Source organism: Conger conger, chromosome 1 (assembly GCF_963514075.1).
Source record: "Conger conger chromosome 1, fConCon1.1, whole genome shotgun sequence".
Taxonomy (NCBI): domain Eukaryota; kingdom Metazoa; phylum Chordata; class Actinopteri; order Anguilliformes; family Congridae; genus Conger; species Conger conger.
Window position 1 is genome coordinate 73,447,163 of NC_083760.1, and position 103,173 is coordinate 73,550,335.

General features: G+C 39.8%; 6 protein-coding genes across 6 annotated transcripts; 4 read left to right on the forward strand and 2 right to left on the reverse strand.

Annotated features, from left to right (window-relative positions):
* Nucleotides 1–6,674: 6,674 nt before the first annotated feature.
* On the forward strand, nt 6,675–13,234 carry ctsk (cathepsin K). The gene is made up of 8 exons (XM_061237309.1): nt 6,675–6,804; nt 7,972–8,098; nt 9,161–9,283; nt 10,087–10,239; nt 10,727–10,945; nt 11,475–11,640; nt 12,197–12,305; nt 12,645–13,234. Exons 2-8 carry the CDS (start codon nt 7,973–7,975, stop codon nt 12,742–12,744), a joined length of 996 nt encoding a protein of 331 aa, XP_061093293.1. The 5' UTR covers nt 6,675–6,804; nt 7,972; the 3' UTR covers nt 12,745–13,234.
* Nucleotides 13,235–14,276: 1,042 nt separating this feature from the next.
* LOC133125746 (cathepsin S-like) lies at nt 14,277–16,435 on the forward strand. The gene is made up of 8 exons (XM_061237321.1): nt 14,277–14,383; nt 14,716–14,863; nt 14,968–15,090; nt 15,202–15,354; nt 15,427–15,651; nt 15,736–15,901; nt 15,975–16,077; nt 16,176–16,435. The coding sequence occupies exons 2-8, from the start codon at nt 14,744–14,746 to the stop codon at nt 16,273–16,275; spliced, it is 990 nt and encodes a 329-aa protein (XP_061093305.1). The 5' UTR covers nt 14,277–14,383; nt 14,716–14,743; the 3' UTR covers nt 16,276–16,435.
* A 4,693-nt stretch (nt 16,436–21,128) lies between these two features.
* Nucleotides 21,129–27,737, reverse strand: onecutl (one cut domain, family member, like). The gene is made up of 2 exons (XM_061219368.1): nt 26,696–27,737; nt 21,129–21,439 (listed from the first exon to the last, which is right to left on the reverse strand). The coding sequence occupies exons 1-2, from the start codon at nt 27,735–27,737 to the stop codon at nt 21,129–21,131; spliced, it is 1,353 nt and encodes a 450-aa protein (XP_061075352.1).
* A 23,648-nt stretch (nt 27,738–51,385) lies between these two features.
* Nucleotides 51,386–63,071, reverse strand: hormad1 (HORMA domain containing 1). Its single transcript, XM_061247212.1, has 16 exons — nt 62,994–63,071; nt 62,297–62,355; nt 61,860–62,004; nt 61,363–61,426; nt 60,614–60,650; nt 59,699–59,719; nt 59,586–59,612; nt 59,359–59,426; nt 58,894–59,045; nt 58,481–58,638; nt 58,138–58,236; nt 57,677–57,734; nt 57,445–57,515; nt 57,236–57,319; nt 56,483–56,548; nt 51,386–51,511 (listed from the first exon to the last, which is right to left on the reverse strand). Exons 2-16 carry the CDS (start codon nt 62,327–62,329, stop codon nt 51,386–51,388), a joined length of 1,209 nt encoding a protein of 402 aa, XP_061103196.1. The 5' UTR covers nt 62,330–62,355; nt 62,994–63,071.
* Nucleotides 63,072–63,712: 641 nt separating this feature from the next.
* ensab (endosulfine alpha b) lies at nt 63,713–71,296 on the forward strand. Its single transcript, XM_061247371.1, has 3 exons — nt 63,713–63,905; nt 65,067–65,189; nt 66,440–71,296. The coding sequence occupies exons 1-3, from the start codon at nt 63,849–63,851 to the stop codon at nt 66,608–66,610; spliced, it is 351 nt and encodes a 116-aa protein (XP_061103355.1). The 5' UTR covers nt 63,713–63,848; the 3' UTR covers nt 66,611–71,296.
* Nucleotides 71,297–72,141: 845 nt separating this feature from the next.
* LOC133105522 (induced myeloid leukemia cell differentiation protein Mcl-1-like) lies at nt 72,142–75,852 on the forward strand. Its single transcript, XM_061215678.1, has 3 exons — nt 72,142–72,808; nt 74,503–74,753; nt 75,190–75,852. The coding sequence occupies exons 1-3, from the start codon at nt 72,334–72,336 to the stop codon at nt 75,304–75,306; spliced, it is 843 nt and encodes a 280-aa protein (XP_061071662.1). The 5' UTR covers nt 72,142–72,333; the 3' UTR covers nt 75,307–75,852.
* Nucleotides 75,853–103,173: the final 27,321 nt, after the last annotated feature.

A 103,173-nucleotide genomic window follows, 5' to 3' on the forward strand; every position in this document is an offset into this window, starting at 1 on the left:
ATGATGGTGAGTGTTGCTTTCTCTGTTGCCTGTGTACTTCTTGAATTAATTCTGCGATTACAATAACAGCTGTATAAACAGGGTGATTAGCATTTCATAGTTTCTGTAACTGTTCCATAATTATATGAAATTCTATTCTAATTCAATGGTTGTGCAGTCTTCCATAGGTGATTCAGTGTGAACCATGTCATTGCCCTTTAAAGTTATTCAGTCTTAACAAACTAATTTCTGAAGTCATCATGTTTTTACATTTTTTTCTTTGTATTGTACTTCGTATAACCAGGCAAGAAAAGTGTTGCATGTGTGTGCATGGCATGTTTCCCCACAAATGTGTGGGATTTGTGTGTGTGTGTGTGTGTGTGTGTGTGAGAGAGAGAGAGAGAGAGAGAGAGAGAGAGAGAGAGAGACCATGTGCGGTGTCCATTAATGTTTTGGGAGGACAGTAGCAGTCTTGACAATTCTTGCAGGAATTTAATTAAATCTAGGCTCTGGAGGAAAGATGTCATCTAAATTGAAGAAAGGGATTCAGAGTTAAGTGTCTCTTCTCAGAAAGGTTCACCTCTGTCTCTTTTGGGAACTACATTTCTAGTTCTCTTTGGTGTCAGAACAAAAATGGTAGCCTAGTTTTTTCTCTGACACATTTACAGACTGTTTTACATTTAACAGACGGAGACATGCTATCCCAAGTCATTTAACCAAATCCAGCTCAATTCCCTGACAGTCTCTGACACACAATAAACAACTGTGGGAAGTAAGTGCCTTCCTTAGTTTAAGCTTGAAATATAATCCCTACTGGCCAAATGTCTGCCAGCAGAACCTGGCTGATCTTGGACCAGTTATTCAAACAGCTAGGACAGCCACACATCCAGTTGTCACATGGATAGTCTAGGTTCCACCTTCTTTGTCTGGGTGGCAAGTCAGAATGCCATTTGTCTGTTTTTTCAATGGATGCACCATGGTATTTAAATAAATATTACATGTGCATGTTGTCAACATGAAGTAATGATTCACCTCCCCCATCTCTTCTCTAAATCAGGGTAGTGGACAGGGTTGATGTGGTACGTGACCTCATGGTAGGGGACAGGGCTGCAGTGGTATGTGACCTCATGGTAGGGGACAGGGCTGCAGTGGTATGTGACCTCATGGTAGGGGACAGGGCTGCAGTGGTATGTGACCTCATGGTAGGGGACAGGGCTGCAGTGGTATGTGACCTCATGGTCGGGGACAGGGCTGCAGTGGTATGTGACCTCATGGTAGGGGACAGGGCTGCACTGGTGTATGATCTCATGGTAGGGGACAGGGCTGCAGTGGTATGTGACCTCATGGTAGGGGACAGGGCTGCAGTGGTATGTGACCTCATGGTAGGGGACAGGGCTGCACTGGTGTATGATCTCATGGTAGGGGACAGGGCTGCAGTGGTATGTGACCTCATGGTAATGGACAGGGCTGCAGTGGTATGTGACCTCATGGTAGGGGACAGGGCTGCAGTGGTATGTGACCTCATGGTAGGGGACAGGGCTGCAGTGGTGTATGATCTCACGGTAGGGGACAGGGCTGCAGTGGTGTATGATCTCATGGTAGGGGACAGGGCTGCAGTGGTATGTGACCTCATGGTAGGGGACAGGGGTGCAGTGGTGTATGACCTCATGGTAGGGGATAGGGCTGCAGTGGTATGTGACCTCATGGTAGGGGTGTGCACCAAATGATGCGACAATATCATGATGCTGTTACTTCAGGTGAATGAAAATGGGATTGTTGCATTCGACCAATAAAATTTGCCACAGGTGCGTATAGCCAAACCTGATAGTGAAAAACAGAAAAACTGCCAGTTGCCCTCTGCATAAAATATTATCAGACATTGTCTAGCGACAAACTGGTAATGCAAATTAAAGTGTGTTAAATGTATTAGAAACAGTAAATCCCATCCAAAATGTGCAGCTATAACCTAATATTGTTAAAATAATCAACATAATAATAATCAACATAATATCAATATTATACAACCCATGTATTTGTTAAAAGGGCATTTTACTGTACAGATAGGTGTTCTGTGATGGATATTTGTAAATCGAGTCAAAGTCAAATTTCACCAAAATTGGTTGAGAATTAAGTGCGTTAATGTAGCATACATTGTATCAAGCAAAGTCTGCATTTCTCAACATGCAGTACATCTGTTTGTTTGCACGCGGATCTTGTCTGCCGCAATATTGTGGCCATGCAGATCTACAGTATCACTGATACATACAACAGTGGCGAATGCACTCGGCATTGAAAAAAAGATGCTAATGGTGAATAGGCCATCATAGACTACGTAGGTCAATAATTTTGGTGGCTCATTGATGTTATGGGCTTACCTTGCATGTACTGGACTTTAATAAGGTCAATACAACCAGTAATTCCATGGCATTCAGCCAAAAACCTAGCTCTGCTGTCTTCTGTAAATGTCAAACATTGCTGCAAATAGTTCTTTCAGCAAGGCAATGCAAGGCAAGGTACCAAGGCCAAGTACGAACCAAAAACTACTTTTTTTCAATGGCCACCTCTGTCTATGCTCTTACACTAGATCTCATTGTGTTGGGTCATTTCTTCTTTTGACGATTAATACAATGACTTTGCTTTGTTTAGATTTTTTGTCATGTGTGTTCATTGCAACCTGTTTCTGCTTGTAAAAACATGACTGATGATAACACTGTGAGCTAAGATGCTTTAACTTCTATCAGTAAAGCACCGTCTTCAACTGCTAAGGTATACAGTACATTACAATGTTGCAACAGTAGATGTTTCATATATCAGTCAGTTGAAATATGAAAGAGTGGCTACAGTCCATTGCTAAAAATAACATTTATAACAGGTGCATTAGTATTTGAAGTTTGGTGAAATGTAGAAACACATTGAAATGCACTGTTTGAAAATACCATTCTGAGTAAGCTGTGCCACATTGACAGTGAAGCACACGCATCATAGCTGTATTTGCTAAATATAATTTTTGTGTCTTTGGGAAGTCTAATGCAGAAGCTGTGTGGTACATGCCAATTGATTAATCCTATAATTGACACTTGATAATCAAGATAAATGAATGATTAGTTTAAAGGAAAGTTTTGGGCCCCACCAATTTTAAGCTCAGGAGATGTCACTGGCCTCATTACAATTCGCAAAAGCATCTGTCCAATGACTGCTGCTGCTGCTTCACAGCCACCCAATAGTTGCCAGAACCTCTTTTTCCAACTTACAGTTCCCTCTATCCTTACTTAGCTCATTTTAAACTAATCCCCAAAGAGTAACCACAGACATAAGAGGGCACATATTGAAAAAAGCTGGTGGACAGGTCTGCCTAATAAATTGCTCACTGAGTGTATAAAGTACAGTTGGTGTTGCTATTTTTCAAGACCTGTAATCTTTTCAGCAACACCTTGTCTAGGTTTAAAGCTGAATCTACATAATTATTAATTGATGACATGTAAATAATAAATAAATGAAATGTGTTCTTTGGAGACTTAAGTGAAACAGTGGCATGATGTAATAGCTTTTGTTTTCTGTTTTATTCATGTTAGGAGTGGCCAAACCTCAGATCACATGACTTTGTCACAAGACCCATCATATGACCAGAGTAGAGAATCATGGGAAAACTGCTGCTTCCAGTCATTCTGCAGTATGTGGTATGCACAGTAACAGGAAACAGATGTAGCCGTGGCAGCTGGCTCTGAAGAGGTAGTGGAAGGGATTCAAATCTAGCTTGTACTCTACCTCAGGTTTGTGCTGAAGTTTTGTCTTCACGCAAAACTCAAACAAATCATATTCCTGTTTAGTTCTCATTAAGTTAACATCCCTGGTCCGTATATAATATTTTAAAATAACTATAGGTATCCATGATCTAAATAAATACAAGGTGAAATACCAAGACTTAAACATTAAATGTGTAATATGTCTAAATATGTCCAGTGTGCTATATTATTAGCAGTTAAGAAATATGTGTGTCATTTCATGGAGGCCTGGGAGCCCATTGCGTGTGCCAAAAAATTGTCATGTTGCCAAACGGTTCATTGTGTGCGAGCAGCAGGAATGGCACAGCACTTCTGTCGTTGTCAATGCTGTAAACCCTGTTTGCTTGTTGAGCCTGTCTTGTAACATAACTAATCTATTATATATAAATCATGCTTGAAGTACTGTGGCTATCTACTTTTAGGTGACTTGGTCTCTTCATATGTATTGCATTACTAAAATGGTCAAAACCTTAGCTCTACTGAATGGCACATGGGCATTGGCTCATCAAATATAATGACTCTTTTAAAAATTAATCTTTGAAACACACCTTAAACATTGTTCTCTCCCTCTACTCCTCAGTTAATGCGTGATGAGTGTTCTGGTGCAAAATGGCAGCCATGCATTACCCAGGTGGGTGCTACACATTGGCGGTGGTTGAGGCGAGTTTCCCCCTCATCGCTGTAAGCGCTTTGAGTATCTATAAACGTGCTATATAAATGTAATGATCTATCTATCTACCTTAAACACATAAAAAGCTCTTAAAATAAACTGCTGAATGGTGTGACATCACACTTGTTCATTTACCTGCCTTGTCTATTTTGTGTCGGAATGAGATGAATGAGATTTCTCATGAAAAGCTTCAATGTGCTATTTAAAACAACATGAGTAATCATCATGCAAGAGTGCTTGGAGGCCTCTTCTGGCTGAAAGCATGTTAGGTCATGTTTGGAGGCTATCTCTGGGCTTTTGAGAGGGGTGAGCTAATCACAGCAGCAACCATGACAGAGTAATGGCGGCCCGTATATATACACATACCACGGGACATTTGTCACATATACACTGAGACCTGACACATGGCCCTGAGACTAGGGGGCTGAGTAAGATAGGGAAGTTGACTGGAGCCAGCCCCAGACTTATGACTTATCTGCATGAAGAGCATTCCCAACTGGTCGACCTGATACCTGGGAAAATCCCGTCAAAGGGTTTACATGCTAAGTACTGCCAAATATGGACGTAATTTTACTTCAAACTGCGAAGATTTGAGAACTGTGAGCCTTCCTAAATGAGACTGTCACACAAGTATGTGGTTATGGTTAATAATGGTTAGAAAAGTCGGGAATGCAGCCAGCAGCCATACCATTTGGCCATATTACTGAAGCTAAGCAGGTGTGGGCTTGGTTAGTACTTGGATGGGAGACCTCTTTGGGAAAAAAGGTCTCCCATCTGCTGGAAGTGGTGTTGATGGGCTAGTAGGTTCAAACTTACCTCAGGTCAAATTATCCTCAATGCCCAAGTACAGTGATGGGGACACTGTGCTGTAGGAGACATCATCTTTCGGATGAGACGTTAAACCAAGGTCCTGACTCACTGGTCATTAAAGATCCCATGAGTCTTAGAGTAGGGGGTTCCCCAGTGTCCTGGCAAAATTCCCAAACTTGGCTCTTTAAACCTGCAACTAATCATCTCCTGATTCAATTGGCAAAAACATTGTTCTCTCCCTCTTCACCTCACATTGTTGGTGGTTGTATCTAGAAAAGCACTATATAAATGTAATGATCTATCCATCTAAAAACTAGACAGTTTGAGATTTGTTTTGGGTATGTGATTGCTCATTTTACAATTAATTGGCTAGTTTTAGAAGAGAAAAAAACAACTATACCGTTTACCAGCATAATGGCATATTTGTGCAGACATAGGGAGAGAGGGGTTTTCTTGCATGCAGTGAGAGGATCTAAGTGATCTATGTCTAAGTAACCCTTGTCAGTGATTTGCTTTATTAAACACCATTACATTTTGTGGTTGCATGCATTATTCAAACCTAGACTCACTAGGTAGGGTTCCTCTCTTGACAGGGATCAGCAAATTACAGTCCTTGAGGGCCAGAAACTGATGGTTTTCCACCGTCCCTTTACCTGTGAGTCAGGTGTGAGACAGTCTGTAGCACTATTTGTTCAGTTAATTACCTGGGAGAAAAGAAAACCAGGGCTGGGTTTGGATTTAAGGGCCAGATTTGATTGTCCCTGCTCTATGGAGACACAGAGGAACCTTATGGAGCACCTTCTTCTGAGAGTGAACTTGAAAAGACTCTAAACCCTCCACCTCTGTTTGTACACTAGTTAATGCATGCTAATTACATGTTGCTTCCCAATTTGCTCTAGCTCACCAGATATTACATAGGGTGGTCAAGAGATGTTCGCTATCTAAAACTGAACAGTTAAATTGCTGGTCTGCTGCGACCTGTGGCAGCCAAAATTGGACACAGTTTTCAGTCAGGACTGTGAAATGTTTATATAGCATTCATAATATAGCAGGATTGTTCCAGTTCTGAATTATCTATCTGCAGTACATATGCACGTCACTACTGCTCCTGCACAGCATACAGTCTAGTTGCGTGTCATTTATCTATATCGAAGAAAATGTTAGTCCTTAAAAAACAAATATATTGTATAAATTATAATACGTCAAGCTGAATGTAATAGTTTGTATTTTATCAGTAAAATTGAATGTATACAATATAAGCTACATAGTTGATTGAAATAGAAAGTAAGTAAGGGGTAAAATATATATTTTAAAAGATCATGAATGATGTCTTAAATATAACATTAGATACCAATGAGTTGCATGCTGTTACGTGCTAGATTCTCAGCAAATACACGTTAAACGATTCCATATGGGATTCCGCTTCCCTAAAAACATTTTCCACCCCTTTGGAGTACTTCCTCAAAGCTGCAGCGTATATAAAGTCTGACTGCGACAGACTTTTCAAGAAGGAACCACTCTCAACAAAGAGGTCTCAACTTACTTCCCACTGCAAATATCGAGGTAAACTTTTGTCACTCTTACTAAAGTTCTTGTTTTAGTGCAATTATTACAAATAATGTACAGATATACACATATAGCCTACGAAATATCACAAATGTATATTAGTCTTACGAATAGTATACGTAGAGTATTTGTTTATTTTAAGTTTTATTTTAACTGTCAGTTTCACTTGGATTATTGTTATTTTTCCAGATTTTATTATTACATTGTATGGTTGTATACAAGCTTTGTGTTGCAGTAACTTAAATGAACATTTATAACGGCAAAGCATATAGGCTACAGGATAATTTCCATTAAGTCGTTATTGTCATACTGACTAATTTTAATACTAATTCCTAATTCCATAAACGAGCTAAACCCGGCCCTCCGAAACAAAGGGATCTGAGTTTAGGATATGAGTCTGTCCCGTGTCAAATGACAAAGCGTTTGAACAATCTCGCGCCTCTATAAATCGCGAGACCGACATTCCAAACGGATCGTGAATATGTTTTCTTTCCACCACGGCGATGTCGTAGTTGGTAGGCTACTGCACATATTTTTACAGCGACAAAAAACTACCTACTATCTTCATTTTGAACAAACTTAGAAATGTTGAAACGTAATTCATAACTTACGAGGTATTAAATGTGATCTGGGAAATTCCAACTCATTTAACTGGAGGTCCACTCAAATTAGGATAAATATTGTAACCTGATACATTTAGTCACTGTAATGTTTCCAGTCAGCAAAAACACCATCAGGCAGGAACAGCTCATCAACAGGCCAAACTGGGTATCATAACAAGATTTAGCTAACATAATTTAACCCAATTGTTCTGAACATAGGATATGAATTACGCAGACAAGTGTATGGACACACATTTATGGTACTTTTTTCAAACTGATTTACAATGCATTGGCTGGTTAGACTAGTCTGCATGCTTATAGTAGCCTATTTTAAGAAGGTATGTTTCACTTTAAATTGAATGAGGAATAAGGAAATGATTTTGCAAATGCCTGATCGTAATTTACGGTTGGAGGATAGTGGACTGGATGGAATGTGGAACGGCTGGGAATATGTTGCAACACAGTAACAAGGTCAACACTCACCAGGGCCATATGTTTGTCATCTTTTGATCTGCGGAAGAGATTTGACCGAACTAAGGAATTTTTATTTTTACATTCCTAGAATGCTCCTGTGTGGAACTGTGCTGCTTCTGCTGGCTTCAGCCTTGGCATACTACCCTGAGAGTCTGTCATTGGACTCAGAGTGGGAAAACTGGAAGACTACCCACAGGAAAGAGTACAATGGTCTGGTAAGTCCATGCAGAATGTTTGCCTTCTGGCCTGACTAATTGCGTTCCATTCATGCACCTTCAGTTTGTCTCAAGGCAATCCCAAGTCTCAATGTCACCCCATGGTTCTAAAGCGGCAACACCATCTTCAAATCAGAACATTTGTAGCCATTTAAATAATAATTGAGGCTAGGTAATTAATTGACTTGGTGTAACTGATAACAGAATGTGTACCTATGGGTAGCATTTGCAGATGCATATGATGTATTTGTATATCTGTAAATGGATTGTAAAGACATGACTGCAAAAATGAATTGTACAAACAGCATTACCCTTCACTCATTACAGGAAAAAGGAAGGAAGTGTAGAGAATTTGCATGTTAGTCGTTCCAACAACGGAACTACAATATGCTATTTATTAACTTCCTCAGGACAACATGTATGAGTCACAAGTAGAGTACATGCTTTGAGGACTCATATGGAGATGGTTCCAGGGACTTTTACATTTAATGTCCATGTCCAATTGTTTGTGTACTAAAGAGAAGAGATATCTCAGACTAGTACCATAGCATAATATTATTGTGGAAGCATGGAAAATCATCTTTTCTGATAGACATTTTGCCCTTAAATCTGTTCTTACGTGTTAATATGGGCCATGATTCAGTATAATGACAAAGTGTTTTTCTTTGCTTCAATGTCATGAAATGAACCATTTACATTTTATAGTTACATTCTTCTTTCAAAGCTCGCATTATGACAGACATTGTATATGGTAAATGGTTAGCATTTATATAGCGCCTTTATCCAAAACACTGTACAATTGATTCACCCATTCATACACACACTCACACACCAACGGCGATTAGCTGTCATGCAAGGTACCGACCAGCTTGTCAGGAGCATTTGGGGGTTAGGTGTCTTGCTCAGGGACACTTCGACACAGCTCGGGCGGGGGATCAAACCGGCAACCCTCCGACTGCCAGACGACTGCTCATACTGCCTGAGCCATTGTGCCTCTTGTATATAAAAAGAGTGGGTTAGAAATAAAAAACTGAGTGAGGTGTGTGTCTCTTATCCTGGCAGGGTGAAGAGCCCATCCGTAGAGCAGTCTGGGAGAAGAACATGCTGCTGATTGATGCCCACAACCGCCAGTATGAGCTAGGCATGCACTCCTACGAGCTCGCCATGAACCACCTGGGAGACATGGTGAGTGCCCCTTTGCGATCTGACCCATAACTTACTTCATATTGTGGGTGGAACTTTGTATTATTTCAGCTGCTTATTCAGTTGAAGCTTTATGCAAAGCTATTGTGTAATTTTATGTGTTTCTGAATTGGGCAAAGTAAGAAAATCCTTCTTTCTTTTTTTTTGTCCAAGCGGTTTCCATTAAAGCATCCTATGATTTTATTGTATTGTTTTTATTGGGCAGTCTATATTAATTTATGTCTGTGAACAATGTTTGTGTTAGGGATACATTTCAAGGATGTTGCACTTGGTGAGGGTACTGCACTGAACTCTGAACGTTCCAGTGGTCCAGTTATTCCTGTCATCACGGGAATCTGCATTGCTGAGCACTAAGAAATAGAATATTCTATGACAAAAACATATCAGATATACAGGGTGTGCTTGGAAGTCAAAAGGTTTCTTTATCTAGAGATTTGTCACTGGGCAAGCTTTTTGAGTTCTGGTGAGAGCTGAGCCATTGTACAGGTCTGTATAACTGTAAGCTAGCTGAGTGGCTTCACCAGACTCTGATTTGATTGTAATTTGTCCATAACATTGACTCACTGATAGAAAATAGCCATTTCTCTTCACAAACATAGTTTAGCATGTTCCACAATCACCTAAATTAGCTGATTGACTGTAAGTGTGAAGAAAGACAATTAACATTGGCATTTATTTGACGGTCAAAATAGAGGTTTATGAATCCAGGCCTCAAATAGTTTTCTGTGGAAGATTAAAGGTATGCAGTGCTCTCTTACTGAATGCATCTGTATTTTTCTCCTCAGACAACAGAGGAAATGGTAGACAAGATGACTGGTTTGCAAGTCCCAGTTTTCCGGGATTCCAACTCCACCTTCATTCCTGACATGAACAGGAAGAGGCTGCCGAAAGCCATCGATTACCGCAAGCTGGGCTATGTTACCCCTGTCAAGAACCAGGTATGAGGGAATACTGTGGAAACCATTGTTGGAATGCTTCAGGAGCAGTAGCAATGGTTGAAATTATTAAAGGGATATTTTGTTTCAAGATTACAATACATAAAATATCTGAAAACAATAAATGTGCAACTGTATATTAGTATAGCATTAGAATCTATATATCCTTTGATATAACTAAATCATATGAATGATTCTCCATAAAAAACATTTCTGTAAGTCAGCCATTGATATACAGTAGTTTATTAAAACTGCACGTAATTAACTATGCATTTGATCTGTGCCGCACAGATAGGTTTAATCTCAAATCAGACCACTATTTGCATGAACTAATGAACATCAGATCGCCAGAAGCACAGGTCCATGTGTTATGAAAGCTTGATTTGAAAGTGAACAGAGTGCTCCCTCTAGTGGCAAGTGATATGACTACTACCGGCTGATGTGGACCTCGCGTTTCTGAAGCGAGGCTGAAATGTGTGTTGCGTTCCAGGGTTCCTGCGGGTCCTGCTGGGCCTTCAGTTCTGCAGGCGCCCTGGAGGGCCAGCTCATGAAGACCCAGCAGCAGCTGCTGTCCTTGAGCCCTCAGAATCTGGTCGATTGTGTCACCGAAAACAATGGCTGCGGAGGAGGCTACATGACCAACGCATTCAATTACGTCAAGAATAACCAAGGCATCGACTCTGAGGACAGCTATCCCTACGTCGGAGAGGTGGGGCCTCCTTTAAGAACTTTTACAAATACTCTCTTGCAAAAACCGTGTTCACAATAGGGTCAACCTCTAAGCAGGTCTTGTGGTACAAAAACAGTAATTTATTCATCATTATTATGTGAATACAGTATTTTAAAAATTATTATTGATATTGAATAACCACATAAAGCTGAATGGTGTACTTTTGTTAGTTTTGTAGTCCATATGACACTATCATGAGATTGATCCAGTTTCTATAAATGTGGCTTTTTAGCAGAACAACAGGATGGAAATATGATCTAGGAGGTTCGTCCTATCTGCTCTATTGGAGCTCCATTAGCTGGGTCCATAACTTCGACTAACAATTGAAAGCAAACTTTTTTTTTTCTTTCAAGTCATAGCTTGGCAAGTTTAGCACTAAATCTTATTTGTCAAACTGAGTTTTATTTTATTTTCTTAAAAAGGGTAATGCTTGCATTTATTTGTAAGTCAAATACCAACATTAACTGAAAACAGGCATCAGTGTGACAGTCTCTGTGTGCCTCCGTAGGACCAGCAGTGCGCCTACAACAAGTCAGGCAAGGCAGCCGAGTGCCGGGGCTTCAAGGAGATTCCAGAGGGAAACGAGCACGCCCTGCAGATAGCGGTGGCCAAGGTGGGCCCCGTATCTGTGGGAATTGATGCCAGCCTCTATTCCTTCCAGTTCTACAAGAGAGGTGAGCCACACGTGTTTCTTCTGTAGCAGAGTAGTTCATTATTACCTATATAACCAAATACTGTATATTGTCTCTTCGGCAAATGACCTCGCATACTTTTGTACTGCAAAAGCATATATGTATCAGTGGTGCCCAATCATGTGCCATGGAGGGTCGTGAGTATGCAGGCTTTCAAGTATCCATCTATCGGGGTGTCTCGGTGGCGCAGCCTGTAGAGCACTGACCGCATGCTCATTGCGAGCCGCGACGTCGGCGGTTCGAATCCGACTGTCCGACATTTGTCGCATGTCTTCCCCTCTCTCTCGCTCCCATTCTTCCTGTCTCTCTATACTATATACTGTCCAATAATGAATAATGAAAAAGGCCGAAAAAAATATATATCTTAAAAGTATCTATCTATCTATCTCTCATTCTAACCAATCACTACACCTGCTGGTCTTACTAGTAATCCTGTGTTCAAGTGAGTGGTGTCTCTGCATACAATGTAAGTGCTGCCAAAGATATCACTGAGGGTGTCATTTTCTGCAGCTCACTTTCCCTTCTGTTATTTGCCCAGGTGTGTACTATGATGATAACTGCAACAAGGATGACATCAATCATGCAGTACTGGCTGTGGGTTATGGAGTCACTGGCAAAGGAAAGAAGTATTGGATAGTCAAGAACAGGTGGGCGTATCCTCATCAATCAGCTAATATCTCACTCACTCACTCACATTTTTTGCAGAACAAATTAATTGCATGTAGCAGTAAAGTATACAAAGGTCAACAAAATGTTTTGCTTTTTTCATGTTGCACACTTAACTGACCCTGTCATTACAGATCAGATCCACATCTGCTTATCAAAATGTTTTGCTTTTTTCATGTTGCACACTTAACTGACCCTGTCATTACAGATCAGATCCACATCTGCTTATTACAATTTACTTATGCTGATGAAACATGCCAGGGAATTCATTCCTATTATAAACTGTAATTACCCCCCCCCCCCTCTCTCTCTCTCTGCAGTTGGGGTGAAGAATGGGGAAACAAAGGCTACATACAGATGGCACGTAACCGCAACAACCTCTGTGGAATTGCCAACCTTGCCAGTTATCCCATCATGTAACTGCCAGACCTCATCAGGGGAATCGAAACTACTTTGAATCTATTGCACACAACTTGAACTGAAACAAAACACATAAAGAGAAATATCACATAATAATTCACTGGAAGTTTGCAGCTTCATCCTGCAGCTTCCTCTCTGTATGCTGCCTCTTTACACAGTTGTATTATCTGAAAGTTATCTAAAAGTGTCTTTAAATTCCTTTAAATGGCATTGCAGTCTGATCAACTTTTCTTATGCACATTTAATGGTGGAACGGATTGCTGGAATGATCCACTGATCCACTCATGGCAGGCTTGCAGCAGTGGGAATGTATTTCAACAAAGGTTTCTGATTGTATGGCATGAAATAATGTAAATTGAGGCTCCTACTGGTAGGGTCCTGTTTTATGTAAACTCTGTTATTTTGTTATTGTTCAGCACTGTTCTGTTCAATCTGTGACTTTGTTCTTACGTGTTTTGTTTTATACTTAATAAAACTATGGTTGATTATCCTTCAGTTGGAATATTTGTGTGCCATAGAAAATTGATAATTAAATGGTTATTGTTACTGTACGGCCTTTAAGACTACTCAGCAAAAGGTCCAAGAAAAAAATAAAATAAAGGTGGAAGGTGGAATACCTTTGACAGTTTGCAGGCTCATGTAAAAATGTCAAATGTAGTTTGTGCCATCAACAAAATAAAATATATTTCATTGCCTCTATGAATTATACATATAATTAAATGCATAATCAAATGCGAAGATGAGTTTATAACATTATATATTAATTCCCTTAAAGATGCCATACTTAAAATCTCAGCAAATCATCACTGGAACCGAATGACAGAAATTGGGATCAAATGACGGGATTAACAAGCAACTATCAAGCACAGTGTGCAGCCACATGACCATGGCAACGCAATTTGATATAGCGCCTTTCAGAGACACGAAGACGCTTTACTATGGAAATACAAGAGAAAACCAGGCGAGAAAAGTCAGGTTAAAAAAGAACTCATTCGGAAGAAGAAGTTTTGGGAGGAACCCAGCTACAAAGGGGGAGCCCATCATCTGCTGGCTAGCCAAGAGTAATAGCTCAGAATGAATGGTAACAGCAGCGGTCTCAAACGCAGTGCCCAGTGCCACAGAGAGGCCAGAAAACCTGTATGCACACGGCCCACCGTGGCAACGATTTGGACGCCGCTGAGTAACAGAAATGTAAAGAAAAGTCTTAATATAATGAGATAATAGCAGAGCAGTTGCGTCTCTATTTTCGCAATTGTTGGACGTGAGGGTTGTGGAAATTCGAACAGTAATAAAAAACAACAGTTGTTTAAAATTTAAATGCAAAAGCCAAGCATGACAACATCCGCTAAAGAAAAATATAGATATTCTGCTTCAGCACATGCATTGCTTCAACTAATGTAATGTTCCATATTTGGTATGTAGTCTGAAAGACATGAGGAAAATTAAACGCTAACGTGTCAGCGCGGCTGGTGCAGTGTTAATTATTTAATTGGAGCAATTGCAAAAGGGAACACGAACCATCTGTTTTGCAGGCACGTGATTTCTGCAATATATTAAGCTGTTAGACGATTGTAGGATATCACCAAGTCGTTTGTCCTCTACTGGTCCGGTCGAGCCACTGTCTAGAAGCTGTAGGAAGGTAAGGATGTGCTTGCTCGTTCCGTACGCTGTGGTTTAAGTAATGTTTATACCGGTTTGGCGTTTTGTGTGTGTGTCACTGATTTGAGTTGCTTGTAATATGTATCGCCGTTAACCAGCCAGACTACCGGGTTTGTTATATGCTCGATGGGTAACAAAAGTAATCTAATTCAGCTTGCTCAATTTGGCCGCTTCCAGCATTTCTCTACAACTATCCTGACTATGAAATCTCCATGTCTGATTCCTGCTGGCTAACACTGCCTGGGGGTATAGCCCTGCAGTTTGCTGGTTTATTCTAGTTCTGTCTTGTAATGCTGCCTCCATCTCATGCAGGGCACTTAAGGTTTCAGTATTGGGAGCAATGTTTGGGAGCCTGCTATTCACTGTACTGTGTGGGGCAGCAGTGGCCCTCATTGACCCAGATCTGGACCTGCACTGGGAGATGTGGAAGGAAGGGCATAACAAAATCTATCTGTTTAAGGTAACTTGTTGAAATGCAAGCTGCTGCTGATTTTTGGTGATGCTCATTCTGGGTGTCTGCTCTTGGGGGCCAGGAGTATGAACTATGCTATGGTTTATGGGCAGGCTGAAGAACAGGCACGGCGGCAAATTTGGGAGAAGAACCTGGAGTTGATCACTCTGCATAATTTGGAGGCATCCATGGGAATGCATACTTATGATCTGGGCATGAACCACCTGGGCGACTTGGTAATTGTCCCTGGGGAGTGTCTGCCCAATTGACTGCTTACTGCACTGTAGAAATTGTAGCTGCTATTTCTCATACCTTGTTTCTCATACCTTTGGTTAACTTTTCTATAGACCTCTGAAGAGATTCTTGGTTCGTTGGCTCTGACTCGTGTGCCTCTGGACTTCAACAGGGGCCCTTCTCCCTTTGTGGGGGCCTCCAGGGCCCCTCTACCTCACACTGTTGATTGGAGAAGAAAGGGCTTGGTCACTGAAGTGAAGAATCAGGTACAGCTCATTGGTTTGTCAGCTCTACTAGAACATCTTTCCATGTTTAATGAGTGTCTTGCTTTGTTTCAGGGGCACTGTGGCTCCTGTTGGGCCTTCAGTGCTGCAGGTGCCCTGGAGGGCCAGCTGATGAAGACTTGGGGAAAGCTTGTATCCCTCAGCCCTCAAAATCTGGTTGACTGCTCCTACCATTATGGCAACAATGGCTGTCATGGGGGATTCATGACTCAAGCCTTCCAGTATGTCATTGAGAACAAGGGCATTGACTCTGACCTGTCCTACCCTTACACTGGCATGGTGGGTACTGAAGTGATTTCAGTTATCCTGCAACTGATCCTGGTCTTACTTGGGTTTTCTTTATTGCCCCCCCCCCCAATTCAGGAAGGACTATGCAGATATGATTCCCAACACCGTGCTGCCAACTGCAGCAACTACAGGTTCCTTCCACAAGGTGACGAGGTGGCACTGAAGCGGGCTCTGGCTGTTGTCGGTCCAGTCTCGGTGGCTATTGATGCTGGGCAGCCCAATTTCCACTTCTACAAGAGTGGTGAGGGTATTGTCTCAAGGTTTGCCTTTTTAGTCAACTTGTGGTTCCTGATTCGTCTACATTTTATTTGCAGGTGTATACCGTGACCTTGCCTGTACCCAAAGGGTAAACCATGGTGTTCTAGCAGTTGGCTATGGTACCCTTGATGGAGAGGACTACTGGCTTGTGAAGAACAGGTTGGTGTAGTCTACCATGTGGCTATGGTTTGCTGTCCATGTGCTGCTCTTTTTGAGCTGAGTTTAAATGTTGACTTGTGTCGTAATATTCATTTCAGCTGGGGAAAACATTTTGGGGACCAGGGCTACATCCGCATGGCACGAAACAAGAGCAACCAGTGTGGCATTGCCTTGTATGCCTGCTACCCCATGATGTGAACCTGATGCAAAGGATTATGAATGACTTGACTTGAAACCTTTTAATGGTTTTTATTTCATGGCACCTGTATTACTGACTTTAAAGAATATGGTTTGTATTAAAAAAAAAGCTTTTTAGATGTGTACATATTAAGACTAAATAAATGATTTTTTTTTTAAATGCTTGGCTTGTCTTTACTGGTGCCTGTATGTGCCCCTCCCCTTAGTAGCCTTGTCATACAGGTTAAGGGCTTAAAGGTACCATTTGCCCAATTTATATATAATTTTATTTTCTCCCTTTCCCCCCCACACTTAATCCTGTTTTCTGTAGTTACTTGAACATCAACCAAGGATTTTTTTTTTTTTTTTTTTTTTTTTTTTTTTTTTTTTTTTTTAAATTCTGCAAGAAATCTAGAGCGCACATTAGCTAGCTGACATTCCCCCTGGTGCTCTGGGCAAGTAGATGCAACATTTTTGGGTTCTCCCCCATTTAAGATGTTGGTATTAGGTCACGCCCCTTAAATGTCACGTGCACTCTACTGACTGAATTCATTGACCATGCTTGAACTGGAATTATTTTGTGCATATTTGGTTTTACTTGAGTCCTGCCTTGCACTGATACTGTTGCCTGCTGGTGTGCATGTTTCCCCAGGCTTATGTAAAGCTGATGCTTCAAGCTCTGCAGGGGCCACTGGAGGGCTCCCCAATTCATTGCTGTGCTAAGCACTGTGCCTTACCTGGGCAAAGGCTGAAGAGCCTTTCAAACCAATATATATATATTTTTTTCACTCCTTTGCATAACTATTGGAGCCTGCATGCTCCATATTAGCTCTTGGTAAAACGAAGTGCTTTTGCTGAATGCTATTTTATAGGCTTGAGGTTTGAACTCAATGTAAAGTGTATGTTGCATGGATTCAAGAAATGTGTCTCCAGCCACTTGGCCAAAGACAATGGGCCTTTCCATGAGTTTTATTTTGAAAATGGGTTTTTTGAGAATCAATAATGACACTTTAAATGTACAGGTTTTTTTTAATAGTTTAGTGCAACACAAGACAAATTCACATGAGGTATTCAAAGGAATTTCATTTTGCTGGTATAAAAATGCTCTATGATTAGTTGCTTTAAGCCTTTGGTTAGTTAGCCACATTCGTCCATGTCCAATGAAAAGGCTCAGGATTTTCAGTTTTAAAGGGAAGTAAATGCACAGGTAGTGAATTCAACAATGATCACTTGAATTCTATGAAGCTGTTCTGATCTTTTGCTCTTTACAATAAGCAACATTGTATAACAAAACTGCATGGATTGTCACTTCCATTTGGTCTTAATATTTAATACCTTGAGTTGTACATGGTGAAATGTACTTTAAATGACAAAGTACTGCCCCAACATGACTGACAGGAAGGAGATTTGGCAATATGTTGAGGGGATTGATTCCAGCATTTGAAGGGTAGGGGCCAGCCGCTCTGGCCAGGTTGAATCTTTGGTTCTGTGATGTGTGGACCACACATCTCAATTGAGGTAGACAGGAGACACAGGGACTACTCTACTCTATGAACAGTCAACACATCTGACATTTTCTCAGTTCCCACAGTTCAAACGTCCCACTAAACTCTGTAGCCAGTGAATCTGAACTTCCCCTCAAATATAGTAATATAAATTAAGTGTCCCTAAATATACCAAATTGTCAATATATGTGGAATATATACTTTGGAGATTTACTTTCTGATACCTGTCATGTGGATTAGTCGCACAGCCTTGGTTGCTGTGTCTGGCATGTCCCTGCATGATCCACAAGGGGGCAGCACTGTTTTCCACAAGCTGCTTCTCAGCCTGGAGGTACAGGCTGCACCCACTCTGCAGACTGCACACTGGAGCTGCATTCTGTTCTCATGATACATGGCAGGGAAGGATTAAATATTTCTTTATCTCCATATATGTCCAGACTCATAATTTAGTGGAAAATCTGAACAATTCGATTAATGGTTTCTCAGAGGCGAAACCTTAAAGCGCCTTGAGGGTGGAAACATTTAACAATGTTCCCTTTAGCAATATTGATTTTCCTGCTCCTAAATGCTTTGGTGACCTTGCCAGACGTGACGTATTTTTGCAGACTACTATCCCAGAATCAGCGATAGTGCTAGGTCACTGGTTTTAGATGTGATTAATTGCCTTCATTTTTATCATCAAAAAGGTGAGCAGCACAGAGTACTTGACAAACCGAAGAACACAGAGAAACTCCAGCCTCTTAAAAAATTGAATTATGTGGACACCGCAGCGTACAAGCGCGTGTGTAATATTCTCCCTGCATCGAGACGACAATGCAGAACCCTCCCTGCGCGCAGCATGCTTACAATTGTTGGCTATTAAACTTTAATTCACCCTCCCTACACAAACACCCCCCCCCCCCCCCCCATCTCTCTGAGAATTGTGCCTCTCCTCTGATCTCTGCCCCTTTGAATGCCTGAGGCCTCTGAGTCTGGACAGGAGCAGGCCTCAGACCAGACACGCACACACACAAAAAAAAATCAGTCCTCCGTGCACTTTGAAGTCTACAAAAAGTCGATGGGCCCTTTCATGGTCTGCCTTTAAAGCCCATGCTGTGAGAAGGCCTCACAACACGCCCTCTGAAGGTTAAAGACCGAGGGCCAGCTTGTCTGGACACAGTGAAAAGGGCATGGCCGCCAAACACATGACCAGGGAACTGAGAAACAGGAGAAAGGGATTGTGTTGACTGTAAGCATGATCATGAAATGACAATAGGTAGAAGGGGAGTGATAACAGCACCACAGTGCATTTCCTCAACATTTCATCCTCAGACGTGAACTGCGGCACGGTGACTTGAGTCGCATTTGTGGAAGTCAACTAAGAGCAAATTAACATTATGCAGCCACCTGCCTTCATCTCCATGTCCACAGTTACAAAAATATTCTGTAGTACAGGCAACTGCTATACAGGATTGATCCAGTTTTTCATAACGTTTGGTTTATGGTAAATTTACTGTGATATTCTATGTTTTGTCAGGGGATTTCTGCAAATTGTGAGGTTTGTCAAATTGTTTACCTGCATACTGTAGGTATATACATCTACACTTGCAGGTTGTAAACTGGGAGGACAGGAAGATGAAGTGTAGCTGTCCATGGAGCATGCTTATGCTAACTCTAGATTTCACGTCCCATCTGCACATCTTTGAAATGTTGCACATTTTTCCACAAACTCAAACAGTTCAGTAAGCGCAGTATAGTAAGTTCTCCTCTTCTGACAACTCTGGCACTTTTGCTGGCTGACATTTGGATACCATTTACAAGCAGCCTATGTGTGAAATGTCATTCCTCAAAACATTCAAACAAGACCAGCCTCTGAATAGGGCCCAACCCAAGAGACATTCACCAACAGCAAAGAAATTCCCATTACTCTACATTAAAATGGCCTGAAGGAGAAATACATATTTTTACACCACTTGTTAGGGTAAAGATGGGGCTGGGCAGGGGTCAAAGGGTACATTCAGGGGAAGTGATCTTCATCTTTGGTATATCAATGGGATTCTACAGCTAAAAGCTCCCATCAGAACATATTTCAATTCAATTTCACACAGACATACAAAGCATCAAAAGGAATAATTACATTGATTGGTAAATAAATTAATTAATAAATAGAGGAAGAGAAAATAAATAATTGTTGTAATTACATTGATTGATTGGTTTTACAATTCCACAATGCTGGGTATAGACACTAGAAATGAGGACGAATGCTTAAAATCTTCCTCTGTGGAGCAGAAATGGCTCTGGTGGAACACTATGGTCCCTAATGTCTAACATTTTCCAAGAGCCATCCTTTAATTGGTGTGCTTGAAAGTTGTACAAAAGGGTAGAAGGGACCCTTTCCCTCCATTTTCCATTTACTTCCTGTAAAAAAAATGGTACAACGAGCATTCTTTTCATCATTTTCAAACAAGAAAAAGCACCTACAACAAAACTTTAGTATTACATCGTACTATGAGTAATGTCATATGGTTCCTTCATGTTGACATTTTTCATGCAGGGCCAACATGGCTCCACATTTTTTTTCCCCCCAAGTAAAACATTGTCTAAATTCAAATTGGGAAGATTCCAACTTTGAACTCAGCAGCAAATCTAATCACCAGCACTCTGCACATGACTTATAAAGCTCCTTATCGCTTACCCCTCGCTATACTGTGAAAAGAGACTTCTTAAGTACTGTTTTGATTAATATTAGGAAGTTGCATGTCTCTTGACTAGTCTAGATCTGCTAGAGCAAACCAAGGAACTGTCCACCCACATGCTTTCAGAAGAAGCACTGGATCTGACTGCATGTCCTTTTTCCCTTTTCCACAGAGGCGAGCTATCCAGCAGTGTGACGCCTGCAGTATCCATAACCCTGATTTCTTATGCTGCAGAGCAATGTCATGAAAGAGTCACTGAACGGGCGGTGTCAGTTACTAGACAGGAGGTCTCAGTTACTACACACTGTGAAGCAATAGCACAACACCAGCCTCAGAGGCTAGTCAGCAGGGTTACTAATCCCAGTTAGTGGATGGATGGGGTAATGCTTTTTAAAGTCAATTCAGCCCCATCTTATGACTACAAACTCCAGCCACGTCTATTTAAAAACATGTATGGAGATCAACCCTCTCGTGATCCTTGGCAGCACCCTTCAAGAAAGAGTGGAAATGTGTTGAGACTATCTTAAAAAATCAAATAAAATCAAGCAAATACTGAAACACACCCCTACCCCCACCCTCACCCCTACCTTATACCCCTAAGCTTTCCTAGTCCTTGGTCAGGAGTGGGACTGTTCTATGTCCACTTGTTCTATGCACCCAGGTCCCACTCTCTGTCCACGTGAAGCCTGTCCCATCAGGCCGTGCTGCAGGACACGGCTGAGGACGACGCACTGGAGCCAGAGGATCCCGTGGAGGACGGGCGGCCCTCGTCAGCCCATCTGTTGACGTTGCGGCGGCGGGCGTTCATGAAGAAGTTGCTGACGGTGGAGAGCTCCAGGCCCAGCTGCTGGGAGATGGTCACCTGCAGGTCCTTGGCTGGCCGATGGTTCTCCCGGAAGATGGCCATGAGAGTGCGGCGCTGGAGATCCGTGAACACCAGCCGGGTCCGCTTGGGGCCCTGGTTCCGCTCCAGCTTGCCCTGCTCGAGCTCCTTCCGCTTGCAGGCTGGACCAGGGAGAGAGAGAGACTCGTCACCCGAGAGCGTAACAGCTAGCCCCACTGCACATCTGCCACTGTGATGAGCAATCCACAAAATCAATGAAGCAATAAAAAAATGCAGCTATTATTACTATATATAATTACCACGGCTGTCTCACTAATGGAGTGAAGCTTAGTTTAGCTGGAACACTAAAACACTTTAGCTGGATGATTGCATCAGCTTTTGCTATCAGTTGTTTGCCTAATCTTTCCATCACCAAAAGCCAGATATTATTTTATTCAGTAGTGTTTTCTGCATATCATTGATCTACACCATTACATTATCTATCTGTTTTATGTAGTGTAGTGTACATGTACAGTAAGTACATCATAGATTTGGCTCCCCATGCTAGATTCAATACATCCATAAACGCTTTTTTAATACTGCTTCAGCATCAATGTTTTACTGCTGTATTGCACGTGTTCTTCTGGCTGTGAGTGTTACACTAACGAGCTAGCTTTATAGCTAAATGTTTTGTATACACTCATATAAATGGTTCTGTTAATGCTTTCGGATTGTTCTCCGGATACAATGAGCTTCCTTCGACTTGCAGCGCAGCAGCAACTACTCTCCCTGAATGTAATCGCGCCAAGCCCTGTTGTTCTGTCACGGCTGTGACACTGGTGATTTTAACCTTCAGTTTAACAGCAGATCGTGGCGCAGAAGGGCAGGTAAAGCTTTGATTTAAAGAAACACAGAGACGACTGGGTGCATGAGGAGAGCAGACTGGAAATGCCCAGCTCTGTGGAATTGGAAACCTCACACCCTGCTTTAAATTAAGACTCTCTCAAGGCTCCTGAAAGAAATGCCCAGTCCACATTTTTAATCATTCATCCCTCATTATTACTCATAAAAGTCATTTGCATGGTGGGTAAGGAGTGAGTGATCATCACTTTAGCAGTACTAATTTATTTTTTATTGAGACAGAAGTTGAAAGTGAGTTAAACCCATGCCCAGAATATCTAAATGGCTAAGTGGGCTTGAATACATTTTTGGTGACTCTAGTAATTATCTAAATGCTCTCTTTAAGATGTCTTTATTAGCAGTGCTTAATGGACTACCCATTTTTGCTGACGGGAGAGACGCTGTCCTCCCAAAATGAATGCACCGTTCCATCAAATTGGTCTGGAATTTCACATTTCAGCCTAATAATTGCTGTTTCATCCAGAAATTAATGTAGGCATTTTGCATTTATGTGCATTAATATTGCAAACTATGCCAACTTAATTTTTTTTGGATTATTTACTTGTGCTGTTTTCAGGACCACTTCATGATCGTCCACATCACAGAAAAGGCACATTCAAAGATTAAGAGTGCCAAAGATCGTTCCAGAATAAATTAATATCTTAGAAATGACTGAATCAATATAATTTATACTGTACTATACATTATATAGTATACTTAGAATATGTAATATACTATAATTTAGTTACACAGTGCTGCTTCATATTAAAAAGAGTGCATTAGCATGAACTGTAGACATTCTTTTAAACTATTCATTTTCAGGCCATAGTTATTTCCTCTATCATAAAACATGGTTTATTGTCAAACTGTATAGGGACTGTTTTGATCATAATGTGCTCACAACAAAACAGCATTATTTTAGGATTATGTTGCTGCAGTTGATACGATCTTGTCGTTGCACACAGGATCTGTGTTTTGCGATTCCAAGATTTTCCAACATATCAATAGATTACACTGTAATACATCATAATGTCCTGACTGCTACATTTTTATACACTTCAAGCAAAATGAAAAAAAAAAGAACTACCCAAGGACACACTCTACAGTGCCCACAGCCACTAACACTAATGAAAGCAATGGCATGATGCGATTTTTCATGCTTCTAGCATGGATTTATGTGGTTACAATTTAAGTCTCCTCCTTCATTTCCCTTTCTTCTTCTACCCATCTCTCCCTTCCACTGTGAATCAGGATCATAACACCGACCATTAAGTAAATGCTTCCTTATGCTGTAATCATCTGTAAAAGGCCTGCAATTACCATGCTATAAATTCCCAATGTTGGGGTACATGGAGAAACATAAATATTCCCCTATAGAGTTCTTATGATCGTGGGAACAGCAGCTAATCATGATGTATGCTTCTGTCTCGTGCTGCTGAAACGTGATCGAAGGGCCTTTCCCAACCCCCCAGCCTCCGAATCCACACTCCCCCTGCCTACCCCCTTCTAGTCTCCCCATCCCAAGCCCACCCCCCACTGATGTCTTGGGCCACGGGCTGATAGAAATTATTGATTAAATCTGTGCAGCTCAGACTCCTAGACCCACCGAGGCAGGTTAACCCCTACCATGCCAGGATTTGTTCCGCTCCCCAAGAAGAAACAATATGTTTGATTGTATGTATGTTGAAACTCATCTCTTTTCACTTGCTTGAAAATACATTTGATCAGTATTAGTATTAGAAATTAATACACCTGGACACTGGTCTTAACTGACAGGCTAACAGTAGGAGTGGGTAGATATACAAGGAAGAATAGATAAGCCATAGCAGACTTGCCTCACTCATTTAAGCCTTAAGCTTTAAGCCATAAGTGCCTCATTAGGCCTCTGAATAATGATTAAAAATCATATTTATCTCCCCATATTTAGTGCATTAATAGCAGGTATTATGCCCTGTGCTGAGCATAATTCAATAAACATGTTTACTGGCTACAAGCACCACTGATATTACTACTTTCTGAATAATGTTTATTTGGCTGACATGGTCTATACGTGTAGAATAATCATACACACAAGAGAGAATAATCTCGGAATGAGAGCATGTACATCACTGATTCACATACAGCTATGATTTTCCCACTCTGCCCTTTACATCTTCTCAAATAGATTTTGAGATATGATGCTTTAATGACATGGGGCAGATTTAATTATTACTAATGTTACATAAAAAGCCAGCTAACAGACATGGTCATAACCCAAGTGTTACACTTGTCTGCTGGTGAAACATCAGCTTTTTTCAGGCAGAGAAGATGGGGTTCTGTGCATTATAATTTTCGGCTGTGATTTCCTGATGCGATTGAGACGTGTGTGGGCCTAGTGTGCTGCTCTTTCCCAAGGAAATCAATACTGGCTGGTAATTAAACAAAAGGGGTCGGCCAGAAAACCCCACCTCTCAGAAAGTGGCTTATGAAGGAAGGTGCCTAGGTGCCATTGTGCTGTTTTTGCCAAGGACTATATAGGCAAAGGTTTAGCATCAGCCTCAGATTGATATCTGTTAGCAGTAGTTGAAACACCCCTATTTGATTAGCAAATGAACATCAACCAAGCATATTATGGAATTCGGAAGGCAAAAGTTGTTAGTGGATTGTAGTTATATAAACAAATGTGGGGTTTAAGAACACAGTACCCCCCCCCCCCCCCCCCCCCAAACAATTTGTCGACTTCTACAAGGCTTCATCGCGGCTACAAGGCAGATCAACGTCAAGTCACAACGCAACCACCTTTCTACCTATAACACATCAGTGATTTGCACAATCTAAAAAAACACATTTCTGCCTCAATAATCTACATAATGACATCCATGACCAACGTTGATTAGAGCTCTAGCTGGCATCAATACGTTGGAAAAAAATCACAACATCAGAAATAAACTACACAAGTAACATAAATATAACGCGCAACAGCTAAAATAGCAAAACATTAATATGACACTTGGCACAGTGGAGAAACTACAGTGTAAACATAACAGACTCATAAGAGATGATATACAGACTGAAAGCCCCAGTCCACTGAGTCTGTGGAGCCTATGAAACAAACTAAATCAATTTAATTATCTGATTATCTGTCCATAAATGCAGGAGCAACGATATCAAGTACTGCGCTTAAACTCCCCACTATATGAGATGATATACATTGCAAGACACCGAGACTGACTGTTCACACAGACCCCTGCAGTGAACAGTTTGTTGGCTGACAGAATGCTAACCAGCCCCCTCAGCCAGTCTCAAATTACTGTAGATGGTTCCTGGGAAGGTTTCCTACAAATGCAGTGCACATCAGATATTCTTCAGTCTGCAAAATCTCCCAATGCAATGCAATGTAAGGGCAGGTGAAACAATACCGTATATTAAGCAATGGTCTAGTGTCATTTTAATTTACACTTCTGCTTATGTTTTCATTTTTATAAAAAAATGCTGTTGCTTTTGCTGTTTTTATTTATATGTTTATAAGATATTGATTGTAAGAATTTAATATAGAGAAGTCATGCCTTTAGATCTGGTCTGCTCCAATGAAAATATGTACAAAAAGATAACTATTTGGATTATTGTCGAGAAGCTTGTTTCATGTCCTACAGTACACTCCTGCACAGGAACACTGTAGGAGCTCAAAAATATTTCATAATGCGTCAGCTTATAGCGATATGGTGCGCTGTTGTTTACTGACTGCTGATGAAATATCAATGGTAGGTTTACAAAGTGTGTGGAATTTGAAACATATTTCACTGCAGTAATGACAACACATCACAATCCTGTTTCAGGGTCTTGTGGTGTGCAGTACAGCTAGGTGAAGAACATTTTCCTTTTCTACCTCAAACATGGTACAGAAAGAAAATCTGCTAGCTTTTTTCACATCACATCACATCCCATTACATACATATACACTCACCGAGCACTTTATTAGGTATTTATTAGACTTATTTTTAGACTTCCACTGTTGTAGCTTATCCACTTAGAGTTGTGATGCATTGTGTGTCCAGAGATGCTCTGCTGCATACCGCTGTTGTAATGTGTAGTTATTTGCTTACTGTCACATTCCTGTCAGCTTTGACCAGTCTGGCCATTCTCCTCTGATGTTTCTCATTCACAAGGCGTTTCTGTCTGCAGAACTGCTGCTCACTGGATTTTTTCCCAGGATTTTTTCCCAGGAGATCAGCAGCTTCTGAGATACTCAAGCCACGCTCTCTGCCACCAACAATCATTGCACAGTCAAAGTCACTTAGATCAAATGTTTTCCCCATTCTGTTGGTTGATGTGAACATTAACTGAAGCTCATGATTGTATGCATTGCACTGCCATGCATTGCCACACAATTGGCTGATTAGATAATCGCATGGATAAGTAGGTATATTAAAGTAAAAATGTTCCTAATAAAGTGGTCAGTGGGTGTATATTGCACAATTCGAGAAAGTGAACATTACTAAGTTTAATTACAAAATTATATCAGACTAAAAACCTTTAAAAGCATGCACACAGAATCTTACCTTCTAACCGCAGTGATGCCATTCTCTGGAACTCTGGCTCCTGAAGCCACCTAGACATTCTCTTGAAGGTCTCACGTCCTGACTTGAGTTTCCCCCATGGTTTTGGATTCCTCAGAAGATCAGAGAGCGTGCCCTGTGACCTGCACAGCACCCTCTCTGCAAAGATGGCCTGTGGGATGCTGTACCTCTTCAGCTCTGTGATGATCCTCTGGGCCACTTCCTTTGTGTTTATTTCCTCTCCACCTCCTCCACTGCCCGGAGAGCTGTGCAGCAGGCTATCATTGGGAGAAGAGCTGGAATGGAGGTCGCCCACTTTGGAGGACGGCTGGCATTGGTGGTGGGGTTGGTAATGATGGCTGTAACTGTGAGAGTGATGACTGTGCCCATGATGAGGCACCTCCATCTTGTTTATCTGATGCCCAATGCCTGAATCTCCAAACTCCAGAGGGGACATTTCCCGTCCAAAATCTGTTGTCCTGCAGAAGATATTGCCGCCGCCACTCCCGATGTGGACCTCATACCCACCTGGAAGCATCTGTCCCCCGGCAGCAGTAGAGCCATTTCCCAGGCTACCATACCCGTGCATGGCGGCTCCAAGCCCAGACCCTGCCGACGGTGGAGAGAGGCTCTGTGGCATTCCAAGGTCTTTGGTGTAAGGGCTATAGAAGTTACCACCTAGTCCCCTGTCCTCCCGCATGAGTGTGAAACTCCCAATAACATTGCTGACTGGCAAGCAAGGATGGTGATGGTGGTGGTGGTGGTGGTGGTGAAATTTGTCCTCCAGAGGTTGTAGGGGAGTCAGTGTGGTGTAGGTGCTACCACAGCTTGTTGGTGAATCCCCCCCATAGCCAAGTGCAGACAAGGAATGGTCCAGCCCAAGGGGTCGGTGTTCAGGGGTCTCAAGGGTCATAGTGGACCCCCCCAAAGGGGGCCGTGGAAAGGCAGCGGAGAGGTCACGCGAATGCAACATCGCTCTCCCATCCTGCGTATGTGTGAGCTCGGCATGGCTTTGGATAGACATCTCTCCAATATGTCCATCCATTTCTGATGAAAATACAAGACGTTTCTCCCCTTAACAACTTTTGGCTTGTGTACTACAAATCTGATTTTTGTTGCCACTTGCGTCCAGTAGAATGTATTATTTATTGATTATTAATGAAGTTACCTCTTGGTTTCTGGTCTGATAGTTGAATTATTTACAATAGATGTCCAATGGTCAGTCCATCACTCCGGTCTCTTGACACTTAAATAAAGAAGCAGCGATGTAAATTAACACAGCAACGTGGTATCACAATTACTATTTAATTACCATTTAATCCGGGAAAAATGTATGAAAAATATAATTCACTCATACAACTTCGTCCCGATGCACTTAACCTAACTACTTAATTCAGTTTATCAGTGCCAAAATAAAAATACATTTGAACAAAACAAGAACCCATCGACATTTCGCGTCTGGAGAAATCAATTCGTTTGGAGGACAAAAACGTTCGAGACAGCGTTTAAGAATAGACTCAAAGATGGATACTATACGTTCAGTCAAAAGTTTTCCTGCCTTGCATCGCTTTCCATGAATTCTGAATATTCAATGAGCGGGCAATTCTTGGGATATTAGCCCGCGTTATTTGGCTTGCTTACCTCACAACAGAGGCGATGCGCGACGGTCGTGTTGGACACAGCAGCCGAAGATGCACCGATTTGTTATAATGTTGTTGTTGTTTTTTTTGTTTTGTTTTTTTTGTAACACAGCTAGAGAAAACCCAACTTGGCTTATTCCAAAATGCTTGCAAATGGGTCGCTGTTCTCGATCAATTACATATTTTCAGCCCCTCGTTGTCTGGATCTGTGTCCTGTGTGTCCCTCCTCCAACCAGCTCGCTCGCGCAGCGCCACACAATTGGTCAGCCGTGGGTTTTGAAGAACAGATGTACTGGAGACGCTAAATCTATTGAAATGAGAGGCCACAATCGACTGCTGACCAGACGATGCTTTCCGACCCCGTCCCTTGCTCCTCTTCTGAAAACTGATAGCCTCGCTCCTTTTCCTCTATCTCCTTTTCTCTTTCTCTTTCATTCTCTCAAGAGATTTTCAACCTCCGTCTCTCTCATTCTGCCACTTCATCGATTTCCCCACCAACTCTTTCTCTCCTCTCCTCTCCTGCTCGCACGCTTGCTCGTTTCAGTACGTCACGAGCTTTAAAATCTGACAGATGTGCAATGAAATTCCAACTTCAATTAACCCTTTCGCTTCGGCAGACGTCGCCCAAAAAATTGAAAAAAAAGAAAGAAAAAAAAAAAGGGGGGGGGGTGGTATTCAGAAGAACGGGGTACAGAAAGCCGTGTCCTGAATCTTTTCTCCAGCCTCCAATCGAACTGCTGCCTTGCGTAATGCGTAAGAACATTGTAAACAATGACAGTGAGTAATTTAATAACTAATGGGGTGTCTACAAAAGTTCCTGGGTTGTAAGAGTCATAATTTAAACACAGCACATCAGGTTTTTAAATGGAGTCCTCATTTATATTCGCACATCATTGTTATATACTAACATACTAACAATGCGATATTATTATAATTATTATAATAATGATGATTATTATTATTATTATTATTATTATTATTATTATTATTATTATTATTATTGTTGTTGTTGTTGTTGTTGTTGTTGCTGCTGCTGCTGCTGCTGCTGATGATGATACTGCTGCAGCTGTTGTTATCGCAATGCTACTTGCATTACAAAATGTTATAAATGTTATAATTCAGTCGACTAATCAATATCTACCTACTTTAAAGGAAAAAAAGTAATTATTTATAACGACAGTGCGCAGAAGCACGAGGTGTCTTCCTATCTTTGTGCCTGGCAGCTGAGAATTAAAAAAATAGGTCTAAGTAGACCTACTTGCAAAAACTGTTGATTGGCGTCTATGATTTTGAAAATACTGGCTGCTGTATAACATTTCGGTTTTTACAAGTAATTATTCAACACCAGAAACACTTTGAGAAACCTTGCCAATAATAAAAAATGTAATGTGACGGTCCTTTTTGCAGTTTTTTGGAGATCATAGCAAAATACATATCATTATTAAACCGAAATTATTTTGCTTGCAACAATAATAATATGACATGCAAAAGTTATCATGTGGAATTATTAACAGGGAGAGATTAAGCTTATTACAAACTGTTCACTTATGGGCAACGCACACAACTGGGTGTCAGTATCCAAATTGCAAATTGCAACACTGGATCCTGGATGGATTTAATACTGGAAATGATATATGATCAAGGAAATTAACCATTCATACGAGTGTTTCTCAATGACATGGCCTACACTAAATACTCCCAGCACAAAAATGTGTAGCCTTTCTCCTTTTTTAACAGCCCATTTTGGCGGGCTGACGATGCGTGTGAATTGGGAGTTGACGGAGGGGAGGGTGGTTGGTACATGGCATACTAATCATATCTAACTGTCAGTTTAATTTTCAGAGATGAGCAATTCTGGCGTTTGAAAAATTCCAAGTCCGGTGTGGGACCGCTGTCTTCTCGCAGCAGATGCTGCCTTATCGATCCGCAGCACGAATGGGTGGACGGAGAGATGGATGTATGGATAGCGGGTAGCTCGAGGTAAAATGGTCAGTGGCTCTGGCACGAATATAAAAGGTTTTCGAGGGCGTTGGGGTGAAAGTTCACCTTCTGCTGTTGTAAAAAGCGGACAGACTGACACCCGAGCAAGAACGGACGCGGGATTAGCGTAGCTGTGATGGCCCCTTAATTTACATCCTGGTTATTTTTTAATCAACGGTCAATCTCCTCCCTAAATACAATACACAACAAACAAATGCCCATATATACAAACATTGGGAAACATGGAAAACTATTCTACCACTTTTTTATGATAGCGTTGCAATCAATGCCAACCACAGTAGCCTAAGAGATATGTACAAAATCATCGATTTGTTCTCCCAAACGTGCCTGACGTTATTCGGCACTAGGCAGTACACAAACATTACCCAAAATGACTGGATAGTGTATATATATATATATATATATATAAAATAATTGTGTACTGTGATTAAATTAACCAATTGTACTACTGTGGTGGACATCGGTGGACTTATCATGTCCTCAAGCGCACACAAGGTCCCAAGTGCAGACATCCAGTGTCCGGTAGAAATTATAATATAGCCATCACCTTTAACCTTATCTTGTAGGGATAAAAGACAGAAAACAGTTAGTAAATCTGATCGCAGACGTAGATGAAAAGGTGAATGGACAGAGCCCACAAATGCAATCAGTGTATCCGTGTATTTATATTATTATTATTATTATTATTATTATTATTATTATTATTATTATTATTAGTAGTAGTAGTAGTAGTAGTAGTAGTAGTAGCTGTTATTATTATTATTATCATTATTATTATTATTATTATTATTATTATTATTATTATTAGTAGTAGTAGTAGTAGTAGTAGTAGTAGTAGTAGCTGTTATTATTATTATTATTATTATTATTATTATTAGTAGTAGTAGTAGTAGTAGTAGTAGTAGTAGTAGTAGTAGCTAGTATATATATTATTGGTATATAATAATAATAATAATAATAATAATAATAATAATAATAATAATAAGAAGAAGAAGAAGAAGAAGAAGAAGAATGGCTATTTAACTAGTAGTAATATTTATGAAAACTTTAATTTACTCAAATGTAATATTGGTGCCCGTTGATTTATTTATTGATTGATTTAGCAATTTTTAACAATTTGTTATTATTATTAACTTTAGCTTAAGATAGCATTGCATGTTTACAATGACTTGAGGTAGTGCGCATATTGTAATTTCCTTTTTTCAGCACTACATAAAGTGAACAGTTCCTTGCCATGCTTTTAGCCGTGTAACAAAATAAAATCAGCAATACCCTCACAAGTTCCAACAAAGCACAAAGAATCACAGATCAAATTTGAATCCTCCCACGACTTGTGCATGTGTGCGTGTGTGTATGGGTCTGTGTGCGCGTGTGTGCGTCGTTCGTGTGTATGCGTGATGCAACATTTTCAGTGTTGAATCAACTCTTACAGAGTAGCCTATATATGGTCCCATTTGGGCTCAGGTTCTCTGCTAGAGTTGAAATAACTGGATATTTTCCTGTAGGCCTATACACACACCACCCACACAGACATACATACACCAATAAATAACAAAATCAGACCAGTCAAACTGTAGTGTCTGCTGTCAATCTGCACTTTTACTTTTTTCATCTTTTGAGCAAGATAAACATTATACAAAAGGTTATTGGGTTGATAGTGATCGCAAAAAATACTTAAAACAGCTCGATAGAATTGCCTTGTTTTACTCATGAAAGAACATGCATGTTTAATATACATTTCATTTTCAAAATCAAGCATCAAAGGTCAGCCTATATTAATGTTGCTATAGTAAAACTGCTCACTGAAATATATAATTTAAGCTTTTACAGATTCATCAAAGATAAAAAAAAAAATACCAGAGCGTAATAGGACCCTAAATGCTAAATAGGCAACTTCATGAACGACTGCTGCTCTTTTAAACACACAAATTTGAGTGTACAGACAGTAGCTACCATGTAAAACATGACTTTCGAAACCCACAACATGTCCAGTGCATTAATAATTTAGTCAGTGGTCCTGGCGCAATAGCACTTAAAAGACGTAGAGCCACCTCATGCGCATCCTGGATTCCTTACAGTGCTCAAGTGACTTTTCAGTTGGGATCGTCCGGGTCAAGAGTTAAGACGACAATGACAGACGAACGAAACACCGTGGAGCATCCAGTGAAATTCACAGAAATATGAAACGTAGGCTACCAGTACAATATCCTCAATATTATTTTATTTGAGTAAAGGAACGATGATGTGAGACAAAACAACGTTTTGAACGTTCTTCAAAATACTTTTCTGAGCTGCCAGTTACTCAAATTAAAACCTATAGTCCATGACTGAACGTTTTGTCATTTAGGCTATGATTGAAATCAGGATTGATTGCGATAACTATAAACGCAAAAATCAGCACTTGTTGCATGTCATTTTAATGCTGTATTTTCATGTCCAGAGGTCCTTCAGCCGGCATGCACCAACATAGACAAAGCATTGTAGCCTATATATGCCGATAGCTTTGCTTTGTTGCAGCCGAACTAGTTTCACAATCGGGACTACAAATGAGGATGCCACTTTATAAAGCAGTATTTAACACTAACACGGAAATAATGACATAATTTACAATATAATTTGTATACAAATGGATTGTGCTGGATCGCTGTCATTCAAACAATTTAGTTTTCTTAGCAGAAAAGTTAAAAAAAAAAGCAAAATTGTATTTGTTTTTATTTAAAACAAATTGGAGAATAAAGGCTATTGGCATTTTATTCTATTGCGGTAACGATAAAAATGAGATTATTTTAACTTTTATTTGCAAAAAGTCTGACCACACATTTCGGAAGGCGAACGTTTTATAACAAATCGGTAGGCCTTACGGAGAATTAATCGTGATTTCTTATACATGTACATATAAGTGATCGTGATATGAATACTGACGAGCAACAAGCAGTGACATAATAGCAATTACACGTAGGGATTATCTGGAAGACATAACTGTAACTAACGTGGCAAGTTAAATGGAAAAAAACTATTTTAAAACAGTAAAAGATAGTGATTTGGTGATCTTTTCTTTTTGGTGATATTTAGCTTTTACATCACAATTTAAGAATAGTTCCAACGATTCATCAAGCCATTAATAGATATAAACAACACATACTAAAATATAATTTTAATTGCAACAAACATCAGAACAGGTGAATGTTTACTTAATTAAATGAGTTATTACTAAACTGAAATCTTAAAAAAAAAAAAATCATAAAAAATCGTATTAACAAATTGCACGATTTAAAAAGTATATGAATAGTCTGGGTATTCATATGTATTTTAGGCTACATGTTGCCATTAATATGTTCGACTATAATTTGTCTCGTGAACTAAATAATAAAACAAAACATCGTGAGGCCCACGAACATAAAATAATCACCTTTTGTGCATGCATAATCTGACACAACAAAGGAATATTCACCCCCTTTACAAATCAATAAAATCAATTATTACTTTTGGGACCACGGATCAGGGAAAGCAAGCACCGTTCAAACGCATATTTATTAAGAGGGGTTCAGATGTAGAAAAGCAGTATATAAGCAGTATTACTAAGCTACTTGAAAATATAATAATAATAATAATAATAATAATAATAATAATAATAATAATAATGAAAAATAATTGACTTAGCAAGCAATGTAATCACTTTCACAAAACCGACTATCACATAAGAAAGTTGAAATAAGTTATTAAGGTATTATTATTGTTGTTATTATTGTTGTTGTCTCCATTAATTTCCACATAAATACAATAATTTTAATAACGGCAATAAAGCTGACGTATAAATAGTGCTGCAGACGGTTGGCGTTGCCTATCTTGTTGCTGTTGTACGCTTACTTACATAAGTAGCTACTTTTTATTCTTAGGTTACACGATAGTATGATCGAATGTGGACGAGCACAGGGGAAAATAACCAAGGTTACATCTTCTGTCGTCACTTTATCTGTTGGATTCAATTACTTGAAATTCGTTTTAATGGGATCAGCTGTCTAACCTATTTAATATAACGTGCAATTTAATGTTGTAGGCCTTGCATAGACATTTGGTTTCCAGAGGAACCCTTTTGTATAGCATATTAAACTTTGTTCACAGCTATTCACTGTCTCTTCAAGACCAGTAGGCCTAGAGCAAATCTGAAATCTGCTAGAAATAACAGAGTAGTTCCATATTTCTAACTAGAAATAGATGTGAATTACACATTAGCACCGGCCTATAGGCTATCTTGTCCCTGTTAACTGGAAATGTAGCTGTTTTGTTTTAATATATTTTAAACGCTTACTCATTACATTACATTAATGGCATTTTTCAGACGCTCTTATCCAGAGCGATGTACAGTTGATTAGACTAAGCAGGAGACAATCCTCCCCTGGAGCAATCCAGGGTTAAGGGCCTTGCTCGATATTCCTTACTTGATATTCTGAATAGTATAAATGCGTTTGGATATATGCATTTAATACAATTGTTCGATATCAGGACTACAAATACAACAGTAGGCCTACAACTTTGGTGAATTCATCACAATACATATCTACCAGTAAGATTATTATTGCAGGGGTATCTTACGGTAGAGCAGGCCTATATGCCAGCCTAAAGTAAAAAATCGAATCGTCAAGATGTCAAAAGAAGGAAATTAGCAGAACAGATTCGCCTATTAAAATCATATAACGCATATTTCTAGAAAACAAGGGGTCGTTTTCTGCTGCAAAATAGAAAAGTAGGCTATTCAAAGTGGAAAAGAAAAAGTGGAAAACAGATCTCTCTTACATATCCTGGCATAATCAGAATAAATTACTCAAACACCAAAGTATAGGCTATTTTAAAAACACCCGCATGACCGTTTCTTTCACCCGATTATCAGGTTTCTTTCACCTGATAATTAATGACTGCGCAATGTAGCCTACAGGTATTTGCATTATAATTTAGGCAGGCGCTGATATAGGACTTTCCTGTGTCAGTGCTTAAAAAGTCTTTCATGTTGTCAATCAGAACACAAAGTTACTCTCACCTTATAGCTGAAGTTATACGAAAACCCTGCCAGGGATAGCGATTTTAAATGAGCTTAGTTGCCTTTCTCTTAAAAAAATAACTTTCCAATACAAAGTAAATTTCCTTTGGTAGAAAATATTGATGACAATTCTTGGTATGAATCTTTTGAGTCACTTTTTACAGTAAATTAATGTTAAACAAAAAAAAAAAACTCATGTTTTATGCAGGTGTTTATAGTGCGGGCATAAAGCCATCCATGCGTGTAAATTCCTATATTCGCCTTGAATGCTAATTATTAGGCTAATATATCTGTCCTTCAGAACCAAATGGTGATCTGTTGGCTTTAACCATATAATATTTTATTATTTGGAGAAAACGCCTGTATTCCCCATAGAGGAAGCAAACTATGACCACTCACACAATGTTATCATTAGCTATTAAATCTGCTGCTTCTTTAACGCAGGCAGTTTCCTCACAATGGAGGGTAACCATTTAACATCAGTTTCATCCTCACGCTGATTGCGGTAACCAGGTCTTCCAGACCTAGACCAAGAAAAAGGATAACCTTGCATCATTTCGCTTATTCAACCCTTTAAGGTGTAAGATACACATATATGTTATTAAGTTCTTAGTTGATGTAGGCTAACGATCACTACACGAAAGCTAGACTGACTTAATATTTTCAGGAAACATTCCAGAAAAACCTACTCCTCAAAGCTTTAAAAAGTACTTGGAGTGAGCATACTCATCCACACTCAAAGTTATGAACATTATCGTCTGAACAGGCCACTTTCTCGCGAGAGACAGACGCGGGAAATAACGCTTGGGGACCAATGATGTGAGTCTGAATTTTGCGGCCGGGTACATTTCATGTCTTGTAATATCTGGATGCTAGAACATACAAACATTAATTTATTACTCACTTTTTTCAGATTATTTACTTAAAAAGATACAAATGACTTACAAACGACATTGAAAGGTCGGTCCTAGATCCACCGCATGTTTTTTAAAGAATTGTCGGCCTTTTGTGAGGAATATGGCTGATTGCTGTGTATCAGCCACAGGTGTGTCATTACACTACCAGGAAAGATTTCAGTAGTTTTTCGGCTCTAAGTCTGGGTTTGCAAGACTGCGCTTAATGGGTTTTTGGAATCGATTGAGTAAGACACGTTTATTCCTTTCTGTGGACAAATGGACATCAAAGTAAGGATGTATTTCCAGAAAATTAAGAAAACTAGCATGCATCCCACTTTTAATTGAGTTATTATGCCTAATGGTGCAATATGATCAAAACGAGACATGCATTGTAAATGTATAGCCTTTTTCAGTCGACAAGTTTTTTGTTAATGCTAAAAATGTTGTTTATTGTGGAAAACAGCTTTTGCCTCATTATGCAGCTTTCTGTCTTGTAACTGAAGAATTCTGATTTACCTGTCGAGACATTGTTATCATTGTCTAAAGGTACCCTGTTTAATATATAAAGGTGCTAGTGCAACATGCAGGAGTACAGTCTTTAAGGAATATTAAATACAGGTGTGGATAAATCCCTTAAATGTAAATTTTTCTTCTTGGCTGTGGACTTTAGAATTTGAGACATTCTTTAAATTCTGAAGTGTTTCCTATATACTACAATTCTCTCTGTAAGTGTATAGAGAAGGTGTAATACCTTTGGGTCTTAAAACATCTACTGGCATGTTAACAAGGAGTATATTTGAGCTTTATCAGGTTGAGGTCTATATCCTACTTTCCAAGTGCCTCCCTCTCCAAACAGAGGGAATAGTAAGTTACCTCATGTATTTATCATATAAGTTATCTAACTGAGAAATGACCATGAACAGGCAAGAATGCATTATTTATACCTTTTAAATATTTCCCTATAGTTACTTTCTACAGTACCTCTCACAACTGTATGCAGTGTAAAGACATACAATCTACTGTATTTCTTAATGTAGGAAGACACGTCTGACTTCTGCTTGCGTTTACTGCATATTTCTCACTAACCACCAGTTTATCCCTAGAGCTGGCCCATGAAGGCATTGCATGTGTGTGTGTGTGCTTGCGTTTGTGCATGTGCATGTGTGTGTGTGCATGTGCGCATGTGTAAATCACACAAATGGAAATCTGAAATAGAAGCTCTTGCCTTTAGTTGAATTTGGTACTTTCTGGATATTTATTGAGAAATGTTGTCCCACGTATTTCATGCATATTTATGAGCTAACTGGTCTAATATGCCGTATATTATTGGATTATTAGAGGGCATATAAATAAAACAGTTGGTGGCAAAAGAGATTCAAATATAATTTTATTTTGCATAAAGATGCAAAATATAACTAATTATACCTTTAAGCTAAAATATCAGTCATGTCTCGTTTTATTAATAGGGCACTGAACTAATATGAAATGAAAGTTCCTGAACCCCCCTCCTACACCCCCCACCCCCCGCCAATCCCTCTTCAAGTTCATAGCTGGTACGTCACATATGATTCATAGGACGAATGCACACAAGAGTAAGAACATTGCCAGGCATGCATGATAACAAAAAAAACCCCTACTGATTAATACATACTGTACTGTTCTCCCTCCTGCGCGACAGTGTTGCGTTCTTCCAATCATCAGCCTGCGGGTCTTGTGGCTTTGACAAACACTGCTTTCCCGGGTTGATGTTGATCAGGGTCTGTGTGGAGGATCCAGCCCAGGCCGGCAGGCTGTGGTCTCTGCCTGACCGCACAGCGCGAGCCAGCCCCAGCCGCACGAGCCAGCCCCAGCCCTTCTCCCCCTCCTCCCTGACCCGGCCATCCCGCGGCCGGAACAAAGATCCCCATGCCCCTCTCCAAATAATTCCCTCCTTGCCTTTTCTTCTCTGTTGTCATTTCTCCTCCATGCTTTCCCTGGCTTTTCCTTCACTCTGTTGGGCAGGGATCCTCTCTGCCTCTCTCCTGCTTCTCTTCACGCAGACAGACCCTGCATCTCTCTGCCCTGCCTTCTGTTTCTCTCCCTTCGCTTTTTAATCAGCATGTTAATAAGAAAGGTAACTAATCAATACGGTCAATGGCTAGGCCCCGCAATTGATACCATCTCACCCAGTCCCCTCAGCACCCCACCCCCCCATCACTAGCAAACACACACATGCACACACAGACACACATGTACACAGTGGCTCGAGCACTTTTAGCTACAGGGACCTTGAGTGCTGATTAAAATAAATGGACATGCTAATGCTAAAGTGAAGAGTACATTTGTGGCACTGGCTCAATTACCAAGCAAAGCACCACTCACTATTTTCTTTCTTGTTCTCTTGTCTGTTTTTTTATTTTTGCTCTCAACAGTTTTGTTTTAGGGCTCGTTTCTGTAAATCCCCCCCCTCCCTGAAAGGTTGTGTTGTGTTGCGTTGTGTTGTGTTTTTTTTTCTCTTCTTCTTCTTCTTTTGAATCCACAATATCCTTTAGGGCAACAAATGTTAGTCTCTGAGGGAAAACACTCTGCTGAGAGAAAAATACACAGCTGAGGGCTTCAACAGAGAGGAAAGAAAGAATACCTCCTGCAAACACACACACACACACACACACACACACACACACCTCCCAACAGCACTTCACCCCCCACCCAGCATAATAACATTCCTAGCCACCCCAGGATATGGAGTCAACAAACATATGGCTCTATATCTGCAGAGACATTGGGAGACATAAGAGATGTGGCAGAAGATGAAGGAAAAGAACACATACAGAAGCTACATACAGTAGGAAAGGTTACAGATATGAGGAGGCCTTTCAGGTTGACATGACAGTAGCATCTGTCTGATCGTGAGCCTCTGTCTTTTTGCCTCCCAGTAAATTCCTTCCTCGTGTCTCTGCTGTGGTCCTGCTGGTGTACCGAAAGTCTTTCCCTTTGATTCTATACTTGGATGCTTTTTTTTCTTCTTCAATTCTTTTGTAAATCGATATACTCTAATTTTCAGACAGAACTGGAACCGTGAATATTTGAAAAGACAGAGAGGCCAGAAGCATTTTGATGGGCAAAGGCCAAGTGAGATGGATGAAGGTTCGAAAAAAAAATCTTTCAAAACTCATCAAGCTTATTTCTCATATATCTCATGCTACTTGCGGAAAATCCGGAGAATAAGGCATCAGTCGCAGTGTATGCGTTGAGCCGGAGATACGGCAGCCGTCCACCGGCTTTTCGGCTGTACCCAAACCTAAAAAACAAATTCAGGGTTGTAAATGTGCAGATCTGAAAGTACCCCAGGGGGAGTCAGAATGACCACTGCCCTCAGTGCTTCCCTCCCCATCGCCTCCCGCCCCTCGGGCTGTCGCCCTTCATCACCCAGGCCTCCATCTTGGATGTTGCAGTCGCCTAGCAACAGTAGCCAGGGTGGCCGCTCAGAGGCCAGGGGCTATCGATCCCTGAGATAATAAATGGACCACAGCCAAACTCAGCTCATCCCCTCCCTGCACACTTACAGCTATGTCAGGGGCCTGCAGTTCTCTCTTATTTTCAGAATTCATTTTGTAAACATGCTGCCTGCTCTGGGACAGCGGGCCCGGAAAGCTGCTTGTTCAGCCCTGGACCCGAGGAGATCAATGAGTCTGAAACCAAGCCACCGTCCAGCGGCCCTTCGCTAATGGAGGGAGCTGAGAGTGAAAATGGAGGACAGAGAAATAAAAAATCGCCAATGCAGGCAAACTGACAGAGAAGGTCTTCTGAATTACCATTTAACACTAAGGCTGGTTGAAAAAAGCAAGGCATAGCACATTTGTTGTAGCTCGTATTGCTCGGTTTCATTTGAACTTGGATGTAAAATGACTTGTGTGAGCTAATTGGAAAATTTAGCCCTGTTCCCCAGCTACAATTATGTAAGATATAGATAGTATTTTGCTAATATTGGTTTGGTAAACGTAAATGAAATAAACTTAAATTGATTATTTTCATGTTCCGTTTGCAATCCCTTTGCAATTACATTATTGATTTCACACTTAAATTCTACATAACATAACAGAATTAAATTCTACATTCTACATAACACAACAGAAAAGACCTTTCTAATTTAACACCATTTCTATGACTGGACCCCTGGTTTTAGAAATTCTGCACAGCTTAGGTTAAATGATCCCCATCTCTAAAACTGCAGTCATTAGTAGGACGAGGTGGACACCAAAAAAACAAACAAGAATCCCCATACAGCTAAAAACACTTTCATCCCTATTCATTGGAGAAGGCATGGCCTTTCTCATCAGGCAGGGGTCAGTCACCTATGATCTCTTCAGCCTACGCTGGAAGGACAGCATAAACACACATCTTAAGCAAATCTATTACTTTGGTGAAGGATTATACATAAGAGAAAGTGATTTCATTCGCTGTACACTGATAGTTTTAAGTAAAACGAAAATCAGAAAAAACAATGTTTTAAGTGAAATGTTTGCATTTGCTGAAAGCCTCAAGAGACAGGAAATGAAATTGATCAGCAATAACGCTAACATCAGCCTGCCTCCACTCTTACTATAATCAAAAATAAGTAAACCAATTTCAATCATTTTTAATAACTATGCTTAAAAAATATTCAAATCAATGAACAAGCATTTTACAGGTGACACACCATAATACGCCAGCACCTTAATCTTGGAATAACTTGATTATCCAAGGTCAAAAATAAGCTCACAATCAATTGCACGCAGTGCAATAAGGCACCCTGCTTTAAAATAGAGCCCTGCAGTGCTGCTTTTGTAGGTGCCCTTGGTCGGTGGACGCAGATGGCCGTCCGGCACGTGGCTGGACGTGGGCAGCAGAATGACCCCCAGCTGGACATTGCGGACAGGTCACGCCCCGGTCCGCCCACCCCTCTGTCTTTCGGGACAGCTGTCAGCAGGCAGTGGTAATGGAGGGCCCCTCCCCCAGAGAGGCCAGGGGACAGGGCCTGTCCAGTTGCCCCCAGGCTCTTCCGCTGGACATCCTGACTGCAAACGGATAGGTCTGTCGCCGGATCTCCTGATAAGGCAGAGATGGGAGGGGGGATGGAGTGTGTGTGCGTGGATGGGGGGTTGGGGGGTAGAGGAAAGTGAAGAAGGCATGTGCATGAATGATGGGTGACATAAAGAAAACTGATAGCATTCACTAAGATTTCTGAAACTCTGTGGTGCATTGCCCTTGTTTCCAGTTCGCGGGGGCATACGGTACAGTAGATGAGGGCTCTGGGGCGGGAAAAGGACAGCCTGCTGAGCCCCGGCTCAGACGACTTCGTGTGACACGTGGGTGGAGCAGGGTAGAAGCTGAGGGAGCTGGAGAAAGAAGGCAGGGTGTAAACATTGTATCCACGCTGTTTTCTTTTTCAAAGTTGCTTCGAAATGCAACGGCGGGAAGTGGCGCGGACTCAAGGACTGATTGGAAACTCCATGATCAAAGAGGCAGCGGTGTGATCAGCCGATGCCTTCGGCGCAACACGGGGCAGAGAGCCACGGAGGGAGCGGCGCTGCCCGAGTCCAGGGGGCTGCAGTCGAGCTGCCCACTGAGCGGGGGCTTTGGGTTCAGCCGCCTAGAGTAGCATCGATAAATCAATAGGACACACGTCACTGCAGGCCTGAGAAGCCACATAAGCCTGCCATTGATTGGCAGAGGGCAGGGGTGGGAGTGAGTGAGGGAGGGAGGGAGGGAGGGAGGCGAAAGGGGTGAGCGGAGCTGAAGGATGACCCCTGCAGTGGCTGCTGGGATTAAAGGTCAGCAGGACGGCCGGCAGCCCCTATTGTCAGGCTGCAGTGAAGCAGGGACACGTGCCCATCAATATCTCTGTCACAGTTCGCTAAAGATGGAGAGCCTCTCCCAGCCACAGTGTGCTGACCCCGCCCAACATAATCCACACTGATGTGATTACTGTATTGCAAGGAATGCATGTGTGCAGTGTGATGAAGGGCGGTATTCATCATCATTACTGTCTGTAATTAGATAGAATGTATAATGTCATATGGTATATATGCACTCACCGAGCACTTTATTAGGAACATCTGTACACCTACTTATTCTGGTGAGTATCCAATCAGCCAATCATGTGGCAGCAGCACATGCATAAAATCATGCATATACGGGTCAGGAGATTCAGTGAATGTTCACATCAACCAGTAACTGCTGATCTCCTGCGATTTTCACGCAGTGACACAGTGGTATTGCAGAAGAGCATCTCTGAACACACAATGCATCAAACCTCGAAGTGGATAGGCTACAGCAGCAGAAGACTTAATAAGTGAAAAGTTTCATCCTAAATCAGTTTTACCCTTCATCTCTCCATTGGAATTACATGGTACGGCATGTGGTGAACCTTATGTAGGAATAGATCCCATGCATTTTTAAATATGGTGGGTGGTCTTTATTTTATATTTTTATATTGAAAATTCTACACGACCAGGAGCACCTGTCAAGTTTGACGTGATCATGAACACCAGTACGTATATATATGGTTTTGATATTTAAATAACAAAACCATGCACCCCCCCCCTCCCAATGAGCTTACAAAGTTTCCATTTTCATTTAAAAATGTAACTTCTGAATGCAATTCACTTATGATTATCTGCTCATATAAGTGCACATATCATATAATGAAATATTAAGTGTTTATAGTCTGTTATTGGCATTTGTCAACATGAGGACCAGAGTTGTACCAATGACAATCAAGGGTGCAAAATAATGAAGAAAAAAAAGTCATATTATGCAAGCAATAAACTGTTTGGAACATTATTTAGAAAAACCTGGTGAGCTTGTGATGGAGCTAGTAGGCTAAGACCTCTCGCCATAATTGAAAAACAAAAAACAAAAAAACAATTGATAGATCAGAAACTCTCTTCAGGAGGCAGGCATGGATGTGTCAGTTACTACCTTGTGTGGGTGACTTCACAAACAGATCTGCAGGTGTGAAATGGCAAGATGCAAACCACTAGTTGGCTGCAAAAACAGGATGGCCAAGTTACACTTTAGTACCTAAAAGAGCCTACAGGGTACTGGAAAAAGGTCTTCTTGTATCAGAGTGATAGCAAGAGCAAAGTGTGGAGACTAAAAGGAACTGCTGAAGAACCCCCTTTATCTGTGAAACATGGTCGTGGGGGTATTATAGTTTGGGCATGTATACATGCAACAGGTGCTGCCTCACTTGCTGTCATTGATAATGTAACTGCTGTTAGCAGCAGCAGAATGAATACTGAAGTGTACAGACACATCTCATCTGCTCAAGGTCAATGCATTGCCTCCAAACTCATTGGACAGTGCTGCATCCCACAGCAAGGCAATGATCCCAAACGCATTCAAGTGCTCTCGTTCTTCTTAATGATGTGCCAACCAGTTTCTTTCTGTAAGCCTATGTTTATTTTTCCTTATTTTTCAGCCTCATAATGGCTTTCTTGAGTTTTATTGGCAGAACTCTGGTCTTTGGATTGGAAATACTAATAATAGACTCCAAAGGCAATCAAAAGCCTAGAATCAAGACTAGACACAGAAAGCATTATTATACCTGCACTAAAGAAGTGATTGAATAGACCAGATTAATCAGAAAAGAAAGAGAAGCCAGGCTTCGACAATTACTTTTGGTCCCTTAAAATGGGGGAATAGGTATATCAAGGGATATAATTCCAACATGAATTACCCAATGTGGATGTAAATACCCTCACATTAAAGGTGGCAGTCATACTCATTGTTTCATTTTCAAATCCAATGTGCTGGGGTACAGAGCCAAGAGAACAGAAATTGTACCACTGTCCAAATAATTACAAACTACACTGTGTATATGGAACCATCCTATCCCCTCCCTGGTTAGCATGTAACACATCGGCATCATGAGCTGCCAGTCAAAAACAAGTCATGTGATCAATTCAGCAAGCAAAAACCCCACAGAAGCCCATATGCAGCAGCAAGTTCCCATACATGCTTCGTGAGATTGCTGTTCCCTTTTGGGCACCCAATCTGACAGAGAAAAAAAATGATCTTCAAAAGAAAGGTGGGGTCATTTCAGCTTCCCCTCCCCCCATTCCTGGCATGCGATGAGCTAATGGCTACTGCATTGATCATGTTTGCTTGACCTTCCAATTGGGGTCAACCACTAAGGCCCTCTCCCATAAATGTGAGAGCGCAACCCTGTTAATTTAAACCTTCATCCTGAAATGCATAGAAATGCTAAATCCAATACAAATAAATGCACGTAGACCACTAACTTTGCTCTCTCTCTCACACATATCTGTAAATAAAGATAGGCCACAACCCAATTACACAATGCAGCTGCACCCTTCACATCACCCCCTCAAAATAAAATCAGAATCAAGAAGAAGCTATGCTAATAGCATTGTGTTTTGAATTAATGTGTGGTCTAGAATTTAGGGTTGGCTATCAATGAAGTTATAATTATTTGTATATTCTGAACACCATAATTCTTTGTAGCCTACACTGTCAAAGCTGTGATTAGTATTTATATTACCTTTTTAAATTACTTGACTTAACCTGAATTCGTCAAGATAATTATGACCATCAAAAACGGCCGGCACGTAGAAAAACCCTAAAACCCAATTCCATCCATTTTCCTGACCCTTCGGCCACTATTATCCACATTTGGTATGGAACAGACAGGTGTAAATAATGGCAGGCTCTGTCCTCTTTCTGCGGGTTTCCATGGAAACGGCTGATGGAGTACACTATCGATCGTAGTGTCCAGTCGGAATTGTGTTGCCCCTGAACCGACATTTTTTTCCTGCTGTGATGGGCGTGGATCGATACCCCCATATTGTATGTTTTTTCGCCTTCTGTCTCTCATAACTTCGCTAGACCACTTTGAGGAAAATAACTGACTAAAAGTAAGCATGGTTTAGGAAGATAAACATGGGAAAATGTAGTTTAATAGGCATAGAGTTATACATGTATATTTATTTATTATACCTGTATTTTCTGTGAATTCATATTTTCTAGCATTTTATTTAGACCATTGTGGAATCGCTTTTTAGATTATTTTCTACTGTAGGCTGTTGCAACACGGAGAGTCACAAACAAGCAATGTTGTCATTTTAAGAAGTAGACCCAGGCTACGCAAAACATTGCTGCGCATTGATTTTATTTGGCTTAATATCCTCCTCGGCATATCCACAATCACGTGCAAACCTGAAATCCAGTCCCCATTTCTGTGTATTGTTGTGTGCTCGAGCAGTCGGCATTTATCAAGAACTATTTGTAGAGATACAATTGTGTTATTTCTGTCATTCGAATAAACAGAAGTAACATGAACTGAAAATTCAAGTAATCCTACAAAACTTTGGGGAGCGAGAAAAAAAACAAAAAAAACTCGAGTGGACCTGAGGGAGCTCGTTTAAACTTTGCCTGAAGGATCCCCCTGGCCAGGGGTCATGGTTGGAGTCATAAAACGCACGATTCAAAGGTGGCTGCCCCTTAAGGTGTTTCTATCGCCCCGAGGCAGAGTCATCACAGGTCCAAGAGAGGTGAAAATGTTGGAACGAAAGTGCACCGAGGACAAGAGGGATTGCAGATGTTGCCCCAATTGCAGAAATGTTCCCATCAATTTAGCAAAACGATAACGACAACATCGAATCGTCTTTATCAGTATCATATTATTGAACCATATTCATCATTCATTGTTATGCGAAAGTGATTGCTGGTTTGTTACAGTCTGGTTTAAATTAATTATCGATATATACATAATAATAATAATAATAATAATAATAATAATAATAATAATAATAATAATAATAAAATACCCATTGCTTCAACGGTTAAATGCAATAGCCAAGGTTAAAGTGATCCTATTGTTTTTTTATTAATAAATGTTATTCAACTAGCCATTATTATTATTATTATTATTATTATTATTATTATTATTATTATTATTATTATTATTGGAAAGTGAAAACAGCGGATTTTGAAGCGAGTCTTCTTTGACAGAAATAGGAGAGGGGGTAGCTATTATTGATTGGATCTCCAGTCAGTCACAGCAGCAGAACAAGGAAACTGCAGGCTCGTATTATTGGGTGCTCGCACTCCTGTCTGTCTATCCAGGGGTCGTAGATGTGGCACGAATTGCCGTGTCTTTTGAGACCAAACTAAACGCCAGAGCAAGCCCAACGGGGAAAAGAGTGGGATGTCGAGCCGAATTAAATATGCAAGGCCGGCCTTCATGGTGCGCATTTTGCGTGTGTGTGTGCTTGTGTGTGTTTGCGCGCGTGCGTGTGTTTCGACACCTCCATGGTTTTCTCTAGACTGATGTCAAACTGTTTGCAATTCACTGCACCTTTAGTCTCCCAAATGATATTTGAAGGGTTGGTATGTTAATTCAGGCTAATCCGTATCATGTCTGCTGTCTGCTATTATGAATGTTATTTATGAAATTTGAACAAAAAAGCAACACATTGAACATTGAACTATGCTGTGGTTGTCCAATACAGGCGTACAGTGGGTTTAAATATCTGTTACAATGATCAAAAGCAAACTTGAACTTTAAATGGTACAGAGTATGAGACCTTTTTGCAAATTTTAAAGCAAATTTTCATTTTTCACTGTTTATGAATTACAGAAAAAAAGGAAAAGGGCCCTGTGCAAGAGTTTGGAATCATTATTATTTGTTATTACTTTTTAAAAAGATGATTACTCAGGCCCAGACCCAGGTGAGTCATAATTCCAGGGCTGAACTTCTCATTCTGAAGTAATGCCTTCAAAAGTATCCAACTGCAGTGACTATTCTGTCTGGTGTCAACAAGCATAGGTTCCGCTAAACAGCTGTCCAAGGATTTCAGAATGAAGATGGTTAATTTCCTCTAAGAAGGAGGCTACAAAGAACTCTCAATGTTTCAAACTAGCTTTTTCCACTGTAAAAAACATTATTACAAAATGGAACAGTTGAAGTCAAGGCAAGGTCTGGAAGAGAAAGAAAAAGTAGCAGACACAGCCGGCTAATTTTCAAAGGTCAGTTCAGACAGTTGAAGAAAGGTTGGGTATTCCAGCAAGACAATGATCCATAGCATATCTCAAATTCAACCATTAAGTACCTCCAGGAAAGACTGATGAAGGTTTTTGGAACAGTCCCCAGACTTTAATATTATTGAACATTTGAGGGATCACAAACATGCATGCAAGGAGGCCGAAGAATATTTCTGAGCTAGAGGTGTTCTGCCAGGAAGAATGTGGAAAAATTCCAGTGACGATGGAAAAACTCTTAGCTGGCTACAGGAAGCATTACAAGCTGTTATAGTTTCCAGAGGAGGAGTTACAAAGTACTAACTGACAGGGCTCCAAATCTTTTGCACAGGGCCTTTCTCCTTTTTTAAATTATTTTGAAACTGTAAAAATGTTAAGAATGATTGTTGTACCATTTAGAGGTCAGGTTTGCTTCTGTGCACTTAGATATTTATAAGAAAAGGCTTTTTGACCAGGGCTGCCCAGATCTTTGCACACTGCTGTATACACATGAATGTTATTACTAACATTGTACCAATAACTAAAATATCTATTAAACAGCTAAAAACCAGTAAAGGACCAACTTGAGGTTTAATATGCACTACTGGCGTAGTGGTTAAGGTACATTACTGGGACCCGCAAGGTCGGTGGTTCGATCCCCAGTGTAGCCACAATAAGATCCACCCTGAATTGCTCCGGGGGAGGATTGTCTCCTGCTTAGTCTAATCAACTGTAAGTCGCTTTTGATAAAAGCGTCAACCAAATGACATGTAATAATAACTACTTGACTGAATGTCTGGCTCCAGGATTCTGGGAACCCTGGGGGTCCTTGAAGGTATTATCAGGGATCCCTGGCTAGACTTGATATGCAATGACAATATATTGATTTGGGAAAATATTTCCAAATGTGAAATGTTTTAAACATAACCTTTTTGAACTTTTGATGGGGTCTCTTGGATGTCCTTGAACCTGGGTTGGAGTCTCTGGATCAGAAAAAGGTGAAAACCACTCACAATTCTCTGTGAGTACCACAGATCTACTGCCTCGCAACAGCAGGAATGGTAAAATACTGGTGGTGTTGCTTTTACTTGCATTGCACAAGGCACACTGTGATTGCCCCAGATTTTTCATACTGGACATTTGCCAAATTAGATTAAAGTGAACATTTTAAACAAAGTGAAATGCAAGATGCCCATGCTCTACAAGGTAGCACTCTATAGTTACACAACAATCAGCTTTGATTTCTTGCATCTAGATACTCCCACTTCACTCCTTTTGATGACAACCTGTTTTTGGATAAATGGTGGCAGAATGTCTGATCATTGCGACATGGCTCAGGCAGTAAGAGCAGTCGTCTGGCAGTCGGAGGGTTGCCGGTTCGATCCCCCGCCCGGGCTGTGTCGAAGTGTCCCTGAGCAAGACACCTAACCCCCAAATGCTCCTGACGAGCTGGTCGGCGCCTTGCATGGCAGCCAATCGCCGTCGGTGTGTGAGTGTGTGTATGAATGGGTGAATGTGAAGCATCAATTGTACAGCACTTTGGATAAAGGCGCTATATAAATGCCAACCATAAATCATCTGAGTTGCCCATGAACAAATCAAATTCCGTTGAACCAGGTGACCCACATAAAATTGCATAAAGATGTGTCAACATGTCATTAAAAGCTTAACTTAACCATAATAAGCCATTAGATTCTTCATCTGACTCGCTGATTTCAGCCAATCAACTGTTTTGGAATGAAGAGCAACATGTAAAAGCTCAGTAGTCCTTGCTTATTTTTGAGGAAAGTAGCAATTAGAGAAATGGTATAAAGGCTCTATAGTATAAACGCTCAAGCCATTGGAACAGCTCTTATTCATCTTTTGGCCCTTTAGGATCAATAACTACTAAATTAATTTGAAGTTTTGTTTATAGCTCAGAGAACTTTGACTACATGACAGATAGCTTGCAGATAATATGGTTGATCATCTAAGAAATTGATGATAACTTATCTATTATAACCGTATGTGGAGCCACTGAAGCTGTTTGGCTGAATATCTGCTTCTGTGGTATCACTTGCTAGCTGGCTGCCTGTATGTTACATAACCTATGACCAGGAACAAATATTTTGACTATAACAAATTGTGTGTGCGTGCCTGTAATTACACTGGTGGCTCCTTAAGTCATATGCAGCATTTTAATATTATATATTCCGTTTTTTTTTTCAGGTAAGTTTTTCCCAGTCCGAATGCCACAATGTGATCAAGATGATGCAAAAAAAAAAAAAAAGTGATGCAAAACTTTATTAGTTCAAAGTCAGCTTTCCAACTTCCAGATTCATCTGCTTGCTTCAGGTGTCTGTCAATGTAAAGTATACACTGTATTTTTTCCTGGCCATACTTTTACACTAATCTGAATCAAACCAGCAGACCTACAAAACATATACAGTAGATCAAAATCTGAGTCAAATTTGACTTGCAAGCCCAGACATTTAAAAATGTTTAGCACATTGTTCTGTTTAATGAAAAACAAAAATCACAGGTGTCATAGGAATTCATAGGACATTTACGCAGTGGGTCCAAGGGTCTTTCAAACATGTCTCCAAGGCTCCCCCTATGCCATGTGTTCTCTATTGGATATATGCCGTTATCTTGCTGCTAGCCTGAGGTGTTGTGTTCCACGCTGCTGCGGAAATGTAAATGGTGCTGTGATTGTGTATGTTGGATAGAGTTGGAGGGAGAGAGGGAGGAAAGTGGCTGCCTTTGGATCCCACAGAGATGAAAATCCTTCAGCCTGGAGAGAAGGAGCTGCTACAGGGGTCAAAAGCCAGCCGCTCTGAGCCTCCGCATGTGGGAGAAAGGAATCAAGGAATAAAACTTTGCCCTCCCTCAAGCAGTTAGCAGCATTCTGGCATTGGGTATGCAAGAACATAGTTTGAACTTATGTGCACACTTCTTGCTATAAAAACTTTAGTAAGAAAAAAAAAATACAAAAACATCTCTGTAAATGAATTCATCCTATATTTAACTACATTGTTTGTAGGCCCAGAAGTTTAATGTTACCTTTATGAGATAAAGAAAAATAAGTTCATCATGTGCACAATAGTGTCTGGTAGAAGGAGTAGAACTTTCTCAAGATGCATTTTGTAATCTTTGATGCTCAGCTGAGTGCTCATATAAAGGCTCTGACGACTGAAAGTAGCACTTCTGTGTGGAAGACAGCTGGTCTATCTTTACTGGCTTTTAAGACCAAAGTGTACACTGTGTTCACTTGTGACGATTTATTTCAGATTCCCACAACTACCACATTCTGTTTCTATCCTCTGACCTATCATGTGATTCTGGGGCAGGCTAGTAGGTTGGTCTGCAAAACACCTGAATGGCTTCCTATGCTGGCTAGGTGATATTAGTGACATAATTAAACTCAAGACAGCACCAAGCTGGGCAGTAACACAGAAGTTAAAATATGCAATATGATGCCTGTAACATTCACTGGAAATGGCCTTTCTTCCTAAGATACTGGATTTTCTGATTTGTGGTCTTTGATCAGTTGCATTCCTTAATTCATGCTCATCTACAAAAAACACTGGTGGATATTTTCAGTGTGGCAAATACAGAACATTCAAAACATATAGCAAACTATGTTCCTGTCATAGGCGCTAAATCAGTTTAGAGGGCAGCAGCTGTCGTCATATATATATAATAAGTGCAACCCCTGCTCTTAACACTACATCAACACAACTGGATGACGCCAAAATACACCAGATATGCTTGTTTCTCAGGATGGTATTGTTCTGGTAAAATGCTGTACTTTCAATAAACCTTTGCTATTTGTTAGTTAATTATAAATATAAAGCAAAAGCAGGTCTACTAAGCATGGTTTGCATGCTTGTGGTGGACACTTTCTCCCATGGATATATAAAAATGTAAATGATAGGCAAACCCCCCCCCCCCCCGGGCCTTGCAGGAACACACCGAATAGAATAACATTAGATAGCTCTTATTGCTTCAGTGTTTTTATCACATATTGTTTATACAAAAGAAGCATACACTATTTCATACTGGACGGCATGAAGATGTTTGGCTACAGTAAGTGCATTTGCAGGAGAAAGACTGATTTTGAGCCTTTCGTCTGCATCTACACCACATAATATATTTTTCTCAAAGGTAAAGAATCAGGAAAGGAATCAATCTTGATAGCCTGTTTCTTTGGCATGCGCTTGCAATCCCTGCTCTGCTCCATTTCTGCTTCACATGGGCTTGTCTGTTGGAGTAGAAAGAAAGGGAATCTAAAATCTATCAATATATTCCCAATAACCTCTGTGTTGTCTCTCATTGAGATTTGTGCTATCCCGTAGTCTTTCCGTACATATGGACTGCCACACTTTATAAATGGACAGTGCTTTCTGCCTATAGGAACTTATATGAAAAAAGTCTGAGCTTATGATATCAGCTAAACTGAACAAGCTGTGCAGTGTGTCAAAATTAGTCTTCAATGGTTTAGTGCATAAACTGAATTGACAAATGCAGGTGGTAGATAAAGTAAGCAAAATATGTGTTAGTTTCAGCCGGCATGTTGTGCACTGCATTATGAATCCATGTAGTGCCCTCTTGTGGTCATCTATATTTCATATGCTTAGTTGAATAATAGAAGTAAAACCAGATATGTGAGATATCTATCCTTTTATTTGGTTTATTTCACATATAGTTTACAGTAATCTAATAATTTCCATTAAAAATACAGATATCTAAAATGATAGATATGTGTAAATCATGAAATTGCCTGGGATTGAATTAACCTGCATCATAAATTATAAAACACATCCCAGAAATATTTCAGTTTTCTTAACTGACCATAGCTGAACTGCAGAGCATCCCTGTTACATACAATATACTAAATATGTGAGGTTTAAGACTTAAAGGCCAAAAAAACCCTTAAATCCTTTATAATCTAAGGGCTATATTGCACACACATTGTAAAATTGGCAAATGTTTGGAAATGTAAGTGTCTTCATGCCCTAAAGCCTGTCTTCGTCACCCACTGCAGTCATGGGTTTGCATCACTAAGCACATGGACATTTCTGGAATCAATAGCGAGTGACGATTTGGTATTCCAGCAGTAAAGGGTTAACGGAGGCCTGGAAGATGTGCAGAAAGAGCTCTAATCAGATCCTAAACATTCACTGCCCTTCTGGCAAGGTCGCGGAGGTCACGGTCCCTTGCTAACTGTCCCATCCCTTGTCCTTCCCTGGGGACACAGCCCTTGAGGCATAATGGTGATATCCAGCGTGAGGAGCCTCAGAGGCAGTAATCTATGCCCAGGGGAAGAGCAAGGCCTCTTTCAGGCTCACCTCCACTGATTCCACTGAGAGCTCTACTCCTATTGACTCAGGCTGCTGACCCACCAACAGATAAGAGGCCACCCCCGGTACTTGATGTTTGATTAGCTGATTGCAGTTTTGTTAAGCTGAAACATGGTATTCCATTACTGTGTGCTTGTGAGTAACATTTACATGTAGGTTCATTCACAGATGCAGAACAGAGGGAAAGTGCGTGCTTAAGTTCAGTTGAACACGACTTACATTGTATGGTTTTGATTCTGGTTGTGGTTAAAATAGCAGCCTTATTAACATATTAAAAGGATTATTAAATTAACTTTCGGATATACATTATGGTAGAACAAAATTATATTTGAATTTAAAAACAAGAACTACCATTTAAATGCACTTGCCTGTCATTCATTTATCATTTGCTTCATACCTTCAAATGGACAAGCGGCCATTACTCATTGCTAAACCCCAGTCCATCTGTCAACACGCACACAGCCATAGGAGGCCAAATAAAAAGAACTGCAGAGAACTGTGGCCATAAGGTTAGCGAATGAGGTCAAGCCAATTCATTTCACAGATCATAAAGGTTATGAACTCACAGGGGATGGAAGCGTGTGAGGCAGGCAAGGTAAAGGTTCTTCATTATTTTACACCTGAATTTCAGAAGGACACTTCGGATTGATCTTAGGTGGAAAAGCAAAGAGAAAATAAAGAGATCTACCTTAGTGTTATCATTTAGCATGTGTATAAACATTTAACTTTCAATTAATTTTAAGCTTTAAGGGAAGTCAGTGTTTGAAAATGAACACAGAAGGAATATAGATGGCTAGAACAAAGTGAAATATCCAGTCCAGTCCAGGATGCTAAATGGAGCCATTTTTAAATGGATGGCAAGCATCCCTTTGATTACAATTCTGCATAAGTAACTCCAAGACCTTTTTATTTATTTTTAAATAAAATGTCATTTCACATCGCAAATGCAAGGTATGTGTATTTAAATGTTGTGGCAAAGCACTGCACTTAATGCAGTTGTTAATCTCAAATTCACTGGGATAGCCAAAAATGGCTTTCAGCGCCATCCTCCTCCTGCTATTGTAAACGATCCAGCTCTAATCTCGCAGCCAAATGCTTTATAAAGAGGGGAGCATTTGAATCCTCCGCTCAAAATGCACAGAACTGTTCAAGCCAACGCCAGAGGCAGAAAGTGATGGAACACAGTACAGCAAACATCAATATCAAAGAGTTTTTCCCCTTGCATCTAGTTTGGTCCCTTAGAGAAAATCTCTTATCTAAAATCTGCTCTCTGTCTCCAGATGGGAAAAGCACTGGCAGACAATGCTGAAAACCCAAAACTTCAAATGCAAGACTCCACTGCTGCTCACAACAAACGTGTACAAATGAATCAAGCAGGGGCACAGTACAAATGTGTTAAGAACTAATAGAAATATGCCTTGAATCTGATTTAGGCTAATTCTTCATTCATCTCAGCCGTAAACCATAGGTTGAGGTTTAAAAATGGCACAGAATTTGTGGAACTGATCACCACCTCCTTCCAGAAACATGTTAATATATTGTTGAGCATGCAAATAAACCTCTCCTCACATTGATACACAACATTAATCCACCTTTAATACAGTACAGTACACAAAATAAGAAACACTAATGATAGGGAATGCTAAAATGCTAAATGCATATCTTACCCACATTTGTTTTGCTCTACGACTGACAGAGATTGTGAACAGAACAAAAATCTCACAGCCCAAATGCAATTTCGTTTCACACAACACGAGAAAAGGAAACCGTGAAAACAGATGTTAGGTGTCTGCCTAACTCTCTGCATAACGGGCCATGGCTCTTCATCTACACTGTTCACTTCCTGCTTCCCACTTGCAGGTCCTCAGAGGACAGACAAAACGCAAGCTTGCCTTAATTCTTCACAGCTGGCCATGCAGCCTTTGCTTTTTGTCAATGCCATCCCAAAACTTTATCTCCCACACCCGAAAACCAATTGTGAATGTATTTCATGAAACAGTTCCTTGTTTGGAGTTTGATTACTTCTTGAACTGTCCCCTTCACCCACGCAGTGCAGGCTGTTTGCGTATGCATCACACTACTTTTAAGACGAATTGATCGGCAGTGGATTAAGACAGTGTATTGATAACCTACCCTAATGCCTGGGAAAAAGCATCAAACCGACTGGCTGGCCTAGCACCATCATCCAGGGCCATGAGGCCAAAGCGATGTGAAGATTCGATCACTTCACATTCTCATTGAAGTTTTGGGGTCGATTGAACTTCAAATCCCTCTTTCCACAAACATAACACAGCTCAATCTATTTTCAAAGTACTTTCAAAGACAAGTACTGTTTTCCTGTTAATTACTTCTTTTTTTTCTTTTAGTTTCTCCTTTATTTCTCATTGCCAAACTAAATAGGCTAAGTCCCTAATGTGCAGGCAATATAGGGAGAATGTCTTGTATGGACAATCCTGGACCCCTACGATCAGCTGACATTTGAAGTATGGAGTTTGAGGAATAATATGTTATACAAATGAAAAACAGACACTGCTACTGCACTGGGGGCCAGGCGTTACTCACCACTGCTGAAGAAAACCTCATTTCTAAATGAATGGGTAAGAAATTAACTAATAAATTAAAATCATGACTCCATTAGCTGTAGAAAATTCAGTACTTCTAAGATTTTCAATTTCCCTTTTTAATGACAAAAATATGTCAATATCATATGCAGTTCAGGCATAACTATGTACAGTACAAAATCCCAGCCCATTAACACTGACAAAAATGTTTTTTACTAATTTATCCTGTCAAAAACATATAACATCATTTTTTTTGGCAATTGTGGAAACCTATGCAGAAATAACGATAAACTATGCTTCTTTGCCTATTCTGAACTTGAATTTTCACTTGCTGGTAACTTCAGAACTGCTCCTTTGGCTTACTGAACTTGCGTCTCTTTGGGACAGTGAGTTTACCTTGACTGCTGGGGAATGCAAACTGGGACATCGGCAGAATAAAGGCACAGACATGAGCATGTGATATCTCTAGTGGACACAATGAGGACCACAAACAGCATACCAAAACATTCAAAGTCACATCTAGGAAAAGACAATTTAGACAATTTAGACATGTTGATTCAGTTAAGACTGAACCAAACAATCTAGTAGGACCAGGGCAATCTTTGCTCTGGCCAACAATCATACATAAGTGCCAAGCCTCTTATTTTTATCCACACGGGGGAGACAATGTTCTTTACCAGTTTCCTGCCCTGTGCTGCAATGTATTATTTCTCTTACTGCAGTATTAAGATCATCATACCCTATACAACCAAGAAAACTACACTGCTTGTGACTACTAGTGCGACTACTTTGCAATAGCCACACAGCACCTTGGAAACAAACAATGAATAAAAGAATGCAAGTCATTGCACTTTAAATGACTTGCTCTACACTCAGTGAGCACTTATTATGAGACTTCTTTTTTATACTTATTGGTCTGTAGCCAATACTCTTAAGAGGTTTGATGTGTTGTGTGTTCAGAGATGCTGTTCTGCATACCACTGTTGTAATGTTGTTGTGTGGTTATTTGCTTTACTGACACCTTCCTGTCACCTTTGCCCTTCTCCACTGACCTCTCTCATTAACAAGGTGTTTTAGCCTGCAGAACTGCTGCTCACTGGACGTTTTTGAGAACCTCTTGACCATGTCTACATGCTTGTATGTATTTAGTTGCTGTTGGCTAAATAAATATTTGCATTACCAAGCTAGTGTGCAGGTCTGCCTAATAAAGTGCTCAGTAAGTGTAAGGCTAGGTCAGATAATGGCCTGGCCATAGTCACATATGAATGATTTAGTCAAAGGCGTTTTTGTACATCTAGTACTAATATTTACCTGTTCATTCATCTGAGGAATGGGCGTGTTCTTGGTAGTGCTGCACACTGTTGTGTCTGTCTTCCCCTGCATTCACAATGGAACATGATACACAGAATACAGCAAATAAGAGCATAGCCTGTTATGCAACCTGAAATATTCTTATCACACAGTGCATACATACTGAAATGTTAAAAAAGTGATACTTTCAGAACATACATGCATTATTTTAAATATCTGGAATGTGAGCATTTTAAGATAATATGACCCATCTGGTTCATTGTTGTTCTGCTTATCGTGTGCAAGTCACTCTGCACATGAGTCACAACCCCGTAGCAAACAGACACATCACATGTGCTGCCGGACAAGCCCTGATAAAGTCACAAACAGAGCTTCTCGCGGTAATAGAGGCCAATACAGAGGCACATAACATGGCTTCACAGAACAAGAGAGCTACTCATGGGATGGAAGTAGGTAACAGATCTTGAGCCAGCATGTTCTGACTCTAGCTCTCATTACCCGAAATGGTAAAGTTAGAGGGTAGGGCAGTATCAGTGAAAATGGTTCCTATCACCTAGCCCATCAATGAGATTTAAATAATATTGTGGGGGTGGGCACTGATAATAATTAGATGCCTGGCAAATGTATGCAAAGATATGTTCTGTTTGAAAAGGACCTCCGGTAAGTGACTGAGGCAAAATTCAGTACTTCATGATACTGCCTTTCCAAAATATACAGTAAAACAGAGGCGGTCTAAGATCTGCGTAAATTTACCACCATGGACTTAATGACACGGCCACTTCTAGTCCTCTTTATGGTCACCCCTAGGTCTGAGGTCTTCATCACCAGATTGTCAATCTGAAACACAAGTCATTCTGATTCACTGCTCTCTGATTCAACAGTATCTCTGCTGCAGAACCTGTTGAACTGTGTCAACAGCCAGTGATTGAGACATCCAGGCTGAGTCACAGGTGAGCACTCACCTGAGGGAGGTGTGAGCTGTCCAGTTTCACCTCACGAGTCTTCACATCCTCCTGGCTACTCACCTGCACTTCTTCATGTTCAATCAAATGAATAGATTCATGGAAATACATCAATATTTCAGCATAGTTTCATTACCAAAAATGCAATACTGTCCCTTGTAGAGTAGCTGATAAATTACTTGTTAATAATTTTTTTTTTTTTTGCCTTGGCACAGTACGCAAAGGTCCTTACCTGAAAAGTCAGCTTTATTGTGATAAGCCTTCCTGTCTTTCAACACTGGTAAACGACACTGATAACAAAAAAATATTTTCTGGATAAAATGTATCTGTTTTTCTGCAGCAGGTGACAATACATTGGCTGTAGAAAATTGACTAATTTTACCTTACCCTTAGTAAAAAAAAATTTGTTTTACAGGGTTTGCCTAACTGATAGAAAAAAAAAAATCTGTTCTGCTGTTAGAAATCTGTCATATATACATGCTTATTGCACTCCTTGTTAAGGCTTTGTTTTAAAAACTAAATTCAGAAACATTCTGTGCACTAATTCTTTATAAACAATACAATTTCCAATACAAATATTAACATATTTATATATTGGCATGCAGTCCATGAACAGAGCAGAGAAACCCTGAACAGGAAAGAGCTTACACTAACACATATACTGGTCTTACATTGTGTGACTGAAAGGCTTACGGGTTTGTTAGGCTGACTGTTGCTCGTGGTGGCCTGTTGGTCTGCCTCCATCTTCAGGGCTGCTCGTTCTGCCTTACACACAGACTCATCCTCACCGACCTATCCAGAGAGAAAGAGCAGGACACGCATCACTACCACCAGAGCTATCAGGGGCAACAAAACATCACAAAACAGGCATAATAACTTATTAAACATCCTGTTCAAAAGGATTACATGTCAAAAGGAAACAGAACAGAATCTTTATTTATGATCACAGCTATCAACCACGCTGTCCAAATACATTTTGGAAAGAGAGTATGTAAGATGCAAAAGATGTAGGGCCGGTAAGCGGATCTGAGCACACCTGCTCCAGCCTCTCCCTCTCTGTAATCACATCGACCTTCAGGGTGTGAAAGGGGGTGACCACCTCCCCCATGGTCAGGTTCACAGGCTCTTTCTCAAACATCATGCTGTCGCTGTCTCCTTCCTTGAAGCCAGGGGGCTCGTAATCCTGAGGTGTAACTGAAGGAGAAAAGCACTGTGAAGAGACATATATATCTATCGTTGCCATGATGATACACCGGTGTCTACACTGAACAAGTGGACAAATGTTTCGAGACAACTAATTAAATAATCACAAAACTATGAACCATAATAAATCATAAACAATATTAACACAAATAATTAGAAATGACACCTGAACCACTGTTCTAACAAGTGTCTGATGCTAAAATGTACTCTTTTAGGTGACCTGGGTCATAGTTAGTCCAGTGGTACCTTCATCATAGTAGGACAGCTTCATGTTGAGACAAACGCTGTCAGGCAGAGGCCCCAGGTTCTGCATGAGCATATAGAGTTTGCGCACAAGAAGGATGCTGGCCTTCTTTACGTTGCCACAGGCCATCTTTGTCACATTGTTGTTGTTGCGGCTGGAACAACAAGCCAGCCTTCCATAACAGGACTCACAGCATAGCCAAACTTGTGATTTCATTTAAAGTATTAGCAGAGCTGTGTTATATGCATGTGTTTAGATGACAGTAGGCAAATAAAAGACGATACCACTTTTTATTGTACAGGGTTAGCTTATGCCAACTGCTGGATGAAGCCCTTTAGCAATATAAATTCAGTGAAGTAAGTCCTAGATCATCCTAAACCTAAACCAAGATTTACACCGAAACTGAAGAAAATAGAAAAGGAACAAATAAACAACTACAATTATGTTTTACGTTAATTAAGCCCTACCTTTCAAATTCCATTTGAGGTCCCTTCTCAGTGTATTGGATTTTGAACTGGTAGCATTCTGTAACCTTCTGTAATGAAATTAGCTAAAGTTAATTCAGCAATATCACAGCCACAATTGTCACAAATACAAAACTATCCTAACTAGTTTTTTTTTATGTATGATGCAAAAATATTCTATGATCTGCCAGAATACATTTGTTTTTAGTAGTTAGTAAGTTACTAATTACCTGGGGATTCTCTGGATCCGTGTAAATCTACAAAACACAAAAGAATGCATATATTGGCAACTAAAAAGAAAAATGCTGAAATTGTTATGTATGAAGCAACTAGATATACTTACTGATAGAACAACCAGTCGCAGCTAAGGGAAAGAGTACATATTTAAATTAGGTTTTTTAAGTATAAAAAAATAAATAAAATCTTAACAAGGCAGACCATACTTCAAAGTCACATAAATAAATGATTGTCCATTCCCGAGAGCATGTTATCTAAAGATGTGAATCTTTGGATTCACAGTGATTCGACTTGATTAACAATTCAGCAGTGTGCAATTCGTTTTTTGGAACAATTATATTTTTTTGGAACAATTTGATTCTGGAAACCACGATTCGATTCAGTAACCTTTAATCCAAAATCCTATATCCATGAAATAAACGTGCCGTATTCTTCTGAAAGGTGAAAAAATATGTTGAATACAAAATGTAATTAAACAAATTAATTGCTCAGCCTTGTAACAAAGCTATTTTGAACATTTGTACTTATCAATAGGCTACATGCTACATGCTGGCATGGAAGAGAGTAGGTTGGTGTGTGTGAGTTAGATGGATAGGTGAGTGAGTGAGTGGGTGGGTGGCCGGGTAGGTTCTGTACATGTATTCTACTTCAGATTTTTCTTCAGGAATATTAACTGGTCAACGTGTTCACGTTCACTTCCTTGCAGGCTGACTAGCTGATGACAGAGTTATGGATTACCGAGCTGCATTTCACAAAACAATGTGTAAACTAAGTCTTAAACATTGATCATAATTAAGAATTGCGATTCATTAGATTCAAAGCATTTATACCGATTATTGGTGAAACTGAACGATTCATTATATTTATTAACAGGTCAATGTAGTTGAATTTACATTTGATTCATCGATGCATCACATGAATTGTTACACTACTAATGTTATCACTTTGGTCTAGTAAAAAGCAACTGATAATGCTTTCAGTGCTTGTGCAATGTACTGCAAAACAATTAACAATGACTTACATATTTTTTTTGAAGAGCATCAAAGCATCCATGCATCCTGTGAAGATAAATTATACCAGTTTTAAAAGGAAAACATTATCATTACACATCAACCCAATTAAACAGGAAGCGGGTGCTGAGCCTCTGATCAAGTCTATCTCATATTAACCACATACCAAAAACAAATGTGTCGCTATAATTAACATCTGAATAAATGCTAGGACATATGATTAGCTTAGTCTTGAGATACAATCAGCCAAACTCTGACCCTCTCTGGGGTTAAGTCCGACACCTACCTAACCCATGAAACACTTTCCTGGATTTATTTTTCATAACTCCACAGCCTATGGCTTTGTCTCCTATTCCACACCATTGTCTGACCTCTCTGCCCTGGAAAGACTAACTGCTTAACTGCTACTTCTAAAATGCTGAATAAAAATAATAGTAATAATTATAATAATACAATTTAACATACATTGTTAAAAACGTGCATAACATACGTGCCTCACTCCATATGTGACACTGTTTATTGATGCTCCCCTATCATTGCCACTCACAACTGTGTACTGCTATTTGTGAAAAAGCTGTCACATGCATCTGTTTGCATCAATTATTGTAAAATGATATTATTTACCCCAAAGGCCTTACAGCATATTCCCTCACATGTATCTCCACCTGTATTTCCCTACAAATACTAAAACCAGAAAATATATTCATTCAAATCTTATATTTAGAGCCAAACTCCTGTTGATTGGTCCAGAGGCACTGACCATTGGACAATCTGACTGGATCCAGGGCAGCTCCGCTCTTCTCTCAGTATCATCACCTTCTGCTCTGTAAAGCAGAGTAACACACATCACCACCATTTCATTAACAGCATTGCAGTATCATAGCAGTCCATCCTTCTGTCCTTTGTGATGGTGCAAAGCAGCTTTTATGTGCACATTAAAATAAAAAAACAAAAAACAAACTCCCAAACAATGAAGACAACCTCCCCACCTACTTGATAAATATTTAATTTCATACTGGCATGCTTTCAAACCTCCCTAGTTTAGTTCAATAAATGAACAGAAAGCTGACACTAGCAATTGCTTACTATGGCTCTGGGTATAATCGTTTATTTACAGCTCCACATGACCATAACTGTTCTAATATAATGCAATTAAAGGTTGTTTCTTAGGTATTTTGGGCGATACTATTTATTATGATGGCAAATACACCTTACAAACAGTACAGAGGAAGGGTGTTCTCCCGTCTTATATTGTACCTTCTATGTATTTGCTCCCATAGGCCTTTTCTGGGAACAGACCCCTAAGATACGTGATGCAGGACACTGCTATGGCCAGAAGTTTCTTCACCACAATCAAGGACTGCTGTTCTGTGGTAACTTCATTTGGCAGGATATTTGTGCCCTGAGGGAGTCACATATTGAGGCAGGTTTTCTCAGTTCAAGGCATCCCTAATGTCAAACTCCATTACACTAAAATTGGAACGTATACCAACAACAAACATATCACCTACAGTATCTGCCACTACATTACTTGTATTAATAATCCAGTTGAACTTGCATTAAGCATGTATTGTTTAAATTAAGTTAGCTACATAAAATCCATTGTTTTTTCAGGCTTTGCAGACAAAGTAAACACTTTATTAAAACATTATGTGTACATTTCCAAAGCAGCCAACCCTGTTTGTTTTAACTACCTGAGATTTCCTCAATTGTTGCTCACAAGCCATGGACACAATGTCGGTTCCCCTTTTTCCTGTCATACCACAGACATAGGCTAGTGATTAACAACAAATAACGAGCTACAATCATAATAGTTGAGGAAATAAAATTGGATTAAAGTGTTAACTACATTATGTGATGATTAAAGGTTATGTCGTGAGTGATTCCTCTTGCCATGAACGCAATTTCAGTCAAAATGTTTCCCGCTGAGAAAACGGCTGATTGGCCAAACTTATTAGTTAGCTACCTAGCTAACGTAAGTTAGTTGTTAACGTTAAATTGTTTCATGAAGAAAATGTAAATATGTCTAGCTTCAACATTAAATTGATGTTACAAGAGGGTAACACTACAATGATTCAATTATAGGTAGGCCTACAGACGTAAGTCAGTCAGTCTTCCATAGCTAACGTTAACGCTAGAGTAACTTAAACTTAACATTAGTTAAGTGTTTTTTTTTTGGTTTTTTTTACCACTGTAACGTTAGCTTATCAGATTCTAGCTAGCTAATTTATCTCTAGCCTAGGTTAACATGTAACTATAGCAACTTACTTAGGATTTTAGATATATTTGCTTTGGTGGCATTGTTTTGCAGCGGTTACCTAATATACCTCAAGATTTAACCACATTAATCAAAGTAACTACATTAACGTTAATAATAAAAAAGGCACTTACACTTGCTTTGAATAAATATAGCTACGATATCAATAGCTAGCTGATCGTGTGTCTCCTACTGTCTGTTGCCTGAGAAACAACTGTCGCACGCGCTTCCCGCCTCATCTTCATTTAGTTTCTAACGTTACAAATAATCAATCGTCAGTCTGAATTAACTTGTGGAACCTGTGGACTATATAGTACCTGCTATACTAGTTTACAATATATTGAGTTGATTTCAACAAGCTTAAAACACGCCAGCTTACGTAAAAATAAGTCCTGCGTTCTAATTATGCTCCTGATAATCGAATTTCTCTGCATAGTATTGCACTCTTACTGGCTCAGGTTTGGCTGTTGAACAAACCATGGACTAACGCCGTTGGCCATCTGACCATATACATCGAAGAGTAATGCGGTCTAATTGTGCGGGGAGTGATTTTGCAGTAACACCGAAGCCCACTGTGTGTACCTGACTTACTAACTAATAAAGTAAATATAGCTAGAAAAACGGCATCCCGGAGCAGTTTATGAGCGTTTTGCATAATACCTCAAACGAAATGTCGAACCAATCTACGCCCACTGACATATACTCTACTACAATTGGTTAAGTGCATATCAATCATTACAGGTTTTACCTTTGGTGGCTATCTCATTGGATATTTTCATAGTCTTCGCAGGTATTTGTCTTGTCGATTGGTTTCTGAAAATGTCTTTCACAGATGGCTGTCCCACTCTATGATGTCACTGTAGACTCTCGCCATTTTGAAGATTGTAGAATAGGACTAGGGACTGGTGTTATAGGGCTAGGTAGCTAAATATCTGCAGCCCCTCTTGTTTAACAAGCTAAAGGAGCGTGACAGTCTAATCCAGCTAAACATGTCGTCAGACAAACTGGAGACAGACGCACAAGTGGAGTTTGGCGAGGAAAAACAGGTGGGTATATTTATTTAAGCATTAGGCTTTCAGTGACAAGGTTGCAGTTAGGGAACTATGCATTCTCATGTGCCTGAACTCTTATCAGTCACTGACGTTAAAAATCATTTTGTGCGTCGCTGGCTGTCACTTCTTGTAGCATCTACTTCACGAGGCAGATGACGTTACTGTAATCACCCAGCTACATTAGTTATTGTAGCTTTAGACGCGAATTTACTGTTACCCACCCTCGGAACGCAGTCTTTGCGTCTTATTTTCACTCTGCCTAAACAAGGAATACCACTCTTGCTCAGGATTCGCCGTTTCATTGGCTCTTGAGTCATGCGGTCAAATAATTATATGTATTTCATTGGTCTGCTGTTGTCAGGCTGCAAAATTGTCTTCCGGTTGTGTTTTAGGGCAAGAAGTGCGTCAGTGTTTGCTAGTTTTTAACTAATTGTACTTTTCAAGTTAACTATCAACACAGAACAGTCATCTTCTCATCATTAAAATCTAACGTTAACGTATTTAGATATGATCTAAACAACTAACGTTATCATTGAAAACTCACGGTTTAGTATTTGCTAAAACTTCACTGCATCAACAGCACTAGATTGAAAGTCAGGCTCAGCCATTACATTAGCGAGTGATCCTAATCTGTCGCTGTTCCTGCAGTATTATAAATATTCCTCTGTGTGATGAATAGAAAAAACGTTTATCTATGCCTTGCTGGTCAGAGTTACTGGGATATACTTTAAAGTCAGGCACTTTCATGTTTCTATAATCGTTTACAGAAGGGGTATACTCTTGTAGCGTGGTATGCTTTTCATGTGTATGACATGGAGGTTGTGAAATATTGATCAGACTAAGCTCTCAGCTAAATGTCCAATCGAAGAAAACCTGTGTTCCAAAATAGACAGTGGAAGGCTAGATAGGCCTGCAGTCATCCATATCTAAAAGTGGAATACAGTTTAATTTGTCAGCAAGGGCAAAATGTCAGTGATTAATATGTTTTCAAACATCTTGCCATGTTATTCCATTGCAGGTTTACACAAGCTTGGTTGTTTGAGATTGTCATGCAGTGCTGATAAATCACTGTATCAGTAACCCAAAGGAGAAAGGAAACATATTGATGTTGTTGTAATGAATTGTCTTGTTATACAATTATTTCTCTCTCAACAGGACTCTCAGGAGAAGAATTTAAATCCAGTGAAAGAAGAGGAGGCCAAGTTGAAAGCCAAGTACCCCAACCTGGGGCAAAAGCCAGGGGGCTCTGACTTCTTGATGAAAAGGCTACAAAAAGGGGTAAGTGAAAGGAACCTCCTTTCTTGCTCATGAATATGTGATGGCAACGGTACAGTATCTAATCTTCCCCAAACAGTGAGTGTGTTTGTCATCCTAACAATGATGTTACTGGGCCTGTTGCGCTTTCACTTGGTTGAGGCAAATTAGAACATTTAATGGATTTTGAAGGTATTCTTCATCTGAAATATATCAATATTTACTCCCTAAATCTTGGGACAAATACATTTTTTCTTGATTTGCTTCTGTACTCCACAATTTTAGATTCTTAATGATAAAATGCCACGTCACAATTATTGTCCCTTGATCCTCAAAAAGTGCTGTAAACTAAAAAAAAATACAATGATTGACATAAGCTATACTTTCCAAAATGCATAAAGTGCACTTTATTAATGATTCAATGGAATCATTTAAAAAAAAAAAAAAAATAATATTTCTCAAAAAAACAGGTTCCACAATTATTGGCATTATTACTGGTTTAATACTTTGTACACCCCTGGCAAAGAGGATAGCCATGATACTTAGGTTAGAGAACACATTTGAAGGGACATTTGACCATTCCTCCATGGAGAACTTTTCAGAATCATTGATATCCTTGGGATACCCCCCCCCCTCTTCAGTTCAGACCGCAGGTTTTTCATTGGATTTAAGTCTGGAGACTGAGATGGCCATTGCAGAACAGGGTTGTTGTTTTTACTTAACCATGTCTTCGTGGATTTGATGTATGCTTAGAGTCATTGTCTTGCTGGACAGTCTGCCTACAACTAGATTTTCTGCCAAGATTTCTTCGTACTTTGTTGAATTCATTGTGCTATTAAATAGTACCATTTGGCCACTGGCAGCAAAACATTTCCAAAACATCATTTGACACTATGATGTGCTTCTCCTTGTATGCATTCCATCCGCCAAAAACTTGTCGTTGATGTGTATGGCCAACGTGTTCAATCTGACCATAGCACTGTCTTCCAGTCATAATGGCAATAATTCTGGTATATCAGAATTATTGGCACCCTTAATAAAAATGGAGAAAAAAGGCTGCATATAATAAACAACATAGATAATGATCTATATTTTATCTAAATGTAAACCATTGAGCTTTGATGACCTGGTATTTTTCCAAGACTTATATGACTTTGCAAGCAAGTCATGTATTCAGAACCATCTGCAGGTTAATATCAGATCATTAGGCCCAGCCATCCTCTTCTATGTGATCCAGCATTCATACTGTATGTCACTCTTTTTCTCCTGCACAGCAAAAGTACTTTGATTCAGGTGACTACAACATGGCCAAAGCAAAGATGAAGAACAAGCAGCTGCCCACTGCCGGGCCGGACAAGAATCTGGTGACAGGAGACCATATTCCCACGCCGCAGGACCTGCCACAGAGAAAGTCGTCCCTGGTTACGAGCAAGTTGGCGGGCTAGCTCTTCCCACTTCCACCATACCCTACATTCCCCACCTCACCCTGACCCAGTCCCCCTACTAGGCTCCACATATCGTTACAATCCAGAAGAGGTTTAGATTCAGCTCTCCCTCTCTGTCCTGTCCAAAATATTCCCTTACATCTTAGAATTCCCACATCTAGGGGATCTGCAGATATACATGAATACAAAGTAATTGTATTTAGTTTGTCTGTACATCTTTGTCAATGGGAGCATAATTTGAAAAAAATGCATCGGAATTCTGCTTATTATGCATTAGTGCAAACCAAGTTTTGTGAAAGCTTTGATTATGTAGTCATGCATAAAACTAGGAATAAAAAGGAAAAGTAAATGATGCCAGTGGGGAAAATGATGTCACCTGAGCCATTCATGTTGTGTCAAGAAAACACAACTGCTGATATAGATAGCCACAGAAAATTTTGCATTTGTGTTCAGCCACTGAAGTTCACAATAGCTTGCTTCATTTGAAAGCAACTTTATTTGCGAGGTCGTAGTTGGTAGGTTTTTACTAATGTGAGGAATGGTGAGTAGCATGCACCCGCATGGAGCCTAGTTATCCCCTTAAGTCCCAATACAGACACTATCCCCTCTCCCACCCCATACCCCTGTCCATCCCCCTCATTCACTGCACAGAAAAGCAACAACAAAGCAACGTGTATTTTCTTGTATAATATTGAGGCTGGGACAAGTGGCATCATTTCTACTTTTGCTTTACTCTGACCTGTACAGCCTCATGTACTATGACTAGTCTGTGGGGCATACACATTTTGTTCATTTTCTTGAAACCAGTTAAGGTGGCAATCTGTCAGTGCATGTGCCACGCCAATGGAAGCTCAATAACCCAAAAAGAGAGAAACGATGGGGGAAAAAAACAGGTGGTTGGTTAGTCTTCAGGCTGTGTGTTGTGTCCACTTATTGGCTTCCCACTTCCAGTGATTTGGCGTAGAATTTTGTCGACAGCCTTTTGAATTATTGCTTATTAGTTTTATTACTGGTTTGGCTGAGGAAATGGCTGTTTTGTCTACTGGGGAGAAGACAAGTGAAATTATAGTTTTGTACAATGAAAAAAGGCAATACATGGTCTGGTTCCTTTGCTAGGACTTAACAGAAACCGATGTATATGAACTAAAACGTATATATGACATTTTTCTGAGGAATTGAATGGGGCATGCTGCACCTTCTTCAGTCAGTCTTCAGTAATATCATGTTCTCCCCTTTTTCAAAAGCCTTAATGATTGGTAGGAAATTAATTGCCAGTCTCACCTACAGCGCACTGTGTATTGAAGTATATATTTTTATACAATGTTCAGAAATGGGACATGAACTCATTTTCACAATAGCACCCAATGTATTGCTCCTGCAATGGCATATTTTGGCTTATCAGTTAGCCAGCTATGGGATACTGAGCACAATGAAACATCTTATGTCTACATTTGCCAAATATTTATTTTAGTGTTTTGTACCGGAAGCTGGTTGAAAAAGGCAAAATAAGGTTATATTGTGTTGTATAATGTCCCATTGAGATATGGGCTACATATTTATATTTAATCTTCTTATAGTCCCCACTCGTGTTCCTGTCCAGTAATCCTTACAGTAACTGGAGTTGTATAGGTAAATGTACCGACTAATCACAGCGGCTCAGTAACAATTGGTCCATGTGTAGAGTGGAAACCAATAGAATTGTGTAATAAGATCTCGTATTGACATTAGCCCGGGTGAGCTTCTACTTAAGAAGAAGGTTGGCTAATGCAGGCCCTTATCTGCTGGCTGTAAGCATTAGCTACGCAGGTTTCACCCATTACCCTTTACAGATAATCCTATAATCAACCACTTCTCATCTTGGAGACAAGGAGGTGGAGAGGCAGATGGTAGCAGAGAGGAGGGATCCTTCCCTGTTTCTAGTATTTATGGGTGGAGATTGGTTAACAGGGCAGCATGTGGGATGGTCTGATGTGTGGAAGTGAGGTATAAGCACTGTGGGACTGTGAATGAATTGTGCTCGTTTTAGTTTGGTTTTGAAAGGACATGATGTATGTGATTGGGGATATGCAAGACTACAGGGTTTAAGATTAAGAATGACATTAGAGAAGTAAAGATTCTGAATGACGGAGGGCATTAGGTGTGAAGTGCCTATAAAACCAGTACAGGGTCTAGACTGCAGTGCAGGCTGGGTAGGTGGGTAGCTGTCCAACCCCATCCACTGCTACAGCAATTTGGTCAAGTCTTCATAACCATACAACACATCTTATTCCATAAAATGAAATAAAAATAATTCCATCCACGTCCTGGAAAAGTATTTTACTTTGAATTTGATGTCATTGCGTAACAGTGAATCAAAATAGTGTTGATTAAATATGTCTGTCAATTATCCGTTCCCCTCCAATCAATGCCCTTTCATGCTATGGCACACATTCTTACCCCTCAATAAACCTGCTGCTATCCATTTCTCATGACGTCAATCAAACCGACTCCCAGCCCTTCAAAAATGTTGCTTTGTTTTGCTTGCATTACGTCATATCGCAGAAACTAGTTCTGCTCAAACTTCCGTTTCATGGTGTCCTATTCGAGTAAGGACATCAGTGATGTCCTATGCAGTTAGATGCTGCAACCGCTGTGGTCATCAGGGTTAAATTCCTCAGGGCTGGTTTACAGACTAGAGCAGGAAATTAATGAATGGTGCAGGCAAAATACTTTAAGAAGTTCAGTCATCAGTCTTGTTATTATGCAATTTAGCCTCAATAGATTTAGGTAGTTGTATCTGGATGAGTTGTGATTTCTGACCCTGGATTGACTTACTTGGTGTGCATGTTTGTACATGTAGGCTACAGCTACATTCACTACAGAGGAAGAGGATTACAGTAGTTGCTTGTTCCCTTGAGCCAAATTAAATGCATTGCCACAAGGTGATAGATGTATCTGGAATCATCAAAATAAAAAAGTGAAAAGTAAGGAATCTGAGGAAATATGCCTGTAAAGTTTGTCCAAAGATAGACCATTATATCATGCTGTCAGTTTGTGAAATAATATTTTTAAAGACGTTAAGGATTTCAAGGAAATTACTGAGTCTTGCCTGATTGTTTACTTGTATTGGTCCTCCCAGTTCTGCGAGTGCTCAAATGCCAATAAGGGATTCATACGATGGGAACTTAGCAATGCCAAAGGTTAGGAATTAAAAGGAGGATTTGCATTTGTGCCTGTGCTTGAGTGTGAGAGTGCTTCTTTTTCTTTCTCTTTGTGACTGTTTTCAAACATTTCATTTTGTAAACTGTCATGAGATGATCTGCTCACATCCCAGTCAGGTTGTAAATAGACTTTACTATAATATCTGTCTCCAACCTTTCTCTTCTTCCATGTTTCTCTTAAAAATAATAACTGGATCTATTTTCCTCCCTTTTTTGTTTGGGGGGGATGGGGATTATTTTTCTCATTGTATTTTTGTTTTGTTTTTACACTTACTTTTTTTGTGTAGTTTAAAGCTGCCGGCCAGATGTTAGGAAGACGTTATATGTACAATATAAATATGTGTAAATGCTGCTGATTAAAGAAATTCATCTGGGTGTCACCTTAGAGAGAATCTGTCCTAGAATCCAGACTGACCACCTGCAGGATTAATACCAGTGACTGGCCTTAAGATGTGATTCATGCCGTCAACTAGGTATACATGAGGTGGAAGGCCATGCCTTAACATGAGGTGTGCCAACAGCCTATGGTATTTGCTAAGGGGCCTTTACGATATTGCCCCTTTGATTTTACATATTCTTTGAACAAATAAAATTACTCACTTTTTGCATTTTAATGGAAGAAGTAACCATTGTGTATAGATTCATTTGGAACCAGCACTGACTATTCAAAACCAGCTATGTCATGCCAGTTGACTCTTACCCTGTAGGGGGAGCTCTGGAGTTGGTTTTAAGACTTGCTGGAGTACCCAAAAGAATCAGGGCTATCCAGAGGCACTGAAAAAACAAGCATATGTAGTTAGAATTGCTTGGATGTCAACAAATAAGTCTGTTTTCTTTTTCATGAAAAACTATTTGAAACTTGGTTGTATGTTTGCTGTTTAGATATGACCCAATGATCATAATAAATGATATAACAGAAACATAAGGTGGCTGGTGCTTCAAAGGCTCTGATGACAGACTTGATGTTTCCTTACCTCATAATTAGTGTTGAAATGTCTGCTTCAGTTTAATGCAGTGGAACTATTTGGAACCACAATAAAATGAGCCACTTGATTGTCGTATGCATGTAATCTGAGGGCCATGAAATGTCGGAGAGAGTGGTGATATGGGCTCATCATACCTGCTTTGAGAATGGGGTGTAGGGGACAAAAGTCTTGTAAACAAGTAACTAATACATTCACAACACCAGGCTCTTGCACCACCTACATGTTCTCTTCAGTTAGCTACATTACTGATGCAGATATTTTTTGTGCTACAGTTTCTATTGGCCAATAGCCCAATATCAAACATTGGCTCAACGTGCACTTTGGGATTCTGGGAGCGTTTCCCAGCAGTGAGGTTGACATGCTTAAACTGATGCTTGTGACAAAAATATGGTTAAGTTTAAAAATCAAAAAGTTTAAACTACAATGAATGTTTCAAAAGCTTGGGAGCATTGCTGACATTTTTGTCAGTATTTGAAAATAAAATTTTACATTAATTTTAAGTGTGTTTGGTGGATTTATTACATGTAGCCATATATTGTCATGCGAAGAGCAGTTTTACGAATTGTTTTTGTATTGATTAATACTGGTACAACCTACACAACAACAAATAAGCTGTTTTACTAATTTGCTTACAAGCACTTCTAATTTTGACATCAAAGGCTGCCGTTAGCCCTTGTATAAAAAGCTTGGCTTTAAATGGTATATCATCTTTTCACATTTCATGTTTATGTTCCACCAAGATACTTTGATGGTGGTGTTTACACGTTTCATTGCGATTGTGTGAGGCAGCTTTTATTCGTTTTGCTCACACATTGGAACACTGGCAAAATTCACCAGTTGACATTTTTAGAAATGTATTTGGTTTGTTCCGTCTCATTTATTCTCTTGGATTTTCGTGGATTTGCTGTCTGCGCTGTGAGGAATTTCCGTACACTCATATTTATGGTAGTGAGTTTTTTTTTTCTTTCTGCTTTTTTTTTCAAGTTCTACAGCCCGTATCACGGAAAACAATCTTCATCAAAAAAAAATTCAAAGTGCAGGCTGTTCGTCGCCTTGGTCAGCTTCTAGGAAGCAGAAACAGTGTAAAACTGACTGACATATTTTGAAATACGCACTTAAGGCAACTTTCATGTAATGTGACATATAATACTATCAAACATTTTCTTACGTTGTATACACTTATGAATTCCGTTTTTAAATTGGTTAATTCACGCTCAATCACAAAACGTTTAATGTGATGCGAATTTAGGTGCACGAGTTGTCATGCGCAGCAGTTGAACCCTCCTTTTTCTTACGTAGACTTTCCCCGTTTATAAAATCTTGCCTCTCCTACCCACTACGTTACTTCCGCTGTATTGTCGTGAGGGTAGCTTCTAGCTAATGTAGTAACTTATGTATTTGTAACCAGGCAGCCCTATGGCTAGCTAAATGGGAATAAAACCTATTTGTAGAAGGATTTACCATTTATGCTAGTCCATATTTCAAATTAGATGGTTTGTTATACTTGTATAAGTAGGGTAAAAAAGTACGTCTAAATATGAGTTTTTTCATAATGAAGCGTATTTCTGCTAATGTTCTTACCAGCATTTGTTATCCACATATTCAAAATGGAGTCGGCGACAATTCCTTTTTGCCCGATTCAGCAACTGGGTCCGGCGATAACTACGCTATCGCTAAGCAAAATTCTGAGGATGAGCTAGATTTGGACGACGAGTCCAGTTCTCGTTTCACCGCGGACCCGGGGGAAATTAACGTGAAACCTGTCTTATTTGATAGCCGGTTCTCGCAAAATAAGAACAAGGACGAGTCTTTACCTTCGGGCTGTGTGAAAATGCCAGAAATCCCCGCCAACCGCAATGGAAATTTTGAAAAGGAAACACGGGAACTCATCGAAACGTTTTATCGGATACACACAGGAGACTCTCGGCCAACTAGGACCAATATCAAGGCTTTATCCACGATGAAACGTGTAGTGGAAAAACTAATCGAAAAGCACCAGTTCGCCTACAACGGTAAAAAAGCAATTAAGTTATAGTTTGATGACGTTAAATTGGCTAAGTTGGCTAGCTAGTGTAGCTGTCTATCGTGGCATTGTGTGCAAGTTGACTGGTTTCTGTTAGCCATCTTCTATGTTATGTTAGCCATTTTGTGTCGCAACACTGAAAGGTAACGACGGATTAAGTTGGCCTGTTACCATGAACACTAATTTAAACTCCTGGCTCGCTAGCCTACAGTATTCTAACTTCCCCCCCCCCCCGCACCATTTAGCCTAGCATACCTACCTACCTAGCTAGCTAGCTAATGCTATGCAGAGTAACATTAGTTTCATTTCCTGTTAGCTGATTGTAACCATAACTTTATTTTTACTGTAGCTAACTTTAGCTAGCTTCGTTAGCTGGTTTCGCGGTGTTGACTCAAACTTATTTAGTTGACGCCCAGATAATACGCTAGCTGAAGTTAACGTTACTCTTCAGTTGTTTTTATTCCTCAAAACTCTTCGAAAAGGCTACTTGGCTATATTCTGGTTAATGATAAATTACCCATTGGAAATGTTGGTTCTGACTGCGGTATAAAGAGTTTAAAATGTAAATCTAACGGAACAGTTGTCCTTTATTCGCTGCTTCCCTTGCATTTCGAGATCGCCCTATCGTTACCAGGGACAGTGTGAAACATTAAAATAACGACCCTGTGCAATATCTCTGAATGCGTGTGCCATAATGGGTGCGGTGCAGTCTTTGTGGCTTGGATCCAAATACCTGTCAGATCGTCCTCTCACAGTCACTGATGATTCAGGAACTTAATTACAAGGCTACATTAAAATTATTGTGGAACATAATGCCCAATTATAGTGAAGGGAACGGATGCAACAGGTGTACACCTCACTTTGAAGGATACATTATCAATGTGCATTAGTCGACTGGAAGGCGGCACATTTCAGGAAATGGTGGTCAGAATGTGGTTTCTCTAACGTTAGTAGCACAGTGTAGAAATGTGCTGAGATGCGGTTTTAAACTGCAGGATGTCTCTGGAAATCGGCTTTCTTAGAAATGAAGTCAAGTTCCGCTTAATTGGTTCCTTCATCAACGTCAGGCATCCACTGACAAACGTAGGCTTCATCTCCTTCAGCTGCCTATTATTTTTCTAATAATTTTACATTGCGAGGATAATGGCTATTGACTATTCAAAGGGTGCTCTGGGTGTGGCTGGTCTAACCAGTTGGTTATGCTGTTTAAATCATCTGGGGAAAATGAAACTGATTTACATTTCCAATGACGCAGTATATTAATATGGGAATGGTCTGGAGCTCACATTCTGTTCAGTGTAATTTCCTCGCAAACTATGGAGGTCATATTGAAGTTGAGTTCTATCTAGTCTGATCAGGGACCCTTATTGACTGCCTTTTCTGGACACGGTTGAGTGATGTGTTTGAGTTGTGCAAGCACAGGGCCACCAAAGTAGTTACCTCAGTGGTTTTCAGCCTATGTGTTTGAGTCAACAATTTAATGTGAAATTACTGGTCCTGAAACGCTTTCTGCTTTGTGGCCCTTCTGATGCATCACGCATGACTAATTTTGTCAGTGGTCAATGAATATTTCCACTGTTGGAGTGGGGATCAATGCATGGATCCTCATTACTTAGTTTTGTCCATATTTATTATTTGCTCACTTATGCCATATATGTTCACCCTCTCCCATTTGGCTTTCAGGTATGATCCTCAAGCTGAGTTTGGAACAGCAGGACAACAGCATTCAATCAATCTCGCTTATTGCTAAGAGCATGTTCTCTGATGGGACCACCAACTGGGGGCGTATTGCCAGCCTGTTGGCATTTGGTGCTGTGGTGTGCAAACACCTGAAAGATAGTGGGAGAGAGCACTGTGTGCCAGTGGTGAGCCTGGAAATCTCGTCTTACCTCCTGTCTTACCAGCAGGATTGGCTGCTTAAGAACAAAGCCTGGGTGAGTGTTATGAACTTTGTTGCATAAACATCCACTCATGGTTTCGTGCAGCTTAAATCATGATTCTCCTTGTTTGGAGACAAATATAGGCCAAATGCTCAGGATGGCAATGGCCTATTAATTTCGGCCATCCATAAAATGTTCTGGATAGATACAGGTACTACACACCTTTAAGTAAGTAGGAACCTGAGCTCTTCTGTGGGAGATGTCTTATGTCACACACTTCAAGGAGTAATCTTATACCAAAGGTGTGCCTGCATTACTCAGGGCCTGGAATTTTAACCCTAGGTAGACTGTAACTGTGCCATGTGAGGAAGCTATTAAGTCATGTTGCTGTGGATTGATTTCTTAAAATTATTCTTTAAATGTTCTTTTTTTATCCTATTTTTGTATATATGAATATGATTCTAATGCTGCTTGTACCATTTCTCTCCAGGAGGGGTTTGTGGAGTTTTTTTGCGTGGAAGACCCTGAATCTGTGGTGAGATGTGCACTCATGGCTTTTGCAGGGTTCGCAGGGATAGGGGCGGGACTTGCTTACTTGGTCCGATGAATCTTTTGGGCTGTAAAAGAATGGACTGACAACTTTTTACTCTGAAGAGAAACTACAGTCATGGCTGCCCTCCATTTCCAACTTTTTTAGGAGGTTTGTTTTGTTTTTTGGAGGAGGGGGAGCTTGGTTTGGGGGCATTGCCAACCTGATTTGTGATTGGAGAAGTTTGCCAATTGAACCCTACATTTGCACAACAGATTTTGTGGCGTTCTTTTTTTTTTTCCTCACTGTTAACCCCCAGCATAGCTCAGTCACTTTTTAGCTAGCAGAATGACTACATCAGTATATCCAGTATTGAACAGTGAGCACTGTCTCCACCAGTCTTTCTGCTGCCAGAAAGCCTTTACTGTATGTCAAGTAAATGTAAATAATTTTTGTAAATGTAATGTACAATAACAAATTTTATTTTTATATAAAATTTTATTTGCCAACAATATGGCTATTGTACTATAACCCTGCTTCTTTCTTAAAACAGAAAGGATTTGTGTATACTACTTTCTCACTAAAGAAAACCTTTTTTAAAAAAAATAAACTTAATTGTTTTAAGCATGAGTGATTTTGTAAGATGGGAGATGTAGTTGCACAAAGAATTGTTTGGACTTTGATGCCTAAATCCCACCCCTGATCCACGGCAATTTAATATTACATTGTAATGCAATACCATGTTGTCTGTGCCAGCCTTTTTCCCAAGTGGTATATCAATAGCAAATTAATTAGCTGTAATTCCGGAGACTTTAAGGTTCATAGTCTGAGCCAGGTTATAAGGGTAAGGGTTTTGAATTGGAGATTAACATTACTATGCATAAATCAGCATGGTTGGAGATTAATGTCCTGAAAACGACTGTTTGAATTAAAGTACCATCAAAATATTAACTTTTGTATAGTTGGCAGGTTAAATTCAAGTTTTCATCTCGAGTGTCAATGGAATACTGAAAAAATTAATCATGAAGTCTGCAATCGAGTCGTTCCTGAAAGTTCTATCCATTGTACAAAATTATCAGTTTACAAAGAGTTGTTGTAAATTTCAGCTTTAAAAAGACATTGCCTAAAATACCTGAATTCCACTTGCATGTATGAAATTGTAAACTAATTTCTTTTTAATTCCCCTCAGAATATTGTAGAAAATGGTCTGAGTTATTGCTGACCGCTCTAGCTTGGAGAACATTTTCTGTTGCACAATACAAATGGCTGTGAATAGAATTATCTTGTTTCATCTGTCATTGAATAACAAGACACACAAGAAAGGACACAGCAGCATGAATAGGACATGCATTTAGTAACATTTCTATTCATTTGTTAATTTGTAACAAACTGTCTAATACATATAGCACAAAGCATAAGCGAATAGTCAACGCTGCCCACCAGTTGGAACCCCCCTATTGTGTAAAGAGCGAGAGAAGATGGTTTGCAGGCAATGCTGTTTTGTATCCTGTGGGCTTTTACTCGGCAAAGATGCTTGTACAGTGCACACAAACACCCACTCGCTCTTGCTCCCACACTGTGGGAGTTATTTTCTGAGAGTCTACAAATCTCTCCATCACTGCTCTGCCAGCTCATGCAAAGCAACTTGCAGTAGATGCATGGCGGCCTATTCTCGCTTCCTCTCTCCACCCTCATAGACTTTGCCTTGAATTTGCATTTTTTTTGTCAACACTGTACAGTCAGTTTGAGAATTATTTGCACCCTTCACAAATGGCGCTATTACTGCAGTGTATACTTTATCAATAATTCAATGCATTCAGCCCAAATAAAGTTTTTATTTTTATTTTTTATTTTTATTTTTTTAGTTGCACATGTCCATGATAAAAAGGTTTCGCAATTATTGGGACCCCATGTGATGGGTAAAAGGATATTGTGCATAATTAATTATAACAAGGGCTCCTGGACCACTCCACATAACAGCCTTGAAACATCAGTGATCCACCCACTTGTATTGCGGTAGGTTTCAGTTGCTTGTCCTTGTGTGTATCTGTTGTAATGAAAACCAGGTCGACCAAGCCTCTTTGTCGCTGTAGTGGGATGGGCTTTGTTACAAAGAGGAAGTGCTGTAACAAGGAAATTCAGAGTCTAAACTGGGAAAATCCAGCACACCCAACACTGAATAACCTTATCAGAATTTCTTTTTTTTTTTTTAAACTTCCTCCTCAATAGTACTGTTTAGCAATGTTAATTTATTCAGTAGCATTTAAAAAAAAAAAAAAAAAAAGTTACGGTGACATAATGTGCCAGTTCCAGACATAGATTAAGCTTGGACCTAGACTAAATTCAATTTTGAATAGGATTCCATACAAGAGTCAGGATTAAACTAGTTGTGCGTTTACCCGGACCTATGTGTTCTGCGAGTGGAGTTGTGACAGAAGCATATAAACCACATGAGATGTAATTGAGATACAACTACGTACCAATAAATGTTTGGAAAACAAGCTGCTTGGGGCAAGTCATTTCACTTTATCAACGATTGAAGGAAAAAAAAAAAAAACTCTGTGGCTACGCCTGACGCCCATCCTACCTCTCCCGTGAGGGCCCCCTGCTCCGGTCTCACCGAAATAACTTTCCAAGGTAGGTGTGTACTTGGCTATATTTAGCCAAGTACGTGCTGTTCAAAAGCTAGTCTACCGTTTTGTTTACTCAGTAAGTAAGGTTTTTTTGGAGCGATTTGAGATTTTCAGGAAAGCTCCCCAGGCTCCAAGGGGATAGATATATCATGAAGTGAGAGTTGGATATGTTCACTGAGTAAAAGACGTTTTACTTAACAGAAACAGTTGTGATACATAACACAGTGCTACAAATGACTGGCTGCAGCTAATACTTGGCATTTCTTTGGGTTACGTTCCATACCTAGTTTTCTTAACACTGCCGGCTGCTTTTCACTTGCTGTGGCATCATCCTGTGTCAGAGTGGGTATTTAAGGCACAGGTAAGCATTACCACTGTTGTGGCCCCTTGTGCTTTTTCACTATGAGGTGTATTTGGAGTCATTGTCCTGCTGGACAACTACCTACAGCTTCGTAACAGAGGCAACCAGCTTTTCAGCCAGGATTTCTTAGTACTTCGTTGAATTCATTGTGCCATTCATCTTCAATAATTTTATATGTTTCACGCCTTTTTATTATTGCCCTTACAGTGCTAAGTGATATGTTGAACTGTTTATATTTTTATTTTGTACCCATTACCCGACTTGTGATGGTCAATTAAGATCTATGTCTTCTGAATTGACAGTTCTTTTACTTTTCCCATGCTTGTAACCTTGCATTTAAATATTCTATAGTGTTATAAGCATTTTTATATTCCACTGAAACATTGGGCAAAATGATACCAATTCCGCTGCGAAGACAAAAAAGGAAGAAAATAATCTTGTTCAAGCAGTTTCCCATGTGACACAGCAGCAGACAATGGTAGCTTCATTTCCCAAGAGCAAATTCTCATGTAAACTGTCGTTCTCAATTGGGCAAAAACAAAACAGGAACTAAGACAAACATAATGTAATGCTAGTTTTGACCAGGATCCTGTTTTCTCCATGGCTTATGTTAAGCCAAATGTCACTTTCGGTTCCAAGGGGACACCATTTTCTGTATAGGCAATGAGAGAGGGAGAGAGAGAAAAGCCCCTACCAATGATTCTTGACATATTTAAAAAATGTAACACTCCTGCAATGAAAGAGGATAGTCGAGAGGGATATATATTTTTAATCTTGAATAAGATGAAACAGTGTTAAAATGCAGGCAGATTACATGATGCCATCTTGGAATGTAATAAGCTGTTCTTTTTCCAGACTTCAAAGTGACCACATAACCTAGCCCAAGGCTGAGGCAAGTTGAAGAGGTAATGCAACTCAGGTTCTAACAGGGATTCTAAGGGAATAACAACACAATTTGTTAGCTCAATAAAGCATGTGCGAGGTCTCTATTCCTCCCTGACCTAATGTACATTAGTATCTCCCTACCAAACAAAAGTGAACACAGTGTAGGCCTATATTTGTATGCAGAAATGCTCATATTTCTGTCTGCTCTGGAAAATAGTATTTGGCAGGCTGAGGTCTTCAAGTGAAATACAATGAGCTACATTAGCCTTGGGATAAAAACACATTTTTCTTCATTTGGCTCCACACTCCACTGTTTTAAATGTGTAATCACACAATGTGGTTAAAGTGCAGGAGCAGAGTCTGCAGAATTCTGGAAAATGGTCCACCATGTCCACAATAGCCTTTTCCAGCAGACTTTTTTTGGTACTTCTTAGCAAACTGTAACCTGGCCATCCTGTTTTTGCAGCTAACTAGTGGTTTGCAGTGTATCTGCATCTTGCAGTGTAGCCTCTGTAGTTCTGTTTGTGAAGTCTACTGCGGACAATAGCCACGCCTGCCACCCGAAGAGGCTGATCTGTTAAGATGTGTTTGGTTTTTTTTCTTAATCTTGTTGTTCCTCAGACTCATAATGGCCTCCTTGACTTTCATTGGCACCTCTGGTCCATGAAGGTTCCATGAATTGGCATGAACTAATGCTGTTGTTAACAAACTACTACTGAAAATTTCATCTGTACAGGTCTGTTAATGTTTAGTACATTTATACATCATTAATTCATGCTAACAACTACATTAGTTAATGCCAATTCATGAACCTTATTGCAAAGTGTGACGAACATGTCCATACATAAAATCTGAGACTCTACACTTAGACACAATCAGGTACAAATATGTATTTGTCTCCAGACTTATGGAGCTCACTGTATATGTCCATATCTCCACTATTCCCTTCAATGTGAGCACTTGAGGCTCCTCTGAACGATTGGCCATAGTCAAAATGCAGAGCAACCATACCCATCTGCAAACCAGTCCAGCAAAGCCAGTCAGAACCTTGCCCTGATGTAACAGGCAGGCAACAGAAATGAATGCAGGACAGCACAGCCCTCATTGAAGTGCACCTGGCAGTTGACAGCAGGTGGTTATGCAGCAGACAACAGCTTGGCATCTGGCAAGACCATTATGCAGTTGGAAATATGATCAAAAGATCAAAGGCTTCTTGCAAGCAGAGACAGCTGATAAAGAACACTTTTCCAGTCATCACTAATTGTTGTAGAACCTCTGAATTCGCTGTGATCATATCTGTTTACAGTTAAGCTGAAGACTAGGCCACATGGTCTCTCTGTAATTATACATTTTTTAATTCACTAAGCAGTCTCAAAATTTGATACAGGGGAATTACTTGAACAGCTTGAATATTATTTGAATTATTTAATCCATTTTAAAAGACAATCCCACTGAAAACAAAGGGGAGCTTGTTTGGAGCTCCTGCTCAAATCAGCATTATGTCTAGCAATAGCAGTCCAGTGTGAACCGAAAAAATCTTTTTAAAAAACGATTCTTACAAAAATTATGGGAAAGTAAAGTGATGACAATTCTTCATATAAATTGCACCACTGATACTATCTATATAGTAAACAAAAATGTGTGCTCTCCCTCTTTTCTGAAGGATCACAGGTGCATTCCTGTGGAAGCCCCCATATTAAAGATTATTCTGATGCATCTGTGTGGGTGGGTTAAATAGCATTCCAAGCCATAGATATGAACACAGACGGATGTTATGAATGTTTTATATTTAAAAATATGTGACATTGGACTTTCTGGAATACCATTTGTCACCAAGGACAAAATGAAAGTGAAACAGGTTTCATCTTGAGAACCTTGTATAAAGTGTCTCCCCTTCAGATTTACGTGATGTAGCCAGACTAAGAAACTCAATTGCTCTACATGAGTTTATTTATCATAAATATTCCACGATGATACCATTTAATTATCTGAGGGTTGCAGTACCAACATAACAAGGTGCTTTTTTTTTTTTGTGTCTTGGTCAAATGTACACAAATCCTGCACGACACTTTGCCACCATCACTCTTCTTCATCTCATCCATTCCTTACCCATTTTTATTCAGCAAATTGATTTGTCAGCAAAGATACTGTGCTGTGCAAAAGTCAGAGACTTTTTCTTTTACTTACTTTCCAGTGAAAACAGCCATTCATTGCAAGTTATTTTTCAGCATCAGAAAATAATGCAGCAAACACAACACAATATTACACAATTGTTGTGTTGCTTTGAGCCTTTCAAATAAATCTGCGGGGATATTTTTCCATGTTTCTTGTAAACGCCTCAAAGTTTCTGCTTCTCTCAGTCAAGGTGATCCCAGCACATTCAATGAGAACTACTGAGTAAGCTGGGAAGTTCACAGAGAAAACTTGGTGGGAACCTTTCCAAAACTGCAACAGGGGCTTAAATATGTAGTGTATGAAGAGGCAGGTTTGTGATATGCTATACTTAAATATAGATTTAAATTAGTGAATGTTGACAACCTGAAACCTCTCAAGGCTAAAGGTTATACAGAACATTCAATATTGTGATGAAAAAATAAACACGCCAAAGAACATGCATCAGGCCACATAAAAGCATATTCTAGGCAAATGTATAAAAAATGTTATGAAAACATGGTTCTGTTGTCATATCACTGTAAGTGTACTGTAGCCAACTTGAATCAACATGAGGGAGGCTATGTATGAACTGTGCCTTTTGTCACATCCAATGCAAATGTTGCAAATGTGAAGTGTCCCTGAATTTGTAAACCCTGTCCTGACACAGGCTTGGAATAGTGTGCCAAAGATCAAGAGAACTCGTCAGAAGAAGGTGTTGCGGAAATATCACAGTGCCCTTTGCTGCCTGTGTAACCTATCGTGTTTGGGAAAGGTCACATTCTGGACAGTAGGTTTCCCCCCAGAGACATAGGAGGAGAAGACAAGGGGAGCGCAGAGGAAGAAAGTGATAGCCTTGGTTGTCTAATCAGTCGTTGATATGAGTAACTATGAATTCACATACAGTGGCCATTGTTTGCCATATGCAGAGAGCTACCATATGGGAAGCTGGAGGCATCATATTAGATAGTAATATCAGGAGCACTGTGTAGTTTTGAACATGATGGATGAGCCAGTAGTTACCCATGTCTGGCCATTCTGTACAGATAAATAGACTAATAAGTGCCCAACTACTTATTTCACTTCAGAAATTTCACAGAACTAATTTGACTTCAATTGATTGAAGTTCAATATAAACTAAACCCAGGAATTGTTTTAGATGTCATTTCTGGGAGCTACTCAAGTTGGCCATTAATGTGAGACGGTCATTGATGATTTAATAAATCATTAAAATCACCGGATTTTCACCACATTATTCTCAGTGCTTTCGTGATGTTGTTGCTCTTACATGCAGCTCCTGCCTTTTTAGCAATGTAAAAAAAGCCCTTTTGTGTTCAGCTGACTTGGTTTGTAAAACAATTAGAATGGTTAGTGTATGATGGATGATATGAATTGCTCCTTACATTACATCAGTTGTTCAGGGCGTATGACTGTGTGGACCCCAGCAGATGGATCTACACAGGCTGATGTAACTCAATAACACCCTGCTCTGAGCCCTTGATCTCCCTGCGTACTTTTTCCATGCCATTGTTTGCTCAGATTCCCTCCCAGTGTCTCTGGTTACAGCGCAAACAGACAGGCCCTATCTTTAATGCAGCAGGCCTCTCCATGGTGATCCTGCTCACTGCGCCTCCGCCAGCACTGCTAGCCGCTGTTGTGATTTCCCTGTTGCATGCTCATTAGAGCCCTGCTGCAGGCTGGAGGGGGGAACGAGGTCTGGCGGAACAAACAGGGGCGAAAACAGAGGAAGCTCCATGTATCTCAGCCATGCTAATGCCATGATAATGCGGCGAAAGGGCAATGCACAATGTAATGAAACATCAGTGACCTTTTAAAGAGTGTTATATGTTTGCCTAGACGAGGAGTATGATATGTGGCGGCGAGTAAGGTGACAAAGCACAAAAAAACACTTGGTGTACCCGAGGGGAGAGAGGGTTCACGTGTGAATAGAGCACTGTGAATAGGACCTGAGAGTACAACTCCCACTAAGGCTCTGTTTACTGTACATGTAGCCTATTAAGACATAGTACAGGAAGACACCACTACCTGCCCATTCCTGTTTCTAAGCAGTGCATCTTTCTATTTTTTATTGTAGTAAAGTATGTTTTTGGTCTATACTCTAACTGCTACTGTGGTGACAAAACCTTAAAAAACCAGCCACCTAGTTTCTAAGAATATGCATACATTCAGATGGGGAGCATTTCTGAAGCAGAGTGGAGTGTTCAGAACTTCCCTGCATCTACCATTCATTCCTATTCAAAAGGGGACAACAACATGCATGACACTTCCACAAGGAGAACAGATGGTGCAATATTTATTCATGCCTTGCATCAACCTTGGGGTCTCCCGTGGCTGGGTACTAAATGTAGCTGTCACTGTGAAGCAGCCTGCCACTTTCATGGGAGAGTATTACTCCTTTTATGAGGGCTGGGAGCCATCGCTGAATCATACACTACAAAGTCATATATATGTTTAAGAAATCATGGTAGTGATTTAGTTATCATAGCTGTTAATTTTCTTTGGTGAGGATATTTAACCAATATCACTTAATCCAGCAGTGAAACTAAATTACCCATACTAAAATAGCCCATGCCGCTGTATTGGGCAGCTAAGGTTTGGATAATATTTTCATATTATAAACAAACATTACAGCATTACTTTTGCCTCATCAGATTATTTTCAGTTTACCTACAAATGCTTTTAGCTACACGCTATTGCAATAAGTGCTAATGGATATCAAATAAAAGTATGCAAATACAATACAAATACAAAATACAGCATTGCAGAATCCGAATCCGAATATTGTATCAGAATCCAGGATACAATACAATATGCTTCCTGTTTTTTGTTATTGATATCATGATTTCCAATTCTCCAAATATTTTATTTAATATATTTATTTCAAATCCAATTTGCTACACAGAGCCGAAACAACTAAAATTGTGTCCTAATACTTTTGTGTTTATTTGTATGATGACAGCACTTGGTAGTTATACCAGAAATCAATTGAAACAAATGTCATTTCTATAGACAAATCTCCCCAACTGATGCACATTCCTATTTCAGATGCTCATGTTTAAAGGTCTGGAATCACAGCAGAGTAGATCTCACCAATTATAATAATTATGCCAACACCATTCAATATTTAAATTACAGGTACCACAAACAATATCTGTAGGTTTTTTTTTTTTTAAACTAATCTTGAGTTTTGGGATGGATGTGGTCTAGACAAGTCCACTACTTTTGTTCTTTTTTTGACAAACACATGCAGAGCTTACATCATCGTGAATCACACCTATTTCTTGGTCCTTGTGGTGTCTGAAGCGTGTCCTAACTCGATGTTGGTTATCCCTCCTGAAACACCTCACCTCTGGGACATGGTTCATTGGATTTTGATGTTGAATGTGAGTAATCTCTTGGAATAGGTTATGTGGGATCAGTCACCACTTAAGACCTCTCGCATTAAATGAAGAGCGAGTGGTGTCATTGTACCTTGGCTTAAAAATGCCACTTCTCGGTGACTAACTTCATGGAAGAGGCTTACCTTGTTGACCTGCGTACTTGTTGTGATCGATTTTGATTTTCACCACACTAATGTTTGATGAATCGGACATTTGCATTTTGTCATTCATTGTTTGCCTCTTTGACAAGTGCAATTTCACCTGGATCACAGCATGGCATGACAAAAAATGTAACAAGTCATTTTTAGTGAAGACATGTCACTATTACTAAGCTCTAGGTACCATGGTACTCAGCTGAACTGTTTTGGTTTGGAATATCTGATGTTGATTTGTATAACTAATTGAAAAAAATACCAAGCATATCAAGCAAAATTCCAGATGTTCTACTGACTATATTGGTTGTGTTGGCAATTCTCTGTATTTTATTTTATCAAGGCAGTAGCTTTGTGCATTTGAATTCTTATAGTGTGCGCATTTGCCACATAGCAGAGTAATACTACGTACAGTTGCTGTAAAAAATCAGTTGTGTTAGCAACTGAGTTTTACATAACAACATTCTTTTCTGTGTGGTGAATGGTGGATAATCCACAGCAGCATTACAATTACAGCCAGTGTCTTTAGAAGCCAGTGATGAAATGGGCTTTACCATTGGAATGTGGAAAGATTAGGGACTTGCAAAAGCTCCACAGACTGATACTGCCAGAATATTTTAGTCAGTGTTGAATCAGACATGTTGCAGTATTGTAGGCTTTGGTTTTCTCACTTTGTGTAATGTTTTGTGCAGCTTATTAAAATATAAAGAGCAATATTCAGTGACAATATTCATATTAAAATAAAAGAATAAAAGAACTGAATAAATCTTACATGTCAGTAAATTCCACGGAATACGTAATACTATATACGTATACTAAAGAGGTAATGTATGCAGATGTTTCAATTACGGCAGTTTGCAGTTTGGTTACTACAGGGTGAATGTGCATGTATTTGTTCATGGTTTTTTTTACGACGGGGATTGGCTCGTAGGCCGCAGACCCTGGTATGCCACAGCCGGGAGATCGCCATACCAATATGTGTTTTCGAAAGAGACGTGATTGCAGTAGTTACAAGGCTACTGACAGCTAGCCAGAATAAAATATCTAGTTGTTTTATAGGTGGGTGAACTTGATGATAAACACATGGGGGTTGCAAGAAAATAAATCCTGTATGGGCATGCCTTTAAACAAAACTTCAGTACCAAGTGCCGTTACTGTCATACTAGCGCGTCTCCGGTCATGTCCAATGATGTTACTTGATTGGTTTGAGTAACCTGGGATTCCCCTTTTCATGCCGAACCATGTCTATCCCAAGTTATTCCTGGATCGTGAGCAGGGTTGCAGTCCCTACACGAATATCGCGGGTTGACCCTTTCACACCAACAGCAAACAGGACATTCCTGGGTCGTTGCTTCTGTGTGAAAGGGCATTGGTAAGGGTAATATCCAAATTGCACCAGCACTAATAAAACTATACATCTTATGAAGGAGATGGCAAACAACAACAATCGAGCATTGTATTTAAATGCATTTATTCTCTGTGTTTCCAAGAAACAAAGGTTTGCACTGTTTCCAGGTGCTAGGGTTGCTTAGGTAACATTGTATTGGATAAAATCCAGTTGTAAAACATACTAGCTGATGGCAGAGTAGCCTTGGAAACAAATAATAAAGGATATGCCAGGTATCAGTTAACATAATCAGTGTTTGTATAATGTAAACTTTTTAAAGGCTATATGTTTGGAACATTCTTAAGGCTGTGAATGTGCTGTGTTGGCATTACTGTGTAAAGACAATGTACTCTGCTCACCTGCTATGACTATGGAAGTTTCTACCTCTTAAGCAGACAGGGGCTCCCTTAAACTTTACTCTAAAGCCAGAGTACTTCAACCTTAAATCTTAAGTAATAATGAAGGCATCCCTGTTTCTGTTTTATATGTGATTATTCTCCTTTGTGTGCCAGTTCCTGACATTTTTGTTGTATTTTCCTTGAGCTTCCCAGCATTGCTGTAATAGTTGTGTGGAGCCAGAGGGCCTCTTGGGAAATGTGTATCTGGGATCTGTGAAGGCAATGATGAGTATCCAAGCACATTTTCTCACTCCTTCCCTAGAGATGTCAGTGCTGTCAGGGTCACATGTTCCCTGCTAGCACAGCTCACGATGTTCTCTTCCTAACAAGGATGGAGGCACTAGGGACTGTTGCTGAGAATACCTTACCAGCTAAAAAATTGCTTTCTGCAGTGGCTTGCTCTACTTGAGAGATAAACTGAGATTCACTGATAGTAATCAATTTAGTACTACCATTTTTTCAAGTCCTTTTGTTACCTTAAATGCATTGAGGAAAATCATAGTAAATATTTATTTCATTCTGACTAATAAAAGGAAAAACAAAACAAATTTCTATCTGCCCTCACACTGACCTATAAGCGTCATTAAATAAAACCTTGGATATTAAATATTGAGTATTAGAGAACTTTCATTTTGATTAGGAGGTAGACTTCATAATGGTGCATGATTATTTCATTGAAATAAAATGTAGATCGAATATAATGTAATGATACCCAGACTCAAAGTCAAATATATCTTCTGTGCTAAGACATTTTGTACAAGTCACAACAGGTAGCTGTGTCTGTAAATGCTAGAGACAGCATTTTAGAGTTACTGCCTTGTATCTGAGTCTGTCGAGGTCATCTGGCTGCATGTCCTGGCTTGTTGGAATGTGCACTATTAGTGGTCATTTGACCGACAATAACCACCAGAGTGCGGAACCTGAATCAGTGATACAAACCAGCTTCAGCTGTGACAGTTATGCTGTTAACCAATGCAATGGCTGGTGTTCCAATGGTCGAGTTTCTATACCATCAACTGATGCAATGTATCCCTTGGACCATTTTTGTGAAGGTGGTGAGTGGTGACATAGGTACCACTGCCTAATATGTCAACAGCTTTTAATATTGTTGAGATATTTTTGTTTATTTTGAGAGAAAGCCTAACTAAGCCCTTGTTTTTTAGTGAGAAAACATTAATGAAGTGAATTTTGCATCATTTGTTTAAACACAGGCCTTCCACTGTCTACTGGTTTAATCTCATAGATAGCAGAGGGGTTAAACCACAGACAAAATAACTGTTTACGTTTTAATTGTCAGACAAAAGCTGACCATCCCAATCTTGTCTACTGAGAGAAGTGAGACATCTTTGTTTACATGTTGTACATTGATGCTATTTCGAGGATACTATTTAACTTGCAGCTTGTGGCATGATAATGCTATTCAAGATTTTTTATGGCTCATGGTTGTTTATCATCTGTAGTTGAGGTGTCTGAACTTGGGTCATAACTTTTAAGATACTGACTGTGAAGAGAGAATCATCCTGACAATTGTTTGAAAAAATGTATTTGAACCAAATTTTACCTTCATCATAATTATATATAGGCGGCACGGATGGTGCAGTGGGTAGCACTGCCGCCTCACAGCAAGGAGGTCCTGGGTTCGAATCCCCGTCGGCCGGGGCCTCTCTGTGCGGAGTTTGCATGTTCTCCCCGTGTCTGCGTGGGTTTCCTCCGGGTACTCCGGTTTCCTCCCACAGTCCAAAGACATGCACGTTAGGCTGATTGGAGAGTCTAAATTGCCCGTAGGTATGAGTGTGTGAGTGAATGGTGTGTGTGCCCTGTGATAGACTGGCGACCTGTCCAGGGTGTATTCCTGCCTTTCGCCCAATGTATGCTGGGATAGGCTCCAGCCCCCCTGCGACCCTGATCAGGATAAGCGGGTTCAGATAATGGATGGATGGATGGATAATTATATATTACTTTTGCATGACTAATATGACAGAGTGTGGAGTATTCTCAAGAAAGTGCATTTGCAGTGTCATTTGATAACTGGAAATGTTATCTCTCACCAAAGGTAGCAACAATTATATATTTTAAGTGGGAGTAAGTTCTTGTAAGTTTGTGGCTTTTGATTTGAATCCTTGGCAATAGGGAGACTAAGCCAAGCAAACCCCATCCTGGCTAAACTCAGCAATAAGATAATCAGCAATTTAATCTTCCATTCAGCCAATTGGAAAGCTTCCTTGTGTTTTGATAGTAGTTTATTACCTTGGTTTATTGGACGACCTGCCATGACAGTTGAGTTTTGATTGTGGTACAGTTCTTAATTGGGACTGTAAATAATCACTCTTGTTTTCCTTTCAGAAAGGCCTGGGAGAGACAACCTATTACGGAAACTGCACTGATTTTCAAGTCATATGATGTGAAGTCATTTTCTCTAGGACTCTATATGCCATTCTTTATTAGAGTACTTTTTATTTCAATAAATAATTCCCTTTTACATAATATTTGCTGTGAGTCATTTGAATGTCTGTGAATGTGTGTAAATGTGAAAAACAAAAGGGCATAAGAAAAAAGAATGAGAATAGCACAAAAACAAACAAAATTGAATTGTCAGAATAGTGGTTTCATATGACTTGCTAACAACAACAGCTAGAAAAAGATTGTGTGGCCTTCAGAATATGATTGCATTGTTATCACTTAAGTGAAATACAATTATACTATATATGGAATTTTTATTGGATATAATTAACCTCATATGTTTGTTCTCATTTCCACGTGACCCTGTTGGGGAGAAAAATATTCCTGTTGCTCTTTGTGGGCTATTTCTATAGTCAATTCAATTCAGTTTTATTTGTGTATCACTTTTTACAGAAGACTGTCACAAATACACTTTACAGAGTAACAGAAGCAGAATAGTATAAGAACAAACAACAGAACTGAATACCGAAAGCAAGCATGTGAGTGGAAAAAAAAACTCCCTGGTGGGGAGAAAAACCCTTAACCCATGGTGAGAAAAAACTCCCCAATGGGAAAAAATCTCAGGAGAAACCCAGCTATAGAGGGGGAGCCCATCCTCTGCTGGCTGACAAGGGGTAATGGTAGATGAATATAAAATAAATGTGATAAGACATCCATTATAACAAATCAAATGGGTTGGCCAGGTTACAGTTAGATAGCATATTAACTGGAAAATTAGGTCCAAAGTCCAATGAGGGGAAACATAGTAAACTTTTGATGTATTTGTAGCCGCAGGATGTGTTACTATTAATTCACATCTATATTACACTAAGCCGGTTGTCTTTGAAAAATTAGCATAGTAGATTTCTAAGAAGAATGTTTTTGGATTTTTGTGTAGCTTAAACTCAATTCTGAAATATGATTATTATAATGAAAATTATGAAGTGAAAGACTGCTATATTACCATATGCTGTCTCATGCTTTTAAATTGTAATTGTTGTTGGGTTTTTTGTCATGGTGTCACTGTCCAAATACTTACGGGTTACACTACATATTGGATTAAGGCAGCGGCCTGTGCTGTCCCATTTTACATGGAAGACCTTTTTGTTATAATAACTGGAGATCCAGAATAATACTCTATAAATAACATCATACATTAATCTCATGACATCTCATTTCCACATGGGACCTAAGGAGGAAGTAAGCAAGCAGCAAAAAGCCACCTATTACTGAAAACAGGAATTAAGCCTGCCATTAAGAATTAGGTGTGTTTGCCACGCCCAAATCTTTAGGAAAATTCTTGTGAATGCTGATAAGATACAAAAGATCAAAAATAACACATGTGACAGAATCTGTCCAGGAAGTTATTAATCATCAATTCGTTTTTCTTCATATTTTCCAGTTGACTCAGATGTCCCAAGCCAGTTAATATTCCTGTAGCAAGCCCAGTCACAGTCATATATTGCAGTATGGCTGTTTTAAATCCCCAAATGGGAACCCCTACCCATACTACATAAAACTCTGTACACTACACCCTTAAAAAGCCTGTATACTACACCCAAATGAGACTTATTTAAAGTGTGGCCCTTAGTGCCCAGTACTTTCAGATGAAGCCATTTTCAGTGCAGTTTCACAGCATAGTCATTTGTTGTTTCAGTAGGATCCCAGGGATTATTTTGATCTAAAGCCCAGTAATTGCCCTGCGATGGACTGGCGACCTGTCCAGGGTGTATTCCTGCCTTTCGCCCAATGTATGCTGGGATAGACTCCAGCCCCCCACGACCCTGTTCAGGATAAGCGGGTTAGGATAATGAATGTATGTATGTAAAGGCCAGTAATGTGACTAGTCTTCATGTGTCAAGACTGTGCATACAGAATAGTTTGGAGTACTTTGCTCATACGCTTGCCATTAAAATCTTTAGGTGTAAATGGTTTTGTTTACTCATATACATTGCTGTATGGTACAGTACATGTAAAAGGTAAATATCCCTTAAGATGAGAACCAAACAGGTTGTTGATGGACAATTAATTCTTTTAAATGGAAGAAGGTGGAGACCAGGATGAAAAACACATATGAATTTGTAAACATGGGAAGACAGGTTAAAGAGACTCAGGAGATATGGAACATCAGTGATGGACATGTGAACCCACATGATAGTATCTTCTCTGGATTCACAAGTTCTTAGCTGTCCTGTGTATTCCATAAAGAAACCCATTTAGAACTTTTTGGGTTTTTGTACATTCTACCAAATAATTGTGCAATAAGTCAGTCCTGATCGGGTGGAGTTTGGAATTTTCAGTGCGTAGATCCAAAACAACAAACTGATTGTTGGCTACAAACCGAGTTGCCAAATACTTCTTTAAAATGTGCCTCGGTTACATACTTCTCATGGTTGTGCATTCAAAAAGGAAAATGTACAGTCCTCTAATACATACCTTCTGGTTTCAGAGAGATCAAAGAGATACCATTGCACCGTGACCTCGTTAAGCTTTACTGTAAACCTGTAAATTTTTTTTAAAAGGGTTTAATGTTGGCACTGCAAAGTCCAAGGCTCTCAGATACTGTAGCTCTAACAATGACATGCAAATCTGGTTCCCGTAACTGTGAATGGTTTTTCACCTCTAGTCCCGTAACTTTTTTCTTTTTCCTCCCATTTCTCCGTTTGGTAGCCAATTGTACCCCATTTATTATCTAATAATGCAAGCTAACCAGCAAGGTTTGCATTGGCAAACTCAAGAGCAAATATTTCCACATTATCTGTTAACCGAGCTACCTGTAGGCAACCAGAAAACTTCCAGCCTCTCATAAACAGAAGCATGGTAATGTAGTTGTGGTGTTAATTATTTATTTATTTATTTAAATACTATTTCGTTTTAATTGAGAAACTGATATTTTTTTACTGCAATCTCCGTAGTTGTATGAATCTATGGAGATTGCAGATTGTATGTATATTTTCTTCTAGCTAGTATGAACTTGAATTGTATGCTAATTCGTACCTGGCATAGCTGCTTCCAATACCATCTTATCATAGCTTTTCAATCCGAACCTGAATATATATCATATGTACCGCGTAAGCCTTCTTGTGCATGCACATTTATGCAAGGTTAGTCAGTCAGTCTGTCAGTAAGGTACAGATTCTTGGCTGGCCCTGCAGGGTCTGGCAAAAATAAAAAAAACATTTTTGAAATGCACTCAGGGCTGCAATATTAGCCCTTCACATTATTTTACAGTCTCAATTTGATACCTCATACACTACGCAGCACTGAACTGCTGACATTAATAAAGGTCACATTGTTGTGAGAACGGAGGCGGGGGATTTTCTAGCTCAGCAATACAGGTTTCTGAAACCAGCCAATCAGCATTAAGTAAATAGACCACCCACACACAGCCATTCAGAAGCGAAAGAAGTGGGTCTGAAAAAAATTTCTTCCATTCCTTAGGCTGATAAACACAGCAGCCTTGCTTGTAAAGGTTCCATCTCTCCCTCCCTTCCCCTGCAGATAGTTGAAGTTTTGATCTTAATCAGTTGCTTGTCAGGCTTGAAGGCATTAAAAAAATTCTGCTGCATGATAATCAGGCATTCATATTACCTCCCTTTGATTTTCACAAAACTACTATACTCTCGCAATCTATCCTAGTATTGAACCTCTCTATACTATTTTACAAATAAAGTCTCATAAAAATGACTTTGCTGTGAATTGCTGGGGGCTTACTGCAAGAGCCAAAGTTTGCTTGCTTCTGAGCCAAAATATCCCTGAAAGACCAATCAATATTTTACCCCCTTTCCCACACAAGTCTTAGACGCGTTTCACCTCCCCTCTAACACTGCTGTGTACATTTGTTTTTCGTCCAGACAAATATGGCCTGTGTTTTCCAAGGCTGAACGAATCCTCATGAGTCAGGCAGAACACCTGACTTCTCAGACTCTGAAGTGTGTTTGCTTCTTTGCAAAGCAAATTTACTCTGGCATGTCAGCTAACAGGCTCACAAGACTAGGCCTGTCAATGAGGCACGCCTGTCTTTCACATCTCACTGTGTTAAGGCCCATATCACATACCTGTGGTGTTCTACTTGTAGTCAACAGTCAGAGTGAAACAAACATTTGCACCGATGGCCTCATTTACAAGTAATCACACCCTAAAACCCCCAGCTCAGGACATATCCTCCCATTCATGGCGAAATAACAATGAATGCCACCCAATAAATAAAAGCTAACCAACCATTCTTACCATTCTCTCTAAATCTTGAGGAATGCACATTGATGGTTGCGTTTTCAGCAGAATGGGTCTTGGGTAAATGTATGTTTTGCATGTGCACTGCATGACTAAAAAATAAGACAAGAACATGCTACAACCTGTGGCATCCATTACTGTAAATGCCATTCCCCGTCTCTGTTGATGTCATTTTTCTGCAGGCAAACAGAACTAAAGCAGAGCATGATGTAACAGAACCCTGATACTGGAGGCTTTCCCACGCATTTCTCAGTAAAATGAGATGGGGGCTTTGTAAGCTTTGCGCTGGAAAAAAAGAGACTGTCACCTGACACAGAAAATGTAAACAGTCACACGGTTCTCCCGTATTGAGACACTGAACATATTCATGTCCGTTCAAATACACTTTAGTACCCTTTTCCCAAGTTTTTGAAAACACAAGTGAATCCATACTTTTCATGTGGTACATAGAAGAGTGTAGTTCCATTATCACATACAGTCATCGGTTTTGCAGCATGCACATGCTGCAAGAAAAAAACCTTTAAAAATGCATTTGCAAAAAATGGGACAATTAACATGTTATCAAAACCTTTAGTGCTTTCAAAGATTAAATATTTTTAACCAAAAGACTAGCATTGTTCCTGTTCCTTGTCTACATTGCCACCCTGTGTTTAAAAAAAAAATGCATTTGCATTTTTACATTAAAGGTAAACATTTCAGAGTCGGGTTGTGGGTTTGCGGGCAGATTTACTGCTCTCTATTTCCGCATATCGCCACATATCGCTTATATATCTGCCTGACCCATTGGAGTTTCATGGAACTCATCAGACCGGCATTGTTTACATACCCCTCAAGCATTCAAATAACTTCCCCTTGAAATAGACAAGAGTACCATTGATTTTGACAAAGTTCCAGTTTTCTGTGTCTATACATGTGCAAAAACAACATAGGCTGACAGTCTTCCCTTTCAATGTGCATTTATTTTATTCAAATAATTTTCCATTTAGGTTACCTATTGGTTAATACAAACATCAAGTTAAATGATTTGGGGAGAAAAATGTTCACAGTCCATGGATGTGAGTTTATCATCTATTTGCAGGAGCCTTTGTTTACAAACATACTGTACTAACTTGACCTATATTAGGACTATCTTTTTTCTTTTAGGGGGTGGGATGATATGATTGGAGCTGGACAAGAATAATATTGGCCAAGCAGTCCAGTGTCCTAATCTTTACACCCGTCTACTGTAGCTGCACTGTACTCCAAAATCAGAGAGGTGCCAGGCACCAGTCATGAATACAATATCCCCAGGAGTGATTGTGAGGCACGGAAATTAAATAATAGGGAATGTAATCTTATTTCATAATGGCAAACAGAATACCCAAAAGGCGCAAAGAACACTCATATAGAATATCATATTCCCTACTGGAGGATAAGATGTTTCCACTGGAAAGTACCAATATTGTCAGGTACTTGATAGTCTTTCCCTGAAACTCCACCTGGCACTGTCATGCCTCATAGCAAATATTAAACACAAAAAAATCAATCCCATTTCCTTGTTTAAGCATTGAGTGTGGGTTACACTGTACGTGAAAGCAATACTACACCATAGATCATTGAATGTTGAGGACACAGAAAGATTAACAATGGATTCTCAGATGTGCAGTATATTCTGAAGCATATTTAATCTTTGCAGATGCACAGTGAATCACTCATCTGGCATATTGCTTGGAGCTGCTTGCTTTACTTCTGGAATCAGAGGCAGTCCTGTTTCTATTTTTTTTTTTTTACTTTTATGATATTATTGTTATTACTTTTGGCCTTCGACCAACAAATACAGCCTCCTGAGTGGCCAGTGGGTCTCCTCCTGCATGGTAAACATTACTCCAGCTCCTTGTTCCCAGCCATGTGAGCTGCACCACCCTCGCACTGCACTGCCCTGCACTGCACGTGCTGACAGCTTCCTCCCAATCACCTGATCTTCTACATGCAAAAACATGGAGGGCTGGAGGAATGTACTCACACAGCCAGAATACTGGATCTGTTGCGAGACATGACTCGTTCACTCCTTGGGCCTTCTAACAGTGGGGTCAATATATCATCCTTGCCATGAGTAATGTACTATGTTGATGAAGAAATGTCTCTTTGTATTAATAGAGACATAATGTATTTTTCATCATCAATAAAGTGATTCCTTTAAGTGAAGAATAACTCATAGTACAGTTCATAATGAATGTTTTGTTTTACATGATGGGTGTAAACTCTACCAATCAAGGTGCTCTATAATTCAGTCAGTCTGCAATACACAAGTCTCATTCTTCTGAGTGATTGTATATACTGAACAGAAGACACCCCAAAGAGCATTTCTCTGCCCCTCTTGGGGTATTTTAGCCTTGCTTGTGGTTCAGTCTGCATTGCACTGTTACTATGGTGTGATGAGAGATCAATGTGGCGTGTCAATGAAATATTAATGAAACATTAATAATGGACAATGTATAGGTCAGCTCAAAGGAGAGGTATAATGCACTATGCCCCTTACTCATGTACCCCCTTGTAAATCTGGACTGCAGATAGTCAGCATATGAAGTAGGTTTGGCTGAAACCTGAAGTTGCTTGATCATTCAGAACATGAAGTTATAACAAAGAACAAAATGTCAAAAAACCTGTTTATACGCCTCTTACATTGTATGGTATGTGATGCAACAGTTTCAGAGTTTCATTTTACTTGCCTGTGACATTCCAAAATGAATGTGTTTTTACAGGAAACAGGAAAAATGGATACGGGTTAAACTGAAGCTACAATAGAAGGGAATTGGGTTCTTATCAGCTAGTAGGATGCACATCATAAAAGGTCTTCCTGCATACCAGAATAAGGGCATATTCCTTTTCTGCTTGTTCTATCGTTATGATATCAAGTCCCACCCAGCATTTGGTCTTACAAACACATACTCTGTTTCTTAGTCAGATTTAAAAAAAGCGAAATACAATTTGCAGGTGGTTATCTTGATTGACATACTCATGGGGTATGAAACCTTCACAACTTTTTAACAATTTTACGTTTTGTGCATTGTACTTTACGAATAACCTTTGCCCATGAAATGCCCAAAGCAGATTCAGTCAGGAAACTCTTCCTGCAGCAGTCGACCATTGGTCGGCCTCAACAACCACATGTCATCATACCCAACCAATCACATACATACTACATGTTCTCATGCTCAACCAATCACAAGCACACATCACTAATGGAGCGCTTTTTTAAAGTGACAGTCAGCCCTCTCCTGTGCTGCTTTGCCTGTGCTGCGTTTGCGCGCTACACTTGCTGCAGCTCACAGCATTGCACTTACCCTCCGTCACTCTGACTTTCACCTGTTCTTTGTATTTGCTTCTAGGTACTTGGGTTTTTGGCATTTCTCCCATTTCGTAGGGGAGATGGATCAAGCTCTCTTTTCCGTTGGTAGTGCACGCAAGTGTGTGCGCATAAGCACCTAAAGCAGAGCCATTCAAAGCCAAATGGCAATCAATGACATATTCATGATATACTTAATCTAACTATGTGCATTGTCCCAAATGAAATAGACAGTATCTGTTGCACACCTGCTTCTATTGACTTATATAATTTAACAATATTTAATTAACATACCTACAGTACCTAAAACCTATGGGTAGGTGTGCAATTGATATCATCAGTGAATTCCATGCAGTGTTAGGACAGTGAAATTCTGTACAATATTTTACAATTCTGTTGTCCAGTTTCTTTAGTGAATGGCTTCTTGTAATGTTCTGTTAAACGTTGTGTATTGCAATGCACTGTATGAGAGAATGCATATTTGTTATATACAGTACCTCACAATTTATGAAGAGCCATGGATATACACATATGACAGGGCCTTAGTAATATTCCCTATGAATGTGATAAACTGTCTCATTCCAGATGCAGGCTGCTGTTTGCTTTTACATTTTTTGATCTGCAATTGGTTTTCTTCACCATATACTGCCACCCATGCATTGTGGTTATGTAAACTGTTAATCCACATTATGTAAACTGATCATTGTCCACATCCCATTTCTCATTTAGTCCATTTATACATTAAAATGCTAAATAAATTACAGTATGTGGTGGCATGTCCAAGATGTGATTGTGTGTTTGTGTGAATGTGTCAATATGTGTGTGTGTATGTAGGCACTGATTTTAGCGGACCGAACTGGATCATTTGCATCAGAAAACTGGGTCAGGCACATTCTGTACTCAAACAGAGCATCTAGCCTGGGCTAAGACATGTCCTAACTTGCAGACAGGGCTTACATAAGCAGAAGATGCAACCGAGTGTAATACTCCACAAGACGATGGTGAAATGACAGGGCGAGCACTGCACTGCATCCTCTCTGGACAAAACAAAGCAATCCAGCCTAGTATGAACTTGCCCTATCACTGTCATTGGTATTTATGGAAAGAAGTACAGGTATTAGACAGCATTGGCCTACTTGCTAGACAGCCCTGCTAATAGCAGTAATTGTTGCTAAGAAGCTTTATGTAACCACCAGAGTTTAAATGCCACTTGATGAGTCTGAGGGAACCTCTGATTTGCCATCTCATTAACCACATGTAGGCTATACCAAGAGCAATAATGTAACAACTGAAGTGTGGTTAGTGTAGTCATCAGTGACCTGTTTTTGAAGGGATTCTTTCTAAAGTAAAGATTAAGAAGAAAAAAGTTAGAATTATGTTTAATTGTCATTTAATATTTATTGCATGATATAAAAGGAACAACTATATAATATTAATAATACATATTTTTTAAATAGTTTGTTCTTAAAATGTAACAAATCTTCTCAAAATGACATAAATTAGGTTTGCCCATTACCAATTATCATAAATTTTGCCCAGACATTTTGTCCACACATTCTTATTGTGAAAGCAAAATTTAAGTATATATACCGCTCGTAAATGACATGCTGAAAATGGGTACCACATAGAGTACTTATATGTAGAATAATATATATCCCACAAGTGATATTTTTGTGAACTGACAATGCTTTCCAACACATTCTCCATTTCAACATGAAACAGTACTTAGCTTCTTTTCTCAGCTTGAAAATCATGGCAGGCCAGTAATGTGGATTGTTGGGGATTCAGCCATTCTGTCAAATAACCTCTTTACATGCTCTTTCTGCAAAAAAACATCCCCTCAGTGCAAGCTCACTCGTTTATAGCTTCTTAAACTGAGCTAGTCATGGGCTAGATAGTTAATAAGCTATAAAACTTGGGATTGCAAATTGTCAATTGAAAAATCCATCCATCCATCCATTATCTTAACCCGCTTATCCTGAACAGGGAGGCTGGAGCCTATCCCAGCATACATTGGGCGAAAGGCAGGAATACACCCTGGACCGGTCGCCAGTCCATCGCAGGGCACACACACCATTCACTCACACACTCATACCTAAGGGCAATTTAGACTCTCCAATCAGCCTAACCTGCATGTCTTTGGACTGTGGGAGGAAACCGGAGTACCCGGAGGAAACCCACGCAGACACGGGGAGAACATGCAAACTCCGCAAAGAGAGGCCCCGGCTGACGGCGATTCAAACCCAGGAACTCCTTGCTGTGAGGCGGCAGTGCTACCCACTGCACCAACTAAGTATCCATCCATCCATCCATTATCTTAACCCGCTTATCCTGAACAGGGTCGCAGGGGGGCTGGAGCCTATCCCAGCATACATTGGGCGAAAGGCAGGAATACACCCTGGACAGGTCGCCAGTCCATCACAGGGCACACACACCATTCACTCACACACTCATACCTACGGGCAATTTAGACTCTCCAATCAGCCTAACCTGCATGTCTTTGGACTGTGGGAGGAAACCGGAGTACCCGGAGGAAACCCACGCAGACACGGGGAAAACTCCGCACAGAGAGGCCCCGGCCGACGGGGATTAGAACCCAGGACCTCCTTGCTGTGAGGTGGCAGTGCTACCCACTGCACCACCAACTAAGTATCAGACTGCAGAGAAATATCTTTAACACTCACAATTTACAACTCTTATGAAGACAGTACTACCTTGGACTATACTTTAAGTTTTGTTTTGAATCAAGTACCAGCTCACATGATGTATTGCAGACAGTAAGGCCTTGGGATCTTTTTGGAAAATTAATATTCTCCTCCCACTATCTTTATCTTTCCCTATGTCTGTTTTTTTCCCCTTTTTCAGTAATATCATATTTTTCAGTAAGCACAATAGCATGCATGGTCATGAAACCCGCAGTTTTAGCAATTCCAACACATCTGGTGCCTCAGATTGACTTGGTCATTTTATATTATACTGTTTAATGGTGTTAAAAGTGCAACTATGTCCCGATCATGAAAATAAATGTTTTTATTTTATTTTATTTGTCAGTCTGTTCAGAACCATCCAATGTCATAAACATTCAACAGCTTGCAGAAAATGTTTTGTGCTGACACATTTCAGCTTCTGTCTCAGAATTCAAGATTTTGGGCATTTTGTAGATGCTCTTATTATCCAGAGTAAGATATGCAGGTTACATTATTACATACAATCCATTTGTACAGGTGGATAACTGGAGCAATTCAGGTTAAGTACCTTGCCCTGATGTGCAGTAGAAAATGCCTCAGCTATGAAGCCAACCCACAACAATGAAATTTAAATAAAGCTAAATATTAGTGCATCATAACCAGCATTGCCATTAGGAGTTTAGGGGCTGTAAATGACTATGGGAACTTAATCACTATCTTTTCAATCAGCCTGTACCTGATCGTACCTAGTCACAAAGAAACAAGCTAAGACACATCACTGTGTGTCATCTTCTAGTGACTGGAAATGCAAAAAAACCCATGTAGAAGCAAGTCTGAACTGAAACAGAAACTCCAGGGCATTCCCAGAATTCACGATCCAAGTAAATGTATTTCATTTCACTTGGGACCGCTCATTTTCCATTCTGATGTGTATGCTGCCAAACCACTCTGAACAGAATAGGCTGTGTTTTTGAATCAGGAAGTTATGTTTTACGCGAATGAAAAGAACAAGGAAAAAAGTGTACTTTTGTGTGAGTGTGTTCCCGACAGGAACACTTTTGAATAACTGGAGAGATAGGTGTTGAAATATTGAATCTAATTATGGCAGAGATCAGTAAATGCAGCAGCATAATTTCTTTGTCAAGTTAGCTTCCCAGGAATTCCCCACACTGTTAACAGATGGCTGGTACTGTAGATGCAGGGTAATAGCCACCTGACACTTCTGAAGGGATCCAAAATTTGGTGTAAATGTGTTTGATGACTGTGAGGCAGCTCCTGGTGAATCTGAATGTGACTATTGGCAGTGCATGAGGCTTGGAATAAAAGAAAAATAAAGAGATGGGCTATGAGTCACATTCTGTTTCAGATTGTATGTTGGTGTGTGCATACAATCTGAAAAGTAATCTTAGGAGGAAAACCTGTTTGTAAATGTTTGATATTTGTCTGTAAGCACAATCACCACCCATGATTCCATTCCATTTTCTATTGTGCTCGGTTAATAAACTTCATTCCTTGTCACAAAGGCCCTTTGTGCATTGTGAGCTGAAGTAGATAATGCCCCGTGAATGTGACAAGTTACATCTAGTGGTCATTCACTGAAACTGCACTCAAACTGGGAAGGTCCCTTCTGTGACGCATGGAAATTGACTGGTAAATCTGAAACTTCATGTACTTCTGTAGTATAATCATAGATACTAACATCATGTATGTGCCTATATTTGCAATTTCTATGTATTTTCTATGATATAGCTACATGAATTGTACTGCTTCTACCTCTCATTGGCATAGTCTCACCATATTGGGATTACATGCTCTTGTAGCCCTTGAAAGTGGTACTGATGTTGCCCCGGTTTTGGGGTGGAGTAGTTTCTGGTGAGTATTGGGGGGAGGAGGGGGGATCTACACCCCACTGCTTCACATCTGATGGGGTATACCCGTGGGGCAGGCGATGGGTCTCACTTCTGTTTCTGTGGGAGTCAAGCTCGGGTCATGAGTCACACAAATTAGTCATGCAGTTGCTCTCTGAAAAGTTTCAAAACATGTAGAATTCTCTCTGATTCAACCAAAAGAAATTCTGTCTGATTTTATTCATAGAGGCAAATGTTGACAGGCCATCTCCAAGCAGGTTTCACCATGTCTGTCCATCGTGAATAACTCATAATCATTTGGATTAAATGGAACAAAAGGCACAAAAAAGCATCTCCTGTGCCAGATTTGGAAATCCTTATGAACCAAAATATAAACTACTCCAAGAGTAAATCATCACTATATTTCAGTGTCCGTTTTGATGTCTTTTTCAAAAGGGACTTTGTCTGGAAGTGTCATAAACCTGAGTGCACTCACTCACGAGTTCAGTCTCCCTCTCTTAATGCATTGTTTACATGTTCAGTTAATGGGTGTCTAAGTGAACAGCATGACTCATTAAGACACTACAGTAAACATGCCCATCCCTTTTCTTAAATCTGAAACCATCATCTGATGCCAAAGGCAGGAAATTGGTTGCACAGATTTTTATATTGCAAAAGGCAATATAACTTTTGATTCCAAAATGGAATTTCTCTTCTTATTTCATGCAATATTTTGAGAATTAATCCATGTCACCTGTATCTTTGCATCTTCATGAAATACTGTATATACAGTGGTGTGAAAAAGTGAAAAAGAAATAAGAAATCAGGAAGGGGGCAAACACTTTTTCACACAACTGTACCTTTGTGAAATACGAGAAAAAAGGCCAGTTTATTCCAAACAAATTATGCCAAAGCTCCCACAATAACAGTTACAGTGAATCATTGTACAAACTTTTTTTAGGATATGAAGTACTGTGTGGAGAGTAATAAATGGCTGTACTTCCATCTTGTGGCAGAACCTTGCAACAGAAACATTGCAATTTCAGGAGCTATATGCTGTATAATGTACTCTACAACAAAACATTTCACTAAGGGATATTTAACAAATAACATTATCAAAGACATACAAACATGACATTTTGAATTAATATTATTATTATTATTATTATTATTATTATTATTATTATTATTATTATTATTATTATCTAAGGGAAAAAATACAGGGAATGAAAACATGTTATAAAGAATATGGTCTTGTGTGCGAGCTGAACTAAGTAAGTAAGGTACATGTTATTTATTCCATGCTCCAGCTGTTCCACATGGGTATTAGCCAATTAATTATCTGGTGCAGGGTTGAAATAGCAACATGAGCCTAACATCTATAGCAGATGTTTTGGACTAATATGACAGGGACAGTCTGTTCAAAGTTATTACAAACATATTGGGTCTCCCTGGCTCATGAAATATTGCTGTGGCAGAGTGTGACAGTGATGGTTCAGACTTTTATTTCTTATTTCAAACATTTTTTACCATCAGTTGCTTAAAGGGCAGCATTCTATTTATGGAAAGGTGGACCTTCCAGCCTCCAATCTCCCTTGCGTCCTTGCTCAGTTTCTAAGTAGGACATTTCCTCGAAGATCTAAGGCAGCATTAAGTTACGAATGGAAGGGTAATGTGTTTAAATAACTATTTATTTAATTATTATATAAATTCCTCCTGAATTGAATGAATAGAACATGTTCACTTATCAACCTGCCTGATCTGTGTTTGTCACTACAAACAAATTACCAAATAATACAACCAAATCATTTACTTCTGTTCTGTTCTGGCTTTGTTGTTTGGTATAACCTAAGAAGCAGAGAAGGAGAGATACCAGTGATAAACTTGAAATGGTTATGCATTGGATTCAATGTGAAGTACTGCACTGACTAAAATGAAGAAACAAAGGTTCTAGGTATGGTGAATATGACAAGTCAATCATTTTTGGCTACTTTAGAAAACGCAGTACGTCTTGCATCACTGATCTGATTAACACTTGCACTGACA

Coding starts and splice junctions, on each gene's coding strand:
- onecutl (XM_061219368.1), bottom strand. CDS start 27,737: ATGGATGGACATATTGGAGAGATGTCTATCCAAAGCCATGCCGAGCTC. Junction 21,440..26,695: donor GGCATCACTGCGGTTAGAAG/GTAAGATTCTGT, acceptor TCCCTGGTCCAG/CCTGCAAGCGGAAGGAGCTC.
- ensab (XM_061247371.1), top strand. CDS start 63,849: ATGTCGTCAGACAAACTGGAGACAGACGCACAAGTGGAGTTTGGCGAG. Junction 63,906..65,066: donor AGTTTGGCGAGGAAAAACAG/GTGGGTATATTT, acceptor CTCTCTCAACAG/GACTCTCAGGAGAAGAATTT. Junction 65,190..66,439: donor TGAAAAGGCTACAAAAAGGG/GTAAGTGAAAGG, acceptor TCTCCTGCACAG/CAAAAGTACTTTGATTCAGG.
- LOC133105522 (XM_061215678.1), top strand. CDS start 72,334: ATGAGTTTTTTCATAATGAAGCGTATTTCTGCTAATGTTCTTACCAGC. Junction 72,809..74,502: donor GCACCAGTTCGCCTACAACG/GTAAAAAAGCAA, acceptor TTTGGCTTTCAG/GTATGATCCTCAAGCTGAGT. Junction 74,754..75,189: donor TGCTTAAGAACAAAGCCTGG/GTGAGTGTTATG, acceptor ATTTCTCTCCAG/GAGGGGTTTGTGGAGTTTTT.
- LOC133125746 (XM_061237321.1), top strand. CDS start 14,744: ATGTTTGGGAGCCTGCTATTCACTGTACTGTGTGGGGCAGCAGTGGCC. Junction 15,091..15,201: donor TGAACCACCTGGGCGACTTG/GTAATTGTCCCT, acceptor ACTTTTCTATAG/ACCTCTGAAGAGATTCTTGG. Junction 15,652..15,735: donor CCTACCCTTACACTGGCATG/GTGGGTACTGAA, acceptor CCCCCAATTCAG/GAAGGACTATGCAGATATGA.
- hormad1 (XM_061247212.1), bottom strand. CDS start 62,329: ATGGCTTGTGAGCAACAATTGAGGAAATCTCAG. Junction 59,720..60,613: donor ATGCTCTTCAAAAAAAATAT/GTAAGTCATTGT, acceptor TCTTTCCCTTAG/CTGCGACTGGTTGTTCTATC. Junction 59,427..59,585: donor CGGATCCAGAGAATCCCCAG/GTAATTAGTAAC, acceptor ATTTCATTACAG/AAGGTTACAGAATGCTACCA.
- ctsk (XM_061237309.1), top strand. CDS start 7,973: ATGCTCCTGTGTGGAACTGTGCTGCTTCTGCTGGCTTCAGCCTTGGCA. Junction 8,099..9,160: donor GGAAAGAGTACAATGGTCTG/GTAAGTCCATGC, acceptor TTATCCTGGCAG/GGTGAAGAGCCCATCCGTAG. Junction 10,946..11,474: donor GCTATCCCTACGTCGGAGAG/GTGGGGCCTCCT, acceptor GTGCCTCCGTAG/GACCAGCAGTGCGCCTACAA.